This window comes from Dendronephthya gigantea, unplaced genomic scaffold (assembly GCF_004324835.1).
Source record: "Dendronephthya gigantea isolate DGI-Jeju-01 unplaced genomic scaffold, DenGig_1.0 000092F, whole genome shotgun sequence".
Taxonomy (NCBI): domain Eukaryota; kingdom Metazoa; phylum Cnidaria; class Anthozoa; order Malacalcyonacea; family Nephtheidae; genus Dendronephthya; species Dendronephthya gigantea.
Window position 1 is genome coordinate 423,080 of NW_021163102.1, and position 112,564 is coordinate 535,643.

The following is a 112,564-nucleotide window of genomic DNA, read 5'->3' on the forward strand; positions in this document are numbered from 1 at the left end:
TGGTTGGTTTTTGGAACATTGAAAAACTCGTCAAAATTGACCAAAATGGCAAGGCTTACCCCTTACCATTTTGGTCTATTTTGACGACTTTTTGAACCGTTCTAAAACTGTCTTAAAATTATAAAAACTGCTTCCTAAGATTAATATCTTTCATTTCAGAGCGAATTTTTTTGGTTTTTGGAACATTGAAAAAGTCATCAAAATTGACCTAAATGGTAATGCTTACCCATTACCATTTTGGTCTATCTTGACGACTTTTTGAATTGTTCAAAAACTGTCTTAAAATGATAAAAATGGCTTCCTAAGACTAATATCATTCATTTTAAAGCATATTTGGTTGGTTTTTGGAACATTGAAAAACTAGTCAAAATTGACCAAAATGGTAAGGCTTACCTCTAACCATTTTGGTCAATTTTGACGACTTTTTGAATTGTTCAAAAATTGTCTTAAAATGCTAAAAATTGCTTCCTAAGACTAATATTATTCATTTCAGAGTATATTTGGTTGGTTTTTGGAACATTGAAAAACTCGTGAAAATAGACCAAAAAGGTAAGGCTTACCTCTAACCATTTTGGTCAATTTTGACGACTTTTTGAATTGTTCAAAAATTGTCTTAAAATGCTAAAAATGGCTTCCTAAGGATAATATCACTCATTTTAGAGCATATTTGGTTGGTTTTTTGAGCATTGAAAAACTCGTCAAAATTGACCAAAATGGTAAGGCTTACCCCTAACCATTTTGGTCAAATTTGACGCCTTTTTGAATGGTTCAAAAATTGTCCTAAAATGCTAAAAATGACTTCCTAAGACTAATATCATTGATGTTAGAGTATATTTGGTTGGTTTTTGGAACATTGAAAAACTCGTCAAAATTGACCAAAATGGTAAGGCTCACCCCTTACCATTTTGGTCAGTTTTAAAGACTTTTTGAATTGTTCAAAAATTGTCCTAAAATCCTAAAAATGGCCTCGTAAGACTAATATCATTCATTTTAGAGCATATTTGTATGGTTTTTGGAACATTGAAAAACTCGTCAAAAATGACAAAAACGGTAAGGCTTACCCCTTACCATTTTGGTCAACTTTGACGCCTTTTTGAATTGTTCACAAATTGTCCTAAAATGCTAAAAATGACTTCCTAAGACTAATATCATTGATGTTAGAGTATATTTGGTTGGTTTTTGGAACATTGAAAAACTCGTCAAAATTGACCAAAATGGTAAGGCTTACCCCTAACCATTTTGGTCAACTTTGACGCCTTTTTGAATTGTTCAAAAATTGTCCTAAAATGCTAAAAATGACTTCCTAAGACTAATATCATTGATGTTAGAGTATATTTGGTTGGTTTTTGGAACATTGAAAAACTCGTCAAAATTGACCAAAATGGTAAGGCTTACCCCTAACCATTTTGGTCAATTTTGAAGCCTTTTTGAACTGTTCAAAAATTGTCTTAAAATGCTAAAAATGACTTCCTAAGACTAATATCATTCATGTTAGAGTATATTTTGTTGGTTTTTGAAACATTGAAAAACTCGTCAAAACTGACCAAAATGGTAAGACTTACCCCTTACCATTTTGGTCAATTTTTACGACTTTTTGAATTGTTCAAAAATTGTCTTAAAATGATAAAAACTGCTTCCTAAGACTAATATCATTCATTTTAGAGCATATTTGGTTGGTTTTTGGAACATTGAAAAACTCGTCAAAATTGACCAAAAAGGTAAGGCTTACCCCTAACCATTTTGGTCAATTTTGACGACTTTTTGAATTGTTCAAAAATTGTCTTAAAAAATGCTAAAAATAGCTTCCTAAGGCTAATATCATTCATTTTAGAGCATATTTGATTGGTTTTTGGAGCATTGAAAAACTCGTCAAAATTGACCAAAATGGTAAGGCTTACCCCTTACCATTTTGGTCTATTTTGACGACTTTTTGAATTGTTCAAAAACTGTTTTAAAATGCTAAAAATGGCTTCCTAAGACTAATATCATTAATGTTAGGGTATATTTGGTTGGTTTTTGGAACATTGAAAAACTCGTCAAAATTGACCAAAATGGCAAGGCTTACCCCTTACCATTTTGGTCTATTTTGACGACTTTTTGAACCGTTCTAAAACTGTCTTAAAATGATAAAAAATGCTTCCTAAGATTAATATCTTTCATTTTAGAGCGAATTTTTTTGGTTTTTGGAACATTGAAAAAAGTCGTCAAAATTGACCTAAATGGTAATGCTTACCCATTACCATTTTGGTCTATTTTGACGACTTTTTGAATTGTTCAAAAACTGTCTTAAAATGATAAAAATGGCTTCCTAAGACTAATATCATTCATTTTAAAGCATATTTGGTTGGTTTTTGGAACATTGAAAAACTAGTCAAAATTGACCAAAATGGTAAGGCTTACCTCTAACCATTTTGGTCAATTTTGACGACTTTTTGATTTGTTCAAAAATTGTCTTAAAATGCTAAAAATGGCTTCCTAAGACTAATATTATTCATTTTAGAGTATATTTGGTTGGTTTTTGGAACATTGAAAAACTCGTGAAAATTGACCAAATGGCAAGGCTTACCCCTAACCATTTTGGTCAATTTTGACGACTTTTTGAATTGTTCAAAAATTGTCTTAAAAAATGCTAAAAATGGCTTCCTAAGGCTAATATCATTAATGTTAGGGTATATTTGGTTGGTTTTTGGAACATTGAAAAACTCGTCAAAATTGACCAAAATGGTAAGGCTTACTCGTAACCATTTTGGTCTATTTTGACGACTTTTTGAATTGTTCAAAAACTGTTTTAAAATGCTAAAAATGGCTTCCTAAGACTACTATCATTCATTTTAGAGCATATTTGGTTGGTTTTTACAACATTGAAAAACTCGTTAAAATTGACCAAAATGGTAAGGCTTACCCCTTACCATTTTGCTCAATTTTGACGACTTTTTGAACTGTTCAAAAACTGTCTTAAAATGCTAGAAATGGCTTCCTAAAACTAATATTATTCATGTTAGAGTATATTTGGTTGGTGTTTGGAACATTGAAAAACTCGTCAAAATTGACCAAAATGGTAATGCTTTACCATTTTGGTCAATTTTAACGAGTTTTTCGATGTTCCAAAAACCAACCAAATATGCTCTAAAATAAATTATATTAGTCTTAGGGAGCCATTTTTAGCATTTTAAGACAGTTTTTGAACAATTCAAAATGTCGTTAAAATTGACTAAAATGGTAAGAGGTAAGCCTTACCATTTTGGTCAATTTTTACAAGTTTTTCAATGTTCCAAAAACCAACTAAATATTCTCTAAAATGAATTATATTAGTCTTAGGAAGCCATTTTTAGCATTATAAAACAGTTTTTGAAGAGTTCAAAAAGTCATCAAAATTGATCAAAATGGTAAGGGGTAAGCCTTACCATTTTGGTCAATTTTGACGAGTTTTTCAATCTTCTAAAAACCAACTAAATATACCCTAAAATGAATGATATTAGGCTTAGGAAGCCAATCTTAGCATTTTAAGACAATTTTTGAACAGTTCAAAAAGTCGTCAAAATTGACCAAAATGGTAAAGGGTAAGCCTTACCATTTTTGGTCAATTTTGACGAGTGTTTTAATGTTCCAAAAACCAACAAAATATGCTCTAAAATGAATTATATTAGTCTTTAGAAGCCATTTTTAGCATTTTAAGACAGTTTTTGAACAGTTCAAAAAGTTGTCAAAATTGACCAAAATGGTAAAGGGTAAGCCTTACCATTTTGGTCAATTTTAAGGAGTTTTTCAATGTTCCAAAAACCAACCAAATATGCTGTAAAATGAATGATATTAGTCTTAGGAAGCCATTTTTAATATTTTAGGACAATTTTTGAACAGTTCAAAAAGTCGTCAAAATTGACCAAAATGGTAAAGGGTAAGCCTTACCATTTTGGTCAATTTTAAAGAGTTTTTCAATGTTCCAAAAACCAACAAAATATGCTCTAAATTGAATGATATTAGTCTTAGGAAGCGATTTTTAGCATTTTAAAACAATTTTTGAACAGTTCAAAAAGTCGTCAAAATTGACCAAAATGGTAATGGGCAAGCATTACGATTTTGGTCAATTTTGACGACTTTTTCAATGTGTTAAAAACGAACCAAATATGCTCTAGCATGAATGATATTAGTCTTAGGAAGCCATTTTTAGCATTTTAAGACAGTTTTTGAACAGTTCAAAAAGTCGTCAAAAGTGACCAAAATGGTAATGGTAAGCATTACCAATTTGGTCAATTTTAACGAGTTTTCCAATGTTACAAAAACCAACCAAATATGCTCTAAAATGAAAGATATTTGTCTTAGGAAGGAAGTCTTAGCATTTTGAGACACTTTTTGAAAAGTTGAAAAAGTCGTCAAAATTGACCAAAATGGTAAGGCTTACCCATTGGACACAAGAAAAAATTATTTGTCTTGGGCTACTGTGTCGGCAATACAGGGTAGCCCAAGCCTAACACAGTTGCCCAAGATTTTTTTGACAGGAAGAAAAATTTGAAGATTAGAAAAAAATTTAACAGAAAACAATTTTAACAGAACAAAACAAATTGACAAGAAAAAAGATTTGGACACAAGAAAAAAAATTGGACACGAGAAAAAATTGGACACAAGAGAAAAAAATTAATACGAGAAGAAATGATTTGTTTTGGGCTACCAGACACAGACACAAGAAAAAAATTTGGGCTGGAAGTAAAAAAAATTTGACATAAAAAATTTGGACACAAGAAAAAATTATTTGTCTTGGGCTACTGTGTCGGCAATACAGGAGCCCAAGCCTAACACAGTTGCCCAAGATTTTTTTGACAGGAAGAAAAATTTGAAGATTAAAAAAAAGTTTAATATGCTCGAAATGGTTTCAAATACTTAGTAAAACAAATTTATTTGAGCATATCTGGTTGGTTCTTCGAAACTTGAAAAATTCATCAAAATCGGCCAAAATATGGTAGAGGGCGAAAGGGTACCCTTACCATTTTGGCCAAAATTGACAGTTTTTCGAAAATCTTCAAAAATATTTCGAAAATCTTCAAAAATATCTTAACATGCTCAAAATGGCTTAAAATATTTACTAAGACCAATTTATGTTGTATTGGAGCATATCTGGTTGGTTTTTTTAAAATTGAAAAATTCATTAAAATCGGCCAAAATGGTAAAGCCAAAGGGTACCGTTACCATTTTGGCCAAAATTGACGATTTTTGAAAATTTTCAAAAAAGTTCTTTATGCTGAAAATGGCTTCAAATATCTACTAAGACCAAGTTATTTCGTTTTAGACCATATTTAGTTGGTTTTTGGAAAATTAAAAAATTCGTCAATTTGACTGAAAATGGTAAGCGCATACCATTTTGGCGAAAATTGACGATTTTCGAAAATGTTCAAAAATGTCTTTATATGCTGGAAATGGCTTCAAATATTTACTAAGTAGAATTTCTTTCGTTCCTGAGCATATTTTGTTGGTTTTCGAAAAATCTAAAAATGCGTCAAATTTAGCCAATATACAAACGGTGTAACAATTACCATTTTGGCCAAAATTGACCATTTTTATAAATTTTTAAAAAATGTCTTAATATGCTGAAAATGGCTTCAAATATCTACTAAGACAAGTTTCTTACGTTTTAGAGCATATTTAGTTGGTTTCCGGAAAATTGAAAAATTCCTCAACTGCGACTGGAAATATGGTGAAGGCATACCATTTTGGCCAAAACTGACGACTTCGAAAATTTTGAAAAATGTTTTTATATGCTGAAAATGGCTTCAAATATTTACTAAGTAGAATTTCTTTCGTTTTAGAGCATATTTGGTTGGTTTTTAGAAAATTGAAAAATTTGGCAGGCAAAAATGGTTGGCCCAAAATTGAGGATTTTCGAATTTTTTTTTTAAAATTGTCTTAATGTTATGAAAATGGCTTCAAGTGTTTACAAAAGAGAAATTTCTCTCCTTTTAGAGCATATTTGGTAGGTTTTTGGAAAATTGAAAAATTCATTAATTTCGGCCAGGTACCGGTCCCGTACAATTTTCGAAAATTTTAAAAAATGTCTTACTGTCCTGAAAATCGCTTGAAATATTTTTAGTAAGACAAATTTTTTTTGTTTTTGAGCATATTTGGTTTGTTTTTGGAAAATTATAAAATTCGTTAATTCCAAAAGAAGGTACCACCACAAATACCTAGCAATTATGCTCAAAAACGAAAGAAAATTGTCTTTGTAAATATTTGAAGCAATTTTTAAAAATATTTGACACACATGCAAGTGTTTTTAAAAATTTTTGAAATTTTTTCAAATTTTGATATAATTTCTTTATAATTTTATAATTAAATTAAAAAATTATTACAATAAAGCTTTAAAATTTTAAAAATAGTTGGGTTTAGTGTAGGTTATGTTGAACAAAATAAAAAAATTGAATTCAAAAATTTTTAAAATGTTTGTGTATGTCAAAATTTTTAAAAAGAATTTTTAGAAAAGAGAACAGAAAATTCTCAATTAACAGGCGCATGTGAGACCGCTGAGAATATTAATTCATCCGATTCCGCTATGTTCTGTCAAAATACCAGGGCATAATTCCTAATCTCCAAGAGAAATTAGTACCCTGGCCAGTGCCATAGTCGGCTCAAAAATACAATTCCTGGAAAAAGGCAACATAAAAGGAAATTTATACCAACAACTTGTACAGAAAATGACCTGGCATAAGATGGTTTCAAATGTGATACCCATATGTTTGACCATTCATCTGACCAGTGTTAAACATGTCACAACCTTTACATGTTTTGTGTCAATGCCCTACTGAGTTTGTTCAAAATTACTGTTGTGTCCAGATCTCTACTTGCTTTTTGTATAAAATTAATTAGTATGTATATATATTCTTAGAAACAAACATCCATGTTAACACTTTACATTCTGATCATTGCCAGTCTATTTATACTGATGATAGTTTTTGTGAAAGCCAGTCTAGTCCTTCATATAGACCAGTTCCTTCTGTTGCAACACATGTTTGGATATACCACTAAAAATTCAAAACATTTAGTTTACCATACAGTAATAGAAATTTCATTTAACTGTACCGGCTTGGCTTATAATATGGAGGCAAGATGATTAGGTGAAAATGGAAGTTATGAGTTTTTCAAAGAGTTTTTTCAAATATTTGATGAACTGTGTAAGCCAACTGATGAATTACCCGATATTTGTTGTGACTGTAAAACTAACATTTTAGTCATCTCACTCATTAGTGGTAAATAGTGGCTAATATAACTGTCCACTTACGTGTTGCTACCTACGTGGATAACTACTAACTCTCCTATTTTAAGTACGGTAGTTGTCATACCACAACTGATGAGAAGTCATTCACATGCTTCTCTCTAGCTATTTCTGAACCTATATTTGTACTGAAAATTATGAATGTGATAAAGCACTTACATTCCTCTTCACTTGATTGAGTTTTAATCTCTCTGTCAGTTCTGATGCACTAAAAGCATTTGGTAAATCTTGTTTGTTGGCAAAAACCAACAGAACTGCATCTTTTAGTTCCTCCTCCTCTAACTAAAAAAATTTAAAAGTTGTCAGACAATTGGACATAGAAATGTGTCGTATTACAGAGAGACATCAATACCATTCTGCTTAGCTCATCTGCAGCTTCATTTATTCTTTCACGGTCATTGCTATCAACAACAAATATAAGGCCCTGAAAGAAATAAAAACATCTTCCAATTGAGTAACTCACAGACAGTCTGTCAGTCTTATTTACAGACTTGACAACCACTTCAACTATATATTGTACTTAAAAAATATTGTTCCGTATTTTGAACTAAATATGAGCAAGAAGTAGTTATTTAAGTGCTGCTAAATAATCTCTTTGTTTTTTTTAACATTAATAGAGAAATTCTATGCTTAAGGATGGTGACATGAAGGAAGACAAACAAACATGCCAACATGAAATAATTAAACCAAACATGTAGTGTATGTCATACTGTAGTTGTACCTGTGTATTAGCAAAATAATGTCTCCACAATGGACGGATTTTGTCCTGTCCACCAACATCCCAGACTGTAAAACTAATATTTTTATATTCCACTGTCTCTACATTAAAACCTAAGTAAAAAAATATTTGTCAGAAAGATGGATACTAAGTCTGCTATGAGCATGTCTAGTTTGAACATTGAGAATTATTTTTGTCTGAATGTACTTCTATAGCTTAGCCACACACTAAACCATTACATTACTGCAAAAGCAGGAATTATAATCTTACCAATAGTTGGAATAGTGGTAACAACCTCTCCTAATTTTAGTTTATATAAAATTGTTGTCTTTCCAGCTGCATCAAGACCAACTAATAGAATGAATACAAAACAGAAAATGTCAATACGATGGCTAAGATTTTCACAAAATACAGAGAAATTAAGATTAAACTTGTTAAATTTTCCACATAATGCGGTAGGTTTAGGATTAAAGTTTGTGGTGAAAATAAGCAGATATTGACCATGTAATTTTGATGCTTCCAACTTATTTACAATATATTTTAGAACTTTTAGAATCTAGACATTTGAATGTTTCACATAAGAGTACTTGCATCTTATGCAAGATCAAGACTCCATATAAATGGCCCATCAGCAATGAAGTCTTGGAAAATGTTATTGCCATATAAAGTGTTTTGTTGGGTTTTATGATAGCATGGACTGCATAGTGGTTTCTTTAAAACAACTGTACACCAAAAGTTGAATATTTTATGTGATATGCAATCACTGTATGCTAATGTATCAATTTAAATTCGGAGACAACAAAAAGTCATCTGCCCTACATGAAAACGACTGCCCTTATAATTATATTGAAGATGTTAAAGGAAGATTATAAAATACACATTGGCTCAGAGGCTCACACTTGAGCGAGGATCACATATTTCATGGTGAATGACGCGTTAAAACCCATAGAATTGTAAATTGCCATTCATGATTTAAGATAAACCTCCTAAAATGTGAGGATTTGAAGCAATGAATGACACTGAATGTCACAAAATTAAATAATAAATTTTGATACTCACCCATAAGAATTCGGCTCTGTTTCTGCCCAAATAAATTGTTAAACAAATTTGAAAAAGTTAATCCCATGTCTTACTCCTAATGGTTGATCTTTCCCAATATTTAGGAAGAATTCGCTGAGAATTGAAAAAATAATTTAGATATTGTAAGTTAACAATCACTCTTTTTAGAACAGCCACGTCAAGAATCAAAGAACACTTCGACTGATCACGTGGGGTAAATGAACGAGACCACGAAAATTCATGAAAGGTCAGCGGAACAAGCTGAAAAACACAACCTCGTACCCAGGAACCCCGGGCCTTCTCATAGGGGGTCGGTGGGGGCCTTCTGACCCTTTGTGAAAAATACTGGTGAAGAAAATGCAACCTCAGTGATGCAAACCTACCGGTCGTCATGACAACATTATTTAACCCTTTCTTAATCCCCACCACAACATATGACAATATGATGGATTCGATCTCAAAACACTGAATGTTTGTTATTTGTAACTCTTTTTATCTTACGGAAACCTGGTTTTTGAATCTGGTTAGTAAATATGAATGCAAAAGCTAGCACTACACGCGAAAGCTCGAGTAATTCGTCGCTAAACAGGACGGGGGAAACTGGCAATGTTGACAACCAGGCGACAGTAAGTCCAGCTAACGAGTCAAACAAGAAAACAACGGTCGCTAACCAACGTTACGAGTCTTATAGAGTAGCATTTTACGGAACACCTTCTCAGAAAGAAGCATATAGGTGAGAGACAGACTTCTAATTTTTGTTCTAATTTTTACAATTGTTGTGCCTTTTATTTTTCGAGAAAGATCAGGCAAATTTAATCAGGGAGATTTGAAGGTGGCGACTGACGCCTCAATTTCTTAGTACAACACAAGTTTTATTGGATGAATTCCGATATGGGTCGTTGAATCGCCGTGGGCCTTTGTATGGCGATAATATTCTGTATAAGCTTTATTCCTAAACCCTAACTATAGAAACAGGGGCTTCAGGCCCAGGTCAAATGTCGCTATTTTCACGCACTGAACCTAATGCAAATCATCTAAGATCTTTGTTTGAGTTCATTTGCATTAGGTTCAGTGCATGAGAAACGCGACGTTTGATCTAGCTAGGCCTTAGCCTAGCTGGGTGTGTTATGTAGCCCCGCCTAATTTTATTCCTGAAAAAGTAGGTCTGCTGAGATTACAAAAAGTGCATAAAATGGCATTCATGAAAATTGATTTATGAAATATTTTGTTAAGGGAAAGATTGATGCAACCAACTTGCCTTGTAGTTCAATCTGTAAATGCTCTGGCATAAAATTTAGCTCCCCTACTGTAAAATTTCTTCCTTTTTAAAGGCAGCAAATTAGGTCACAATTAAAAGACCAAGTGAAAGAAAAGGACGATTTACATCGTAGGCAGCTGATTGACAGGGTTGCAGAAAGTGACACAGCTGTTGCCAATGACCAGAAATCAAAACAGGAAGATAATAATATGAAACAAAAGAAAGCAGACTATCTAAAGCAGTTTAGCAATGAAAATAAAAAGGTGAAAAAAATGGTTACAGTTTAGCTGACATTAGTCGCTCTGTAAATTCATTTGCAATTTGATAATTAGTTGGTTTGCAGATCTATTGTTGGGTTTGGTTATGGTTAGTAGAGGCAATCAATTCATTCAATTGATCATTCTGCATTGTTCCACTTTACAGATTATGGAAGAAAAAGAAAAGAGTTCGCAAAAAACAAGAGAAGCCAACATGGAATTGGAAAGGAAGCTTTTAAATGTTAACCCTATAAACTGGAATATGACTTTACACTAGTATAATTTATATGTATAACATTTACACAACTACTGCTAGTTCAATCAACCTAACACAAAATTTTTTACAAAATAAATTAGGAATAGAATTTCAATAAATATATGCTCATATTTGTGAATACAGAATGAAATGCAATCAGAGGTTAATAAATTTTTTCTACTGTACTGACAAAAAAGGGTTAGCCATCTTTGCCGAAGAAAAACTAGTTTCAGGAGGAAAATTACGAAAATATGTCTGAAGTTTCTGGAGTAAACTTTTCTGGTTAGTAGTGTAAAAGTTACAAAAAAAGACTTAAAAATACAGAGCAGTATTTGCTATTGCGTAGTAAAGCTTTTTAACCCGCGAGAAACACTGAGGCCTGAATTATCTAACATCAGTTAAGCTCTCGTGAAAAAACGCTCTAATATTCGTCAATAACTGAAGTGCCTTCTACGAAAATCGTTCCATCGGCCTTGGCCCCTTTTTGTCTTGTCTTGTGTAGTTAGCGTATAAAAATAATTGTTTTGTATTATATTCTATTTACAATAATCATGTGGAAAATTAAATAACATGAATCTAAAAAGTGAAAAAATATAACAATGTCAACGCAACCAATGCGTTGGGTTCTACTGATGATAAAAATACTTTGTCAATTAGGACTGTTTTCAGATGACGGAACTCTCGTGATGAAAGTTCACAATTTCAAAAGTTCAAAAGTTGATGAAAATCACGAGTTATTGTGATTTGCACGCGTCAGGTTTTTCCCCAGAGTTGTACAAGTTGTTTTCTTTATTTTTCCTAGAGAATGCCGCTGCGTTTCTAGTTTTGTCATTTGTCGCGGAATCTTTAGTAGTTCTTGGGACCATGTTACTTGGTTGCATAGCGCCCGCGCTTTGTCTACTCGCTATTTCGGAAGGGGGATTTCGGCCAGTCGGTTTTCGTTGTTCAACTCTGCGTGGCAGCCCAACACTCGCAAACTTGGTCGCTTGTTGACTTGGAATTGGCCCAACAGGTTTATCTGCCATATTTGATGCATTATCGGCTGAAACATTCGGCTTTCTGAATGCGGATTCGCTGCTCGGTTTGAAAGCGGAGTTGCTCGTGTTATGCCTGAATGTATGTTCACTACTGGTAGGAGGCTGGTTGATCGGCTCCTTGGTTTCATTCTTACGATCCTTAAATGCTGATTGCTTACCAAGTGTTGTTTCACTTCTAACATCATGTTGACTGATCGAAGAATCATCGTTCTGCCGACCAGCCTTGATCCCTGCTTGAGTTTGCTCTCCATTCTGCAGTTTAGCGTCGACATTGTCGTGTTCATCTTTCTGATCTCCCTCCATTTCTTGCTGTTTTTCGACAACATTTACAAATTTTCCCTTTAGCCTTTTATACTTCTCCAAAATTTGGCCATAATTTTGCCTATATAAATAAGAGAGGGTTGAGAAATCTTAGTTATTTCGCCATAAATTCCTAATGAAAAATGTTTTTGACTTACTTCAGATCTAAATTAATGATACCAAGTTTATCAACTTCTTTCTGCAACGTTTCCGACTTGACCTGCAGCTGTTTATTCTCTTCACTGAGTTTCTCAACCCTAGCGTTCAGTGAAAACAATGCTACGCTACCCACAACTCCAACATTCTCGCCGTTTGAGCTAAAAAATCATACAAACAATGTCAATACAAGAATCAGCTGGATTTATATAAACAGTTGATATGACCAAAAACATGCAGGTCTTTGTAAGCTGGTGGTCGAAATCGGAATAGCAAGAGTTTCCACATCTCGATTTTACAAAATGAAACAAATTTATTTCAGTTTTTCAACATATTAACGCTGTCTGCTTTTATTCTCGTCGGTGAAGTGTGTTTTTATCGTCGTTGTAAGATAAGGGTTGATTATTATCTTCGTTCAAAAGTTTTTAAATTAATGTTGTTAGCAGAAAATGCGTATGTTTCTTTCACCGACAAACAAGGAGTAATTTGCATGCAAATTTGTTTACAATTTCAGTAATTCAATCAGAATGCATAAAAATATTAACTACATCCAGTAAAAAGGTACATTATTTACCATTCAGTTCACATTCATTCGTTTGACCTGAAAAATGTGAACAAATGAATAGCAGTACTAACCTTTTAGGCTTACTCCTCATCACATCTATAGTCGGTTCTTCATCTCGGTTCCTTAAACCTCTTATCTCTGCCTTGAGCTCGTTGTTCTTTCGTGCGTAATCCGAGACATCTTTTTCCAATTCGCGTATCTTTCTTTTTGCGCTATCCATTTGTTTCGTATTCTCGAAATTAACGTGAAACAAGTCCATTTCCTTCGTCTTTAGTTCATTTTTCGCTTTCTGGAGTTCTTCTTCCATATTAAGATTACATAGTTTGCGAAGATGTTCTATTTCATCCTGGAGACAGGAAACTCGAGATCTTAATGTGTCGACTTCGAGGGTTTGTTCCTGTAGTTGCTGAACATTGATGCTTGCATTGTCCCTGCCTTGTAACTTATTTTTCAGGTCTTCATTCTCATCTTCGAGACGTTCAATTTGATTTTTGAAATCGGTTATTTCCTCTGCGGAAAAAGATGGTATGAAAAATTGTTAACCAACTTACTGGCGTTAAAAAATTAACGTTCTTAATTCCTGCTTCTGCAGATTAAAGAGAACGAAATAAGCAAGAATATACCTTCACATTCATTTAAAGCTTTGTTCAATTTGCTGCACTCTTTCTCTTTCTTCTTCACGATTCTAAAAGCCTTAAGCACCTGTTCATTCAGGTCAGCCACCTCTTTCACCTTTTCCTCCAACTCAATGCTACTTTTTTCATGGCAACTAGATGATGTATCCTTTTCTGCATTCTCCTTAGTCAACTCGGTGATATGATCTCTATACTGCTTTTCCAGCTGCATCATTTTAGATTTGTATTCTTCCAGTTCAGCTAAAAAGGTAAATAACATAAACTCGTGGCAACGTACAAAAAAGTAGGTTTGGTGTTGATTGGAAATATCACGTCTTCTTTTGACAAAACCATGTGTTATTTTTTTCTGGTAGCCGAAAATTTATCAATAAAAAGATTTTGGTTATTGAATGTTCCTATTTGTGTCTTTTCTTTCCTCAATATATTCTTGCAGTAATGTTCTGGCGGAAAACGGCAGGTTACTTACTAGATTTTTCCTTCTCTAATTCCTGAATTTGACCCTCCAGAAATAGGAGTTTTTCTTTCTGTTCTTCACAATCACCTACAACACGAACAATTCAAGGATAAATTTTAGAGTGTGAATATGAATCATTGGTCGGGAAATCCTAGACTAAGTAACCTATGACTGTCGAGTATAAAAATGAACTCACAGCATTCAATTATTATATCTATCGCTTATCATTATCTTTTTAATTATACCTTGTTTTTCTTTAAGAATTGCATCAACTTCAAATTTGTCACTCATCGCTTTCTTGAATGCTCCCTCGGCAACCAGCACGTCACTGTTTAATTTTTTAATCATATCCTCCGAATCGGTACGTTGATCATGCAGCTAAAATACAATGATGGAATACCTTGAGTAATATATCGTATCGAGTACAACAACTGATGTCTGCATGCTCAGCAGATTTTGGGCTATTCTATGTTTCTCAAATGTACCATATAGACGAGGACTACCGTTTCTCTGACTTGAAAGGAATACACTTGCAAAGTGAACTTTCTCATTTGTACATTAATTTATACCGACGATTACCCACCTCGGTCTTGACACGTTCCAACTCACACGAAATAGTTTCGAACAGGTTTTTCATTTCCTTGAGTTCAGCTTTGCTCTTGTCTAGGTCTTGTACGGTTTGTTTCTCTGCAACCTCCTTTTCGTTGACAACATTTGATGTTTTTTCAAGCTTCTCAGTCACCTCCCGTAATTCCTGTAAAACCATATAAAATGTATTAAAACAATTAGTTTCGTTTTGGAATTTTATCCCGCCCTTATTACTTCAATAGTTTGTTCGCAATCACGTCGGCAGTTGTGCTATATATAGGAGAGTTTTATTCGACAAAATATAACATTAAGTGCAGTAAAAAGGAAAAATATGTGCAGCTACATAATCCAAAAAGTGAGAAGCATGGCTGCATGGAAAATTTAAAGGGGCTTTAAGAAAGCTAGTCGTACCTCGTCCTTTTTCTGGATATTTTCCTCCATCACTTCAACATTCATTTTATATTCTGCCAACTGCTCGATTTTTTCCTGCAACACTTTCATTCCACGTTTTTTCTCCTCCTCGAACTCCACGAGACGTGATCTAGTACTCTCGAGTTCCACGCGTAGATCCCGCAATTCCCCCGCGATCGTCTCATCCCGCTCCAAGGTGAGACCGGCCTTGCACGCCTCCAACTCGACGATGCGTGTTTCTTGTTCGCGAATAACCTCTCGCAGTTCACGTATGCTTACCTGATCGCTGTCGCAACGACCGTTAAAAGATGCGATTTCACCTTTAATTATAAAAAGAGATATTGAGATATATACTTTCTTAAAAAACTATTTGAGGTAAAAATGATATGATGTGAAAAGGAGCGACACAGGAAGCAGTATATTCGCGAAACCTAGGAGGCTTCAAGGCAGAAAAAGTAGACGACCGCACAAGAAGGGTAACAAACTGCTCCCGTGTGTTCCTTCAAGGCTCCTTAAATTCCTTTGAGTGAACCATTCATGGAGCACAGACTGAAAGAAATACAATACCCATAAAGAGAGAAATATCTCACCTTGTAGTATATCAATTTCCATTTCAAGTTCACAGATCTTCGAATCTTTCTTGTGAACCTCACTCAGTTGCTGTTCCAGATTAGCTATTCTTTGTGATTTCTCTTCCATACTGTTGTACAACTCTCTCAATTGTTCTTCGCTAAACATGCTTTCATTATCATGCACTCTTTCCTGCAAAGCGTTTCTTTCATGAATCAGTTTTTCGATTGATTTTTCAGACTCCAGCTTAGCTTGAAGTAATTCCTCTTCTGTGAAACGACAAAGAATAAAAACTATAAAGAGGTTGAACTTTATATTTTTTTTCGATCTCTTGCAAGACCATGCAATTGGAATATTTTAGCGATCAGCATGTCAAATACCTAAACAGCAATCTAAAAACGACCAAGGCGATCGAAAAACCACCATCAAGTGGATAGTGCTATCCGGGGTGGTACTATCGGCCATTGTTGTTACCCAACTGGATATCACGGCGCCTGAATAGACTAAACTCTCACCCTTATACCAGTGACCTTACAGCCAACTTTATAAACATTCCTAACGAAATACCTGCACTTTCCAATTTTGCGCGACAAGTCTCCATTTCCGCAGTCTCTTGTTCCAGTTTTGTCAAAAGTTCAGTATTCGTATTCTCATGCAAGGCGGTGAGCTGTTCAGCAGCAACTAACTTCTCTTGAAGCTCCTTAACAATTTCATCCTTTTCCAAAATTTCGATTTCTTTTTCATCGAGAACGAATTCCTTTTGTTCAAGTCTTTCTTGCGTGGTGACCAGCGTGTGGTTCAGCTCGTCAATTAATTTATCCTAAAGTTAATGCATGCAATCAAGCAAATAGTATTTACTTTTTAAAAAACAGTGGTCAAAACGATAAATGTGCCATTTTGATAGAAGCATATACACAGTAAACTGCTTTTCAATTATATGCCATTGGTTGAACTTGAAAACATGGCTTCTTTTGTTACGGTGTTACTTTGAGTTACCAATCGGACAAGTTGAAAAATTAACATGTTTGTAACTAAGAGCAGTACCATCACAATATAAATCTGACCAAGTTTTGACTTGTTATACATATTTGCACTTGTTATGAAATTTCGAAATTTTTTATCAAAGGCGTAAGAACCTGTGATATACACCCGTTAACAAAGTTACGGCGACCTCTAAAACTCAGCCGTTCAATCCACAACATTTTAGCAACTAGTCGAACTAACGTTTAATTAAACACAGTGCGCACTCACCTGTTCGAGGTGCTCACTACCAACTTGTTCTTTAATGTCCATTAGCATCAACTTGAATACCTCGCTTTCCCGTCTACCCTGTCGTGTTCCACTACGTCTGCGACAGTTCTGACAAGAAGCCTAAAATATTAGATAAATTAATTGTAACTTTTTATTAGTATATTAGTTATGGACGTTTGTCAAGAATTGACAGTATATCTATTGACACATTACTCTTAATTTTGCACACCATATCGCACATGATTGGTTAGTTATGAAAGGATAGAATTACACTCGAACTAGGGGTAACGGGGACTTTTGGAATATAAAATTTATATTAGGCCCACCTTTTCTATACGAACTTTAATTAGTATAAGTGCTTGTTGATTAAGAACAATTATTATGTTATCATGCAACTACTTTTAGCAAAGTTACGCATGCACATTGTTTAAATCATTATTGTATGTGATCGCAAACAAAAAAGAGCTTGTCATGGCAGTCATGCCAAGGTATCTCCAAAGAGATACAGCTAATTTGAGGAAACGATAACAGACACATCATGCTGTATCAACTGTATTTGGTTATAAAATCGGTTTTACAATAAGGAGCCAAGATTCGATTTTACCCATGTCCTCTTTAACTAACACCCTTGCATGATTCCAAACTGAACAATTTAAAATGTGAAGGATTTTTATAAAAAAAAATATAAATTGCTAAGTTACCTCTGACAACTGTGTTTCTGTGCCAGACAGATTCATTTCCTTCTGAGTCTCAATTTGTTCTTCCATTTTTCGCAACTGCGCTTGATGCTTCTCGGAATCTGTTTTCAAATTCTGGTTTTCTGCGACGACTTTTTCTATGTCTGTTTTCAAGATTTTGTTCTGCTGTTGAAGATCTTCGATTTTAATCTCGTTCTCCTTTCTCAAACCCTCCATAGCTTGGTTGGTTTCATTGAGTTCCTTTTCTAAAACTAAGACTTTTTCATACTTTTCTTTAACATCGTCTCGGCTCTTTTTTAACTCTTCGGCAGTCGCATTCAAATTTTCCTGAAGGGAATCCCGTTGTTCGGTTACACTTATCAAGTTTTCACAGTTCTCGTTTGCTTCCAAAAATTCAGATTCGAGCTCGGTAACGCGATTCTTCTTATCTTCGAGGTCTTGGTTTATCAGCTTCGCTTCGGACACTAAACTCCCAACTTGTTCTTTCAGTTTCTCCTTCTCTACCAAGCTTTCTTCGTACTGTATTTCCTGATCAAGAAGCTTCCTCTCTAAGTCGCGCACCTGGGTAGTCCATTCGTCAACAACTGTTTTTAATCTTTCACGTTCGTGATCTAATTCTGCACGTAGCGTGTTCACGTTCTCGTCTTGCGCGCGCACTAACTCACGTTCCTTTTCCTCAACGGCTTGTCTAATGCTTTCAATTTGATCGTCAAAATCCTGCCTTAACATTTCTGTCGTGGCTTCATGTTCTTCAAGCATTTTTTCTTTGGCTTCAATCAATGCTTTTGTTTCTTCTTCAAGTTTAGCAACTAAGGCGGTCTTCGTTTCAATAATTTCATCTTTTTCATTCAAATGCAATAAAAGTTTTTCGCTGTCAGCCCTGGTGTTTTCTGTTTTTCTTAAAGTCTCTTTTAACTCTAATATCATTTTTGAACTTTCATCGGCATCGGAACGCATTTGCTCCAAGGTATTAGTGAATTCTGTATTCATTCGCATGACGGTAGCTTCATGCTCTACAACTAAAGCCTCTTTGCTTCTGATTACTTTGTCGGCATCCGAACGCATTTGCTCCAAGGTATTAGTGAATTCTGTATTCATTCGGGTGACGGTAGCTTCATGCTCTACAACTAAAGCCTCTTTGCTTCTCATTACTTCGTGTAATTCCGTTTCACGTTTCTCACTGGATGATAGATGATCAATAATTACCAATTCATTCTTTGCTACCTCGGCATCATACTTTCCTTGAAGGTCAATCAGTTCTTTTCTTATCTTCTCATTTTCTGAAGATATTTTCTCAAAATCTTCGCCCAACCGCGTTTGCACTTCAGAAATGCGAGATTCGTGCTCTTTAACCATATTTGCATTGTCCGAGACAGAATTTTCCAATTTTCTTTCCAACACACTTATTTCTTCGTGGTATTGGCTTTTTACTTGAACAAGACGAGCTTTATATTCTTTTAACAAACTTTCCTGCACACATCGAACATCTTCCAATTCCCTTTTCAGTGTAGCCATTTCCTCCAGGAATCGAGCTTCCACCTCAGGGAAACGAATTTCCATGTCTCTCTCCAAACTTTCTTTCTGTGAAACAACGGCTAGCATTTCTTCTTTTATTAAGCTTACCTCTTCAAGGGACCGTGCCTCTACTTCGGCAACGCAAGCTTCATGTTCCAATACTAACTTCTTAGCAGTTTCTAATTCATCTTTCAAGATGTTGATTTCCTCAAGAGCAGAATCGTAATCCATTCTGACAATACTGAGCTCTTCCTCCAGAGTTTCGAGATCAGTATTTTCAACCAACGTCGCCATCTCGAATTTTAGTTTTCTATTCAGACGGTCGACTTCTTTCTGCTTCTCTTGAAGTTCCCTACTCTTCTCGGTCAGTTCGATTTCGTACTTTTTCTTCAACTCAGCAATACTGATATCATTTTGTAATAGACGTCTTTCATACGACTCTCGAGCCTCTGCCAGCTTAGGTTCCAGTTCTGTCTCCTCCCCACTGCCGCACAAATTATCCGCATTCTCTTCAGTGACTTCATCTAAAAGCTCCTCCTGCAAATTTCCATCACCCAGCGGCAGCTCCTCTTTCAATTCATTCTCGGATTGATGGCCAATCAACAACTTCAAATGCTCGATTTCGCAGATCTTTTCTTGTACTTGTTCATTTCTTTGGTACAATTCCTCTTGCAAGTTTTCAATACGTTCTGCCATGTGGTTTGCAGGCTCAGTGATCGATTCCTCGATACCAACTATATCGTTTAATTTTTTATGGAGGTTTTCAATCTCTAAAGATCTTTGTTGTAGTTGTTTGTCTTTTTGCATAATTTCTGCCTCGAGTTCATTCTTAAATTCATTCGTCGACTCTTCGGCAAACGCCTGATCTTTTCTGCTAGTGTCTAATTGTTTTTGCAAGTTTTCGATTTGTAAAGATTTCTCTTGCAATTCTATGTCTTTTTGCAACATATCCGCTTCAAGCTTCTCGTTAAGTTCACTAATTGAAGCTTCAGTGACCGCCATATCGTTTAACCGTTTATGTAGGTTTTCAATTTTTAAATAATTACTCTGTAGTTCTATCTCTTTTTGTGATAATTCCTCTTCAAGGTCACTCCTACGTTCATTAATCGATCCTTCAGTGACAAGATCACTGCTAGCGTTTAATTGTTTAGGACTTTCTTCAATTTTTAACGACTTTTGTTGTAGTTCTATGCCTTTTTGACCCATTTCATCTTCATGCTTAATCCCATGTTCACTACTCGCTTCTTCAGTGATTGCTATACCTTTAAAAATGCTGTTAGTATCAAACTCCTCTAGTTTTTCGATTTTTAGAGATTCCCTCGGTAGTTCCATATCTTTTGGCAACATTTCTATCTTAGGCTTGTTCTCAACTCCATCCACCGACATCTCAGAGACCCTATAATCATCCTCCAAATTCTCTTTTACTGGTTCCACCTCGTGCATCAAGTCCTGTTGTTCCAAATTTTTCTCTTCCAATTCTTGCCGTGATTTCGCCACGCTTCTCTCGAGTATATCTTTGGTTTCTAACTGGTTCTCGAAATCAGAAATTTCGTCAGACTGATCATTTATCTGAGAAATTTTGGGATTTTTCCAACGCTTTTGCTCGGCAGTATCTGGAGTCAATTTTCGCTTTCGTTCCGGGGTTATTCTATTCTCGCATACACTTCCCGAAAATGCATTGGCACAAATTTCTTTGTGAGGCACAGAAATATCTTTCAAATCCGTGCAAATTGTCGAATCTTCTCTGACTTCGTCGAGTTTTGCCCTCAGCCGCTGTATTTCGCTGGACATCTCTTGCAATGCTGTTTCTTTTTGCATCAGTTCTTCCTCACGCTGCTTATCCGATGCTGAAAACATTTCTTCTCTCTTCGCTAGCTCCGCAAAGTAATCTTCTCGCAGATCATTAACGCTGGTTTGGTAGGACTGAAGAAGTTCCTCTTTCGTGGCCAAACTCAACGGTGAATTCTGTTCGGTTTGTGTTTCGAAATCTTTGCGTGCTGGGGAATCTTTATTTCGTGCTTCGAACATTACATTTGATGGTGATGACTCCACCAGTTGCACAGAATTATACCATTGTTTGGTATCATTCTCAATAGATTTCTGATCTTGTTTTGCCTCAAGTATTTTTGCCCTTTCTTCGAGTTCCGTATTTCTGGCTAACTCTTGAGCTAACCGTTCATGCAATTGCAACAGCTCCTCAGATTGCCTTTTCAGTTCAGACTCCTTTTCAGCTAACTCGTTTTTGGATTCGTTGGAAAACGCTTCGACAAAGCCGTCGTATTGTTGCGTCAAGGTTTCTTTACTAGACAAGACTTCGGCCAATTGGTTTTGTAGATCTTTGATAGTTTCAGATTCGTCATTGTCGTTTGTTTCCTTTTGTTCAAAAACTTGCATCGTAGACGAAGCCCGACGCAGTTGCTTAATCTCGACCAACTCACGACATATAGTCGATTCTAAAGCACCATCGTCTTCAGACTCGTTTGGAGAAGAAGAGCTCTCTCTATTCTCATTCTGACTTCCGGACGCATCACGTCCACTGAGATAGTTCTTCACGTACGTAATGACGTCATCAAGTTTCCCATTACCAGGACTTTCACCAGCGTCCACTTTTGACAATTCGTCAAGTAGTTTTAACAAAATTGTTTCGCTTTCTGTTTCGGGCGTAATAGAAGGGACATATATGTCAGAAGAATGATGACTGGCGCGTCTTCTTTTTCGCGACAACTTTTCTGTTAGCAGCTCGAGTTTTTCTTGCAGTTCAACAATCTCGAACTCCTTCGCCTTCAGTAACTCTTCTGACGAATCTTCGGTCGTTTTCTTAACAGTCAAGGATGATTTTTCGTCCAATTCAGAACGTACACGGTGATATTTCTCTTTGAAGTCATCGCAATTTCCACGTAAAACAGCGTTGTGTGCTTCAATCTCCCGTAGACGAGTTTTTAACACTTCAATTTCTTCATTTAATCCATCTGGACTATTTACGACATCAAGTTCATCAATTTTCTTACGAAGTTCGTTGTTTTCCTCGTTGACCTACACAAGGCGATTGAAAACCGTAAAGACAGACCTCAAAAAGATTAAGTGTGGTCGCTCTATTAAAATTTGAAAGGTAATTATAACCTGAAAGAACTTACCATTTTAATTCTCTGCTCTAACTCAACAGAGTTTTTCTGATGACCGGCAAAGTTGCCTAGATGTTCAAGTTCCTCACGCAGTTTTTCTTTATCGTCTTGACTTTGACGTATTTCTTCCAGCAAGGTTTTGTTTTTTTCTTGTTCTTGAACCAGTTCTTCTTGCAGAGCGTCGACAGTCGCGAGATCATCTTGAATCACATTCAGTAACTCGACCTTAAAAATTATTATTAACAATGAAATCAAATGGCAAACATTTCTTCTATTGTACAACATATTGCATGTTTACCAAATCTAGAATTTTGTTTTAGTTCTCGCTTGCTTTCAACCGGAGTAGCCCGGAATTAATAACCATGATTATTGCTTTTGCAAACAATAGGAGAGTGCGTTTAACTGGGAATATAAGCGGCTAATAAAGTGTTCTTGGTTTACGTAAAGAAAAAGTTCAATCAGCAATATAAAATTTGTATCAAGCATTGTAGACTAACCTTCTCTTCCAATTCTTTGCCTTGTTTTTGCGATTCCAGCAGTTCATTTGTCTTCGCTTCAAGTTCCTTTATCAGGGCCTCATTTTCAGTTTTGTACTTTGTTAGCTCTCGTTCAAATATCTTAAGAGAACAACATACTAAGTTTAGTATGCACTTTTCCCCAATTGATGGAATTTCCCTCCTATCACTATCAGGGACGTGGCCAGCCTGGGATGACTGCCAATACACACAAACGCCGGCTGGTTGCCACCCCCCCTCCCCCTCCCAAAACATCTCTTTTTCAGTTTTGAGCAAGTACAAAATTGGTCTGTGTGAGCAGTGGAGGGGTCCGACGACCCAAACCAATAAATACCCTTCGCTCTTGACCATACACACAACTTACATGATTTTTCTCGCTAGCAGCAACATTACTTTCGTTTGCATGCAAAGCCTCGAATTGATGTAATCGTTCTTCCAACACGTGGTTTTCTTTTTTCTTTTCCTTCAATTTGTCTTTCGTCCTCAGTAAATCTTCCTGCATCTCGCACGACTAAAAAACATTCAATTGTCACGAACACGTCACATTTTTCGACAAAATTAACCGGGAAATTTAAATAGGAATCAACGTGAAAAAAAAGGGAAACTCTTCGGACAAAATAACACTTAGTGAAGCATTTAACGATGTTTTGGCGGGCAGTACATAAGGTCGGAAATTATCGAGGATATTTTTATCTTGTTTGGCTTAGGAACATTATGTGTTATAATTCTACCCTAACAAAGGTGCCGAAAATACTGCCAACAATTACGCTTTTAAATTAGCCCGTCTTGACCTCATTTTATAATCATTAATTTCATCAGCAAACTACTTACAGATGTGATGTTTTCCGACAAGTCGTTTTGTATTGTATCCCGTTCTTTGCTCAAGGCATCCCTTTCATCAATCAACCTAAACAAACCAAAATATCATCTATCTATTAATCAAATCAAAACTGCAATAGCATCATAGCAGCAGATAAAACTTGATATTTCTGACCTATAAAAATGAAAATAGAAAGGCAATATTTGGTAGACAGAAATTAGATTTTGATATACATGACATATGGCCGTTCTTAAAGATATAGCGACTTGACATATTGTTGGATTATCCATCACGTCCGCTCTGCCCGCGCAGGTAAATCGCGCTTTGGATGTAATGGAAAATCTCCTTAAAAACTCAGATTATCGTTTATGTACACTTACACAGACAATATATAGCCCTGAGACGGAAGCAGAAACAACAGGGGGGGGGGTACATTTTAATTCACTTCAGATCATCCTCCTACCTTTTCACTTCGGACTCTAGTTCTGCAATTCTGGTCTCTTGATTATTCTATAAAAAATATTACACTATAAGTGCATGTGTCTGCATGTAGACAGATAAAACTTAAGTTGCTGCGATATTTTTGGATGAACAAGTTCTTTATATATAGTGTCAAAAACACAACTTACTGCGGAACTGAGGGAACTCCTGTACTCATCTACAGAACTCAGTACACTGAAAAAACAAAAAATGTTAGTCACCTAGTTTATATAACTCCCATGCAGGGCCTACCAGCTTTTGATATTGAAAAAAAAAAAAGCCAATAGATATGAATATTAAGTGTTGCGTTACTTTTTTTTTGACACCCTGTATATATGATAATATACGGTTGCTGTTTTCATACCAAATTGGGCATAAATAATAAGTAAACCTATATATGAAGGTAACATCAACATTTCGCCGGATAACTATCGTGCTTAATTCGATTTAAATTTTGCATGTCGAACGATGAAATAGAAATGGATTGCTCACCCATGCAGATTAGTGGAAAATTTTTGAGGATAAAAAAATGACGAACATGCAGCTGAGAACTTAGCCATAGAGAGGGCGTACAAGACAGAGTCACGCAACTCTTTAGTCAACCAACAAATCCACTTCTATTCTTAGTATTCATCTTTCAAAGCGGCAATTAAATTCATTATTTATAGAGCAACTTATTTGCAAGCCTTTCAAAAAGAATGGAGTTGGAAAGGTGCAATTGTATACACAGGTGTTGAAAATTCTATTCTGATATTGAAGAAATAATGGAAACCTGAAAAAATATAAACCTTGCCTGCATCGGCTGTACAATATGAACCTCGGAACTTCCTTTAACGTGATATTTCTCTGTCTTCTCAACGTTTTATTCATGATTGCAGGAATATTTTTAAATTCTGTGGTTATAATCAGTTTTTGGAGATCGTCACAACTACGAAAGAAACTATGCTATTTTATGATTCTTGTTTTATCATGTTTTGATCTGGCTGTGGTTATCATCACTCATCCTCTTCTCATTGGTTCAACAATTTACTTCTTTCTGCTCCGAGTTAATCAAACGCTACGACTAAGTTTCTACGTCTCAAGTATGCTACAAAACTCGTCAATGTTGGCTCTCCTCGTTTTGAATATCGAACGATTTTTTGCTTTAAAATATCCTTTCTTTCATCAGGTATCAATAACAAAAAAGAGAATGATCCTTCTTCAGGGGATTTTATTGATATTTTACGTAATTTTATCAACATTACCGCGCATTATCGGGAGAAGAAATTTGATCTATCCATTTGCAACAGCATTTTTTTCTATTACATTATTATTGTTTACGTACTTGAACTATGAAATGTTTAAAATCGCCAAGTCAAAACGCAGAAACGAAATAGTTGCAATACAGTTGAATGATCAGGAAAGAAGAAAACCGGAATCCTTTTTTAAAAGGGATTTCTCTACGTGTTCCTTGGCGGTTGTTTCACTTTTCGTTTGTTCCTGTCCAATAACTGTACTTTCTGTGTTTTTTCAAACGCTAGGGAGTGAGTCCGATTACGACAGACCATATAAAGGGATCGTGTTGTATTTATGGGCAAGCACGTTTGTCTCGATAAATTCGACACTTAATTGTCTGATATTCTTCTGGAATAACTCTATTCTACGACGTGAAGGCATGAAGATAATACAGTATTGAAATTGTTTCGCCATACAGTGAATGCATGTAGCTCACTTTTACAAGTATAAATAACGAGAGTTATACACCGAGCTAAAGTTATAGCAAGAACGGTTTAACGAACTAAATGCATGCTCCACGCCCCACTAGCCAAAACACTGGTAAATCGTTTTCATGCAAATTTGCATGCGCTCGGCTGCAGTTGAAGAATCATCGTCGTAAGATGATCACGATGCGTTGACGTGTAGCCTAGAGAATTTGTGATGAGATATAGAAACAGCATGGATTGTCTCCGTACAAAGGGTGACGTACTTCGTTACTTCGAAATAGTATAGAATCATACCCTCTGGCTCTGGCCTTTCTTTCAGATATAAATTATCTGCATTCATCTACACGTATATATAAATTAAAACAGCTGGAACGAGTCTTAGACAATAGCTATGATGTTCATGGCTGATGTCTGGCGCTCTCTTATCAGAATATAGCTGTTAGCGACACGCAAATATTAATTGTAATCATAATTTCTAATTGTAAAAAAATAATAATTTTTGCACAGAATTTCACGACTGTTAGTTTTTAATGAAGTTTTGTTTCATCATATATATTTGCTTGTCATGCATGCTATTTAAAACTAGTTTCTAAAAAATTTAACAATGTTATTGTATTAATTATAAAAATCATTAACAGCCATTTACCAATTTAGGGCAAAAAACAAATTACTATTATAGTCGTGTAACAACGCCTAGTGATATTTTTATCCGTGTTTAGCAGAAATATTCGGCCTAAATTGAACACTAGCTGGTGAAAGACTTGAATGAACACGTCAGGTGGAGGACTAAGCCGAAAAAAAGAGTTAATTCAAAAGCTTTGCGAGATCAATTACCAAATGGATAATCATGCAAATTACTTATACGTAACTTAAGAAAATGTGGCATTTTGTACAACGGACAATTACACTCCGATTATTGTGAAAAGCCAACCGGAAACAAAGGTATAGAACACGCTCTTGTAAGAACTATGCAAATTTCGTCCCAATGCATACGATAGCACTAATTTCACTTCAAATGAACAAATGCATGTCATGTCAAATAATACAAAAAGAACGACAATTAATAATAAACAATGTTATGTATACGCATGTTTTTTAATACATCACACGCACTATACAACAATACTCGATATATTTCACCCTAAAATAAATTCCCAAAGCTAGGAGGAACAATTAGTGTAAAGATAATTATTGCACAGTAGATATATAGGTGCAAGTATCTATATTGAGAGGCAAGTTTCTCACGTGTGCGGATAGTTTTCGGCGCCTCGCGAGGTCGTTAGCTCAGCTGATAGCTCTCGTATGCGGCGGGCTTAAGATCGAGGAGTCATTGTATATAGAAAACCCGAATTAATTTAAAACAAAACTATAAATGTTCTAGTATAGCCTATAGGCTTATTAAACGAAGACTTTAGCTCAATAACACTAGGTTCGGCACATAAAAAGTTTGACGTCTGAAACAGGCCTAACCTCACTAAAATGCATGTCACTAAAAGACTATCTTCATCGCGCGGTCAATATCTACTACTGATCGGAAGGTCAGTGATATCTACCAATCCTGCATGGCGTATATAGGTTTGAATCAAAACATCTAATTCTAAAAATCCTTCTTTGATAACCACATATAGAAATACAAGTGCATGACTACACCAGTGCTTATCAGATTATGCAGTTCGGGAGTACTTTACCAAGTGCTTTCAATCCTTGGCGTTGAAGAATGGAATTTTTCCAGAAAAATATCAGGCAGTTGAGTGTCGAGTTCATGGACACTAATGTACTGCACCACAAATAATACTGCAAGACTTGTCTATCATGAAACGATGTTTTCGTTATCAAACGCCAAACGGAATACACAAGGTGAGGACAAATACAGACAAAAATGCAGGTAACTGCCAAAAAACATGTCGAAATAGTTTTTAGACTCAACTTCACTCTTTTCACTTTATGAATCCTTTCACTGTCGTTCAGCGTTGCTGTAGTTGATGCTACTTCGTCGTCGTCACTGCGTACAGATCTCACGACAACAAACATTTTATAGTTTAGGTAGACAAACAGCAGCAACAAAATGAAGATATTGGTCGCAGCTGCCAAGTTGACAAGTGTTGTAGGGTTGAGGAAAGCCAATGCAAATTCAACTACCCAGAAAGTCATCAAAGATACCAGAAAATACAACAGCCTTTTCTTGGTAACTGATACTCGATGGAATATGGCGTGAGTAAAGCTCAGGAATCGTTCTATATTAAGTGTCAAGAGGGCAAGAGCTGAAAATCCTTGAAGCATAGAACAAGAAAAGCCTCCAATCTTAACATGTAGTTCACTACAATCTTCAAACAACCAACAAATTGTTGATGATATAAGAAGAGGATGAGTGATAAAGACAACGGCTAGATCAAAACAAGACAAAAATCATAAAGTAGCATAGTTTCTTTAGCAGCTGTGACGACGTCCATAAACTGGTTATAGCGACAGAATTCAGGAATATTCCAGCAATCATGAAGAAAACATTCAGAAGACACAAAAATACAGCGTTAACAAGGGAGTCTGGTTGCATCGTGGAAAAAAAATTCCTCCTTGGTCAAATATATATAGTCCGTTGTAAGGAACTCTGTACTGCTTGTTCCATATATATACTGATAAACATCTGTGCACATTGCACAGGAAGTCGGATGGACTACCTCAAGTATAACGCGACGTAGCAACACCAAAAACAAAAGAACTTTGACGCTTTTAAGCGCAGTTTGTTTTTTTTTGTCAAGTAGTTTACCTGCTATGCACAAGATGAAATTTACTCTTCGTAAATTCATTTGGATGATCATGTATAAAAAGGCATCAGGCAAACTGATAATTAATTAAGATGATGACGATAGTAGGACAGAGGTTAGGACGGTTGATACAATTCAACCGACAGTCACAACCAGGGTTGGTAGATTTTATGAATAAATAAGCCAAATATATTAACATAACATTTGTTTTCTTTGTTTGAAACAAAGGAATCAAAGGGCCGCCAATAACAATGTTTGGCTTATTTATTCAGTAACTTACCAATCCTGGTCACAACGCCAGTAAAATCAATGAGTAAAATATATAACGTTGCATTGATGTATTACATAGAGGTCAGCTGAAAAAAGCTAGCGCGCAAGGGTGCTTGGGGTGGTTTTGTTTACACGCACCCTCGCCAAAGTTCTCAAATTGCATATAAAAGCCCCTCCCCCATGCCCACCTTGTCTTAATTTTATATTAATTAAAATCCTTAATTTTATATAAATTAACATATGTCTTGTTTTTGTTCCCTTTGCGAGTTCCATTTTTTGCAGCATATCAGAGGCCCAGCATATTGGCCGAGTACTCAGATCCTATATAGATAAGTCATTCTGCCTTATTACATTCCCGCAGTATCATGCAGTCATAATTGCAAAGGAGCTGAAAGCAGATAACCAGCTCATAGTTTTAATGTTTTTGGTCACAACTCAGTTCATTTTTACAGTACTTTCTGGCACCCATGTTCACCAAAAGTGAACTCTATATATAAACTGTATATAGAGTTCACTGGTTAACAGCGCAAAAGTAGAGACTGCAAGCCGCGCTTATAATTATCGCGTTTTAGCCGACCATGCACTTTGTGACGTGGACACAAAATTTACCTTCTCGAACTCCATCACTCTGACTTACCTTTGATCGGCGATATTTGCTTCCTCTTCTTTTTCCTGGAGTTGCTCGAGAAATCGTTGATGATGATCCACACTAAACTCGGCGCGGCTGATATCAACGTCCAGATCTCGGCTTGGGCTACCAGCGTACGTTAGGTCCAGTCTCCTGGAAGGTCTGTTGAACTCGCTGTCGATTGATGAGGTCAGCAGAGGTTTACGGCGGGCACCCATTGGACAGACCGTCCATCGACGTTGTTTTCGCTGTGAAAAATAACAATTAATTATCATATAATTGGAGATTTGCTTGGGTTTATCATATATATGTCTTGAAGTATTAATATTCAGAAGGTATATATATCCTAAATTTCACATATCATAAATGTTGCGTTAGTACGCCTAGTGTCCGACAAATCGCAATGTTTTAGACAGTTTTCTTGATATACGTCAAGATAGCTCGCACTTACTTGCTTAGATTCGATCTCTTTTGGCTTTGATGTACAAAATACATTCGCCAGTTCTCGTAACTTTGCCTTAGTTTCGTCCTAAAACGGAAGTGTTTAATTAACACGTTGGTCCCGTATTGAAATTTCATATCTCAAATTAATCTATATATGAAATAAAAGTATAAAACGTACAGCCACTTTTCTTTGGTTTTCAAGTTCCTTCTGAATCTAAAAAAAGACCAATAAAAAAACGTGAAAGCTAGGAGGCAATACAATATTGTAACGCAATCAGTACAGACTATAGGTCAACACTAATGAAACTTATTTTCAAAAGAATATTAAGATTGGCTTATAAGCCAGGATGCATATATATTCAAGATAATATATAGTCAAATTTATACCCACCATATCCTTTTCCATTTGAAGTTCCATCTCACGTTTCAGGACTTCCTCTCTTGTATGTGACTATATAAAAAAATATATTCGAGTTTACCTTTCGTCAACAATTGCGGAGTCTGTGCTGACGTATCGTGTTGACTGATACATTAATAAAGCCGTGTAACGTCTAGCTGATTTGAAAACCTGCAGGATCATACTACCTGAAAATTTCTATGATTCAGGCGTTGAAGTTCCCGACGAAATGCAAGACTAATAATACGAGATTTCTTGTGATGTATATATACGCATGCAAGGTTTACCTTGTCAAGTTGTCGTTTGAGCTCACTTATCTCTCTTCTACATCGTTTCAACATTGTTCCATCATCAAGCACCTGTGAAACAAAATCGATACGTGTAGCCATGTCATGGAACAAAATATTACATGATAAAAACATTTTCTGAAACTATCATTATATACGACGTATAAACGTATATTTGCATCATTGAATAACGGTTGATCAAAAAAGGCCCTTTTAAAAACCCTTCTACTCAATTTTCCCAATTAATCCAAGACGGCCGATAGACAATGTAAAGTAGTCATATGTTGTTCTCCCTGTTTCGCGTGTTATCATATGCAGATGTTCTCCCCTAAGCCATATGCACCCTTTATGTACGTGGTATAGTGGTATACTGTGGTACTCACAAGCGCTTGCGCGGGCAGCAATCGCCCATTATTGGTAGAAAACGCGCGGTTGCAAAGAAACCGGACACAAACCTCGTTTACTTCAGGTCTGTTTTTTATCCTTTTGGCTCGACTTGCAAACTGAAGATTAAAGAAAAGATACGACATCATATATATTAGTATACGTCTAAAACCAGAGAACTAGCTGAGCTAGTATACGAGTCAATTTTAAAATAAAGTTGACTGAATCTAATCTCCCGCACCTGTAGAGTACTGAGTGTTTCGTCCGTCGATGCTGGAGTCACGGCACAAATGATAGAGGTTTTCGCATTTCCACCCAGAGAGTTTTGCAAGATACGGGTTAGCTTTGAGTCGCGAAATGGAACGAAAGTACTAAACAAATATAAAATGTCGAGAATTGGAATAATAACAACTCTTGTAGCTAATTAGTTCCTCAATTATTAAGGGATGTAGAAGATTAATTCATATTGCATGCTTGCAAATCGAAATTAATCTTCATGTCTATGATATTGCTATAAAGACTGGATGTGGAAAATCTACATCCCAAAAAATTATAAAGATAATATGCACCAAAAATCGCTTAATACCTCTCTCCTTCGCTCAGTTTATTTATGACATTGCCCAGGGCAAATAAACTCTTGTTAATAAAGCCACCTTCTCTCAGCCGGATACCTTCCGCACCTGTTACGGAAGCTCGTTCAGAACCAGCCAAATCGACCAAGTTCTAAAATTGCACAAATTTTGTATGTGTAACGAGATCGTTGCAAGTGCATACCGATGGAAACAGAGAATATCATACCAGATGAGACACTTTCACAGCTCCGTCAAACTCGCCGCTTTCAATACTGTTACGAGAATGTGTTTCCCTGCTTTCTGCAACCTGGAAATCATAGTGGAATCTCAGTAATAAACCTTTCTCATAACGACGTAAGTCAAACGCGGAAAGCCTGAAGTTACACGAATTTTGATTGGCTCGTTAGTTTTGCAGAGCCAATCAAACCTTGTGTAACAACAGGCGACTTATGGGAAAGGTCTATATATATAGGGGTCAAATTTTCATCCGTTCTGCCATTACATAGAGTCGTAGACGCAACTCTTGGCACTCACCATTCTAAATATGGTATGAGATCTGCTACTTCTTTCGTTCATATTCGTCCCGCCAATATGACGGTTTTTCTCGCCAATTTTCATCACATCAATAATTTCATCCACGCTTGTCACGACCCTTTCCGTCAATTTTTCAACGGAAATTTCTCTGTCGACATTTTCGCGAATTCTTAAATTGGTCGACTTCGGATTCAGAAGATCCGTAATGATTTCGTTGTATATTTCCATGTAGGAGACACGCAAAAGAAATTCCCGATTCTGACTTTTTGAGATGCAGTTGAAGACTTCGTCAAGAGCAAAGGGAATAATGCCAGGGGAATCAACGGTACCACTCATGGTGTATGTTTTGCCTGACGAGGTTTGACCGTAGGCAAACAAAGTGCCTGTAATAAAATCAAACGACCAAATTAAGCTAGCCGATCGTTCAATTAAACTAGCAACCGTTTATGATATATTGGGGCCGGTCGGATAGGGACAGTGGGACACACTCTCCCAGCTGGGTGCGGTTGACCAATACTGGAATATATAATTTATAGCACTGACCCTGTTGTGACGTCACGTTATGAGATTTATTTTTTGTTCACAAATGGATTATGATCGTATCTCAGAAGTTATTCAAAGTGTAAAAAATCATGCATTTTGTTGAAATTGAATTGAATATAAACATGACAACATGAGTAAGTTAATTTTTCTGCAAATTTCTGCAGCTGCATGGCTTCAAAATATGTCCGTGACAATGTTGTCAAACAGAATTTTGGTTGCTATCGTGATTCGTTGTACGATAATTATACACTTACGATCGCAAACAAATAACAATTTCCAACTTGGAAAGAGCTACATATTTGAGGTTTTTGACCATTTAGGTCACTAATTTTTCAGCGGGAGAATTATTTAGCCCTATATATATAGCAAGCGTTTGGCTCACTGACACTGTCACAGGTTTCATGTTATTTGCATTAATTTAATAAAAAGCTCCTATACAGTCCATTAATTGGCATATGAGTCAATATGACCCAATATTGTGTGGTCTGTCAGATTTTGAAAATATTTTAATTTTGTCATTAAGTAAGTGATTATAAATATTATATTCCCTGTGTATTATTTATCTATTAAAACCCAGAATGGATAATTAGTTAATATGCTACTCTTAGATTTACCATTAATTCCTTCCATAACAGAAAGTACAATTGGTTTTGCAAAATCCATATAGAGGTCAATTGTAGACTTGTCTTTGCTGAAAATACGATCTAAATGAATTAAAGTAAGATATATATGGAATATTGTGTAAAATGTAAAATTACTCATCAATTGGGCAGGCACTGTAAATTATAAATGATTATAATAAATATAAATATATAAATTATTATAAATAAATTAGTCATTCCTAAGGTCGATAAATATGTGTCGATCAATCATGACGTATATATATATATATATATATATATATATATATATATATATATATATATATATATATATATATATATATATATAACCTATAAATAACATCATTTAATTCATATCGATCTTTAGATATATGCAATTGTATACATAAGTCTTAACATTTAGTTACTCCCATTGGGTGCATGCAGAAATAAAAGAATGTGGTCTTGTTAGTGAATCAATGCAAGTTTGATGAACCTATTGACTACCTTGTTTGTTTATAAATGCTTGTATTACAAAAAAACCAATGCAAATGCAGTGCATGTATTAGTCGCATTGCAGGCTAGCTATGACAAGCTTGATTACAATTCCATGCCTTTCATGCCATGAGAGTAGCAACTCTGGCAGTTGTGATTAAAGTTATGTTACTAGGGTGCATTTGTGTTAAGATTGCCAACCCTGAAGCTAAATGATGATCATCTTACCAAATGTAAATGTGGTATTGGGTAGTTTCTTTCCATCGTGAATTTGACAGATAGTGTTTTCATCCACTAACCAATTATCTTTACAATCATTTTCCCTAACGACAGAATATTTCGAATTGAATCCTGTCAGTATATACTAAACTTCAGAGCAAATGGCATTGTTAGGTCCACTCAAGATCAAATCAAATCAAATGCCTTCATTAGTATGGGAAATACATAATTTAATAAAACTCGATCGTCATATATATGACATACCGTTTTATCAGAGGTCGAACCCGAATGGCAACTCGAATGCTTGTGTCTTGTGTATTCGTACTGTTCAACATATTCCTTACAGGTCGATCGACTGCTTTTATGAATCTTTAGGGAAGCAGCTCTACATGACAAAAATTGAAGGAAACAGTAATGAGAAGAAAACATTTAAAAAATATGTTAAATACAGAGAAACGAAAGGTTGTTGTATAATGTATATACAAAATGTACATACAATAGAACATTGAAATCGCTCAGTATTCTTCTATTTCTTCAATTGACTATTATATATGCTAGTTTTCCTTCTAACTTTGCTTTAAAGATATAAAAGAATTTCTAGGCGTACGTTTACTAATGTATAAGTCCTCTTACCCGTAGAATCACCGTATCTCGATTAAAAATTACTCCAATGCGAAATTTCTCTTTGTCGAAACGACTGCGTGTGTACAAAATTTTTTGAATTTTTGAGAACGAATTTGTTAAGTACCTGATTGGTCGAAAATGTAACGTCACATTCGTCACCAGTCTCCTTAAATATCGCGACGACCAACTTGAGGAAATATTTTGGCGGGAAAAATATAAATAAAATTTTAAAAAATCAAATAAAAAATCTCGTTTATAAACAAACATAAAATAAAGGTGTTTGGGCAAAAAATATGGTACGGGAAACATAATATCACGTGCAGTAAATCTTCATAGCGAGGTATGGATGTTGGAATTTTTTTATTGTGGTTGTGTTTTTGTATTGAAGTGTAAATATATAATATGAATTATATCTACTGGAAATAGTTTATACTGAATCATTGCTGCCGCTATTGTAATTTTCACAGGCCACTTCGAGATGTCAAGACCAAGTTTGTTTGATGAACCGTTTGCTGCGGACGAAGACCTATTTTTTCATAAATTGTTCTCAGAAGACGAGTTTTCTCAAAAAAGAACACCCAAAACGACTTCTTCGTACGTTTATCTATAAACTGCTACAGCACTAATAGATTACTAGTATATTTTGTAAAAGTAAAACAAAAAAATTATACACCACGTTTTAATTTATTAATACCTTTTCTTTTTTCAAATTTATCAGATTCAAACAGTTCAAACATACTGATGTCCCCCCTCCTCCAAATTTCTCGCAACTTCTCTTTTCGCAAGCCACTCAAAAGCCAACCTACGCTAGTCAAAGTAAAACCGTAGCTAAGGTTCAACCACATGCAACAAAGCAAAGTCCTTCAGCATCGTGGCGAGTATTGTCTAGCAATTTAAGATCAACAGCAAGAGAACGTTCCCAAATTCTCACTGGACAACGAGATACAGTTGATGATGCAGTTTTCTCCCAGCATTTAAGCCCAATGAAAAGCTACAATGTCATTGAAGGTATATGTACTGTTTTCTCAATACAATTAAGAGTGAATGAATCTAGTGAGTAGTGTGCTCTTGTAGGATTGAACTCATTGAAGGCCAGCTGCCGTCGAACTATACTAAATGAGATGATAACAAGCCTCATAAGAGACTGTGAACTCCTAACTACATCCGATGATTTCCGATGATGATATTCATACTTGCCACTTGGCACTAATTTCCTTAAAAATAATTCCTCCAAAATTTAACGTGTCAACATTTGTATCCCTCCTGTACCCTCTCTAGCGGTCTGGCCTATGCTGGGAGGGTGCGCACCACACCCCTCCACACCAACCCCTATTCCTGAACACAATGGCATGAAACATGCAAAACTAAGAGCTTCTTCACCCGGCCAATAAAATTTTTGTACGATTGTAATTTATACCGTGCTCTTCATCATTCAGACGAAATGGAGTTTGAAGATGAACAAGATCCGTTTGATGATAATTACCATTCAGCTACCAACCTTACTGATTTTCAAACACCTAGTCAGATGGTATTAAACCGTAAGTTGTGAAACGCGAACCGCCAACAAGAAATAACAGGCATTATTGTGGGACTGACATACTAAAGCTGGCAAACATATCAACATAGAAATCGTTACATCAAAAATATCATTTTTAATTTTCAAATATGTATGGCTATGTGATTTTTCAGTTCCTTCAAGAGGATCATATAGAAGCCAACAGTTAAGATCTGTAGCGGAAATACGTATCCTTTGGTTTTGATCCGGTCTAAATATTGTCCAATTACATAATATACTGATATAGTATCGAACCAGCTGGTTTAATTCGTTTTCGGTCTGTAGACGGGTCAGTTCTGCTTCCCAGAATAGCCGATAGCATGCATGTTTTGTGCTGAATTTGCTGCTGGCTGCATAGCAAATAGATATTAGGCAATGTAAAAATATCTTAAACAACGAATTACGTTGTTCAATGTCCATCAAATATTTTACTTTACTCAAAAATTATTAGCTGAACGATTTAGGACAATCTTTTCTGCTTTTCCTTACTTCAACTTTGTCCAATCGAAAGTTCTGGATGATGTAAGTGTCACCTCTGAACATAATCGAATTTAGTAAAACGCAAATGAAACGAATTCCTCTTGCTGGCACCATAAAATTATTCAAAACAGAAGAAAATGATTTAAGTTTGATTCCTGTGAATTAAAATTAAACTAGTAAGGAATGCCACTGCAAGTTGCAAAGTTCCATCAATTGCACATAAATTAACATATTCTTGCATCATCTTACTCCCAGAGCTGCGGGCAAAGAAGACAAATTGGTTAGAGGCCAACCCGTAGATATACTATAGAGGGGCTTTGGGCTATAGGGGGGGGAGTAAAGGAAATTATGGTGCAACGGATTAAGAGAGGGAGTTAATTGGAACCACGACGGAAGTCGGAACGGCCCGTAAAATTGATTTGGGTCCGAGGCCGGGATGGCGAACCGATGCTTGCGCTGAAAATAGATGCGATCATTGGGGAAAGGGAGTGCATATTCATATATTTGTTCTGCTCCACGGATTTCTTTTGTACGCATACGCGTGTGTCTTGGGTCTCAAATGAAACATCCGAATTACACCACTTTCCTTGTTTTTCACATCAGGTGCTATATACCGATAAACCAGTAGTTGTGTGCTCACCAACGGGATCAGGAAAAACTGTTGTCTTCGAATTAGCTATTATCAGACTAATGATGAATTTCCTTGATCGAGGAAAAAATTTCAAGATTGTTTATAGTGAGTATAGAAAGTTCCCACAAATGTGGTATAACAACTGCCTAAAATAGACAAAAACACTTCTCGACGTTTCGACCTGAGGGCCACCGTCAGGAGAGTTAGTATGACGTTTGGTACGTTAGTATAAGTTGTTTGAAGACGCTGCCACGCTGCTTCCCGGTTATATTGGAACATACTTTAGACAAGATTCACCAAACAAAAACTCGATTTGTGGAAAAAAGCTTGATCATTTTACAAATATGTATCTGCAAACAGTGACACCTGAAAATTCAGTTCTGCATTTAGTAAAACGCATCAAACATTGAAATGGACGTGTTGAAAAGGTGTTTTCGTGATACTAAGGTGTATTTGGATTTTACCTCCTCTTTACTAGAAAGATTTTATAAACTTTAAAAGTTTTATAGGCAACTTGTAAATTGCAGTGGCACCAATGAAAGCTCTATGCAGTGAGCGATATGAAGACTGGTCGAAGAAATTTGGAACGGTTGGAATGAAATGTAAAGAACTCACTGGAGACAGTGAAATGGATGATTATTTGGAACTACAAAGTGCTAATATTGTTATGACTACTCCTGTAAGTAGAACTGTAGAAGTAAAAAACAAGTGTTATCTAAAATTGGTCATAATCTCTCCAAACCAGCACTACCTGCATGATAATAATTATTAATGTACATATACATCTCATCTGTCTCCCAGGAAAAGTGGGACAGCATGACAAGAAAATGGAAAGACAACAGATCTTTAGTTCAGGCTGTGAAGTTATTTCTCATTGATGAGGTAAAACTAAATGCTCCTGAACGAAATCTTATTTGGCAAGCTGAATTTGCTATATGTTGTGTTTAAACGTCATACATTCAGGTTCATCTACTAAATGATGAATCACGAGGCCCTACAATGGAGGCTGTCATAAGCAGAATGAAAACAGTCAAAACTGCTGAAAGTAGAGCCAGTAATCAAAAGGAAATATTTGGAGCCAATATGAGGTTCTTAGCCATATCTGCTACGATTCCCAATGCCGAGGATGTAAGTAAAAATATTTAGAATTAAGATGCATCGATTTCTGCGCATGGTACTCAGGCCCACAGTCCACAGACTGACCCAAGTTTATCGTTTCAGATAGGAAAATGGCTTGAAACAGAGAAACATCCAGCTGCGGCCTATAGGTACGAAAAGCATAATACGAAGCAGACACCCATGCAGATTGGACTGAATTGCACGGTTATATATTTATACTCTAGCATTGGCAATTTTTGCAGAAATAGCAACCACAATAACAACCAAGTTTTCTAAAACTTCTAGCCAAGAATGCGGCAAAATTACATTTTTTGGTCGAAGTCTTTCGCTGCTTCTCTCCGAAATTTTTTATACTTGTCTATACCCATGCATCACACATGCAGTATTTGTCCCACAGTATATCATCGTCTTCATTTCGTTGCAGCATGGACGATAGTTACCGGCCTGTGAAACTGCATAAAGTGGTTATAGGCTACAGTTGCAGTGAAGGCACCTCAAACTTTAGATTTGATCTCTCTCTAAACTACAAATTAAGCAGCATAATTCAGAAGTACTCGGAGAACAAACCAACACTAGTAGTAGGTCAAAACTGTCCTTTTTTATGACTTTATGACTAATTTATATGAAATCTGACTTTCTCTTTTCGCTGTTTTCCGTTTCATGTCTTTTAATAAAGTTTTGTTCCACGAGAAAAGGAACGCAGCAGGCGGCAAGCACTCTTATAAAGGACCATCGTTTTGTCATGAATTCAGAACATCGTCAAAGGTTACTACTTTCTACTTTCTTTCTATCAATATCTGGGGGCCTTTTCACATTATTACATTTAAAGTACAACCAACTGTTTATGCCCGCTTGATCATCTTATTGTTGAACAATTTCCAGGTTGCAACGCTGTGCCAATTCCCTTCATGACTCCAAGTTACGAGGTACTTGCTAAAAACGCATTGCCGGTTGTTTCACGATCGCCTGGCTAATTCCTAGTTTAACAAACCAAACACAACTTAACCAAGCAAATCTTCTATTACAGAACTTGTCATGAGTGGTGTGGCTTACCATCATGCTGGATTGGACTCATCTGATCGAAAATCTGTTGAGGCCATGTTCACAAATGGAGAATTGCCCGTTCTATGTATTTTAATTTTCTTAAAGCTTGCTCAAAAATAGTTAAATATTTTATCGTTTAAGGCTCTAAATTCTTGCCTGTAGTTTATTTTACCTATATCTCATGTACTGTGGCTCGATACTGTACTTCGGGGGTATGAGACAGACCAACAAAACTTATTCAATCAACTGATATACAAGGAATTGCAACGCAACCAACCCATGAAAATTAGGAAATATTAATGAAAGTTCTTTATCTCTTTGCAGTCGCTACAAGTACTTTAGCAATGGGGGTAAGCCACTAAATGATATACATATACATATGACATGGATGCCTATAGTCAATCAAGGCAACTATAAGGTCAAGCCCAAAAGTATAAAGTTTCCAAATTTTTCTTTTTACTGACCCGACATTTTACATCCGATATTTCAGGTAAATCTTCCAGCACATTTAGTGATCATTAAATCAACAATGCAATATGTGAAGGGAGTGTTTGAAGAATACGCCGAGTCACAGATCTTGCAGATGACTGGCAGAGCTGGACGACCTCAGGTTTATCTTAGGAAAATTAAAACATGATTGTGATTACTGCATGCAGCAATCATTATTCTTTATCCTTTCAAAAGTCAAAACACTTACGATAACTCTTTTTTTAGTTTGATGATTCTGCCACAGCTGTGATAATGACCAAAGAGTGTAATAAAGTATACCCTTCAAAAGATTTTAACCGTCTCTTTTTAAATATATTGCATGCAGTTTCATTCTTTAAATAATGCATAGTCCTTCTTCTTCTTCTACAACAACAACTCTGAGCGCCGCCTAAGGGAAGATTAGTTCTGATTCTTCAAACTCGTAAACATGAAAATTTAGCTTTGAAGACTATTTGATACAATAAAGACTCACAACGTCCTCCAAAGGGACTGAGTGCTCAAATCACTAGCTCAGTTTAAGGTTGTGAAATCAGCAGCATATATGATATATACTAAACGTCACCTAGATAAAATACCAAGCAATAATCGGGGGAACGCAGAATATCGAAAGCAGGTAAATCCAAATTAAGTTTATTGTCTAACGCAAATTCTATATAGGAAACGACTATTGCAAAGGATTGTACTGGAAACAAAAATTTTATGCACTTCTATCTTGTGGATAGATGTGACTGTTCAAACCCTGGGTGGGACACCGGAAGTACCCATCTGCAGAATTTGTGGTGGCAGTTGGAAATTGCTTTTCTCAGTTACAAGCAGAGATCCCTTCTAATTTCAAATAACGCTATAGCTAATTATGGATGTTGCAATTTTATTTCTCGCATCACTTTGCAAACGAGACGTTCGTTCAGTTCTAATTCTGTTGGATGTGTATCATGCGTACTAATAAGATCACTCTTCTTCTTTTAGCTTACACAAGAACTTGATAGAGCATTTGAACGCCGAAATTGTATTAAATACGATCACAGATGTTTCTATCGCACTAGAATGGTTGAAATCAACATTTCTCTATATCAGAATACTGAAGAACCCCACTTACTATGGTAACAAACTAAATTCTACGTCCCTCAAGGAAGGAAATGCTTGCCCTAAATATGAAATTGTATTGAACATTTAAGAATGCAAAATGCTCGAATTCTCAAATTTGCAATTTCTATTTTGAAAAAGGTATTCCTGAAGGCCTTGACATGGATGTCTTAGAAAAAAAACTACAAGGTATATCTTTGCCCAGTTATATTCAGTTTTCTCAAAAACCTGTTGAATCGCTTAGGAGTAGCATCGCGGTACTCATTGAATCTTTTTCAACACACAAGACATGTGTTCCTAAATTTTAGAAATGTGTGTCGAAAGTTTAAATACGTTACGAGATCATGGGCTGGTTAATATGGATGAAGGATTTGATCTCACACCAACAGGTATCCATAAACGAAGTTGTTGATTATTTATATGCATATATACAAAATATTGTATTTTGTTTTCTTAGACACCGGAAAACTCATGGCTAGGTACTGCATCGCATTTGAGTCGATTAAACTGTTTCTGGCATTAGAAGGAGACGAGGATTTAAATGATCTGGTAAGACGTGGCCTAGTTTCTTTCCGGATAAGAATATCTTGAATATAGCCAGATTACTATTTACAAATTTTAATGCTGAATAGACTTTTTGAACTGTACAAAAGTAATTTTATATTCACTTTTGAAGATAGATCCTGTAATACTTGATATATTGAAATCTTAATCACCCATTCTTTACCCCTACCCAAAGCTGAAAGCATGCATATCAAAATCCATATTTGCACTTTCCCTGTAACAAGGTTAACGTTGTCTGTCAATGTAAAGAATTTGTTGATCTGAAGCTGAGAACTAATGAAAAAAGAGTTCTAAACACTTTAAATAAAGACAAAAACCGAGTAACTATCAGGTATATACCATCGTAAATGCATCACTTGTTCATTTCTTACTCGTATTGATATGTGTGAGCTATAGTTTTTATAACTAATGGATTTCCATTTGGACAACCGTTCTGAATGCTGATTGGGTAAAATATGTGGGCGAGATTAATATAACTTTATTTAGTTGCTTGTAAATTTCTTCCATATTCCCCCTTCAATTTGCCTCACACAGATTTCCCATGAATGGAAGGATAAAGACAACGGAACAGAAGATCAGTTGGTGAGAAGTTGTGGAAGGAAATTTCTCCGGCTGGCTGTAGTTATATAATTCAAACAATTTTAAAGTGTGTGTGAAATTAACTACCGTATCGTTTGTTCTAGCTTATTTCAAGCAACACTTGGATGTTTACCAATCAACGAATTCTCTTTGAATCAAGACGTTACGGTAACTTTAACAATGTTGCAACGGTGGCTTGGTCATCCTTCCCTTTGTTTTACACCTTTTGTGTCGTCAATCGTCATACAGTACTTGTCACTTAAAATCTGTTCTCAAAACCTGTTCAAAAAAGGTCTCACAATGAGGCTTCCTATTTTAGAAAATATTCCGATCTGGGCAACGAGTTTCTAAATGTAAGTATGAAGACCGTACAGTTATATGATTCCAGATATGCATGAGCCCGGCCTGTCCGGGGTCACTGGCGGGGTTTGTTAAGTTATGCTTAGTATATCCTATATGTCCTATAGGTCTGTATGAATTCTGTATGTTGCAAACTAATTACAACCTTCTGATGAACGCGTTGCAGTTAAGCAAATGTTTCAAATCAAGGTATATGCAAATGTCCAACCTTTTGCATGGACACTAAATAAATTGCATGTATATAGTGTGTATGTGATAATGTGAAAGTTGATGTATGCCAAATATGAAAGTTGGGTTTTTTTGCCGCAGGATATGGGAAAATTCGAAATACGTTTCAAAGCAAATAGAGAAAGTGGGTACGTTCGATTATGCAGTCTAAATTAAATTGGTTATCTGTTTTATACTTGCAATCTAAAACTTCCCTCAATCTCACGTAGGATTGACATTGTCAACGATGTTAGTCAATGCTGGTTTAACGACATTTCAGAAAATCGAGGAAACAAACCCTCGAAAAATTGAGCTGGTAACTATTTAGTAACAATATTTCAGTCGCAACGTCATAACTATAATAATATCACAATGATATCATCCAGTATATTGTAATCCACATCGCAATTTTTTTTAATCTGTTCTTTAGATTCTGAATCGACATCCTCCATTCGGAAATCAGGTATCGTAATGATCCCAGTTCTGCCATGAGTCTGTCGTGCACGCTAAAATATTTCATAATTTCCAAAATATTTGCAGGTGAAAGAAGCTGTTGCAAGGCTGCCGAAATACGAGGTGGATATTGAGCAGGTATTTAGTTATGCTTTGTTGTGTAAGTTGAGAGTTTAGTTAACGGTAGATATTGAAGAATGGAGAATACTCAGAATAGGAGGGGTGGGGAATTATGGTTTGACCATACAACGGAGGCAATTGTATTGAAAAATGTAAGCGTATATACTGGTTTAGCATTTGTGTGGAAATCCTACCAAAGAGGCCAGTCGGGTAGAAAAGCTAGTTGTTCAATAAAGCGATCATAATGATTAAACATTATTTATCTTAAATTATACCGTATACTTGGTTTATAGTTTTCCAGACATATTAAATTACTTTACACTATATGTATTTTGCACTTGGTCTTTCAGAAGTCTAACTACAGTGTGTCCAGAGCTGAACTGGTGATATCAGTGACTATGGTGAATTATATCAAGCGACAAGACAGCGGCAAATCAACAGGATTTCACTATTGTATTGTACTTATCGCCGATGCCGATAACCATATTGTTCATAAGCAACGACTCTCGTAAGTAATATGTAACTAAATGTGAAACTTGTACAATGAAAAGTGAGAACAAGTAACACATGCAGTCCATATTAAGTCTGTTCTGTGAAAATTATTTAATTTAGGGATGCTATATTTTTCAATACGGGAACATGGTCCAAAAAGATCGAAGTGAAGCGAGCTTATTCATCTTCTGAGTTAATGATCAACGTTATAAGTCAGGATATAGGTACATTCCTCTCAAATCTCAATAAATACAGCTCTACTTTCATGCCTCAGTTATACTTTCATATCTTGTGAGATATCTTATGTTAGTTCTTTCTAATAGTTGGGGTTGATTTACAGAAGAAATTTACTCCTTACTACACTGGGCCTAACATTGACCATAGACATCCTCCCTTGGTAAAATGAATATCTTCGTTTTATTAAAAATACCTTTTTTTTAAATGCTAATTTGCTTGTTTCACTATTTCCTCGCTAGAGTCATAAAAGAAATAACACTCCTATTAAAGTGGCGCCTGAAGGTAGAGGACTTCAGCCCATTTGTCTATTTTTTATTGGCCAAAATTGATATCCGTAAATATTTTGTGTTTAGATACTGAAAGAAAAACACAACCGGAAAAAGGAAGAAGACACCCATGTAATCATCGCTGCATCAACAAACACTTGTATCTTAATGGCAAAAAGAAAGAATGATTTTATTTACCACGGCCAAACGAAAACAATGTATAATTATGAAAGTCAAAAATTTATTTGAACCGCATTTGATTTGCCTTAGAAGTATTTGTGTACCATCCATTACGTAATGTTGATCCAGGTTTCCGAACTTTTTTCGTTTTTACAATACATTTAACTTAACTTGGGAAAGATGTGCGCATGAATGTTGTAAATTTGGTACTGTTGCTAAGAAAACTGAACCAAAGGTAAATATTCAAGTTACAAGTTACAAAATACTAGAATATTATATAAGAAGCAATAGAGATATGATGATGTCTACAGTTTATTAATATCCTTGATTACATAAACAGCTATTAGCTTAATGTAGCCCAATAACTATTCTGTCACAGGTGTTGAGTGTTAATCAGAATGCAAGCAAAACGCCCAACAAAGAAAATGCCCGCAGAACCCGAGGTGAGTTTATAAACATTTTAAACTCCCTCACAAATAAAATGACCCACGCGCTATTGATCAAACATTTTAGAATCCAAATTGAACCTGTTCGTCAACCAGTTGCACGCAAGAAATCAATCGATTCCGACAACACCAGGGAGAAAACGACTTATGGTAAATAAACTAGTACATCTTCTTTACAATAAACATTGAATTACAAATTTTGAATGATGAAAATCAGAGTTCAACTTAAAGTTTTGCGCCCATACAAATTCTATTGTATGTGCTCATTTATTGGATCATTTCAGGGGCATTCCAATGAAGATGATCCTCACAGCTCTCGTTCTGAAAAAGGCAGAAGTATTCTATCACAGTACGAGTACAAACGGAAAGAAAAGTGTCCACGTCCTAATGTTCAGAATAATGCCGACATTGAAGACTTCGACATACAAGACTTCGATGACGATGAGTGGCAGGATATGGAATTCTACGCAGATGTTCATCAGGAGAAGGGTAAATATAGACGTTTTTTATGATGGAAAGTGGTAGTAATTAGACTATTATATACGTCTTCTTTACAACCAACTTTCCAACCAACTTTTTCTCAGGATGTGATTTTCCAAATACGATTGATCTGACAGATGACATTTGGGATGAAGATTACGATAAAGAGGGAAACGACGATGATGATTGGTATCTTGAATACAGCTTTTTGGATGATAAACCCAAACAAGCACCAAAAGAAAGCGATCAGTTGCTTGATGCAAATACAGAACATAACTCAAGAATAATTCCACAAACGTATCCAAAGAAATACCAAAGTATTCAAACTAACAAGTCCAATCAAGTAGTGTTAAGACCAAGTTCGGGCAATAATCAGGTGACAGAGATGAAATCTGCTACATTTCCTAAACCCTACCCTACCCACCAACACTACGACCCGTGCACTACACAAAACCTAAACAAGCAAACCATGGCTGACCAACCACCAAAGAAAAAAAATCAACTCCCCAGACCAAGTCTTTCCAAACCAAATCTCAGCAAGCCACTCACGGTAACCCATCAAGACAATCAAAGTGATTCTCACGCGCCAAGCTGTACGTCACATAGATCAAATTTCAGTTGGCCAAATAGCACTGGTCCAAGGAAGGGATCTCTGTCAGCACCAAATAAAATTGATCGATTCGGGGAGTTTGTAACAGCTGGTGATGTTGCAGAAGCCAGAAAACAAGTACAGAATGAAATGAGCCACTCAGGAAGATCAGTTTATAAAGACTGCTTCAGTTTCAATGGTCATGGTGCCAAAAACGTATCTCCAAACAACCTTGGATCTCTACAAAAACAAACACCGGTACAAAAATCATGGTCTTGGAATCAATATTTCAACCGCAATTCGAATTCAGAAAAAAATGAAATAGATGGTCATCTCACGAGGAAATACAACAACACCATTGATCAAGATGACGTTTCGCAAGTGCGACAGAATCCAAATCAAAGATATGGAGAACAATCTATGCATCTGTCTAGTCCAGAATACATACCTTCCAACACTGATACCCAAAGCTTACTAGCTAATGCTCGAGGTCCGACATGCGTTGAAGAAACTGCGATAACAAGGGCGTTTTATAAGCCAGGATCTAGGAGCGTTCTCCATGAGAGACCATTCAATTCCATGCTTGACGAAGAAGCCAATGCAAGTACATGGGAGAAATCAGTTGCAAATCCAGTCCTTTTAAAAAGGTTAGCTTCATTAACTGCTTTCCCGGGGTTTCTATGGTTCTGTTTCTTAATTAATGATATAATCTTTTTCTAGCTTTAATAGTTCAACGAGTTTTTTCAATGCTTGCGAGGGTGTAAGGTATGGCACAAATATCTATAATATACATGACAGTATAGCAGAAGCATGCAATAGCGATTAAAAAATGAATGAATTACTCAAATTTTTTATACAGATGGGTTGATAGACGCCCAAATTTTCCCATAATCCAGCTTTCCAAAATGCACCCCAGGTAACATGAAATAATTTCACTTTTTTCTAGTGATGACGAAGAAAATCAAGATGCGTTTAAAAATCTATTTACTGACGTTTTTTAATAAATTAATAAAGAATAACATATATTTAACGTATGTTTAAATAACTACTCTATATACGTGAATGAATGAAAAATAAACTAATGCCTATACAATTCTACAGTAAACTTTGAAAACAAGTTATAATTGCGCTTAAATAAAACGGCGAATACGCTACGATTTTAGTCGCAGCAATTAATGATTTCGGGTACTGAGGGTAGGATATTATTCGATATGAATAAACCTGGACTACGCCGGTCAAAAATTGAAGGCACTCGTCGCCAGCTTAATACTCCAGATACATTACTCTGGTTGGCAACATGTGTTCTATCTGTAATCTATTCACAGTCCAGTTAATGTATATACAATCACATGAATAACCTACGCCTGCCTTGGTACTCCTAATTCCTAGCTGCACCGGATTTGCAATCTAGGTTCATTCATATCGATATTTCAGACATCCGAATATGGCGATGCACTCTAAGTGTACCCATAAGCTGTATAGTAATAACTGAATTTGTCTATGCTTTTTACTAAATATAAACGAAAGATCAAACACGATAGAATCTTTCCTCGTTGAGCTCTACAAAAACTGAAACGGTGAGTCGGTGACGGTTATTTATCCGCCATTTTTGAAACCAATACATCTCGTTTCCGGAGGTCGCAATCTTCTTCGAAGGCTCTGGGATGATCGAAATCAGAAATGATTCTGACTGGACGCCGTATGTAATACAATAAAGAAAAATTGTGAGCAATGCTTTCAAGAGACATTTTTGTTGAAAATGCTGAAAAATGTTGAAACACAAAAACATCGTTCAATCAAATCAAAGTTTGTTTCGAAAGGTATCAAATGTTTGCTATACGTGCGCAGTTAGTATTAGCCAGGATTTCTGGCTTCGAGTTCTAGTTTGGCTTCTTCCAGAGATTCCGTTTCCTCGCTAGAGGATCGCGAGCTCGAGGAACGAGATTGAAAACCAATTTGAAGCTGAATTCAGGACCAGTGCCAGTCTCTATTGTTTTCAAAAACGCGATATTTGACGATGAAGACAACAATATAAATGTACTTCAACTTGGTCCTTCAGTTCAGGTTCGAAGATAGCATCTGAGTGATGGTTCCAGTTCACATAAAGTTTGTCTGCGGCCACCGCGGGTCTACAACCTACAACATACATGCGCTACAGACGGAACTATGCTAGCTACTGGCTTGGCGAGTGTGACGGGCATGAGAATTTCGTCTTTTGTTTTGTGACTTAAATTGGAGCATAGAATAATCAGAGGACTAGCGGAACACATGCGATATGCGCATTCACATCCAAAATTTCCAAATGAAGTGGCCCTTCCGTCCTCTCATTCTATGCTAAAAGCTTATTGTGTATAGACTCTACCCGATAAAATTAACCAACATGCATTGCCAGTTGGGGCCATATCATGATGGAAAAATGAATTCGGACCTCCACTATAATTTATTCGTCCTTGTCTGATATGGTAAAGGTGGTCCACTGATGAATGACTGTCTCTTAGGCGCCTCGGTATCCGTCTTCTTACTGTATAGCAACCCTTTTTTATTAGAAACACTTGTCCTCGTCCCGGGAAAAGGGGAAAACTTTGCCGGGTATATGCACTTTTTGTCGGGTAAAACAAGCGAGGGATCAACAGGCGATATACTTAGTGATGTCTTAACCGCTTTTCTTCGGCTTATGTCCCTCACAGGTTTCGAACTGCCGGAGATATGTGAACTTTTAGAAACCTTGAAAGTGTTCGTATCCTTCGAGCCTTTGGATATTCTGACTGACGGGTTTTGGTTAGCTGAGATTTGCGTCAAGTCTGAATTTACCGAGCTACGCTCTTTTTCATGATCTTTTTCACCTGATGGGCTATCGTCTGTATTGGAGCCTTTAAACAACCCGACTAAATGTTCGGTTGCGTCAGTCACATGATCGTTCACGTTCTTTTCCACGTGACCACGTTCCCGGATTTCATCCTCTTCGCGCACGGGAAGTAATTTCTCTTGCCGCTGTCGTTCCTTTTGCAATTGTTCTTTCCATTTATTCCGTCTTGCGCGTGTCACAACAAACAGGTGATTAATAGCTGGTGGCACCTCTCGTAAATCTTGAGACTTACTCGTGTTACTTTGAGAAAATACAACTACAGCTTGTTGCTGCATCTTTCTAGTCCTATTATACTCTTTCTCTAAATCGGATACACCAAATGGTGGTCGGGACTTTGCTGCATTTTGTGAATCCTTTCTTGATTTACTAAAATCCATCGCAAAGGGATATCCGCCAGAGACGCGGGTTCTCGGCGCGTTGCCTTCTAAAGCAGCCTGGGGAGAGAGTAGCCCAAGACAGCCTATATTCAATTGATTGATGTCGTCATCTTCGTCATCACTTGATGTATAAGCATCTTTTGTTTTGGGTTTTACTTTCCTCTCTGGTGAGACGTTACTTGCAAGGGGATGAATATTGTACGTGAATTTTTCACGAAGTTCTACGATTTTTGGGTAAGGAAAAGGCGCCATGTTGTAAACCATCTACAATGCAATATACCGAAACGATAATTCCATTTGACTATGAAAATGTGTAATATGGGGGCGGTCCAGCTGCCTAACGTTTTTATTGATATTCGTACATTTTAAACCGCTGGGTTTGCTTGTATTTATTATAAACTTTCTGTAATACCATTTACAACTCCATTTACAATTGTATTGGGGGTTTTCTACATCTGTTATCTCTGTTTTAATATTTGGTTGATTTTAACAAGAAATGCATGATTCGGTTCGGTTGCTAAGGCACGAACTATTAACTTGAACAAATGAAGCACATCGGGTCAATTTTAGAGGGTTTTTATTCTATCAAGAATCCTGAGACCTGCGTTTTATTAGGTCAACTGATTCTTGAGTCAGGTTTTCCTGATAAATAATATGGCTCAACTGAACAAACCTTTATAAAGTGAATTCATAAGAAGAATATAATAGTCAAAAAATACAACTTACGGACATCAAGGAAGAGTCGTTAATAAGTAATCCTTCCTGGATCTGAGGTAAAATTCTTCCCATCGCTCCATAAAACTCATCTGCACTTTCCAGGTCTTCCAATTGCCTGTTATAAAAGTAGAAAAAATATAAGCAAAATTACATTTTTTCTTACCTGTAAAAGTTGAAAACGTTATGAAGTAACATGAAAATAAAATGAAAATCTAGCATGAATTGCGCTATTGAGCAACTATAGGTGAACCCTTTAAAATAGCGTGTGTATATTTGTAACAAATAATTTTGTAACACACACCTGCCCAACACTCTCCCTCCACTACACTAATGTCATAATTTTTTTCATAATTTTAGTCTAAACGGTCGAAAGCTTTTAAGTTCCATAATTACGCATATCACATGACGCACACTCTGACCAATAAGTGACATGTTAATTTGCAACAACGATTTGCATTAAAATCAAGGTGGGGCGAGGGCGTTTAAGGGCTGAGTGATTCTGTTACTGTGTGTTTTTTATACTGGGCTCCGGGCTACTTATATACGACGTGATATGTTTAGCGTACTCATTAGCTAAAACATGAAATTGACAGTCTGACTAAAATGCGTGCAAGCCAACGCGCTATACGGACATGGGTGGGGTCTGATACATAGAAAACATGCAGACCTTTCACCTGCCTGTATAATTATCTGAAAACGGACCAATATGCGCGTGGCTGCCTTTGTCTATTCTTATATCGCACCTTTAGGTAAGCACTATGATAATTTCACTATACTTTATACCACATCAAAAGCTACGGCTAAAGCTTCTGTTTGGAAATTATTCTACAGCATGAGAAATAATTTTTTAAGCGGTAACAATTTAACTCGCTCAAACACAAGCATTCACCAAGACGGCGACTTCACGGATTCTGAATGTTTGGTGATGAAATGCATTTTTACTCTCGTTGGGAGTGTGGGACTTGTGGAGAATTTTTGTGTAGTCGTGATAATCCTACAGCACAGGGTAATGTTGGATTTCCCTTCAAACTGGTTCGTTCTAAGCTTGGCAATTGCAGATGCGTTCTTTTGCTTTACAACAATTTTAATGATTTTTGCTGCTTGCACATTTCCCTCAACCGCCGTCTTCGTTGTCATGGGCGCTTTCGGTATACATTTATCATCTTTGCAAATGCTGGGAATATATTCAATTTGATATTTAACAGATTTCTATCTGTGTATAATTCGCTACGATATCCTGGTTTGATGACCAATACGAGAGCGAAGGGTTTAGTTGTAGCGTCCTGGGCATTCGCATTTCTACTAACAGCTGTTTTCGGAATTATGTTTCAGACAGGAATCAAATATATAACTTATCTTTATACATTGTGCTACACTATACTGATTTTACCCACAAGTATTTGGAATATGTATCTGTTCAAACTTGCTAGAGACAAGCGTAAAAATAGCAAACAACAACGAAATGCAGTCTTGACTACAAAAGATAAACTATTAAATAAAGAATATCGCATGTTGATTCGATTATCTCTTGTAGCGCTGACATTTTTCGGGGCTTATATACCAACTATTGTCATGTTTTATCTCTATCCAACTATATCTTCCCGAAAAACGAGCTTATTTCGACGGAAAATAGTTTGGTGTTTGTTTGCTTCTACATTGAATGCAGCAGTTGACCCTCTCATATACTCCACCAACCATCCGATATTTAAACGCCACCTTAACAAACTACGAAATCGAGTTTTTCGAAGAAACGCCGTACTGCCAATAAACACTTAGAAAAATGGAGAATACATTGGGAATATAATTTCGCGTGTTATGTCTTTACGGCGGAACTTTAACTGAGACTTAGCTGAATCAAAAGTAGCCTGAGTTATATTAATTTAACTCACATGTTATGACATATAACTTCATTTCTATTACATGTATCAAAAATAATTTTACCCGCAAAATTTTGTAGTATAGTGTAGTTGTAGTAGGAAAGTACAACAAAAGTTTCTTCACTCAAAATAATATAGTGAACTTCGCCTTCCAGATGTACGTGAAATAAAGCGTGTCAGAAGGATGCGGATAAAATATGACATTATTCTTACCCGTTTTCCTAGATTTAATTAGCGCTAAGATGAAAGTATAAAGAACAGAAATTTCTAGAGACGAAAAAATGCATGTGTACTTACAGTCCAATAGCGGCCCAGATGGCAAGCGCAACCCTGAGCAACACCTCTGATCCTTCAAGCAAGATGCAATCCCACACTCTGAGCACCAGCTGCTCGGGCAGACATGTTGCAAATAACGTGAGAAACCATTGCATTGTAAAAACGTTGGTCAGCGGAGGCTCGTAAGAATTCGAGCCAGCATTATCATGGACAGTGGCTTGTCGTTGAAGGCTCTGAAGATGATCAGAAAGGTCAGGCAGCTTGATTTTCATGAGTTCACGAAGTACGGCCATGTCAACAGAAAGGCTGCGAAGGTTGTTGGAGAAATAGTTTGCTGGCAGCAAGAAATCAATTAAATATACCATCACCTTGAACAGAAGAATGATAGAATTATATTTTTGCTGTAAATATGAATTGATGTGAAAAAACTTGATTTTCAAGCAAATCTCACATCAAAATTAGGGTATCTCACAGTGATCATTGCAAAACAATGACAATTCGCAACTTATTTTAACAACTTTTTATCGCCCCCTCTTGTTAGGAATCTCTGTACTGAATATCACTATATTTTGCACGAGAGCGTATTTCTCCATATCCCATTCCCTTACCCCATCATCCCTCCATAATCCTGGTTCATGAAACATAACGATAGAACGGATATTTGTGAGTGTTTGATAACCATGTAACAACTTGATAAATGACTCCATGAAGTCATTTATCAAGTTGTTACATGGTTATCAAACACTCACAAATATCCGTTTTATCGTTATGTTTCATGAACCAGGATTATGGAGGGCCTTTACACAATCCCGTTGATATTCTAACGAGTATCTCATCCGTATTCCGCCCGCTAATTTTTACCTTTAACGCTTCCTCCTCAGAACGATCCATGACTTGCAATATCAGCGCAGCAATGACATTGAAGCCCTGACAATAACCGACTGTTTTATTCCATCTTGCGTAAGCTAGCAAAACACGTTTCAATATGGCGCGTTCTTCTGGCGTCTCAAATTCACAGAACCATGAACAACCCGTTCGATGAAGATCCTGAAAAAAAAACCGCAATGCGACTTCTAGAATCCCGTAAAACTTCTAACGTACCATGAAATTAATGCCTATACTGAGACAGCCAACTCTGTATCTAGAAATGGTTACATATAAGGCCATTCAAGCCATTTACTACCCTTCCACTGACAAATAAAATCGCAGTGGCTAAATTCCATAAAAAATCTTTGATCTTTAAATTGGCTTCAAACGTGCTCTACTTCTATATATCAGACCATGGACATGCATGGACGTCATGTCCTTCGCCAAATTGGCACTCGGTGTTCTGATTGGTTAGATGTGTCACTGAGGAAAGGAGTGTAGCCGTGATGCATAAGCGCCATCCTATTTGGTAGTGTCAATTAGCGGTTCAACTGGATGCGTGATCCAGATTTATTAATACTAACGCATTAGACGTTCTTAACTTCTTACAAATTAAATCACAGGGAGTAAGGGAGTACTCTTTTCCGGGACAATAGATGGAATACAAACAAATTTGACTGCAAAACTATATTGTTTTTGACTGGACCAACCTTGACAATCTGAGCGCCAAGATTATCATCATCCGGGTTACTTCGTTCATTAAAACAAAATTGACATGTCTTTTTCCAGTCTAAATGACCAAGTTTACTTTCGGCCAATATTAACCAGAGCTATACATGACAAAACGGAAAACATTAGTACAACAAACATGGCTCGTGCGCGCCTGATGATTCACTAGCCCCTAGTCCCTTACCCGTCTTCTCCAAGGAGTCGGAACTCCCTGAGGTAGTCTTGATATAGCCTTGAATGAATCCAGCCACTTTAATGGAAAGAAAGTACTCAATTTTACTGTATGGGTTAATATACATACACAAATGCATTGGTTTTGCTCTGTTCTGGCGAAAATTCGGTTCATTGACAAACCCAGCGAAGACGAATGAAAAGAGGAAAAAAATGTAAATAAATTATGAAAAGTGGCCAGTTGTACGAAGTCTGTTTACTTTCAAAGGTACAGAAGTCAAAACTCAATAACACTCTTGAATTTCTTGTTGGTAGTGAACTCATGTATTTTACACTAGGTGTTAGTTTAGAAACGATTTTCGTTCGATATTCATTTCAAAACGTTCAAAGATTCGTATATCGGCCTTGTGTCCGACTAATGCCTTTTGAGAGCGCCAGTTTTCACGGCATGTGTCCATAATTAGATAACGTAAACCCCCCTTCCCTCATTAGCGTATTCAGCTTCGGTCCTCTGTCAACGAAAACTGTCTTTCTACCGCGCCTGAATTTAGCCTTAATTAAACGAGCAAGCTCATGCGACGGGCTTCGTACAACCTGCTTCAGATAGTCTGCCTTTTCGCCGGCCTTATACCTGACGAAAGCCTTTTTTTCCACTTTGAGGAATGAAGGAAAATTTAATTCTTGTATCAATACCTAAATAACAGAGAGACATCATTACAGTGATATAGGGTGACCCCTGATCAATATTCCAGTGTAATGAGTATATCAAATGTGGTATAACAACTGCCTAAAATAGACAAAACACTTTTCGACGTTTCGACCTGAGGGCCTTCGTCAGGAGAGTTAAATAAACTGCAGTATATTAAAGTTCTCTTGTCTTTGTGGAGAAAAGTTTGGAGAATTATCCAATAGTTTTGATATTTTATTTAGGATAACGGATTTAAGACATTAAAAAAGAGAATTAGCTATGCACCAATTCGGATTGGATTTTGAATTTAAGAATATTGATTACTATTACCACCTCGCTATGGTCAAATTGAGCAGAATGACACATTTGATTGCGCAAAATCTTTATTAAAATCGTAATTGCCAATTTGTTAACGTTGGTTCTGGGTAAGACTTTGAATATAAAATAAATTATAATAATTTAGCTACTCCCCGTATATGAGCTATTACGCAATCTGATTGGCTCAGCTGCTCACTATGTATATCAGTTCATATGCGGTGAGTAGTGTGAACAATTTGCAGTAAAAAACTAAGAATTTATCATGAGAATTCGCTCGAGGGTCATATACGGCTGATAGCAAACCCGGTTTCAGCTCATACGCGCGGGGCATTTTTTTAATTTATTAACTGCTGGGGTATTTACCCCAGTAGGCCCTGCGCTTGCGCGAGTAGTGAACCTAGTTAAGCTAGTTTTCTTATAGCATGGGCCCTTATGTCACAGCAAAGAACGTAATAATCTTTTTTCATTAAATATGTAGCTGTGTTTACTCTGATATAACAATCTTGATTCTTAATTGCAAATAGCCCAATTATATATATGCTAAACCTGCTTGCGGGCTAATTATCATGCCATTGTCATAGACTCGTAGTTATGACAGTCAAACCTACATTAATATACACTGTGAGTGCATGCATGTTGTGCATATATGTCATGCTACTGTTGTGTTTTTTCTGTCTTGCATGCACAAGGGCCCGATCGATACTCACTTCACCGCAGTAGGCAAAATTCCTTAAAAAAATGCCCTTCATACGAGCCTCGAGCTCGTGGCGTTATGTTAAATATTATACATCGCGGCAGCCACGTCTATAAATCATGGTTTGTGTCAGAATGACTGCATGGTGATTGTAATGCGAGCTACTCCTTGTTGAAAGCTCCAGCAAACACAGACAGAAAGCGAATCAGTCAGCCTGAACAAACCGTGGAGGGTTAAGCAATCGAAAACCATCCAAGGTAAACCAAACAATCAACAACGCATTCATTCATGGATTGAAATTAAGATAGGAACGATTAAATTGAAAGTGTTTTTCAAATCAACAACGCATTCATTCATGGATTGAGATTACGATGGGAACGATTAAATTGAAAGTGTTTTTCAAAAAAAGATATCGATGATTAAAGACACTCAACACGACCAATTTCGGTCAGAAAGATCGGAAAGTGAATGAAAATGAAAGTAAGCTCGCCTGTTTAACATCATTCAAATCTCCCATGGCGAATTGACAGTCGACGATCATCGACCGTGATGCGTAAAAACCGATAGATCATCACGCATGTCATGAATCATGATATAACATTATGACGTGCATTCAACAAAAGAAATTCCTATTGCATACGAGAAGATATGACAGAAAAAAAAGCTTTTCAGCCACGTTATTATCAATGAATTATTATCACTGCATGTCTCATGGTTGCCTACGTTTCTTGCTCTCAACTGAGGACATCGTAGCGATAGATGCATAGCAACGTACTAAGACATTGTGGCGATTGAATGAGCAACTAAGGCAACAGAAATTATTCGTTATGCTTTGCATTTTTTTTAGATTCAATACTCGGCGTGAAGTGGTTGCTACGTTCGTGCTGCATGTGAGCAAAATCGCCGGTTTGTTTAGTCAAATCTGTTTCGTCCTTTCATAGTGCGAAAATCTCTCGACCGAAGCGATAAAGTCGTCTTAATAATGATATTATTCATTACATATTAGGAGGATTCACTGCAATTGGATATTAGTATGATTTGGCGTTGTGTGTGATTTGGGGGGTTTTTTTATGGAAACCGTTTCCGGCTAATTTTGTTTAATACATTCAGATCAACTTTATATTTTAAAAAATGTCGTTTGTACAGTATGTATAGCCATATATGGTGTTTCTGATTGAAAAACAAAAACTAAATTGAACATTGCGACATATGTACACGTTTTTGTACAGTTTTACAGAATTGCTGTAAATGAATATTTTACCAAAGAACATTTTACGTCAACAAAATATGCAAAAGCTGCCGATATGCGCAAAACCCCTGCTTGTTTAGGGTGGAGTCTGAAATGCAACTATCAAATATCAATAAGTATGAAGGGCGTCTTGAGCTCCCAGAGATTGATTTTTAGGTTTGCAAATCTTGACAAAAATTATATCGTCGGAGTGTAACGATATGTAGGAAGTTCGGTACCAATTGAAAGCTAGGGTAGGCAAATTTGAGCCGCGTCGTCAGTGCTAGTTAACAGTGCGCGGTAAATGGGGGTGAATGGGGCTAAAACTGGCAAAGCAATGTTTAAAACCGAAACTCATAGTGAATGCGCGCTTCTATATCCCAAGTAAAATTAAAACTATAGGATTATTACGATACATTTAATGAACGCAAAATCATATCTAAATCATGTTAACCAAGCATACAGTTTATACACTCTTGTAATCTTGTTTCGTTGCACGCCGTCGCGATTCTTAAGGCTTTCACCATAGTTCGGCTAAAATGACTTTAAGCGTTTTCACATGCGTGCCTGTACGCATAGAAACGTTGAATTCTTTGTGTCATAATGTTGAATAGTTAAACGAAAACAGGTAAAAAATGAAACTGGCATTCTGTCATTTTATCTGTCAGTGAAATATATAATGATTTGAGTTATGCGTTCACCCACGTGTGAAAAACGTCGCTTGAAAAGAAAAGCAGCAATAAGGCCGGGAATAGATATTTTCAACTTTAAGCAAACATGCAACATGGTACTCCTCCTCATTTGTTGGAAGAAATATCGTGTTGTGTAAATGGGATTGCATTGGGAATATTGTTTTTCGTTACACCTGCTTACTTACGTCTTTTGAGAGAAACAGCTTGGAGAACAGCCGTCAGGATGTCAAAATTTCGTTGTAGTTTGTATGCATTTTTATCGCGACGCTTTAACTGTCGAACAAGTCGCCCTGACAACAAAGTGACATAGCTATTCAGTTCATCCAAAACACGACGAATCTCATTCAGATCTAAAGAGAAATGTGATCAAACCTTCTAAGAACTGGGTCGGCCTGGTCAATTAAGTTCGTTCTTGGTGAATTAGCTTTAAATCACAATTAGCTATCTGGATTAATAGTTTGATGGGTTATGTTTATATACACGGTTAAATACAGTAAAAAGTATTACGTTATCATTTCGACATCAATCTTACAGGTGCAAAAACAGAGATCTTTCAGGGGCAACTTTGTAGAGAGCTTTGTGATTTTGATTTTCACAATGCATAGGATAAACTTTCATGGGATCCAAATACAAATGAATTTTAATAGCAATATGAATGACCGATTGTGATAGCTGTTATGCCATGTAACTCATGCATGATGCCATAGAACTAGTTTCCTTCTGCTAAACACAATCCCAGCTTCAACGCTCGTCCAACATCACAATCACACAATGGCCTACCCGAAAGCTCCATGTAAGATTTTTTTATCCAATGAAATTGCTTTCGTGTTGATTTTTTTAATCAGATGGAAGAACTCACAATGAGCTTGCTAGTCGGGTTTGTGATGAGTAGAAAGAGCCTCTCTTATTTGTACTTGCACATGTCATTTTAGCATCTTTCTACCTTCAAACCTCCCTTGCAATTATACTAACATGAAGATATGTTGGTAATATATGATATGAAGGTAATTCTGACACATGTGTTGTGTTCAAATATTCTGAACATAATGCCAAATTCAGAGAAAGGGATTTTGATAATAAAACTTCATAAAATATTGCATTTCCTGTTTTTTTTCCAGCCTCTGTGGGGAGGTAAAATAAATAATTGGCAAATAATATGTTACTTGACAACAGTTGAATGCACCCCAAAGATTTATAAAACATTTAACAATAAAACATTGTGATTTTTTAAAGTTTACAACTGAGGAAATATTTGTACAAAACTAATTACATATGTTTCCCCCCCATTTCACTTTATATATGAATGATTAAACATCCTTTCTAACATTAAAGGAAATCTTAAACAAAGATTTTGTGTTTAACTCACATTTACACAAATACATTTGGAAAAACGTTCTTTGTATTATCAAACTGAATATATTTAATATAATATTTATGGCATATATAAACTAATATTTATTCATATGGCCTTTTAATTTTCATAATTCGAAAAATATGCGGCGATTTTTAAATAAATGTTTATTAGCACAATACCACAAAAATGTTATCTTGCCTTTTTGAAAACTGAACGTCGTTGCATCCGATAAATAATACTAAAATGTGTTCAAAAATAGCATCGTACATTTCTACTGTAGTCGTATACGACTATACGGTATAATATTTACCTTTGCCATTAAGTTGTGATCGTGTCCATCTTTGCGTCCGTTCGTCCAGCTCGAAAGAGCCACTATAAAATGATGTTGTAGAGCATTCTGTGACATTGTCGCTGTCCCCAGACCTTGATCCATGATGGTAACGATCATAAATCTCGGTTAAAAGCCCATCAACAATCGATGATTGCCGGCTTAAGCGACTAGATGCCCTTGAATCATCGCTTGTATATTGCCATTGCTCGTCTTCTAGTGAGCTTTCAGTGGTCTCAAAACTGTATTCTGAGTCTATACTCTTTGGACTTGAACTGTCATCGCTTATAACACTTTCGTTGTCGCCGTAGGAGATAGGTTTTTGAAGTTTGTTTTGCCCACTGTTAACGTCAACATCTTCCATGATCTTGCTTGATCAGGCCATCCTTTGTTTTTGAGCCACCGCTCCTCAACCAGCGGAATTATATTTCAACGAGAAATTAATTAAAAATTCACTCTCAACCTCTTCAACTTTTAAACTCTTTTGAACGTCACCGATCTGAAGTGCTGTATGCACTACGCAGATTGTATTGAAATTTCCTTTATTTCGTCCAAAAACAGACTAAATTCTGGCCACGAGCGAGGACATTATTTGAACTGCTTCATGATGTCTCCCACTCAACTGATTCTTTTATGTTTATGACAAATGTGTGAAAAGCACGTACTTCAGTGTTTTCCATAAGCAAACAATACGAAATCCAGCCTATTTTGCATAATGACCATAACCATTTAAATTAGTACACGTATGCGAAAGGTAAACTTTAAACCGCTGATTTAAACAACTATGTCATTATTGACTAAAGCTTCTTTCCCACTCATCGCAAAATCAACTCGTTAGCTCGCTGCGAGTGCCTGCGTTGTGACTGGACGAATTTACTCACAGCGAGCTTGACGTTAGTTTTTGCGATGAGTGGGTGAGAGCCTAAGAGTAATGTTAAAATGTTTTATAGTTACTGAGCGCCCAGATGACTAGAACCATAGAGCTTTTCAGACTAAATCTGTCGTTTCGCGCAGATTAAAGTTGGTCACCATAGTTGCACGGTTGGTTTAAAAAACACTTCATCCGGCTGCATTCCGATGTCACTTAACAACCGTCAAGTTTGACGCGGATGTGATCGAGCAAATTTTGTTCATTATGATGGATTATCCACTCTTTAACATGTATTAAAAGAACAAAATTGCACCTTATATCCCAGGAAAAATGAGTTCACACCACAAATGCGTGAAACCAAACTTGATCGGTCACGGTTAGTGTAGTAATAACAACGAGCGTTGGTGTTGTGAGTGGCGGCGTTCAACAACGTCAATTGGAGAGAAAATTCAAGCATTTTAAAAATACACATTGACAAACACGTCACGATACCCTTAAGTTTTAACCGTCCAAGGCCCATACGTGTTGCATTCCCCTCATCAAGTAAAAAAATTAGATCAGTGATTTTATTTAACACCTATATATGTCGAACGATTTTTAAGTTTGCGGGATTAAGTCTTAATGCCACGATTGACCCTTGATGTGTTTTTGGACGAAAAGGAAGTTCCTGTCTAGGCCCACTAACCACTTTTCCGCTTCTTTCCTGTAAAATTAACATGTCTGTACAAAACTAGAATTCGTGTCCTATCTATACAGACGATGCTGTATAACCACGCCGGGCTATATATATAAGTAAATACATATAAGTAAAAGCGCTGTTTATACACGATCCCGGTTGGCCGAGATTAAACGAAGCGAGATGATTCGAGGTATTAAAATACGTCTCATAATACGTCTTTATGAGAACTTGCTAATGTCAGGATGACTATACGTGGTGGTCAGGATCGTGTTATATATACTGATTGAACTCAAAGTTTTACGGTTTGTTTAATCATTCTATACTAATCGTGCAAGAGATAGTGAAATCACTATAAACTATAGTCAACTGCGTCCTGTTGAACACAAGAGAAATTCTAATTTAATAGATCAGTTATTCAAGTTCATAGAAAATTTGCATATGAATGGCCATCACTTTTTTACCCAACCTGTGTGTCTTTTATTAAGTTTAGGATAAAAGCGTTTTGGAACGAAATCGGATGTTTTTTTGTGAAAGAAGATCTTGAAGTGAACAATATATGTACGGTATAACTATCATAATTGACGAAGACCGGAACATTGACGAAGACGGCGTTTTTGTTCCAGTGGCACTCGAGTAGAGGAGTCACTTCGTCGTGATCAGTTTTGACACATTGTGTGAAAATTCGCTTATTCACTTATTAACAAACGGCGTAGAATTTTGGCGTAGAGCTTTGACTTTGTTGAATAGTTTTCACTCAATTTACAGTCATTTCCACTTCTCTTAGCATAACTTTTCATGGTTAAAAATTTTATTAAAATGGCTCCCCTATTGATTGGAACTTATATCTTTTTGTACGTTACATAACATTGCATAAAAAATGTGCCCGGCATCTGAATGTGTTTACTCATTAAAGTGGTTAACAACACATATGAGAAGAGAAAATGGGACTCGCTTAAGACACTGGCTGCTTGCCAAAACAATCGCTGCTCATCGCAAAATTAATATGCTCCTCTGTAAAACGAAGAATTTTGGTGCATTCTTTAAAAAAATGCGCAGCTGAAAACAATAATAAGGGACTGGTATTGTACTTCAATTTAGCTTCGAAGATGAAAGATAGAAATCTATAGGCAGGCTAGTTTGAAGCCCGGATAGGAACGACTGACGACTCTATATAAACAGACCCTTATAGTGTAAACATATGTATACTTTATTAATTTCTGTAACCCTTTTTAACATAATATTACTTATTATACTTTTTTAAGCTCCTTCAAATTTATATATACCATTATTATTCTATATACATGATTATATAAACTGTTTTGATATTTGTGCCCCTAAGCCCCCCCCCCCTTCCCACCACTGTTCATATTTATTAGCCGACATGTATCCATTTTTGAAGTTACTTTAAACGCGAAAACTGGACACAGTTGCCTGTTCAGTTCTTGCCATACTCAACTGGTTTTGTTTCAGCCAATGAAACAACGTCTTTTTATCACGCGGTCCATAGCTGCGCGAGTATACTCTATCGTTTACCTAATAACATGAAACAGAGGTTCAATTTTCCTTCGAAGACAAATTCGGGTACCAGTGCCAGACCGTCTCTTTCTATTATCAGCCTGATCTTTGACCGTGAAGACAAAAAAACAATAGAAATAGACTGGCACTGATACCTAATCCAGTTTCAAATCGTTCCAGTTCACATATAGAGTCCACTGGTAAAACACACTGCATGGACATACCTTTACTCCGCATGTGTTCAACACAGACGACCAAAGTGGAAGCAACTAAACCAAAAGCAATCTGGGTTTAAGAAACTAAAAAAGTTTTGCCGTCGAGCATTCGATCAGATCAGATCGACAAGATTCAATGCAGGCACATGCACTTTCAACAGTTCATGTTTGCCAGTACCTTTGGTAAAGTGGCCGAATTCCAATCCGCTAATGTGTTGAGGATATGAGAAAACTGTTCCCCAACTGTGTTTTTGAACTATAGTGAAAAATTCATAAAAGAAATATATGAAATATTTTAGTTTAGACAACTGGCGAGACAAATGGGAAACTAATTCGATGAAGTGCTTACCTCTTTTGTATGTTGCAATAGATGCAATATCCCAGGAGTCACTCTTGCCCAGAATTCCATGATAACAGTTAGTGAACTATCCACCATCTCCTGGTCTTCACTATGAAACTGATGTTCACAGTATAACGTCCATAACTGAGGAATAAAAATTGACATCGTGTTATCATATTATACTTTATATTATGGCCTGTTCATTTGGGCGATGATTTTGCTCCGATTTCCTTCTTTGATAAATGTAATGGAGTGGATAAATTAGGCCGGGATGTTCAAATATAAGTGCAATCATACACATAACACTGTCATAACATTCATAACTACCCAGTCGTTTGCATCGTTTGCAAGGAAAAACTAAAACCGTGTGAATTGGCTCTTACATATAGATATATCGACACGACCAATGCACAAAACCATGCAGAAAATATATAATATAACGCAGATCTCTTACCAAACAAAGGTTAAAAGCGTTAAACAGAGCTGAGATTCCAAGAGTATTATCCTTAAACGAGCAAATAGTAGGATTTAATTGTAATACACAATAAACTGTCACAAACAATTGCACAATAAGACTATAAACGATGACAAGAGGACTGATCTATCATATCTTGTATTTTGACCGTGTGTGAGAATAATTATGTAGTTGAACTAATGATGTTCATATCTTTAATATTAGTTAAGATGCCTTTGGCTTTGTCTTCACTATCGCTGTATACTTTTACGAGTTGTTGCAGATCCTCGTGCAATTAAAAACCATCAAAACACATGCAAAATTTTTATAAAAAATTTTAAAAATTTTATAATATTCGACTTCTCCGCGATCTTTTTGAAAACTTTCAGAAAATGCGGAAGATGTCAGACACGCTCAAATTTAAATAGTCAACTTTTTTTCTAAAGTAAAAATCAGACTGAATACCTGCGAATTGTCAGCAAAATTGGCAAGAATAATCAAAACAAAGTCTGTGATATGGGAACTTTCATTCATCTTCACAGGGCATGATTTTATATAGGCATCCGGGAAATTGATTGCATGAGAAAGGGAACCAATGAGAAGCCAAGAGAGAAGACGAATATTTGTATCACATTCGTGGAGTGTCACACGACTAGAAAAAATAGACATTGAAAACGTTTTGTTGAAAAATCATCCTATCCAGGGAGTAGGGGTAAAGCAATCATGACATTAAGCAATAATATCTTACTTACCTAAGTTGAGTGGCGGAAGGAGGTGCCTTTAACCAAGCTAACGTTTTATTGTACATTTTATTTGCTTTCGACGGTTCAGTTAATGTAATTGCCCACAACTGAGAGATTGTTGCTTTGAGATGGACTCCTAAGCATCCCATGCCAAGATCTGGTTCTTCCCAATCATTGTGAACATCCTAATTATCATGCATGAAATTACCCGAGGAATCATTTATTGTATCTCCTGTCTAAATTCTTTATATGCACTATACTCACCCTGGAACTCACAAAGAGCTAAACGGCATACCTTTCTCTTTCGTCCTGTAAAATTCCAATCTTTAATAAAATCCAAGGCTTCAATAATGTGATGTTGAAAATTATCCATTGCATGAGTTCGTGCCTGTTGTGGAAAAAAATTATCTAAATGTTGTTTACAATTAATTTTATACGAGGGCATGTTTTAAATTCATGAAAACAGAACTAGAATATGGAATATTGTGTTCAGTTCATTCCCAATTATTTTATCAAGATCTTGATAAACCTGACTACGATCTTTAATGGCAGAAGTTAAGTAAAAAACTAGCCACTAGGTTTAACGGTACACTGTGTGAAATTTCGACCCATAAAAGACACAATATTTGCATGCCTACAGTAATTTTGATCATTAAAACAATGTAGATTGTGCGCATGTACCCGCAAGGTACTGGCGGATAACTATTTCATACCGATGGTGGAAGATCAATGTACAGATCATCGCCTTCAACAGGATACAAAAAACGTGTACCAGCATCAAAACAAAGAAACTATATAACACAAATAACATGCACGCTCAATATGTTTTTACAGTCAATCAGTATTGCATAGTATAAAGATAATTCCAATGTGCTTATTTATATATCTAACCAAGTAAGACCTGAGCATAAAATCAGCATGCAAAGAAAAATGGCACGTTCTTTTGACACTTGCTAGTTGGTTCTGTTTTCATATGCATATACCTGCATTAAATATCGGATGGTTTTTTCAGGTAGAGAGGACTTGAATCTAAAAACTAGGAAAATCTCTTGCAAAATCAACTTGGTAAGGTACAGCTTATTCCGTTCCTATAAAAGCATAAAATTAAAAAGTATGGATTATGAATTAAGGCCTCTGCAACACGGTGCAATTTTTCTTTCAATTCGCAATACAATTCTACTTTTGAAAGATGTAAATTTGCAAAAACGAGGCCTTTGTATTTATTTTACATTCCATGGACGTTTCCCACACTCGAATTTTGTAGACTGTTCACAAATTTAGATATCTGAAAAAGTAGAATTGCATTGCAAGTTGCAAAAAAATTGCACCGTGTAACAGGGTTTTAACTGTAAAAATATTTTTCTTCCAATTTGGACTACACTTACCTTGCTGAATACATCATTACACTTGGCACAAAGTTCCATCAGCCGTGTTAACTCAAATGAACAATCCCGCAGAATTTTCAGCAACACGTTACCAAATGGTTCGAGGAGCTCCTGGAAAGTTCCAATGTTGTTATAAGTCCTAACTATGTCAAAATCTTAAACAGTTTTCTTTAACATCGTGCTAACTTACTTTATAGATCGGTAAAAAAAAAAAGAGAGAACTCCACTCACCTTAAATGATGAATTAGCGGCACTAATAAATGACAACATTATACACAACACTGGGGTAGCATCATACTAAAGGTTGAAAAATGCAAAAGCATGAATATTTCGATCTTGAAGAAACTGCAGTGTAGATGGGACTGTAGATAACAGACGAGGAAGTACAAAAACTATAAGATCTGGATAGATCCTAGATTCAATTTGGCTTCACTGGAAGCGTTTCCTATTCATTTATGGCGGATTTTCCAGCCTCAGTCATGATGGAGCTGTTTTTCATCATTAGATGTGTCTGATCTTTTCAGCCATAGAAGTCAACATAAAACTTCTGTTTCAATCAAGAACAGGTTTACATATACTATCCAGAAAAAAGTAGAACTTTTTTATCCCAATGATGATGTAATATTATAAGCCCCAAGCATAACATATTGATTTAATAGAATTTCATAGACATTAATTTTATTACTGACTGATAGTTGACGTACATTCTTGGGAAGAAATGGTGGAAGTTTTTGGAAAAATCTGATAAACTTTGAAAGTTGTCCCTTCCACATTTCCACAGGTTGTTTATTGACATTGCCCAAATAGGCCGCCATATTGGGCAACAAAATTTGAAGACGATCTGGTATGGTTTTTGAACAGATACCCTGTAAATATAAGCGAATTTTTAAAGACTTATTTCGCTAGGCATGTTATATTGCTAGATCTTTAAAAATATCATAATTTCTAATTCAGTTTGGAAAAACATGCAAATCCGTAGTGTAATAATGTATTATTCTAGGGAAAGTGATCATCAGAGGTGATATTTAAACATTCAACTAGGAACTAGGTTAAGCTAAACAGCCTTGGTACAGATCCCTCATAGAGAATTCCTGTGGGAACAAAATTGGCAACCCGATCGCTGACATCATGCTTTCAGGCGCAGCATTTATACCCATGGGTGGTTAACCTGGTAGGCTAGTAATGTATTATTAAAGGAACGTGATCATCAGAGGGGATCAGAAGAGGTCTTAGCAGGTGTTGCATTCCTGTCTAAGCCAGAGAAAGTAAGTCATGACTGATCATTACTCTCATGCTTCATCATGTGTCCTCACTGTGTCCCGTAGGACAACAGGTAAGGATCACCCTACTGATGATAACAACGAACCTTTAACTTTTTCATTATATCACACAGAACTTCCTCCAATAATTGTGGGAAGAGAAGGAAATATTTTTTTAGGGTTTTTGGGATGGTGAACAATGCTGTAGTGTCTTGCCTTTAGCATTGCAATAGCAAACACTTCAGAGGGCGTTGCATAAAAGTTAACATTTCTTCACATTCAAAATTACAAATAATGTCACCGCGCATGCGCAATCTACACTTTTTTAGGGAACCAAAGTGCGCACAGCAATATTATAAGTGCAAGATCGACGCCAATCAACGGAAGGCTACTTGCGAGTCGGGTTTCCTTCTTAGGACAACTTCAATCACAACCTCGTACCCAGGGTCTACGAGTAAAGACCCTGGGTACGAGGTTGCTTCAATCACTGGTTTCAATTTACGTTAAAACATACCATCAAGAGATAGGCAATTGGTCCCATTTGATTGAACTGCGGGAAATCACTCAAAGCTGTTGCAATGGCAGGAAATATTGTTGGATCTGTCAAAGGAAATAAATCGTTACAATGATTATGACGTCCGAATGGGTTTCACGAGCTGGGACAGTGGAATGGAGGCCACCAGGGTCGCGTAGCCCCTGCGATTCGGTTATAAATTTGCTTTAGAAAATGCTACAGACACAGAATCATGGAATAAGCTTTTGTTCACGATACATTCCATAAAATTTCAAATTTGCTGAATATCTTTTATACTCTGGTGAAATCGAGATACAATATAAACGTCGAAGTTTGGGCCACAGTTTTGGAAATTTGCGAGGTAACGTTTACTTGGTGAGTCGACTTTTGCTGCAACATGCTTGCAAATACTTGCCTTCAATTGGCGTTCTAAAAAACTCAGCAAATAGTCCATTTGGTGCAAACTGGATCAATACGCATCGCAAAAATTGTTTTGCAATCTCCACGCTCGATAAAGGTGTGATGGTGTTCCTAACGAAAAAAACCTGATCATTAACCTGATTGAGACAATATTTAACAATTATTCGCCGAAGGTGATTATCGGGGAACATTCACCGAGACGAAAAAATATTAAAACGGCATATCTGACTTACCGGAGAAATCATTTTAAACAAACACTGGTCACAAAATGTATTATATAAATTAGAAAAAATTAAACTGTTCCACGACAAACCTTTTAGCTTGCCAATGATAAACTGGTTTCACCACTTTCCTTTGAAAGAAAGAATGACTAACATGACTGAAGTTCGTAATGGTGCATTAATAGGGGGCAAATACAATATAGCGAACACAATGCCACTTGTAAATGCCAGTGGAAATAAAATACAACCCAGTGAAACGTTAAAATCTTGTTAAAATCATGTTTTTCCCCTTTGCAATGTTTTCTATAGAATTCTACATGAAATACTCATGTTTACTGGTCAGACTTTATAATTCGAATGGTATATCATTCATAATGCTGAAAATGCTGACCTTCCCACACAAAGTAATATCTTCAACAACCAAGGAGTGGATACAGATGGATATCTATGTACAAACGTGGATAGCACAATAATACACATGTTGATAGTCTCCTCGTCAAATTGTTCCAGGCGCAGACCACATTCGGGACAAAATTCGAATACGTTAAAAGTATCCAGCGGCTCAGCAACATTTCCGGCGGCAGCGTTAGGCGTGGAACCGCTGGCTGAAGGCGAATTAACTGCGTCTTCTTGACCGCTCGGGACTTCAAACTCTTTCGTAATCTCTGAAGCAACCTTATTGATCTCTGTCTCCACAGCCCCTCTGGAGTAAATTATAAACCGTTAAAAAAGTAACCCATTCTGATAATTTTAGCCTTTTTCCACACGATTTTCTGCTACATATTATTTAAAACTTTCGGTAGTAATATGCAATATGACTTACTGGTAAAGTTTACTCCATACCTTTTTGATTGGTCACCGAATACCGGTGTTTGGATGAAAGGCGAGTCCTCGTTGCCTGAACCTAAGATTGGGCTTGCATCTGATTGTGAATCGTCTTCCCCTAAAGATTGCTTGTTCAGATTGTACATCAATTGACCAATACCAAATGACGAGGGGTCTGGGGAGGCTACAGACATTTGAGCCTGCAGTGAGCTGGAGCTTGATGATCGGAGTTCATGTTCTGCAGATAAAAAAAACCCAACTAATTCAAATCTCAAGTATTTTTCATTGAAGAAATGAATACTAGTTTTGGAATTAGCTAATAATTCGAAACTGCGATTTGTCAAACCTTTTCGCCGCACTCCATTTATAGGCTCGCTCTCCGAGGGCGAAACAGTTGCGCTTGTTTCGCTCCCCCCTGATCCAAATATCGCAGCTAATGTTCCGCGTCGTGCTGACGGTTGGTGCCTGGGTGCGGGTAGGTCGTCCTCATCAGCGCCAGATAAGCTGCGACCGACTTTTTGCGCATACTCGTCAGAGCATTCGTGATTTTGAACGTTCACTGTGTTCATAACAATTTGAACAAGATTCTTAGTGAGCTCTTTGTGATTATCGATCTCGTACTTTAAAGAAAAAACACACATTTAGCATAGAAACATGATGGCAACGAATTTTTTAATCATATAATATCCGATTCAAAGGCGAGCAAATGTTTAAGTAGCGTCCAAAAGATGTTTGAAAAATATAACGAAAACTTCCACATAAACCATGGAGGAAAAGCCATGGTAACTTTTAACAACTACTGCTCAAAGATATTAATTAAAGAAATCTTGCCAGAGTTGCACGATATGTAGTAACGTTCTGAGCTGTGAACAGCAAGTCGATTAGTGTCTTACCTTGTACAAATATATCAATAATGTCATAAGCCATGAATGTCTGACATGCGTTTCCAGTATGCCCAAGGTGTAGTTCGGTTTACGACTTTTGTTGACAACCTCCGGAGCAGGGCAGAACAACAACAGTTGAAGTGTTAAGGGCAGTAACTCCTTGCCCCAATCAGGATTTCTGTCTAATACGTGAGGAATGCCAGCTATAAATGCACTAAATACTGGGGTAGATCTGAAGAAAGAAAACAATATATAGAAGACATAAGCATAAAACACAGAAGATGACCGTTTCGCAAATTGTTTGACAACAGGTCAAAAACACATTCTAAAATTCTCATGATGAAAAAACGATTGACCAGGCCATGGTTAAATGGCTTCAAGAATTTCATATTATGATGAACGATCAACGACAGTAGTTTGCTTTCATTTTGGAAAAGTTTTAGTTCTACAACACTGCATGCACACCAGAAAACAACAACGCACGTTGCGTAGAAATTCAAGGTCTTTTAGGCAACTCTGTCGAAATCAAGGCCATTACACAAACTATACCTCAATCTCCCGGGACTACCAGTAAATTCTCCTATAGCGGTGACATTATACCCCATTTGTAGTCCAACATGATGTTTTATTTGGCTGATGACGTATTCTTGAGTCCGACCAAACTCGTTATCATTCCTGGGATTACTCATGAACTCGCAAAGTAACGTAACAAGTTGATGAATGACCTCGTCCTCGCTCGCACCAGATGAGCTCCTAAAAATAGCGAGAAAATGGGAAAAGGTATTTAGGTAATTCGATTTTTGTCGTAGAGTGTCATAATGACACCGTGTAAAGAATACCAAAGATAAGGGCATGCACTTCTTTGTTGGCACATATTAAAGAGTGTTTGCAAAACACGCTAGATGTATTTCGTTTCATCATGTTCCCTCTTGTTTGATTGTAGGACTATTTGAATGTTCTTCGTCCGAAGATTGCACTGCATTCTCGCATGTCGCCCTTGCCCCTCGAGGTAGAGGCAGCCCCAATTCCGACCATGCATTACGCTAATTCTTGACCCAAGCCTGTTTTTACACATGGAAATCAATTCTGACTCGTCTTAAGAAACCATCTGAACCATAAGAAGCCATCATAGATCCTATATATACTTAAGACATTCGTCGTATTTGTAACGTAGTAAGTCATATACCTTTCCAGAGTTTTATCGGCATGTTCAGGGAACGTAGACTGTTGTTCTGCACCATCTACACTTTCTTCAGCAACAGGAGAAAGGCTGGTTTGAGCAATCTTCGCGCCCAGTAACATCTGATCAACAGATTCAATCTGGGATGGATCAAACTTGAACCGCCTAGGGTCTAAAAAATACCGATGGAAAAATGTACAATGTAAAAACGTCCTATTTGTTTAATTTTGAATCGTGCTGCATCAATACACTCCATTCAATAGCGAAACCAATCAAATGCTATTATTCTACCATGCCGATTAACCAATCACGTGCGCGATAAGTCAGGGGCACTAAGGCCACATCTGAATCTCGGTCCAATTTCCTCACCCACTTACATCATCTCTACTACACAATTACTATCACATTATGTCAAATACGGTACCTTCTAATGGGCTTGAGAGTTGCCTAGTCAAAGTGCATCTTTCGTAGTTGAGAGAGTAGCCACAGCGGTTGACAGGCAATGAATTGGATCGACCATAAGCTAATCGACCAACATTGGGACATATTGTAATAGTATTGCCTGCGCTAGTGGACGTCGGAGTAGGCATGTAACGATTAACGCCAGGATTACCTGTAAATAAGTGTTGTAAAACATGAATAAATATATCCGATTTAAAAGCAAAAAAAGTAAATTCGAAATTTCCACCTTTTCCAATTTTCCTGGTCTGTTCAATGTTTGACGTCATGGAAGTGTGAGACTTATCACTCATATTTCCCTGTCTGCTCAGCGACCGTGCGGGATGAGGACTGGCAACTAATGACGTCTTTTCCACGAATAGTTGCGTGAATCGTCGTAGAAAAAAATGCCCTGATAAAGGCGTCCGCTTGGGAAGAGCATTGTGTAGCAGCCTGAACGTGTGTATTATGAGAAGTCTGTCGGTGGGAAACTTGTCAAATTGCGTCACAAGGCTTTCATACATGACTAATAAACTATCAGGATGAATTGTCTCGAGCATCACAGTCACGTGAAGGGAGACTGAGTTTGAGAGGTCTTCTATAGCACCAACGAGATAGGCGAAGCTGAGGGCCAGAGATGAGCGGGCAAGATCGTTGAAGAGAATTTCATTTTGGATATATCGTGCAATCACTACCACCTAAAGCAGTAAGAAAAGTTCAGCGAAAAGTCTAGCAAATAAAAACATTATCAAATGAAATCTCGCAGTTATCCTCGAGTCTCCCCCCCCAGAGTCTGAGCACGGAGAAAGACCCTGGGTACGAGGTTAGAAATACTTTGGATGACAAATAGAGACAAATACCTTTGATACACCGTCAAATCGTATCCTCCAGTCCTTGTTGGCAAAAGTGGATTCAACTTCATTGACCAAAGACTCAGCACCACACGGCAGACAGATGCAGTGAAGCAGTAATGGAACGCAAACCTCACATAACTCAGAACGATCACATTTTAATAACCTCCAGAGACTTAGGAAAAGAGAAATGTAGTTACGTGACGACATGTTTGGACAGGTGAGCTCATATATATCTGGAGTGACGTATGACTCATATTCTACAATCATCGGTGAAAACTGTAGAGTTGCAAATTGAACTAATTAACTTAAGAATGAATACATGAAAATAGTTCAATTACTTTGGAATAAGAAAAACTTCTTGTAAATAAGGTAATATATCTCCATCTTCCTCTGCAGCGATTCTTAAATAATCGCCATGTAAACACATCACATACAAACATTTTACCAGATGTAACACAACCACTAAGTCCTCTTGCTTAGGAAGCTCCTGAAAATGGAACAGATAGAACCAACAGTTCATATAGGAATTGACTTTGCGTTTCACTAGCAATTCATGGCATTAAGCTTGTTCGACTAAATATGTGAGAAAAATTGTTATTAAATGTTTCCCAACAATCCACCACAGCTCAAGACTTTGAAAATCAAACTTAAAACTCTTACTTTGTTTGTTTTAGAAAGGCAACTGCTACCGAATTGGCTGTATTGTCACTAACCTTTAAAACTCCAAGCAAAAATCGAATGTGAGGACCCCTATCTACAGCACTTTCAAATGAAATTGATGATCCCATGCTAGCACTTGAGCTCCTATTTGATCCTTTAGTGTGCACGCTACCCCCTGCCTCAAAGACACTGTCTGTCATCTGGGACAACGTTTCATCCACTGTGAGGTAAAAATATATGTACTATAAATTCATTAAAGCCCAATATATACGTGCAAATTGGTTTATTCCATTTTAGTAATCACAGTGGTGTACAAACCTTGTCCGTTTGTCCTGACACTTCCCCCTTGTTCTGACGCGACTGTGTCCGCATCCTCGACGTCTGATCGAATATTGTTTCTCTCTAAATATGCATGATCATTTCATAATTCATATCTCGTGAGCTGATGGTCCCATTATACACAGTAAAAACCATCGTATATCAGTAGATAAATATGTAGACTATAAGAGTATTTATATTACAGAGAAACTTTTGAACTAAATTCTTATACCACTTCTTATTGAGCTCCTGTTGTGCATCAAGCTTTCATTTCGAGCCACACTACCAAAACTCCGTCCAGCTTCGACAGGATTCAGCACACGTTGCTTAGCAAATACCCTGTCCATAAGGGAATGAGCAAGTTGAAACCACATGGCTGTCATCTGGCAATGGCTGCATGGTCCAGTATGATCGTGGGTGCCAACCCAAGGCACGTCTAACATGTACTCCAAGAGACGTTTAACACCCTGCCGTTCCAAGGCGTTTGAAACTCTCTCTTCACCTTCGTATTGTAGTTTAATCTGTAAACAAAAAATCCCAGTTAGAGTTATGGTTCTTATAATGAATACAAAATTCTTCCATGCATGAATGCTCATACGAGCTGGGACGAAATTAAAAAGAATCTTTTTTTTCAGTCAACCGAAGTCACATTGGCAACACTGACTTAAACAACCCATCTGTAACGAACCATCATGTCATGTTATGGGTACGTACATCAATGGTGACCGACAATCAGGCTTGTATGAAGTATTAAGCCTTGACTTGTCAGCCTATATGAAGTTTACTGTCATTTGATTCTGATGACGCTTGATGCAGTCTTATAGTTTTGCAAATAGATCTGTCAGAAATTTCAAAGAATCCTTATCTCGTAATTTTTTTAGAACTTGGTAAATATTTGTAACATCCATACGATGTTTGTCGAATAGAATTTATTGACATGGTACAGAAATGTAACAGGAACAAATAGCAATAAAAGTAGCGAGTCCTTATCATCAGACAAAGCCTATAGTCACTAAGTTTGAGGTCATTGCATGTGACATAACTGTTTGTAAAAAACAATATAGAATCCCTGATTGGTCTCTAAATAAGCAAAAAATATTTGAAAATCGTTTTGTCTTTACTATTTTAGGAAGAGTTTGAATAATGACACCTGCAATAATCAATAAATCACCCTTAGCTAATATAATGACATTATGAATAAAAGATATACGTGTCAAGCTTGGAGTTGATTGGAGGGGAAATTTCTGAAGGGAAAACTAATTTAATTACATTTTTCATATGCAAAGTTAACAAAAAGTGTTTGACAGTTTTCACGTCAAAACATAACCGCATGCGTAACTCATATACATAACAATGAAAATGGGGGTTTAAAATAATTGATATGACAATCTCCATATTCAAAACTGACACATTGTCATTGTAACTACAAATCCCTGTATTTTCGCTTGAAGAACAGTGAAGGGGCTGTGAAGAAGTAAAGAAAGTAGAAAATGAAAGACTTTAAATGGTAAGGCTTGTTCATGCTACACCAATAATATATTTTGCGAATTAGTGTACATTTTTAATCACGCGCATAAATGCAAGGTTTTTTCTAGGTTTTGACAAATTGTCAAAGAATATATTTCTTAACTAACATATTGCTTGCAATTGTTATTGACATATTGTTAATATTTCAAAAATAACCAGTTGTTAGTTATGTTTCTCTCCATAGCTTGAGAGACTTATTATTAATATGAGTATTTGTTAATATTAATTCAAGCCTTGAGTCTGGGGAATCTCATCCATGAAGCTATATATATGAAACGAGTGACAACCACCAAACAGCTGCATGTATTTTTTCTTTAAGCAGAAAATTGCACTCTTTCTGGATAAATGCATGCATGCAGCATGATAAATATAAGTACGGAACCGCTAAAATATACAATGGCTGCTTTGCTGTGAGTATATAGATGCGATGCATGCACCAATGGCATATGACAAACTCCCATTAATCATTAAATTAAAGAAAATGGAAACATGCAGTTTTAGTATATATAGCTATATAGCATCTATGTCTATATGTCGATCACACTATACATATAGCGTATATTAGCTATAACTCTATTATACATTGCCCAACTAATTTTAATTTCATTAAATATTTATCGTATGAAACATTTAATTTCTTCTTCTTTTGTAAACGAGATATGGCTGGCTGGCATCAAACTATATACCGTTTCTGATACAATGAATACATTTTCGCGCGGGAATCATAACTTTAAATAAAAACACTATGCTGTAGGAAAAAAAGACGAAATTGTTTCATATAAATAATTTTTATATCATACCTAGTGAGGGGCCTTGGACTAATTATTTTCGTCACACAAAGCTGTCTGTTAATGATATTAAACGCGTCAGTTTCAATATATATATACCTAACGCATACATGCAGTAACACATATTGTACTCTAGTTTCTACGGCTCATGCAACACAAGAACGCGTTTTTTATTAAACCGAACAGCAAAAAGTTTCAAAGAAGTATGTGCCAAAGACACTTGAGGTAAGGTTGCAAAACATTGACAACAAGATATTTTCTACACAATTAAGAATCTCATGACGTTTTTTCATATATATATATATATATATTTTTACATATATATATAAAAAGATGTGTTCGCAACATGCAATTGTAGAAGATTGATATTATAGATATAATAAAATGATTTGGGTTGCAACACTTAAATTGGAGTATATATCTATAGTTCACATGCAGGTGAATAGCTTTATAATTTTTGGCCAAAAGAACGTGTTAAATCGAATGTGCGTGCATGTAGCTAACTCTTTTGCATTGCTAAGAAGTATTCGTTCAGGGGTTTTTTATCGCTTCTTATCGATGAATGGAGCGGTAGTACAGACCTAAATTGTTTGATATCCATTTTATGAAATAAGAAATGAAAAGTATCTACAGAAATCAAAAGCGATAGAAAGATCGGCGTTTACAATAGTAGTCATGGCAATTATTAATGATTATATAATTAATACACATTAATTATTAATGTCTCCTTTACGGCTTTATAGCCATTTGGTCCATTGCAATTATAGTCATGCAGACTCATGCTGCCCTATTCGGGAAATAGCCTTTCTCACGATGACGAATATCCGTCATTTTTGGGGTACTCTCAATTTTCGTAAATGCGTTAATTTGAACAATAATAGCAATGTAAGAAGCACTTTTTAAGAGTCCATATAGACCATTTGAACAATAAATTAAGCCTAAAATTAAAGACAGCCGCCCTGACAAGGTCTTGCGATCACAATTTAAAAAAAAGTATCCCAAAAATGGCGGCACATTCGCCATCGTGAGAAAAGCTAATTTATACATCAGGAATTCATGCGTCACGCGACGCGAGGTTAGAATCGGCTGATGACAAAGTTGCAAAATGATTGTCGTTTCTTATGCTAAACCGCGGCTTCCTCAAATCGTCCAAAATATCATAAAGATGTTCGCCGCAACATTTTTTAAAGTTAATCACATTGTGGTAGATAGAAAAAGTTAATAGTTATACAGCCGAATCAAATAAAGATGTTATACAGGTCTATATTCCTATTTCTTACTTTAAACTCTCACGAAAAAAATCTTAATACCAACTACCGATTGTAACTAACCTAACGTTTCTAATTTCACATGCAGCTTTCACGTTATCCTTTTGTCAACACTCTTGTCATACAACATCGTAATTTCCAGCAATCAATCACAAATCACCATAAAAGCTGTGGAAAACAAGGCATTTGACAAATCCTGCCTCATTAAAACGTTTAACAAGAAAGGTGCAGCAAACATAGCAGATTGTTTGAGCCACTGTCTTGAGGACTGCCGATGTCAGTCGTTTCAAATTTGCCAAAATACAGAATGTCAACTGTGTTCAAGTCACAAGGAAGAAAACAGTTCATTGCTTCATGATCAAGATGGCTGCATTTATGCTGTGTACGATTTAAGACATTCTTTGGGAAGTCATCAGGCTCAGGTAATGAAAATTTCGAGGGCATTATAAGTTAACTCCTTCAAGCGTTTGTTAAATCGTAAGCGGCAAAGATAATAGAATTTTCTACTTTTCCATTTCACATTGCAAAATACAACGCAATTCCAGGATTCTTAATAATGCATGAGACTTCCCTGCACCTCAAAGAGGAATATCAAAACCATTTCTATCTTAATAGAATATAGACGGCCAATGTTCAAGCATAGGTTGTTCCAATGCCAACTGTTGTCAACGACCAGGTCTCTGTCCAGGCAAGAAAATATGCAAGCCACAGAACTCCGTCGAACAACCCTGGAAACGATTCACCTGCGAATGCCAAGTTGGCTACAGTGGAGACAACTGTGATGAGACAATCAGATCGTGTGCCGGGTATTTGGATCGCCCCCGACAATCAGGCATGTATAAAGTGTTTGATTCTGGCAATTCATTGTATGAAGTATACTGTCATTTTGATTCTGATGGCCGTGCTTGGACGCTGGTGCAATCGTTTAGCTTCGCACGGCGAACAATTACAGGTAGCGTTTTTCAAAAAACATTAAGTGCAGACCATCCCGTCAGTGAAAATCAACTACAATGGAGCGGTTATCGACTCAGCAAAGCACGAATGCACTCGATTAATCTAGATTCAAATTATATCGCGTTCACTTGTAACTACAAGAAGGAAGACGAAGTCAACAGTTTGGATTATCTTCAAATATCACTCGATGACCTTGGAAATGATAAAGATATCACAACAAATGATCCAAACCAGGAAGTGTTAACTTTCGAGGGTAGGATTAATGAAAAAAGTTTAACCGGGTGTAAAGTAAAGCTTCACCAGGACAGTAAAGGTTTACATGTACATCTGGATCATCTCGAAAATTGTCCGTTTTCCCCCGAAAGACCAAATGTCTGCAGCGGAAAATTTCATTATTTTGGCTACTTTCCTGAATCAAGTTGTTTGATGCCAACACATCATTGTACGCAAAATGTTAATTCTACAACACAACTATGGTTTGGCCAATTGAAGTTTTTCACTTAATCCCATTGATATGTTTAAATTACGCACACAGAATAGTGTAAATATAACACACATGCACAGAACAGTGTATATATATATATAACACACACGCACACAAGACAGTGTATAATTATATAACACACACAGGACAGTGTAGATATACAACACACACACAGAGCAGTGTATATATAGCACACACAAGACAGTGTATAATTATATAGCGCACACACAAGACAGTGTATGTATAGCACATACACAGGACAGTATATATATATATATAAGTAATATAACACACACAGGACAGTGTATTTATATAGACTAGCACACACACTAGGACAGTGTATATATAAAACACACAGGACAGTGAATATAAGGACAGTGTATATATAAAACACACAGGACAGTGAATATATATGGACAGTGAATATATATATATATACAGTAGGAGGCAAAAGTTTGAGTCCAGTCGTTGTAGAATTCCAGTATTAAATCCTGGCAGCGTATTGGAGTTAAGACATGCGTGCTAGTGTTTCAGTACTGTAAACTATATTAATTGCACACTGTTTTGGTCCTAATGATCTAAATTATAACAAAATAAAGTTCTCATTCCTTTACACTGCCCAAGATGGGTAGGAAAAAGGGCAAAGTGATGGTGCACAAGGACAAATAGTTCCATTAAGTATTGAAGGATTCTTTCCTCGTAAGATCGCAGAAGAAGTGAGAATTTAAAAAGGTGGTATGCAACTAACCTTGGAGAGGTTCGAAGAAACTAAATCCTACTCAAGCAAACTTTTAGCTGCTTTGGTCATGCTCGGTTTGGCAATATTGAAAGATATAATAGGATCCTAATTAAAGAAAAGTATCATCCAATTCTTCAAGGACATGGAATTTCATCTGGTACAAGAGTGATCGCACGTCTAACTACATGATAATCACCCTAAGCACATGCACATCTTCTATGTGCCAGAAATCGTTTAGAAGCAAACTCATTCTGGTGATCTCGTTGTCATGGCTTTCCACCTCATATTCCAGATCTAAAACCTATGGAGCACTTGTAGAACCGTTTTAACCGGAAGAGGGCGAGGCACAGACCCGCCAGCCAGGCTGACTTGAGGCAAGTGGTCAACGAATGCTGGCAAGGTATTGAACGTGTGACATTAAAAAACCTATGGAATCTATGCGAGCAAGAATAAAGGTCATTTCAAGAGCAAAAAAGAGGGAACTAAGCAATGACATGTAAATGCATGTTTGCACATTAAAATACGTAAAAATGAATATCATAACATCTCATAGTTGTTGTACAGCATGTATTTTTCTGTTTACTTGTTTACTTTTTTCTAGTTCACTTATCGGTAAGGTTTTCTGTAGAATATTAATATATGCTGCTGAAACAAAGAAATACAGTCACTGGACTCAAACTTTTACCTCCTACTGTATATATAACGCACACAGACGTAGCTACAACATACATCTTTCTGAAATAAATTCATTATAAGCTGTTAAATTATCAGCAATTAAATCAGTTCCCTGATTTCCCTGAGACTTAAATGGCCTCCATGCACTCCCACTTCATTAACAGCCAATAAGTCCACGAGCATGAAGAGTTTTAAACAGATAACACAATTGCCAATGTGCATTCTCTCGCATACAATGCTACACGTATAAAACACATCTTGCATACCTGCTTTGCAATAATATCCAGCATCATGATGAAAGAAGCCAGAGTGGAGTCGCTTTCCAAAACTGCAGACCACTGTCCTGTACTTAATGTGTCCCCTTGTTGTACAGGTGAAGGAGGCTCACTATGGGGGTCTTCCAAACTAGGGTTTTGCAAGGAGTCCATCGCTAATTGGAACATATTTACCAACATGTGAATCTTGATGATAATATCCAGTTCTGATAGAATCTATATGAAACGTACAGCAAAGAAAGAAATAAACACTTGATACTTTTACAACTTTACTTCTTCAACTTCTTCATTTCTTATATTGGCAGTTTAGGTAACTACGGTACATCTATGGCGCCGTCTGAGAACAACGGTTATTATATAGTTTGTAGCAACTAGAAAAATGCTAATGATATCGTTGGATTTGAGCGCAGTGTACGTTAAAGCCGATTTTCCACTAGCGATATTTTTCGCGCGAAGCGACTTTATTCCTTTATATTTAATCAATTTGTTCCAGATGGTTGCAGTTGAGAGCTCTGGAGCAAAAGTAAAATGTCACTTCGCGCGAAAAATATCGCAATACTGGAAAACCTGCTTAACACATCCAGGTGAACAGGCGCGCACAGCGCTCAAAATGGCTGTCGAAACAGACGTCATTCTGTAGTTGTTGTTTTTTATGAAACCAATAGAAATTTTACGATTATGTTTATAGTGATAAGAACTATATGTATATAGCTCTGACATAAATATTAAAATGAAAAGTATATTTCAAGAGTTATTAGGTAGTTTCAACCGATCGAGAAATGGATTTTTATGGGACAACTAGTCCCAGTCCTTTGCTGCCTTTTCAGATCACGTGGGTATATAGCTACATCACAAACCTGCAACCATGTAAGTGTTTGCCTTTGCAAGCTTTCTGAACCAGATTCAAACCCATTTTTGATAAATGCCATAACTGCATCCATGGGTACTTTGAACGGTGATACAACAGGATCAAACATATCACTAAGGAATATCAAAGGATAAGAGGTACATTCACATAATTGCCATCCTGTGCGCTAACCTCTCTCGCTAGCCTGTAAAAAATACCATTGCCAAGCACGCGGACATGCAAACACATAAGCACTAACGTATAAATCATATCAAGAAATTATAATCTGTAGACTGCACTGTTTTCATGAAAATTATGTGTCATACGATCTACACTTACCTCAGCAAGCTCTTAAATTCACGGAGTCGTTCCGGAGGTACATTACTTCGGATTGCGTTCATCCACTCTGGCATGATACGCTCCCAGACCTGAAAATTCAAAATTTCATTGTGATAATCCTATTTTTAGATGAACGAGTTTGTAATTACGCGCGAATTCGTTATGAAGGATATGGGTGAAGCAAGTTATGTTTTTGTATCAATTCACAAAATATTACCTCTTGCGGCACCAAGTTATACGGAATCAGACAACATATCCTATACAATCCTTCCTTTAGCAACCTGATCCTATCAGCCAACATATCCGACGTTCCTTGCATTTGTACATACGCCGGAGGGTCTGGTAACAAGCACGTACAATACAAGTCCAGATTTGCTTTTTTAACAACATTAATCCAGTTACTTATATATTCTTTTTTTAAAGTTTCAATCTTCGCCCGCACTCCTTTGTCAGAAATGGCAGCAGTTGCCGTCATCCAATCTAAAACTACAGAGATTAGATACCCTAATCGTTCATCGCTCTTGCACAACGATACTGTTCGGCATTGCGATGCTAAAATCCATACACCGAAACGACTTAGCAGCAAACCACGATTTAAATCTTCTTCAGACACGTCGAGGTTTTCATCTTGGTTGACAACTTCAACAAAATCTGGTTCAATATCATATCTGAAAACAGGGAGTATTATAAATTTATAATTGCCGGTCTTACTTCTTAGTATTGGACTTTAAGGGGGTGGGGTTAGCAAGAGGATGGGGTTCTCCCAATCTCGTACCCAATGACCTTCCTTTGCTTACGGCACTGAAGGAGGCCTTTGGTACAAACTCACTTGTCTATTCTACGATCATTTTCTTATCCAATCTCAGCCTACACGAGTTAGTGAAGTACATTAAGGTATTTCACTGAAGATTACTGTACTTTAGAATTGTTATATAGCCGGTTACGCTCAATGACCAACAATAATATCATCATGGAGGAAGGCTGATTGATAAACAAGCCACGCAGTACCTACATACCCAATTTTCCTCAACCTCGTTGTTTGATCTGGAGGAGCTTGTTGCAATAATCTCACAATCGCATCCACTAGATAAGTTTGTTCAATACCCTCGTCACACCAAGGGTCGGGTAACGCCCCTTGCACCACGTGATCTTGACCTTCGCCTTCGTCGTGGTTGATACGTGTACAGATGCGGCACTGGGCCAGTGGTCGGTACCTAAGACAGTGAAAAGTGTAATTTCAAGTGAGTAAAGGTGCATACGACATATGAATTAAGTTATATGGCTTTAATAATCAGATGTTATAACCTAAAAGCCCAAAAAGATAGCGGCTCTGGTAAGCCTTACAATCATTGTTAAAAAATGACTTTGCAGATGTGTCCCGAGGGTTAGTCCCCTTCCCTACCTTTGTTTCTTAATGCAATTTTCGGAAAAGCAAGTATACTTCGCCGTCCTGTCATCGCCTTTACAAGGCTTATTCTCACAAGATGCAGCCACTTCTCCTATTGGCTGAACGATATCGAGTAGGAACTCCGCTCTCACGTCACTCGCGCAATTATCACAAACGAATACGGGGGGTTCAATACCACAATGACTGGATGCAAACTGAGCGTCAATACAGAGTTTAGTTGTAGTGCCATCACATCCCGGACAATTACATTGACTGTCGTTCCATTCGTCATAGTAAAACTGACTATCATCCATGGCACCAGCAAACGAAAAGAATATGTACGCTAAATAAAAAAATAACTTTACATCTTAGGATCTGGACTACATCTTCAACCAAAAGCGAGGGGTGATTATTCGTTAATGACTGCATACACAACAAAATGGAGGATCGTAATTAGAACACTGGAGCAAGAGGGACCTTGAGACTGTCCAGATGCCCAACCACCCAAACTTTGGAAAGGCCTGCCCATAAAAATATAAATCAGGCATGATCATGCTCGGGCTAAAGCCCAACTAATATTCGATATGGTTTTAAACAGATATGCAGCTCTTCGCGATCCTCTTTGGGCGTCTCTAATTATCTGGTACGATAACTATCTGGTATGGTAATATCTATATAATAACCCATTATTAGAATACATGCTTACCAACATCAATGGATGGATAGTAATGGAATAAAAGCTGAACAGAAGGTTGGAGAACTTCGGTTGGACCGTACGCCATGACAGCAAGCAGATCAAGACAGACATTCTTTTTGAAGCGCATCATAGTTTCAAGGAACTTTGCATGTTCTTTGGGATCGTTGCAGTACAGTAACACAGACATAATCAAGGATGAACATGACAGTGCAAAATAACTGTCACTATTCTCGCCACTTGAAAAATTACCTAAAATTGAGGAATGACACCTGATTTTAACGATCGTTACATACTCACTCTAGTTCAAGCTAGAAATTTCGGCTGAAATTGGTGAGTCACAAACACTGAATGGTCACGAACAGTCAAATCTTACGTAGTCACCAGTCTCACTCAACGCACGCGATTTAATCGTATATTGATTTATAATATTGACACAGTTTTCAAAAGGATAGTCTTAAAAGTTAAAAAAGTGTCTTAAAATGAACTGTGCTGGACTAAACTTTCCTGCGAGATAATTAACAATGACAAAAACAGAACAACAGGGATTTTAATTGACCCGCCTTTAATTGTATTGGGTAGGTGAACTACTGTAGTAAAACTTGTCATTTGCACATAATGCCACATATCAACAACATGCAGCATCATAACTATCAATGCTTTCTTTTCACCTTTTTTCAAACAAATTCGAACTAAAACGACACAAAAACAACAAGAAAAATGTGGATAGTTCGCTGTAAAAGTATTTTTGGATCATCATTCTCTCTTTGTTGTATTTCAGGAGAGAATCTTGGCTTCATGAACTTTTTTGAAGACTATAACACATTTTGTTTTAAGAAGGGGTTTGTTATTGGTGTAATAACTGGAATAATTGGGACACTGGCAATCGTTTCTTGGATATATTTTGTCGTTGTGGCAATCAGGTGATTAAATTGTCAGTCTGAAACTATTGTCTTTCTCTAGTTTGAAACGTTTGCTTTTTGATTTTCTCTACTTTTATACATCATCCGAAACAAGAACACTTTCTACCTGCGAAAACCGTGGTAATTTGACTTGAAATATTTTGTGCGAATCGGAAATGTGACGAGACATATCTCACATAAAAATTTTTGAAGCGCTCTTTTTACAATTTCACTTTTCATTTGACGAAATTTCCATCTTAAAATCGTTTCTATCAGACGGTAACCTTTGTTGTAATTTTGTCTTTTATGTTGCACTTTATAAAATAAGGCGTTTGAACTTGCTTGTTATAAAGGACTTGTTTTTTCGGACAGAGGACGGGGAATTTATAGGTCAAATTTCAAACAGAATATTTCTTGTACAATTTACACAACAGGTACTGTTGCTGTAGGAAAGAGCTCCGTCGTGGGGTACACAGTCATGAAGACATCTCTGCTCCAAACTCTTCCTTTGCTAGTGTAGCTCTTGAAATACCCAACGAAATTTTGCAAGAAACATCACATCAGGCTAAAAATCATTCTTACATAGATGATGATGGTATTAGCATCAACACTTTGTTCATTCCATCCCCTGAAGTCATTGAAATTGTTCCAAGGTCTTCCAGTGTATTATGGTGAACGAAGATTTGACAACACAGAAAAACTAATTACTTTCAAGAGTTACTGTACATTTTTTTGTTTATCATACATATGTATATTTGTATAGTTGAACTCTTCATAAGTCACTGTATCTAATGAAGTTTATAATTTAATCAATGTAACATAATTTAGTGATTCCAATGGAATCATTTCAACATTCAAAATACTAAAAGTTTCTTACTCGTGTTGTTTTTGCCCTTGATGTGATTATTGCTGCTTTTTATTTGCCTACATCTTCACAACAATTATTAATTATGTTTTTCGCAACACACAATGTAATTTTGTGAATGATGATTATGGTAATATTTGCAAACATGCAACCATTATCAGCCCAGTGAATACAAAGCACAAAAAGTTATTTTCATTCATGTACTTTACTTACCCAACAGCAAAGGCAGAAGATAACCACACAAAACATTCATGATATAACCATGGAGACTGCTGTTAATTTTCACCATGATTGTTGTCAAGGTAATTGGAAGGTCATTAAGCCAGTTCGCTGGCAGGAATGGTACAAGGGCCACCATAATATGAAGAATTGTGAGGCCACAATCTTTAAAGTAAAAGCCAGATATCAGCATGTAAACTGTCAAGGTTTTGTGGTGTTTCATAGTGTTTGACAAACCTTCATGTCCCTCGCCAACATGGTCTATCACATGAATTAAATCAAAAAGCGTTGTAAACAATCCTGTGTAGTCCAAATTAACAATATCTTCATGATCAAATGAACTTCCATCCTCGGATATTTCTGGGGCTGTTTCCTTCACTAAACTACAGATATGGCACATATTATGAGTGAGATACATATTTCATATCAGTAAGGTCTAATATGTAGTTAAACCATAGACATTTGGATTTGCAGTCAAATTAAAAGCAATTATTTCCTCAAAGACTAGTCTATAACCTGCTTGATATAGCATGCTGTGCCCACTTCATCCAACTAATCTCATTTTGTAACCACAACACAGTGCAAACGAAAATCGATAAAATCACTTCCAACATACCCAAGTAATATTTGGTGAAAATACTTGAGGTAATTGGTCACATCATATGAAGAAGGTAATGGGTACGTCTTCTCTTCAATACGTTTATATATCTGACGAAGGCCATGGACTCTACCTCCAACTATATTTAAAAGAAAATATAAACAGGATTTTTGAGATTACTGCAGCAAATGAGCATTATATTCCATTGCTTTTGCTTCATTGTCTGTGTAGGTACAAGAGATCTTCAGGAAAAAGCTGTCATGCTTTACATGGCTGGGGGAGCCAATTGATTGATCCTAATGCCCCAGGTTACTATGCCCCTCACTGAATGTGACAGTGTTATTTCCCAAACTCCATCCAAGGGTATGAAGTTGGACAAAATACTTTACGTCACGTACGTACTATCGCTATCGGAAATTGAACAGGAATGAATTCGAATCTGGAAAGGACCAGCTATCATCACACTTTTCGCCTTTACAATCCTGCTATAAATCCCTAATCCAGCTATTTTGCGTGACTCTAGCACCTGCCGAAACAGGACTTTGCATCATTTATTTTGAAATTATAGCCAAATATCGTAGGATCAAAAAAAAAACGAGAAACACACAATATCAAGAACTCACATTGCTCGGTTTTTGTCGATCGTCCAGCAGACATAAAGCTCCTCTTTCTCTCAACTACTCTGCTTTACTGGCCAGATTTGTTTGACTTTATACAAAAAAATTATCTCGTATTAAAAATAATTAATGGATGTGTTCGGTGAGACACCGACACACCGTCAAAACATAGAATTACCAGTGGTAATTAGAACACATTTAGTATGATCCACGCTGTTTCTTTCGCGAATAATCGAATATGCCTTCAGAAGTAGCAAACGTATACACGATCATATTGTAATTTGCACAATTTGATGAAAACGGATCAAGGTTTAAGCCACAGACATTTCAATATACTGACTATTTACACCTGTCAAGGATGTTCAAAATATATGCACATGTATTACGGATGTAGTGTTCTTTTCAAGTGCACAGCAAACCCAAGCACGTTGGCTGTGCAAGAGTGTTTTCGTACGTTGTGTAATGTATACTACCAGTACTAGCTGATCGCCTGATCCCACAATACTGGCTGCTACTAAATCGTCTGCCCATTGCCCAGGGGGGTAGGAATACAGGAATAGAAATAAAGTATTGCTGGAAATGTCTAGTCCTGTTTTCAAAAGAGATTTTGAGGCTTTTATACTCGGAGTATTGCAGTGTATTAGTACGTGTGAAAATATGAGATTTTGTGAAAAATCTTATCCCCAAAACGAAGGAACTACGTATTGCGTATTCAGATTTTCCCTAAAAAAATTTTGCGAACATCACCCAAGCTTCAAACAGACGATGCTTAATCACATCAAAGTAGTATTTAATTAGTATAATTACATTGAACTGACTTTAATTAAAAATTATCTATTTAATTAATAATTTAATTAAAAGCCCGAGTGCCGTCTATGCACGTTTTAATATTATATAAGTCTTTGACATTAAAATGAATAAATATCTTTGAATATCATAGTGTATCTCAAAGTAATTAGAAATATGTTGCCCTTTTTTCCTGTTAAGACTGGGACATAGTCCGACCACCACCGTAGCCAAAAAAATCTTGTCAGTAAAGGCCCTGTTAAGGTCTGTTCAGAAGATCCAATTTTGTTGGATTTTGCTGCTCATATACTTTGCAAGTCTACAGACTTTAAAACATCCATCAAAAGTGAATTGAGAGATGTAAATTTGGCATCTACCGAACTTAATTTGTCTTTATTACAATCCATGGCGTTTCTTACACTTACATTTGAAGATTCTTCACTAATTTACATCCCTCAAAACTCAAAACTACAATTGCATTGCAAGTTGCAAGAAAAATTGCGTCGTGTAGCACGGCCTTAGGTTTCGTACTGTTTCTAATTTTTACACCGTCTTGAATTAGCCTTTCTCACGATGACGTTTTGGGGTACTTTCAATTTTCTGAAATGGGTTTAAAAATTATGTTTAAACATCAAAAGCATTTTTTTTTTTAATAAACAGACCATTTGAAGAATAAATTCAGCCTAAAATTAAAGACAGTCGCCGTTACCAAGTCTTACGCTCACGGTTTTTGAAAAAAGTACTCCAAAAATGGCGGCATATTCGTCATCGTGAGAAAGGCTAATTGAGCTGAACTGCACGACCATGTGGGTACATTCCCCAAATACCGCTCAACACGAGAGGTATTGTCAAATATAATTTTTGTATCTACAATAAGGTGAAAAAAGTTTGAATTTCTATTTTTCCTCTCATCTTTTACGTCTTTCTTTAGAGAATCAGGATGTCTATAATACAAACACGGATGTCTGAGCCAAGGGAGTTGAAACATCGTTTCGATAATATTTTACGCTAGACTCAAATCTACAAGTCTCAATTACAGCAAAGACCCAGCTGTACTTAACCAATTTTTAACTGGACCAGCTGCTCAACTTGGTTATTGTTTATTTATAATGTAACTATGACGCCAATGACATAAATGCAAACATTTCAGTCTTAATGCTGTCTGAAGAGATCAAGAGAAGTACATTGCACTGTAGGCTATAGTGCTTTACATTGTAGTGCAATTTCAATATAAGCTCAGCGGAATCATGAAATCTGCTAGATTTTCCGCAGGTGAGATTTTGAAACTTTCGTGCCCAGGATCTTTCGACGTGAATCGTGAATAAAAAAACGCTATTTTACGGATATATGCGCAATTAGTTTTTCAATAATACATTAAACGCTATTTAGCATAAAAACGTCAAATAATAATATTAAAAAAGCTTTACTGCATGCTAGCGTGACGTTGAAGAACTTAGTCTTAGACTTATAGTTATACCAAGTAAGTACACATGCAGCAGCTTTCGTCAAGACACTGCAACTGCAAGTCATAAGTAATTTGAGAGGCAAAGATAATGTTGTCCAAAGAACTTATAAGGTGGGTGCGCTCTATATGATATAGCATTGACGAATCAATAATGATTCGAGTTTCCTATGTAGAAATAGTGTGCCTCGAGTAATGATTGATCTCCTTGTCCTTGAAGAACGTGCCATAATGTGATTCTGTTTTTCAATCTTCCTCAAACTTCCTTGTAAGTTCGCTTACAGCAGCTCCGATGCACCGTGAGAATAAATGATTTCATTGTGGACAGCTCTTTCCTATTAAAAAACGGCCTTCTCTTAGTTATGCGTGGTGATGAATTCTTGTGTGTCACATAAGTTTTACCGTGGAACCTTTTTCTGCAGTTAATCCCAGGGTACCTTCTTTCAATTTGGTTGTATCAGCAAACCTTAGCTGTTTTTAGTTGGCTTCCTACTATGGAAGAACCAATGTTTTCCATTTCAAGCATCTGAAATGCATTAGATGTGACAGCCGTGATGGATATATTTCCAGATATCATGCATCGTCTGTTTTATTACTTGATTTTGTACTGATTTCTAAATGGGTTTTTTCCTATCGACTATATATAAGTGAATAATTTGAATGTCTTAATCCTAGTTCTGTTGTTGCCAAAGTACTGAAAAATATTTGACAACTTTGTATATGAAATTCAAATAATTACGTTTTGCTCCTCAGTAAACTTCTTTGTTTATTGTTTGGCTCATCGGACTCGTTTTTGTGTTACACCGGCACTTACTCATACTACCAACACATTTGTGAAAAAAACTTTAGTTTGGAATAGATTTAAAATTACCGCCTGCACTAGCTATAATCAATCTCATATAAGTGCCTGCAAAAGGCCTAAAGGAAAGTAGGAATTTAGTCTTCAGTTTCAAAAGTTTCACTATAGTTGCTCGTTAAATAAATATACATTAATAAATAATTGTAAATGTAAATAGTATGGCAGTAAAGAGTATTATAAAACGACCATTTCAGGAGCCTCATAACCTTGAGAAAGTTGGTCTTAATTTTTTGTTCTCATAGCAAAAAAATGAAATATACTTAAAACTATGAAAGTGAAATGGCTTCTAACAGACATTTAAGAGTGGCTTTTAACAGACTTCTCAGTCCAAATATCCGGCTAAATTACAAAGTCATTCAGTCATTCATCGTCAGATGAACGGTATGCCACTTCCATAAGCCAAGAACTGCGTGCAGTCTCTCATAAGGCATATCGAAAGCTTAGCCTTAGGTGTTTAAATTATTAATGGAGAGTTTCATTAATTATTGTTTCATAAATGACAACGCAATTAGCACTAAAATAAATAAAAAACAGCTTTTAATCAAGTGTGATGCATTTTCTTTTCGGCGTATACCCAAGAAATATCTTCATTTTTACGCTGTAGATTTTTAATGCATAAAATTTTAGTATTGTTGGATGCCGCTATAACATTTTGAGCACATATTACGCGACAAACACAGACATAGAGAAAAATACCCGGGCCCCCTCTTATGATAAAAGAAAGAATTTAAAGCCAGATGGCATGCAAAAGCTAGTGATTCGACTGACTTGCATGTGTTTGTGACTTCGTGTCTATATTCGTGAATACCAATTGAAACTCACTATTTTGGATAATGCGTGCGTGCATGCATGGTTAAAATTGGTCATTTTTGAATAATGAACTCTCCTTGGCCTAAAACGCGACCTACGTGTAACGCCAGATGGACACTGAGCCATAACATAATTTCGTCACGTTGAAAGGTACGCGAACGGCAACAGCTGGTATCAAGAAAAACAACATATTAACACGCGAGTTAAGAAGTAATTTCGATGCAGGAAATAAGATAATGTTCGCAAGAGGTTTGAGGTAGGACATCAGCGAATTAATTTACGATAACACTTTAACCATTTAAAGTGTCAGAGTTTAATAATAATATGAAGAAACTCTGCATGTGTGCGATCAAAGTCATGTTAGACTTATCTTGCGAAATTGTATGAATTGTTTTGTAGCAGCCTTTTTTTTGTTTAACGAATTACTACATGCTGATCACTTTTAGGCCCCCTCTTTTGCGAACTGATAAGAATAAAGGTCGACACAAACTAGACGCAAAGCGACAACGCGGCGTTTTCAGAAGCATAAGAACTGAAATAAATTAAAACTAATGAAAACGAGATCTGATGACAGTAAATGGCTTCTCATACAGTAACACAGGTCCTTCATTGATACCAGAAAATAACTTCTGAAGAAGTCAACCCGTATAATTGTAAATAGTTATTATTATTATATTATATAGACCTTCTTCGGACAGCATGAAGATGACATTGCTAATAAACCCATGCCCGTAGCTTAGCGCAATCTCTTAAGCCCCGTACAGACGGGCAAGTTTTCCTTGACAAGTTTTCATGCGGCCAAATTTTACCTGCTCGTGTGTACGCGAAAAAGTTGACAAGTTTTCCTTGACAAGGAGCTTTGTTCAAACCTCAAAAGTTAGTCATGTCAGCAGCTTTTCAACAAGGAAAAATGCTCGTGTGTACAGCCAATCAAGAAAATTTTTAAAGGAAAACTTGCGCAACAATATATTTGAGCCAATCGAGCGGGTTTATGAAATTTTATCATTTTTTGTATGTTTTGAAGTTCGGTGGTATACTCATTTTATCATCGCTCATATTATCGTAAAACTTGTCATATTTCTTGCGTAAACACGAGCAAATAAAACTTTGCAAGGAAAATTTGTTCGCCATAGCCCAGACACACGAGCAAGTGAGTTGGTCAAGAAGATTTGTGAAGGAAAACTTGCCCGTTAACAACACAAGCAAAAGCAGAACGGCCATCGGGGTCTTTAGTATGCTAATTGTCGACCATTTTTACTTTATAGTTTAGTCACTGTCATGTTGTCAACACTCGCGCACACCACATCCATGTTCAACGGGGAGCCCCAACTCACTATAAAAGCTGAGAGAAATAAGGCATTCGACGAATCCTGTCTAATTAAAAAGTTCGAGATAAATAAGGAAAACATAGCAGATTGTTTGAGCCACTGTCTTGAGGACTGTCGATGTCAGTCGTTTCAAATTTGCCAAAATACAGAATGTCAACTATGTTCAAGTCACAAAGAAGAAAACAGTTCATTGCTTCATGATCAAGATGGCTGCGTCTATGCTGTTTACGATTTAAGACATTTAATGGACGTTTTTCAGTTCCAGGTAACTCAAATCACAAACTACCACCACTTTTCTAACCTCGTTCTTATATAGGTGTTTTCCCTATGTTCGGAACGAGTGTTATTCTTCGCCAACTGGAGGTTTTTTAAAACAATCGGTTACTTTTACTAAATCTTACCGTTGTTTGCGCTTACTTGCGCAGTGATGTAATCTGCCTAAAATAATTATAATGGGAGATAAAAGAAAGAAGTTTTCATAACTATATAATCACCACCAAAACCACTACTAATAAATATCTACCCTTCCAACCTCAGGAATTCGACGATCAATGCACTGGATTGAGTTGTTATATGAAATACAACTGTTGTCAACGATCAGAGCTCTGTCCAGGCAAGAAAATATGCAAACCACAGAACTCCACTGAACAACCCTGGAAACGATTCACCTGCGAATGCCAAGTTGGCTACAATGGAGACAACTGTGACCAGACAATCAGATCGTGTGCCGGGTATTTGGATCGCCCCCGACAATCAGGCATGTATAAAGTGTTTGATTCTAGCAATTCATTGTATGAAGTATACTGTCATTTTGATTCTGATGGCCGTGCTTGGACGCTGGTGCAGTCGTTTAGCTTCGCACGGCGAGCAGTCACAAATAGCGTTTTTCAAGAAAAATTAAGTGCAGACCATCCTGTCAGTGAAAATGAACTACAATGGAGCGGTTATCGACTCAGCAAAGCACGAATGCAGTCGATTAATCTGGATTCAAATTATATCGCGTTCACTTGTGACTACAAGAAGGAAGACGAAGTCAACAGTTTGGATTATCTTCAAATATCACTCGATGACCTTAAAAATAAAGATATCACAACAAAAAATCCAAACAAGGAAGTGTTAACTTTCGAGGGTAGGATTAATGAAAAAAGTTTAACGGGATGTAAAGTAAAGCTTCACCAGAGTGACAGCGGCTTACATGTACATCTGGAAAGCAAAGAAAATTGTGTGTTTAATCCTACAAACCCAAGTGGCTGCGACAAATTTTATTATTTTAGCTACTTTCCTGACGCGGGTTGTTTGATGGAAACTCATCGTTGCTCCCAAAATGTAAATTCTACAACACAACTATGGTTTGGACAACTTAGGAATTGAAGTTTTCAGAGATGTGTTTAGCAACATAACTATATGTAACTACTTTTCAGTATTAACTAGTATACTTTTCTAGTGCACGCATGCAGCGTGCATCTCATTTCACTGGGCAATATTCAACATGCATGTGATTTCATCCATATTTACTCAGCCAACTCAAACCTCGTGTCCACATAGCAGTGTGACCATATATGAATAATTTTAAAACAATATAGCTGCTCAAATCTAGTTAGGCTTTCCCTTCCCAGTATAAATTTGTGCATCCAACCCGGCCAACCGTATATGGTTATAAAATTTATCAGATCTGGTCACGCTGCCACACACCTGGGTATATACTGATGTACCACTAGTGATCCGCTAAAATCCATGTATTCACAAGTACTAGTTGATTTCTTATTGACATATATGAGGATCACTCCAAAATCGAGCTATGTTCTTGTGATCCTATCATGTCCTGAGTTCTTTCCTCCTCTGTGCCATGTGTGGCTTTTATTTCTCCAGATTCTTCTCCTGCACCAGAAAAATAAACAGGATAAAAAAGTGGCATTTTGAATATCTCACCTGGAACAGTATGATTGTGATATAACTGACATGGCTATATACTAGCATACAGTACCCAATTCAGAATTTTTTTCATTTTGGGTATTCTTCAAAAACACTCGAATCATGTCAAGGTTTTTGGTGGTATGACACATGTATTTTGAATTCTTTTCAGTCTCACCATGCACCATTTCACCTGAAAAAGTCAGGGCAACTTGATACACAAAAAGTTTAGTACATAACTCTAAATTCATATTTAAATAACTTTACATATTTAACTTCCTATAACAGAGATTTAACGCTTACAGTTTTCTTCAAAAATAATGTTTGTGCCAATAGATTCTAAACACAATCAAAACATTCTGTCATTAGTAAGTCAAAATAATACAACATAATTTTACTGAAATACCTAAATATAAGCTCTTATAAGCTACCTAAATATAGATTTGACTAATAAAGCTACATAAGCCAAGGTTGAAATAAATTAACGATTTCCATACACATAGGCATTACCATTGTAACTTCCACTGAAAACCATTCTATCTATCTGCATTGCAGGTTCATCTGTATCAATACCCTACAAAATCATGCCAATGAAACAACATGATAAGATCTTACCAACTGAAAATTGCATAATGTTGAAACAATGCAATAATAATTTGGCATCTAAATATAGAGAATTTGATTTGAAAGAGATAATGTGAGCAAAAAACAGAACAATAGTACTAGTACTTACCAAGACTTTACAGTTTGCTGCATTGCACTTTTTCAAATATTCATTGTCAATTATGCCAGAGAGATGAACAACCACCAGCTGCTCCTGAGTAAAAAATACTTTGTGCTACAGTCTTATATTCCATACACTCCAAAAGTGTTGCTTCTAAGATATTTAGACATTTTTTGTGCATTTAGAATTATGTTGACTGAGTGGCTATTGAAATTGTTGCAAATAGCATTTCAGTGACCCTTAATTCAATTTTGTGTTAGACAACCTTACCCCACATATTTTTTGGTCACAACTAAAGTTTGAAGGGCTGTATGTTTATCATGGTTAACTTGGAAATGCATTGTCAAGAATGTGGGTTCCAGAACACAGCCTAGAAGGTCAGTAAAAATTGTGTAGCAATTCCAATCCTGTTGAATCGTCCAGGAGTTGAGAGTCCCTGAATATAATTTTTCTGGAACTTACCCATCTTGTTCCTAAGCTACATTAAACTACACTCATTAGTCATTACCCCAGTAGCCAGCAGGCCCAGGCTCCCAGCTAAGATATTAATAACGTGACAATCTGAAATAAAAAAATACCTCCTCCTCCCATTCCTCGTCATTTTCTTCACCATCTGCATTCATATTTTTCTAAGATTTCTCACTTCTAGTGGTTTTATTTTACAAAAATTGCAAAAACAGTTCTAAAATTGTAAAAATATACAAAACAAAGAGCACGTGCGCTAAACTATATCCTTCAATCAACGTTCGCAGCCACTGACCATTTTTGTAGAATTCTGCTGGAAACTTGCGGGAAATTTCGGAGATAATTGAAACAATATAGACTTTTAATTTGTTATTTTTTATTGTTTATCGCTTTTGATTATACCACAGAATAAGAAACACGAAACAATCCCAAACCAGGATACTGATACTAAAAAACAGCCTAAACAGGCAACGGTTTTTGGTGAGCTTGCGAGCTTCATGGCCGGAAATACTCTGGAAATTTAGAGTTGATTGAGCGGAAGCATATGTAGGCGGAAGTCTTCAAAATTGTGACAAAATGTTACAATTGTTACAAATTATTTTGGCAGGATAAACATTATTTATTCACCTGTTATATTACATAAGGTGAAGAACACTACAATATTTAGGAGGCAACCCAGGCGAATTTTTTATATTGCAATATTAGAAGAGGATTTTGTCTTCAAATCATGTATCGTGGAGGTTCTAGTCATGTAAGTTCAATGACCAAGTTCCAGAACTGATTGCAAGCGTTCTGACTTCTGATTTGTTAATAAATATTTTTTACTAAATTTTGGTGAACCCCTTTAAAGTTTAAACACACTTTATATGGGTCTATACAGTTGAAATACGTATTCGAAAATTTGTGTATATATTTTAATCAAAGCTAATTGAGATAAATCAAACCTTTTCCGCTGGCAATTTAGTACATTTAGGCTTTAGCTAGCTAGGCGAAAATTGTGCCCCAGTAAGTATCTTAATATTATAATAAAAGTCAAATTCATTGCTGTTAGTTTTGAAGTGCTTTTGTTCTTCAGAGTAAGCATATTTATCATCAATTTCCAAAAATCATATCATGACTTATGTACATAATTGTATAGATTGTTTATTTACTATTGTGTCAATTAGGGAATGTTTAGCCTTTACAACAAGCCCAAAAAATTCCTTTTTCAAAAAAGGTTTATTTTGGTTGATATTTAACCTTACTATTTTATTGTACATGACTATTTGAATGTTGACCTGCTCCATTACACATTGGCCACCTACGCTTATTGCAGACCTGCTGCTGTGGTATATTCTTGTTTTTTCTTGATTGTTACTATATATTACTACTTAAAAGACTAAAATAAAATATAAAAATATCAAAAATGTTTCATGTTAACAAGTTATGAATAGAATGTGGAATATGTTTCGGAATTTTTCAAGAAATGATGTATATACGTACAATGAGGTAATATATTGGTAATTGTATTTATTACTATCTGATAATAATGGATGACAAATTTTACTAAAAAGGATATGATTGGATACAAAAAACTGTACTTGACCCTTCTGACCAATCTTTACTATAGGTATATTTTATTATTTATCATAATTACGGTGGATAACAGAACTCAAACCCATAATTTGTATTGCCCTTCATTATATATTCATTTCATAAAATCATCATATAGAAGGTCTGTAGTAAATAGGCACCCACAATCAAGCACTGCATAGTTAAAAGAAAAATTATCATGCTAAATAAATCTAATAAGCAAATAAATTTACTTCATTGCAAAAGCAAATTTCAGTACTTAATCAGCACTGCTTGAATGAATGCACCTTATAGCTCTTGAATTTCTCTTCATAAATTGCAAGGTGCATAATAACAAGGTTAGTCAGACGTCTTCGGTCTTCCAAACCATTATGAATTTTCTTAAGGTCTTCTCAAGTCCAAATTGGAAAAAAAATCATTTTGAATTCCAGGAGAAACTAACTTCGTCCACACAAGTCACTGCTGATGACAACGCATGTGAATTTTGATTTGTAGGCTGGTCGTTCTTCTGACATAGACTATGGCCACAGTCCAGATCGACATACTAGAGTAAGCTACACACGCAATCCATCGTGATCCTTGTAGAGTGAAAGCAGTATTTGTGCAGCAGTGTTGGGGGTTTTTATAGTCCTTGGTGCCTTTCCGCTTCTTTACTGGAACGAGGTAAGTCGACCAGTAAGTAACATTGCCCTTTCCTTGTGCAAAGCGGCGTTTAAGATGAAGTGCCCTAAATTAAACTTTCGGCTGTACTAAACATCAGTCAAGCCTCAGTCTAGTGAGTATAGTATTCTCCTCAATGTAAAAAATCAAACGTGGAACCTCGATTGTTCTTTCTTTTTCAGAATATGTTACTCTATACTTTTCTAGGGTCGTGCGGTGAAAACGGCCGCAGCGTTGGACGAAGGTCTAAAATACGTCATCCATGTCGACAATCCTCGACAGATTAGCAGAACAGAAGATGGAAAACTGATTCACGTAACAGGGGTTCTGCAAACTGATCAAGTGAGCGTATTCAAGTCTTAACAACGACCGTACCCAAGGCAATGTGCACTACCTTTATCAGAATCTTGTATGACGAGCCTCAACCAAGTTGCGTGTTCTTTTTTAATTAAGGTTGTATCAGACCCAGAATATATGGTTGCGATGAAAGCTGTGAAGCTGAAAAGACAAGTTGAAATGTTTCAGTGGGTTGAACATAAAAGTGAAAGGTAAAGGCATTGTTGCAAAAATTCAATTATAATTTTGAAATGCACAACAGTGTAGCAACGTGCCAATTAACGACGACTTCCCGCCATTTCTGTGCCATCAAGGGAGGCGCAGCGGCCCCTTCACCCCGTACGCCATTTATACGCTAAAGACAAACGCTAAAGATTGCTTGAAGGTTTTGTTCCCTGTTAAACATCCGACGTCTAAACTAATCCAGATTTGTGGCTTAAAGTGGGACGTTTTTCTTTTTTTAAATATTTAACAGGAAAATCCAAGAGGGAGGGGAAACAAGAGTGGAAACAACATTTCATACAGTTAGTATTATATTAGAAAGAGCCTCTGACCGCTGTTATTCTGTACCACTCACTGAGAGGTTTCTTTAGAAAAAGAATGGCGATCGGGTCTGGTAAATAGTGCACTATTTGATAGAAGTCACCTTCATGAGAACCCAAGGTATTTGTATGCTATGAACTATACGAGTCGTTGTTTCTGCCAACCTATAAGCACCTTTCCTAGTTGAGTCTATGTTTGTGCACAGCAACTACACCAACCATCTTTTTGCTATATATACACGATGACCACTGGCTATCTAGCAAGCCTTTTTCGAATAATAAATACGTCTACGATCCATCCACCAGTTTATAACCTGTATGTTCCTCTTCCAACTAGTTCTATGATAATCACATCTAAACTATACGAAGTTGATCATGTTTACCTTGGGGCATTTGAACTTTCTGAAGGTTAGTTCAGAGCGAAAGAATTAGAAGTTTCCCAGTCATGAAATTTGTCGAGAATATGTTTTGAAGAAAAATTATCTCGATCATCTCTATTCCATTCGTTTCTTCTCAATTCTACATCTTGTTGTCTTTAGGGCTTGTAAACGGAGTAAATAATTTCAAGCCATTTCGCCTTAATGAGATACCAGCGACCCATGACAAACAGTTACGTCCGCCCAAGTTGCGCGATGGGATATTGTATCATTCCCGAGATCCTATGAGACCAGAGGTGATATAGTTTGTTAACTTCACGTCGTTAGCTTCAGTTCCTTTCTTTCCACAACTCGCAAAAATAAAAGTCTTGTTTCAAAAGTTTTTTAAGACCATGCAATTTGGTAACGCAGCAACCGTTTTTGTTCTTTTGCAGATTGGTGACCTAAAGGTGAGCTTCAGTTATGCAGGATACTGTGGAAAGGCAGGCACGCCACATGGTGAACCTATGACTGTAAGATTTCAACCAAATGTGTACATGCTGTTTTCTATATTATATATTTATATACAGTCATTATCACTTACTTGGTTCCATATTCAGGTGAGCATAGTTGCCAAACAAACTGGACATAAGTTAGGAGCCTACGAAACTGATTCTGGTTATCCATTGGAATTACTCTACCCTGGAAAGTTGTCTGCAAAGGTGAATATGTAATAAAATCGTTAGGTTATCAACAAGAGAAAAATAAGCAGATTAATAACCGTTCAATTTATCTCTAGGCAATATTTGAAGCTGAGCATGCATCGAACGTGACAATGACATGGCTCCTGCGTGGTGTTGGTTGGCTAATGTTTTTCCTGGGATTTATCATGATGACAAGTATCCTAACAACATTAGGTAATAACTGGTTACTTTAGGCCCCGTTTCCACTGTGTGTCCACATATCGGGATACAAGTGTAACCGGCAAATATTTCGCGGATGGTTGAGAGTTTTCTTTCCAAAATATCTACCTGTGGCAAAGATTACATTTTGTGCGTTCCGCTAGATACGTTAAAACAAAACGACCTGAACAAAGTTGATACACTTGTATATGGCTAAGTGGAAACGGGGCCTTAGCCTTAGTCATGATTTACACCAATGCAAAAGCTGAATTTACATGCACATGCCATGTTTGGGCTTGTCGGTTCCTAAATAGCTTGTTTCCAACACCATAAACGGCTTATGCTTTCGGGATACTCACCGAGTTCACACTAATAAACAGTTCACACTGATACACTGAGCAATGCTGTATGAGAATATAATAAACTTTTTTGTTTAGTATCGAGCAATGCCGTATGAGAATACAATAAACTTTTTTGTTTAGTATCTTGGATCCCAATCGTTCGTGATATCATTGGACTTGGCGTTACCTTAGCCTGTGTCGCTATGGCAACGTCATTCTCATTGGTTGTTATTGCTATTGGCTGGATAAGATTCCGCCCTATGCTTGGCTGTGCTTTACTGGCAGCTGCCGCTGTACCATTCATTTTATCAAGGTTCAAAGCAAAGTCTGAGAAGAAGTCTGAGAAGTTTTAAGCTGAACAATATACCTCCACTGAAAATTATTTTTCAATGTCAATTAGCCAGTATTAATCTTCTTACTATAGTTTTAGTTTGTCTTGTCGTTTGATCTTCAAACTACAGGACGGATGATATCATGATATACGTCACCACTTCCTTTTTGCCAATAGAGATCTTAAGATCTACAAGACTACAACGTCAATTCTTCAACGCCGACATCAGCTAATACTATGCAGGAGTTGATGAACTAAAATGAATTTTATTTTGAATCCCACTAATGTAACGAAACATTGTCTACGCCTGACTTTGCATTTCCGCCGCAACAATTTTCAAATCTGTTCGGCAGAACTCTTCCAGAATAAAGCCATGTCTTAATATTTTATTATGCCAGTACTTCGTACAATTTTTACCTTACGACAAGTTTTCTTTTTTACTATGCATTATATCAAGGAGTTTATTTTTTCAATTCTCAGCATGCATCCTTGAAAATATCTAGAAATTTACTGCACTAGTTTCCGGACTGTATGTCATTATACTATTATTAAGCAATATACGTGCGATATTTATAAAAAAAATTGTTGTAAATTTAGTATTTAATACTTCGTTCTCAATTTATTAACAAGCTTTAAGCTATCAAAACATTGGCATTGCCGGTGTACTTTTATAAAGTGGGAAAAAAGAGTATTCTTACACTATGAAGGTTTGTATTGTGAAATTATTTTTTAAATCAATCCGATCTTGCAATTTTTATATATTAAGGACTAATTCCTCCTAGGCAAACGTACTTGGTCTCAATAAACTCTTCGATGCCATATTTTGATCCCTCACGTCCTAAACCAGATTGTTTTACTCCTCCAAATAAAGCTCCTTCTGTACTTATCAATCCTTCGTTTACACCTACCATCCCCACCTCCAATGCCTCCATGACTCGCCACGCTTGGCTAATGTTTTGAGTAAATACATACCCTGAAAAATATAGATAAAATACAAAAATACGTTAAAAAAAGCATTACAGCATGCTACTTCATACCCAGGGGGGTTGTTACACTCAACTCAGTCTCTTGTTATTGTGCGAATCGGAAAAAACAGACGTGGAGTGGTAACACGGTGGATTTTCATTGTGATTTTCTTGTGTGACATGTCACGTGCCGGTAATAAGATTCCTCTCGTCTCAGGGAGACCAAGGGGCCTTTGGGGATTGGATATCCCAGTGGAGAAACGAAATGATCATTAAAATGACTATAAACTATACCTGCAAGGCCAAATTTTGTACCGTTTGCCATTTTGATTGCCTCTTCTTCCGTTTTAAACCTATGAATTGAAATTTAGCTACCTCATTTTACGTCTTTCCAGAATTTCAGAATAAAGTGATGTGACAATGGTGACAACCTTCCTCTCCACCCCTCCATGTTTACTTGTGCTCGCTCAGCTTAACCATTGATCGGGCCTATCCTGGCAGACCTGGCTATCTTATGAGGCCTATCGGGCAAGATCGTAAAATGGTAACCAACATACCTAATAACGGGAGCTATTGGTCCAAATGTCTCCTCTTGACTTACAGACATATCATTAGTAGCATCCGCTAGTACAGTTGGCTCAAAGAATGATCCACCTAAATTACTCTTCTTTCCTCCACACACAACTTTTGCACCAAGCTGTATTGCCTCGCTCACATGGCGTTCTACCTGTAATAGAAAGAGAAGATACTTTTTCTATCTATGTATATTCGTATAGGTATAGGTATAGGTAAGGACAAGGGTAAGGAAGTTTGTGTAAGAAAACCTATACACTCTTTAGCGGAGCCATGTTGACCCACTGAACTGATATAAGACTAAAACGATTTTAAAAACGCTGGAAAACTATGCTCTAAACTATGTGCGTGTAGACTGCCTAAAAACCAGCCAAACCGAGTAACTTTCCACCCTTTCTATTTATTTACATTACTTTTTCAATAGCCTTAGCATTAATCAAAGGACCAACATCCGAGTCCTCGTCCATTCCATTTGCAACCACCAACTTTTTTACGTTTTCTACAAATTTCCCAACGAATTCTTCGTATACGGTATCGTGAACAAATATTCTGTTTGTTGCCACACAAGCCTGAGGATTACAAAACACATGAACTCTTTACGCAGAATACCAATCACACCCAACAAATGGTGTAGTCGAGGGTTTTGACACCAAAAAAAGTCTTGCTATAAGACCGTACTTGGGCAAAAAAATAAGTCTGTTATAGCTCACTGTTAGAACCACGTATTACATAAAACAGTACCATACATTTACAATATAAGGCCATACATACAGGACACATTTATTACACAGTATGTACAATAAATATATATTATACCATACTGTAACATACCTACATATATTAAACCACACATACATACTGTATACCTTACAGCACACATATACTATATGTATACTATATGTATACCATATATATTGCATACATTATCACACCATATCTACAGACATACACCACAAATATACCACACATAGTTTTTCAACATGTATATACTGTACCTGTCCACTGTTTCTAAATTTTGATGCAGCAGCATTCCTTGCTGCAGCCTCAACATCAGCACTATCAAACACAATGAAGGCAGCATTTCCTCCCAGTTCCATTGATGTCTTCTTAACAGTTTTTGCACATTTCTCCAACATCAGCTGAACACAAAAAAACATGTTGATAGTGGTTTAGGGCAACAGAGATATAAACACATTAAGACAATATTATCTGGATCATAGTCAAAATGCAACCATGACATCTGTGCAATTTCAGAGCAGTGCTCTTACAACTAAGCTACAGATATACTTGTGTATATACTTGTGAGAGATTAGGCATAAATCCAATTGGCGTGCGGGTAATAATTTGTTTTCCTAAACAGCTGTTAACATGCATTTAGAGAGCACTGCATTGACTGTGCTCTGATATATTTGAAATATGTACTTCTAACCTGTCCAGTTTCTGTTGATCCTGTAAATGAGAAATTTGTTACCAGGGCACTGTTCATGATTACATCAGTTACTTCTGGTGCATTGCTACGCGAACAAGGCAGAACGTTGAACACACCAGGTGGGATACCTGCTTCCTCTGCCAACTAAAATAATTGGCAAATAACTTCAATCTATTGCATCAATACAGTTTAAATCTTTCACCCTTATGCATGTGTGTGATGACCCATTATATTCTTTTCATTATTTTCTTTACTGTTTGAAAATGTTTTCCAGTTTTCCTATACTTCAAATTATTTAATTTCAGTGAGAATTTGAAGAGAGGAATATATATCTTAGACAAATATACAATAAAGGAAACAGCAAAATTCTCTCACACAGAGAGAATCACCTATTCAAACAAAAGCTTGTGTATAAAACACTACTGTACCTGTGCAAGTGCCAAAGCTGTAAATGGGGTGTCCTCGGATGGTTTACAAATCACTGTACAACCAGCTGCTAATGCAGGAGCTGCTTTACGGGTTAACATTGCTAATGGAAAATTCCACTACAATGGAGATATGATTCTGTAATCTGGTGTTAGAAAGCAATCGGTAGAGAAAGGGTAAACAAATGAAGCTAAGTACAGAGGAGCCTCATAAAATGAGAAAGCAAGATGGAAAAGGATTAGTTAAGGTGTTGGTGTCATAGAAAAGGGCTTATTAGACAGGAGCATACAAGACAGGACCTTTATAATGTAGATCGAATAGAAAGGTTAATAGAAAGGGGTGTGGCATAGAGGAGATGTGCAAGGTTATAATATAGAGAAGGTTAGGTATAAAGCAAGATACTGGATGGATTACCTATCATATGTTGAAGACCTTCATGCTTACCGGCACCCATAATGCAGCCACTCCACAGGCTTCCTTGACCACAAGAAGTCTTCGTCCAGCAACATGGGTTGGAATAATATCACCATATGTTCTTTTCGCTTCTTCAGCAAACCAGTCAATGAATGAACCTCCATAAGCAATTTCACCACGAGCTTGTGCAACAGGTTTACCCTAATATGAAAACATTGTGAGCCTAATATATGCTATTAAAATTCACCAAGATCATGACCTTGCTATAAACTTTATAGGGACTGCATGTAACAAAACAAAATCACCAAAATGTATAAGGCGTATCGCCTTTTAAAATATCCAAACTAGCATATTTTAAAATAAACCATAAAGATTTATCTTAAAATATGGTAACAAGTTTTCAACATACTGCTTCCAATGTTATTAGCTTAGCAATATCTTCTATATTCTCCATAAGTAATCTGTACCATTTTTTCATCAGCAAACATCTTTCCTACAGAGTAACAAAATACTATTCTCATTCACTATTCCTTGCATGATCTATCTACAATGTAATAAAAATTTGTGACAAATGACAAAAAAATTACTGTAAAATTCTGTGTAATCAACGATTATGTATACATGACATTTAATTTATGGTCCCAAGACCAGATAAGGCTGATAGGAGCTTACATGTACTTTGATGGAAATAAAACAAGTGATGCACAGACAGGTCTCCTTTCCTACTATAGTCGTGATACAGTGGCCTTCCTACTTAACATATTTGAAACTTGAAACATATTCACGGAACAGGACACTCCGTTCATCAAATGAACACAAGATGTCAGAGGATGTCAAATAATGTGATAATTATTCTAGTTTTATAAGATTAGCTAAGGCTCATTTTAACAATACAGCGGCAGAAAAACTCACTGTTTAGTAAAGTCAATCCATGCGTTTAGTCTATTAAATTGTATATATACATATAGTTATAGTTAGTTATACTTGTATTAAAGAAGAGCCACTTTGTGGAATATGCTAATAAATCTTTATTATCTTTATTATTAATATTATTATTATAACAACAGAAGTTAAAATATCAACTCAAACCTTCACTGTTGTTTTTTTCCAAGTATGATACGCATTACTGGCTTTCGACACAGCTTCTTGAGCCTCAGCTTTACCGACATTGGCCACACTTCCAAGCACTTCGCCATTGGCAGGATTTTTTACTTCAAAAGTCGCATTATCTGCCGCTTTGCACCACTCGCCACCAATATACGCAAGTTGTTTCTCCAAGAATGGCAACGTTTTAGATGACAAAGCTCTAGAATACGACATTGTAATGAGACGTTTATGTCTACCTAAGAGGGCTCAGTACTCGAAGGTACAGTACTGACTATATAAACGAATGTGCTAACTTTGGTTAGTTTGGTACTATAACTGCGCTCTTGCAAGTTGCAATTCCGAATTTTCCGTGATCGTGTGACCTCGTGACAATCACAAGAACAACAGGAACATGCCTGCCTCGATTTCAAGTTACTGCTTGCCATGGTAAAGTTACAATAACAAAGTACATAAAATGTCGGAAATGTTGTTGTAATAAAATGAAATCTCAAACATTTTCTTCTAGGCTTAGAACTTAGTTATTTTGAAGCTGGACTTGTTGGGATAGCCTTGTAACAAGTTACAAGTTGGACGATTCAAAAAATTGTCCTATATATATTGGTCGACAGCATATATCAAACAGTGCGAACAAGTCTTGTTGTACGAAGGCTGGATAGCGCTATCCATCGATCGGATAGTGATTTTTTCAACCTTTCTAAAAATGCTTGAAAATCAATAGGATTTCAGCTTAGGAACCAACAAGGCAACAATTATTAAAGAGGATCCTCAATTTAAGGTTTAATCCAAGTTTCAGCCAACAACGGGCTATTTTAAGAGCGATTGAAAAAACACTATCCGGTAAATAACATCCGGCTTTCACACAACCGGCCACCTTTTTGCAGACTGATTTGAATATGCATTAAGCCATTATGCAAGCGAATGTGATGATATTTTAGGCGCGTCTCAATCAAGACGCCAAAGGCAAAGACGCCGAAATCAAGACTTGGCTGAAGCTACCTTATGATTAACTTTATCCGCATTTTTTTATTAATAATATTTTCTACTTAACTTCAAAGGACATGTTAAAATTAAAAACCGTTAATTTTCAGATCATTTATTTATGTGTAATACCGAACGTCCTATTAAATCCTAAACAGACTAAACGTAGTGAAAATTTCTTATTTTCGCTTTGAATAAAGATAGTTGGTATATTATTCATTTATTGCTACAATTTGCAGTGCATGAAAAAGCAAATGTAACGAAAAATCTTTTCTCTAAAAAGGACGAACTTTAGGTCGCTACAGACAATTGTCAAATGAATGATAATAATAACAACACAATTACTTATTTGTCACCATTCCCACCAATCTAAAACAGATTGACGCTTATCTTGTACTTTTCATGAGTTTTAAGGCCATCAACTATCCAAAGCATTTTACACCAGGGGACGAAATCCTCCCCCCAGTCAGTGAATGAGAAAATTTCCTTTTTGAAAGTTGAAAAATCTAAGTACAAACTACAAACGTGAAAGAAATTGATCTCGAAAGAGGTATCCTTCTCAAAAGAAGTATCGCTTTTTCGCAAGTGATCAAAAGTAATACAAAATTTTCTAGCTTTATTAGGCTATATTGTCTACATTTTCGCAACCATGCAAACTTCAGTATGTGTCTTTAAATTAATTTGGTTTTTAATTTTAAACTTATGGTGAACTAAGCATAAGCGAAGCATAAGTGGCTCGTCACACTGGTTATATAAAAATGTTGCGGTTAAGGTAAAATAACTTGTGCGAAATTTACGTGAAACTTGTAATTTGATTGTTAAGAGATTCACTATACTCAGCCCTATGCTGCCCCATGCAGAATTTAATAAAACCATAGTTGAGTTGTAGATTCGGGATTATTCACACATTGATGGTTTTGTTCAAAACAAGTATGAGCAGTATCGTAATTGCCAAAAACTGAATAATATGAGTTGTAATAACAAGATGCTGATTTGGACAGTGGAGTAATACCACAAGTATAAAGGTACTGTGACACATACAGGTTACTGGTGTGGTGTTGACCCAGGTCAACATTACATTTTTCGCGTAATTTCTGTCCTCCAATTATGCCGCGTTGTATAGGCGTATCAGAGGTTCCATGCAAAACAAAAATATCCTCCGTTATATCTTGAAACGATATTTGAAGATAATCAGATTCTTCTACTTTACGCGTTTTCACATAGTCACAGGTGAACCGCAGAAGAGCAGAATGTTCTTTAATAGATTGCATCCTAGCTTTTCGAAGGCGATACCCCGTCCAAACAAGGTTGTTTTCGCTGACAGGAGTATCGGACGATATCGGTTTTCGAAATTGAGTAAATTTGGTGCCAACAGATCCATTTGCCAAGCTGAAAGATTGCACCAGAGTCCAAGCGCCATCAGAATCAAAATGACAATATACTTCATACACTGACTTGTCAGAACCCAGTACTTTATACATGCCCGATATCCGAGAACTATTGGCATACCCTTGGCACGATTTGATGAGTTCACTACAGTTGTCACCATGGTAACCATCTGGACACAACGTGTTTGGTTGGTCACATTTGTATCCATGGAAACCACTCTGACATTCGCACGTAAAACGTTTCCAGGGCTGTTGGAGAGAGTAACTTGGTTTGCATATTTTGTTTTTTGGACAAATTTCTGATTGTTGACAACAGTTGTATTTCATATAACAACTGATGCCTGAACACTGGTTTTCCAGTTTCTATAAAGTACATTAAAAATATTATGGTAGCTGCAATAGAACCCGCAAAACTAATTCTTACAAAAAATATATTGCCTTGCCAATAAGGCACCAAAAATCAAAATGGTTTTTCATCAAGAGGTTTTTTAACAAGGTTATTTCACGCATAAACAGTTAACTGAACTATGCTACAGCCCCTTCCCATTACGAGCCAAGGCCTAGCCTAGCTTTATACTAAAACAACTTCTACTGTATAGCTGAATATAGGTTTTTGTTGTCGTCACATTAAAAATGATTTGACCACCTTTACCTGAAACGTAAACGTCTCTGTAAAGTTTTGCATCTCGAACACAGAATAGATGCAGCCATCTTGGTCTTGCAGAAGTGAACTGTTTTCCTCCTTGTGACTTGAACACAGTTGACATTTTGTATTTTGACAAATTTGAAACGACTGACATCGGCAGTCCTTAAGACAGAGGCTCAAACAATCTGCCATGTCTCCACTTTTAACCTCGAACGTTTCAATAAGACAGGAATCATTTTTAAACCCCTTGTTTTTTTCTGCTTTAATTGTGAATTGTGCTGCTGTCAGGCATTTGTCTTTGAATATCACAGACGCCATAATGACAGCGACTAGTAAATAGTAACTGAAATATATGAAAATTTGTAAAAAATTGAAAAACTACAAGAGTAACTGTATAGACTATAGTGTATTGGAGGGGGGAATCTGGGGGACTCAGCCCACCTTGTTAAAATTCAATGTCAAGCTCCCCTTTCAGGATTTCATGGCTTCAATTTTTTAACCGTTCATTGTAAGTAATTTATGATCTTAATCTACCAAAATGGAACGTAGAATCTCAGCGCCAAATTGGCTCCTTAATAACAAAACACAGATGCGCCGCAACACATACACGAAGGCAAAACGACTGAAAACGTCACTTTCTAGTTTAAACTCCGTCCAGACAATCTTTACCAAACGTTTTAATACAGTTTTATATAGAAGTTCTATAGCCACTTGAATTGTTTAATACAACGTTTGTATTAAAGTTTTGTATTAAAGTTTTAGAAACCGGCATTCTAGTATAATGTTCGACTTTCCTTTTACTTTAATAACATATATCCCAGAGCCCCCCTTTGTAAAAATTTTGGCAATACACCCCTCAGTTTTTATAAGCAATGGAAAATATGTCAAAACTATGATCGGACGTTTGAAATTAGTATATATTATTAAGCAAATGTTTTTCAATGCGTATGTTTTTCAATGCGTGTGCAAATATATATTTATACATTTTACGTTGAAAAATTTAAACTCCTACCTCCAATATCTTTTGGTCAGGTACATATTATTTCCCAAATTCATATTCCAGTGCACTTAATATTTTTTTTAAATTGAAACTGAAGTGTTTGAGTTATAGAGCATTCAAAGTAGAATTCTGCATGCTCCTAATATTAGCCGGACACACTGAAATGAAATTCGTATAAAGATATATATATCACCACTGCCACTGTCAGTGATAATCAGTCGGCCCCATGCGTGGGAAGTTGATATGAAGAATAATTAAAATATACAAAATTGTTCTCTTCAAATTTGCGCCGTTTAAAGGATTAAATATTTATTTTCATGTGCAACGACAATAACTATGTCTATATGTCCATCTTACATTATTGTTTTAACAAAGTCAGTTAGGACAGAAATTTTACAAACTTATTAATTCCGGTGAAATATTAAGCTGGTGAAGTTTCGGCCTAGAGTTTAAGAAACCACAAGCTAGGAACACAGTCATACTGATGGCGTGATAGCGTGATGCATGGCAAACTCATAAATCATGCTAATCACGCCTTATTACGTGTACCATAAAACTATTCATATATCCATACTACAACATCAAATGTTATTTGGAATATGATCAAATTAAATGCATATATCGTTCATACAAAACTTATACAAAATTGTAAATTGTTTGATGTTCGCTAATTAAAATGGGGCTATTTCTGTTAGTCACCTGGTATTGTAATTTTCAATCGACATCCGTCGTATTAAAAAGGCAATTTAAGGCATCGTAATTGAAAATTACTAAATGTAGATGTAACTGTTACGTTATATTATACCCTTAAAAAACAAGAGGTGCATGCGGTAGCCCAATATATTAAAAGTGTAGCCTGCGGGTTTAAAGTCGCATGCAAAAACAGAGCAATCGAGGATTGGCGACAATAATATAATAAGGATAAATTAGTTTTATACGGAATATAAATAATGCGATCTGTAAATTACTCCAAGAGATTTTAATTTAAGTTATTATGAATATATAGATACTGCATGCATTCATCTGCATGCATATATGTGCATGTCAATCTTAATTTATGTTAAGCCAAGCCAGCTATATAGTCCACGTAAGACGGTCCATTTTTCCTGCTATATATTTGTGCAAAAAAATTCTGAGGACTGAAGTAGATGAATACTATACAGAAAACACTGAACTCTTAGGCTTAGAGAAGACTGAGCTATATAAAATTACGGCCTTGGTTAGCTTCAATTTTCATTCAACACTCTTCATGTTCTGTTGTATTGTTCTCTATAACTTTTGAGTAAATGCAAAACCTTTCTTTTCGCTTTCTAATTTAGGCCTGGTCTTCATGCATATATCGCCATTCATCCGCGATTTCTATTGTCGGTGGTTATTAGTCGGGCTATACTGTGGTTGTCAGGTGTATGTTTCGCGATTATTATTTTTTGTGTGTTGCAGGCTTAGTCTCGCCACGGCGGACATACAGTCGCGTATTTACAATGTATCAATATAGCTCAGTTTAAGTGCAATGTATTTATCGTATACATAGCCGGAGTTACCGCCTACCGGGTGTCTTGTTGATGAGTAAATTTTTTACTTCATTGGTTACTCTCAGTTGATCGTAGAACAACGTTGATGAATTACGACACATGAGAACCAGGCTTTAGGAGCACGGAAATATCATTCCCCTTACTTTCGTGCATGATACCTCATAAAGTAGGTAAACTAGGTAATACCTCATAAAGTAGGTAATAAAGCAAGTCAAAATTTGCAAGGCTGACTTTAAATTAAACTGAAATATTTGCCTTGGGAAAGAACTAAAAGAATTGTAGGCTATTTCTTGAACATAATAATATCGCAGAGTGGCAATTTAAAGACGTTGGTAGTTGGAGAGATTCTGGAGTGCTCCCTCAAAAATATTTGTATATTTTTTAGTCTCTGTGCATGACTTGATTTTCTGCATTTCTGAGGACACTTATTAACGTATTCCGCCTAAACCTGAACGGATGCTGAATACTCTAATGGTTGTAAAAATACCGGAATTATGCTGAAATACGCGAATACTCTATTAGAAAATCACGATTTGGATACGTCGTTCGTAATATTCTATATGGGAGGTTTTTGTGTGATGGGATATAAGAGCACTAACAATTACAGCGCTATATAGGAGTGAGCTTAGGACTATATACGGCTGCATAATTTTATACTCTTTTCCACAGCAACATGCGGAATCTGCTTCCACAGAACGTCGTGTGGAAAGCAACGGTCACGAGTAAAGCCCATTTTCCACCAGGCGAATTCATTCGCGCGACGCGAAGCGATATCTGAAATCCGGTGATGTGATTGGTTTGCGAAAAAATTCGCCGCGAAAAAGTAGAAACGCTTCCTGCTTTTTATCTATTCGTGCGGATAAATTCGCCCAGGGGAAACCGGGCTTAACGTTCAACGAGAGAATTGTCAAACAGTGATTTTAACACAGAGGCTCTGACTTTAGTGCCCAAACCATAACTGAGTCGTAGATTCGTTATTAGTCAAACATTCATGGTTTTTTTCGAAACACGCATTATCACCACCGTAATTTCCAAAAACAGAATAATATGGATGGCACGACGCTGGCTCGGATGTAGGAGTAATGCCACAACGAGAAAGGTACCCCGATCCATAGAGGTTAATCTTGTAATCTTGTTTCAGGTAGAGCATACAGACATTTAATTCTTGCCCTCCAATTCTTCCACGCTGTATATTAGTAGAAATGGGCCCATGAAAACTAAAAATATCATTACTATTCAAACCTTGAAACGATATTTGAAGATAATCTGATTCTTCTACTTTACGCGTTTTCACATAGTCACAGGTGAACCGCAGGAGAGCAGAATTTTCTTTAATAGATTGCATTCTAGCTTTTCGAAGGCGATACCCGCTCCAAACCAGGTTGTTTTCGCTGACAGGATTATTTAAAAATAACGGTTTTCTGAATTGGCCAAAGTTTGTACTAGCAGACCCATTTGCCAAGCTGAAAGATTGCACCAGAGTCCAAGCACCATCAGAATCAAAATGACAATATACTTCATACACTGACTTGTCAGAACCCAGTACTTTATACATGCCCGATTTCCGAGAACCACTGGCATACCCTTGGCATGATTTGATAAGCTCACTACAATTGTCACCATGGTAACCATCTGGACACAACGTGTTTGGTTGATCACATTTGTATCCATGGAAACCGCTCTGACATTCGCACGTAAAACGTTTCCAGGGCTGTTGGAGAGAGTAACTTGGTTTGCATATTTTGTTTTTGGGACAAATTTCTGATTGTTGACAACAGTTGTATTTCATATAACAACTCATGCCTGAACACTGGTTTTCCAGTTTCTATTAAAAAGAACATTTAGAATATTAAACTTTCAGTTATAAATTTTGTTTTGATGCCAGTTTTCACAAAAAACAACCAAGGGCCACGGGAAGGGGGCACAGTGCCCCCCTTTTCTGAAAAGATTAAGATGTGCCCCCTTTTTTAGCAAAGATACCGTACTTTTGAGTCATTAAATCTGCCCTTCTTAGAGCAAGTAATTAAAAGTGCCCTGTAATTATTGTAAAAAGAAACGAAACAGAAGTACGTGATCGCAACAGAGATTTGTATTATAAGTAGTAAAATAAGTAGCTAAACAAAACTACTTCACTGTCACTGTCTTCACATGTGTATGGTAGTATTTGGTAAATTTCGGTATATGTGTGATTACTATACTGGAAAGTGCCCCTTTTTGTAAGTGTCCCGCCACTTTACAAATGTTTCCGCGGCCCGTGAAAACAACAAGTCGCCATCACGACTAGCGTGTCATGTTCACAGACTACGAGCCAAGGCCTGGCATAGCTTAATTTTACATTTAAAAATGATTTGGCCACCATTACCTTGAACGTTTCTGTAAAGTTTTGCATCTCGAACACGGCATAGATGCAGCCATCTTGATCCTGGAGAAGTGAACTGTTTTCTTCCTTGTGACTTGAACACAGTTGACATTCTGTATTTTGACAAATTTGAAACGACTGACATCGACAGTCCTCAAGACAGTGCTTAAGGCAATCCGCCATATTTCCATTTTTCAAACTGAACGTCGCGATGCGACGGGATTCTTCAAAAGCTTTGCTTTTTTCAGCTTTTATTCGAAGCATTGTTGCGTTGGTGTCAGTTAGGATTGTCAAAATTATGACGACCGTCACACTAAAAAAACACGGAAGTTTACGGTCGTTAGCCTTCTTTAAACGATTATTAAAATATCTCTAATTAAGGCCCGTTTACACTTTTGCTGCGTTTTTATGTGCGATTTTCTTCTTTTGACGCATGTGAATGAGTACGTGATTAGTTACGATGCTC

The 112,564-nt window shown here is 36.5% G+C and overlaps 11 protein-coding genes and 1 non-coding gene across 16 annotated transcripts; 5 read left to right on the forward strand and 7 right to left on the reverse strand.

Annotated features, from left to right (window-relative positions):
- Positions 1-6,635: 6,635 nt before the first annotated feature.
- Positions 6,636-9,249, reverse strand: LOC114533532 (ADP-ribosylation factor 4-like). Its single transcript, XM_028555063.1, has 6 exons — positions 9,036-9,249; positions 8,247-8,327; positions 7,980-8,089; positions 7,611-7,682; positions 7,418-7,540; positions 6,636-7,007 (listed from the first exon to the last, which is right to left on the reverse strand). The coding sequence occupies exons 1-6, from the start codon at positions 9,100-9,102 to the stop codon at positions 6,921-6,923; spliced, it is 540 nt and encodes a 179-aa protein (XP_028410864.1). The 5' UTR covers positions 9,103-9,249; the 3' UTR covers positions 6,636-6,920.
- Positions 9,250-9,418: 169 nt separating this feature from the next.
- LOC114533533 lies at positions 9,419-11,121 on the forward strand. The gene is made up of 3 exons (XM_028555064.1): positions 9,419-9,768; positions 10,367-10,556; positions 10,717-11,121. The coding sequence occupies exons 1-3, from the start codon at positions 9,569-9,571 to the stop codon at positions 10,825-10,827; spliced, it is 501 nt and encodes a 166-aa protein (XP_028410865.1). The 5' UTR covers positions 9,419-9,568; the 3' UTR covers positions 10,828-11,121.
- A 221-nt stretch (positions 11,122-11,342) lies between these two features.
- Positions 11,343-34,477, reverse strand: LOC114533531 (centromere-associated protein E-like). The gene is made up of 32 exons (XM_028555062.1): positions 34,397-34,477; positions 34,028-34,148; positions 33,773-33,867; positions 33,062-33,151; positions 31,905-32,287; positions 31,597-31,677; positions 31,385-31,521; positions 31,040-31,169; positions 30,870-30,917; positions 30,415-30,486; positions 30,122-30,181; positions 29,909-29,944; positions 29,738-29,815; positions 29,296-29,534; positions 24,073-24,118; positions 23,907-23,953; positions 23,455-23,530; positions 22,988-23,134; positions 22,606-22,725; positions 22,121-22,333; positions 17,475-22,019; positions 16,774-16,893; positions 16,090-16,342; positions 15,543-15,791; positions 14,953-15,272; positions 14,537-14,707; positions 14,199-14,331; positions 13,966-14,040; positions 13,488-13,739; positions 12,936-13,374; positions 12,302-12,460; positions 11,343-12,225 (listed from the first exon to the last, which is right to left on the reverse strand). The coding sequence occupies exons 2-32, from the start codon at positions 34,096-34,098 to the stop codon at positions 11,541-11,543; spliced, it is 9,570 nt and encodes a 3,189-aa protein (XP_028410863.1). The 5' UTR covers positions 34,099-34,148; positions 34,397-34,477; the 3' UTR covers positions 11,343-11,540.
- A 388-nt stretch (positions 34,478-34,865) lies between these two features.
- Positions 34,866-44,315, forward strand: LOC114533493 (probable ATP-dependent DNA helicase HFM1). The gene is made up of 34 exons (XM_028555023.1): positions 34,866-34,981; positions 35,106-35,395; positions 35,824-35,925; positions 36,394-36,464; positions 37,026-37,158; positions 37,581-37,732; positions 37,855-37,935; positions 38,017-38,181; positions 38,275-38,321; positions 38,597-38,750; positions 38,849-38,937; positions 39,055-39,098; positions 39,200-39,301; positions 39,541-39,566; positions 39,707-39,826; positions 39,931-39,978; positions 40,272-40,318; positions 40,672-40,805; positions 40,930-40,977; positions 41,097-41,177; positions 41,246-41,337; positions 41,577-41,683; positions 41,887-41,934; positions 42,036-42,099; positions 42,251-42,284; positions 42,399-42,480; positions 42,601-42,647; positions 42,729-42,814; positions 42,929-42,961; positions 43,039-43,089; positions 43,422-43,579; positions 43,684-43,787; positions 43,887-43,960; positions 44,154-44,315. Exons 1-34 carry the CDS (start codon positions 34,866-34,868, stop codon positions 44,313-44,315), a joined length of 3,192 nt encoding a protein of 1,063 aa, XP_028410824.1.
- Positions 44,316-46,740: 2,425 nt separating this feature from the next.
- On the reverse strand, positions 46,741-59,339 carry LOC114533528 (TBC1 domain family member 30-like). The gene is made up of 9 exons (XM_028555058.1): positions 58,926-59,339; positions 57,447-57,611; positions 54,273-54,334; positions 53,655-53,720; positions 53,452-53,571; positions 52,736-52,921; positions 51,896-52,242; positions 49,731-49,836; positions 46,741-49,268 (listed from the first exon to the last, which is right to left on the reverse strand). The coding sequence occupies exons 1-9, from the start codon at positions 59,305-59,307 to the stop codon at positions 48,195-48,197; spliced, it is 2,508 nt and encodes an 835-aa protein (XP_028410859.1). The 5' UTR covers positions 59,308-59,339; the 3' UTR covers positions 46,741-48,194.
- Positions 59,340-61,848: 2,509 nt separating this feature from the next.
- Positions 61,849-86,282, reverse strand: LOC114533468 (protein unc-79 homolog). Its single transcript, XM_028554985.1, has 41 exons — positions 86,075-86,282; positions 85,903-85,987; positions 85,298-85,418; positions 84,919-85,064; positions 84,676-84,846; positions 82,708-82,947; positions 82,017-82,344; positions 81,631-81,828; positions 80,832-81,282; positions 80,615-80,703; positions 80,286-80,409; positions 79,420-79,644; positions 72,951-73,239; positions 72,719-72,802; positions 72,454-72,620; positions 72,079-72,227; positions 71,747-71,912; positions 71,137-71,584; positions 70,873-71,061; positions 70,455-70,620; positions 69,818-70,021; positions 69,278-69,500; positions 68,731-69,004; positions 68,403-68,622; positions 67,951-68,262; positions 67,652-67,690; positions 67,334-67,449; positions 66,919-67,004; positions 65,850-66,011; positions 65,377-65,442; positions 65,146-65,256; positions 64,744-64,848; positions 64,474-64,551; positions 64,056-64,148; positions 63,770-63,945; positions 63,483-63,669; positions 63,018-63,068; positions 62,573-62,707; positions 62,402-62,479; positions 62,233-62,277; positions 61,849-62,026 (listed from the first exon to the last, which is right to left on the reverse strand). Exons 2-41 carry the CDS (start codon positions 85,934-85,936, stop codon positions 61,898-61,900), a joined length of 6,675 nt encoding a protein of 2,224 aa, XP_028410786.1. The 5' UTR covers positions 85,937-85,987; positions 86,075-86,282; the 3' UTR covers positions 61,849-61,897.
- Positions 66,362-66,500, reverse strand: LOC114533563. The gene has a single exon (XR_003688076.1). It is a non-coding gene; the product is annotated as a U8 small nucleolar RNA (small nucleolar RNA).
- Positions 73,362-78,155, forward strand: LOC114533469. 3 transcript variants are annotated; one of them, XM_028554988.1, is made up of 4 exons: positions 73,362-73,424; positions 74,170-74,225; positions 76,390-76,723; positions 76,917-78,155. In XM_028554988.1, exons 2-4 carry the CDS (start codon positions 74,209-74,211, stop codon positions 77,757-77,759), a joined length of 1,194 nt encoding a protein of 397 aa, XP_028410789.1. In that variant the 5' UTR covers positions 73,362-73,424; positions 74,170-74,208; the 3' UTR covers positions 77,760-78,155. The 3 variants fall into 3 exon arrangements, with proteins under 3 accessions (XP_028410789.1, XP_028410788.1, XP_028410787.1); XM_028554987.1 differs by lacking the exon at positions 73,362-73,424 and having other exon boundaries at positions 74,122-74,225; XM_028554986.1 differs by lacking the exons at positions 73,362-73,424; positions 74,170-74,225 and adding an exon at positions 75,121-75,258.
- A 1,951-nt stretch (positions 86,283-88,233) lies between the features above and the next one.
- On the forward strand, positions 88,234-92,529 carry LOC114533471. The gene is made up of 3 exons (XM_028554991.1): positions 88,234-88,258; positions 91,079-91,406; positions 91,679-92,529. The coding sequence occupies exons 1-3, from the start codon at positions 88,236-88,238 to the stop codon at positions 92,510-92,512; spliced, it is 1,185 nt and encodes a 394-aa protein (XP_028410792.1). The 5' UTR covers positions 88,234-88,235; the 3' UTR covers positions 92,513-92,529.
- LOC114533472 (general transcription factor 3C polypeptide 6-like) lies at positions 92,455-94,834 on the reverse strand. Of its 3 annotated transcripts, none has more exons than XR_003688063.1 (7): positions 94,239-94,289; positions 94,047-94,146; positions 93,786-93,869; positions 93,563-93,626; positions 93,356-93,391; positions 93,126-93,245; positions 92,455-93,019 (listed from the first exon to the last, which is right to left on the reverse strand). XR_003688063.1 is itself a non-coding variant. In XM_028554992.1 (7 exons), exons 2-7 carry the CDS (start codon positions 94,397-94,399, stop codon positions 92,922-92,924), a joined length of 447 nt encoding a protein of 148 aa, XP_028410793.1. In that variant the 5' UTR covers positions 94,400-94,458; positions 94,537-94,834; the 3' UTR covers positions 92,455-92,921. The 3 variants fall into 3 exon arrangements, 1 of the variants encoding a protein (XP_028410793.1); XM_028554992.1 differs by lacking the exons at positions 94,047-94,146; positions 94,239-94,289 and adding exons at positions 94,355-94,458; positions 94,537-94,834; XR_003688062.1 differs by lacking the exon at positions 94,239-94,289 and having other exon boundaries at positions 94,047-94,232.
- A 134-nt stretch (positions 94,835-94,968) lies between these two features.
- On the forward strand, positions 94,969-99,314 carry LOC114533494 (transmembrane protein 43-like). Its single transcript, XM_028555024.1, has 12 exons — positions 94,969-94,992; positions 96,399-96,476; positions 96,681-96,815; positions 96,927-97,021; positions 97,285-97,337; positions 97,403-97,472; positions 97,689-97,759; positions 97,891-98,024; positions 98,163-98,240; positions 98,328-98,429; positions 98,507-98,624; positions 99,092-99,314. Exons 1-12 carry the CDS (start codon positions 94,969-94,971, stop codon positions 99,301-99,303), a joined length of 1,170 nt encoding a protein of 389 aa, XP_028410825.1. The 3' UTR covers positions 99,304-99,314.
- Positions 99,315-100,020: 706 nt separating this feature from the next.
- Positions 100,021-104,566, reverse strand: LOC114533470 (glutarate-semialdehyde dehydrogenase-like). The gene is made up of 10 exons (XM_028554990.1): positions 104,178-104,566; positions 103,498-103,581; positions 103,119-103,289; positions 102,677-102,793; positions 102,249-102,392; positions 101,815-101,958; positions 101,233-101,388; positions 100,804-100,973; positions 100,541-100,599; positions 100,021-100,254 (listed from the first exon to the last, which is right to left on the reverse strand). The coding sequence occupies exons 1-10, from the start codon at positions 104,406-104,408 to the stop codon at positions 100,043-100,045; spliced, it is 1,488 nt and encodes a 495-aa protein (XP_028410791.1). The 5' UTR covers positions 104,409-104,566; the 3' UTR covers positions 100,021-100,042.
- Positions 104,567-112,564: the final 7,998 nt, after the last annotated feature.

Bases quoted from the DNA above. Each gene is read 5' to 3' on its own strand.
- LOC114533532 (XM_028555063.1), bottom strand. From the start codon at position 9,102: ATGGGATTAACTTTTTCAAATTTGTTTAACAATTTATTTGGGCAGAAA. The intron at 8,328-9,035 runs GTGAGTATCAAA...TCATTCTATTAG, and splicing joins ACAGAGCCGAATTCTTATGG to TTGGTCTTGATGCAGCTGGA. The intron at 8,090-8,246 runs GTAAGATTATAA...TTTTTTACTTAG, and splicing joins TACCACTATTCCAACTATTG to GTTTTAATGTAGAGACAGTG.
- LOC114533533 (XM_028555064.1), top strand. From the start codon at position 9,569: ATGAATGCAAAAGCTAGCACTACACGCGAAAGCTCGAGTAATTCGTCG. The intron at 9,769-10,366 runs GTGAGAGACAGA...TCCTTTTTAAAG, and splicing joins TCTCAGAAAGAAGCATATAG to GCAGCAAATTAGGTCACAAT. The intron at 10,557-10,716 runs GTGAAAAAAATG...TCCACTTTACAG, and splicing joins TTAGCAATGAAAATAAAAAG to ATTATGGAAGAAAAAGAAAA.
- LOC114533531 (XM_028555062.1), bottom strand. From the start codon at position 34,098: ATGTTGAACAGTACGAATACACAAGACACAAGCATTCGAGTTGCCATT. The intron at 29,535-29,737 runs GTAAGTGCGAGC...TATTTTTCACAG, and splicing joins AAGAGATCGAATCTAAGCAA to CGAAAACAACGTCGATGGAC. The intron at 13,375-13,487 runs GTATATTCTTGC...CTTTTTCCGCAG, and splicing joins AGCTTTAAATGAATGTGAAG to AGGAAATAACCGATTTCAAA.
- LOC114533493 (XM_028555023.1), top strand. From the start codon at position 34,866: ATGTCAAGACCAAGTTTGTTTGATGAACCGTTTGCTGCGGACGAAGAC. The intron at 41,684-41,886 runs GTATATACCATC...TGCCTCACACAG, and splicing joins AAAAACCGAGTAACTATCAG to ATTTCCCATGAATGGAAGGA. The intron at 41,935-42,035 runs GTGAGAAGTTGT...CGTTTGTTCTAG, and splicing joins ACGGAACAGAAGATCAGTTG to CTTATTTCAAGCAACACTTG.
- LOC114533528 (XM_028555058.1), bottom strand. From the start codon at position 59,307: ATGGAAGATGTTGACGTTAACAGTGGGCAAAACAAACTTCAAAAACCT. The intron at 53,721-54,272 runs GTATAAGGCCGG...TTTCCATTAAAG, and splicing joins GAAAAAAAGGCTTTCGTCAG to TGGCTGGATTCATTCAAGGC. The intron at 53,572-53,654 runs GTAAGGGACTAG...TGTCATGTATAG, and splicing joins CGACTCCTTGGAGAAGACGG to CTCTGGTTAATATTGGCCGA.
- LOC114533469 (XM_028554986.1), top strand. From the start codon at position 75,182: ATGCAACACAAGAACGCGTTTTTTATTAAACCGAACAGCAAAAAGTTT. The intron at 75,259-76,389 runs GTAAGGTTGCAA...TTTCACATGCAG, and splicing joins ATGTGCCAAAGACACTTGAG to CTTTCACGTTATCCTTTTGT. The intron at 76,724-76,916 runs GTAATGAAAATT...CTATCTTAATAG, and splicing joins TGGGAAGTCATCAGGCTCAG to AATATAGACGGCCAATGTTC.
- LOC114533468 (XM_028554985.1), bottom strand. From the start codon at position 85,936: ATGTCTGCTGGACGATCGACAAAAACCGAGCAAT. The intron at 82,948-84,675 runs GTAAGTAAAGTA...CCTCAATTTTAG, and splicing joins TCTTCTGCCTTTGCTGTTGG to GTAATTTTTCAAGTGGCGAG. The intron at 70,621-70,872 runs GTACCGTATTTG...GGTATTTTTTAG, and splicing joins ACTCTCAAGCCCATTAGAAG to ACCCTAGGCGGTTCAAGTTT.
- LOC114533471 (XM_028554991.1), top strand. From the start codon at position 88,236: ATGTTGTCCAAAGAACTTATAAG. The intron at 88,259-91,078 runs GTGGGTGCGCTC...TTTACTTTATAG, and splicing joins TTGTCCAAAGAACTTATAAG to TTTAGTCACTGTCATGTTGT. The intron at 91,407-91,678 runs GTAACTCAAATC...TTCCAACCTCAG, and splicing joins TGGACGTTTTTCAGTTCCAG to GAATTCGACGATCAATGCAC.
- LOC114533472 (XM_028554992.1), bottom strand. From the start codon at position 94,399: ATGAATGCAGATGGTGAAGAAAATGACGAGGAATGGGAGGAGGAG. The intron at 93,627-93,785 runs GTAAGTACTAGT...ATGATTTTGTAG, and splicing joins CAGCAAACTGTAAAGTCTTG to GGTATTGATACAGATGAACC. The intron at 93,392-93,562 runs GTAATGCCTATG...GATTGTGTTTAG, and splicing joins TTTCAGTGGAAGTTACAATG to AATCTATTGGCACAAACATT.
- LOC114533494 (XM_028555024.1), top strand. From the start codon at position 94,969: ATGTATCGTGGAGGTTCTAGTCAT. The intron at 97,022-97,284 runs GTAAAGGCATTG...AATATTTAACAG, and splicing joins GTTGAACATAAAAGTGAAAG to GAAAATCCAAGAGGGAGGGG. The intron at 97,760-97,890 runs GTTAGTTCAGAG...TGTTGTCTTTAG, and splicing joins GGCATTTGAACTTTCTGAAG to GGCTTGTAAACGGAGTAAAT.
- LOC114533470 (XM_028554990.1), bottom strand. From the start codon at position 104,408: ATGTCGTATTCTAGAGCTTTGTCATCTAAAACGTTGCCATTCTTGGAG. The intron at 102,393-102,676 runs GTACAGTAGTGT...CAATTATTTTAG, and splicing joins CAGCTTTGGCACTTGCACAG to TTGGCAGAGGAAGCAGGTAT. The intron at 101,959-102,248 runs GTTAGAAGTACA...TTTTGTGTTCAG, and splicing joins GATCAACAGAAACTGGACAG to CTGATGTTGGAGAAATGTGC.